Raw genomic sequence first — 144,179 nt, 5'->3', positions numbered from 1 at the left:
CTGATTCCTTCCCTTACCCACAGAGCTAGAATGTTATTATTGTGCCAGCCCAGGAGAATGTCTGAATCCCATAAGGCAGATGTGTAAACTTTATAGGCTAACGGTTCCCTCTGATTCCCTCCTGTACCCACAGAGCTAAAGTGTTATTACTGTGCCAATCCAGGAGAATGTCTGACACCCATAAGGCAGATGTGTAAACCTTATAGGCTAACGGTTCCCTCTGATTCCCTTCTGTACCCACAGAGCTAGAGTGTTATTATTGTGCCGGCCCAGGAGACTGTCTGACACCCATAAAGCAGATGTGTAAACCTTATAGGCTAATGGTACCCTCTGATTCCTTCCTGTACCCACAGAGCTAGAGTGATATTACTGTGCCGGCCCAGGAGACTGTCTGACATCCATAAGGCAGATGTGTAAACTTTATAGGCTAACGGTTCCCTCTGATTCCCTCCTGTACCCACAGAGCTAGAGTGTTATTACTGTGCCGGCCGAGGAGAATGTCTGACACCCATAATGCAGATGTGTAAAATTTATAGGCTAACGGTTCCCTCTGATTCCTTCCTGTACCCACAGAGCTAGAGTGTTATTATTGTGCCGGCCCAGGAGAATGTCTGACACCCATAAGGCAGATGTGTAAACCTTATAGGCTAACGGTTCCCTCTGATTCCCTCCTGTACCCACAGAGCTAGAGTGTTATTACTTTGCAGGCCCAGGAGAATTGTCTGACACCATAAGGCAGATGTGTAAACTTTATAGGCTAACAGTTCCCTCTGATTCTCTTCTGTATCCACAGAGCTAGAGTGTTAATACTGTGCCGGCCCAGGATAATGACTGAAACCGATAATGCAGATGTGTAAACTTTATAGGCTAACGGTTTACTCTGATTCCCTTCTGTATCCACAGAGCTAGAGTGTTAATACTGTGCCGGCCAAGGAGACTGTCTGACACCCATAAGGCAGATGTGTAAACCTTATAGGCTAACGGTTCCCTCTGATTCCCTTCTGTATCCACAGAGCTAGAGTGTTATTACTGTGCCGGCCCAGCAGAATGTCTGAATCCCAAAAGGCAGATGTGTAAACAAGGAGAGGTCTGCCAGAAAACCTACACAAAGAAAGCCAAGGCCATAGATGATGACAGAGAAGAAAGTGAAGGCGGGTTAGGTGCGTAACTGCAACTCACTGTGTATAGTATCTCTCACTACTGGCCTCACTGTGTATTGTATCTCTTACTACTGGTCTCACTGTGTATAGTATCACTCACTACTGATCTCACTGTGTATAGTATAACTCACTACTGATCTCACTGTGTATAATCTCTCTCACTACTGGTCTCACTGTGTATAGTATCACTCACTACTGATCTCACTGTGTATAGTATAACTCACTACTGATCTCACTGTGTATAATCTCTCTCACTACTGGTCTCACTGTGTATAGTGTCTCTCACTGTATATAGTATCATTCACTACTGGTCTCACTGTGTATAGTGTCTCTTACTACTGATCTTACTACGTATAGTATCCAGGTTTAGGGGGATATGTTTGTATACAAAATGTATGCTCTGTCTCAAATGCTTATAGATGTGTCTGCTGAGTTAAACACTCAAAAAGTTTCCATTCAACCTCAAGATTAGATCGAATTTACAGAACGTAAAAATGGGTGCTTTTGAGTGCTCCTTTAACACTTAGGTTGTGTATGTAATAAATATTGATTTCAAATATAAGGTGTAAAACTTGTCTGTAGTGCGCTAGAGTAAGCCATTGGCCTCTAGTTATCAAGCCGTCAACCTTAAATACGCTGGAATTCTGCAGCGTATTTGTGGCGAGGCTGATTCGCCTAAGTTATCAAGCCTTACACAATGGCAAAAGTAGAATTTTGTGACGTAAACTACGATCCGCCGGGCTCAGTCCGACACAGATCGATTCTTACGTCACTCCAGATGTTCCAAACGCAAGTTCGGCACAATCTGACTACTTTTGGAAGTTAGGGAGATCTTCAGGGGGTTAGTGTTAGGTTTATTTAAGGGGGGTTTGGGTGGGTTAGAGTAGGGGTATGTGGGTGGTGGGTTTCAATGTTGGGGGTGTTGTATTTCTTTTTTACAGGCAAAAGAGCTGATTACTTTGGGGCATGCCCCGCAAAAAGCCTTTTTAAGGGCTGGTAAAAGAGCTGATTACTTTTTAATGTAGAATAGGGTAGGGACTTTTTTTTTTATTATTATTTTATTAGGGGGCTTAGATTAGGTGTAATTAGTTTAAAATTCTTGTAATATTTTTTTATTTTCTGTAATTTAGTGTTTGTTTTTTTAATTTAGTTTAGTTTATTTAATTGTATTTAATTGTATTTAATTGTAGGTATTGGCTAGTAATTTATTTAATTAATTTAATGATAGTGTAGTGTTAGGTTTAATTGTAACTTAGGTTAGGATTTATTTTACAGGTAATTTTACAGGTAATTTTGTATTTCTTTTAGCTAGGTAGTTATTAAATAGTTAAAATAAATACAGTTACCTGTAAAATAAATATAAATCCTAAAATAGCTACAATGTAATTATTAATTACATTGTAGCTATCTTAGGGTTTATTTTATAGGTAAGTATTTATTTTTAAATAGGATTAATTTAGTTAATAAGAGTAATTTTTATTAAGATTTATTAAAATAATATTTAAGTTAGGGGGGTGTTAGGGTTAGTGTTAGACTTAGGTTTAGGGGTTAATTAGTTTAATATAGATGGCGGCGGTATAGGGGGGGCAGGATAGGGGATAATACATTTATTATAGGTGGCGACGGTTTAGAGGGGCAGATTAGGGGTTAATAAGTTTAATATAGGTGGCGGCGGGGTCTGGGAGCGGCGGGGTATGGGATCGGCAGGATAGGGGTTAATAACTTTATTATAGATGGCGGCAGTATAGGGGGGGCAGGATAGGGGTTAATAGGTATTATGAAGGTGGTGGAGGGGTCCAGGAGCGGTGGTTTAGGGGTTAATACATTTATTATAGTTGCAGCGTGGTCCGGGGGCGGTGGTTTAGGGGTTAATACATTTATTATAGTTGCGGCGGGGTCTGGGAGCGGCGGTTTAGGGGTTAATAACTTTATTTAGTTGCGGGGGGGCTCCGGGGGCAGCGGTATAGGGGGTAGAACAGTATAGTATAGTGTGGGTGCTTAGTGACAGCTTATCAATAAAGCTGTAGAAAAGCCGAAGAGCAGCGAGATCGGATGAGTGATAACTATCACAGTCCGCTGCTCATTGCCCCGTACTTGGTGCACTGCTTTTTGACAGCTTTTTTGATAACTTTTACGAACGTATTCAGGTCCGCGACGGCGATGTGAGGTGAGCTTAGGCGAGCATATTGGGGCCGGCGAAGGCAGGTACGTACGGCGCTTGATAACTAGAGGCCTTTATCTGTAAAATTAAATTATACTGAAATAATAACTCGATAATAGCTAAATTAAAATGATGACATAAAACTTATACACACTTTTTCTTGAATAATAAGTCTTTACTATGTAAATGACATATATTAGGTTTTATATATTAGATATTACATTTTATATAGTGCTGCATATGCTTGTAAGCAAGATTTTAAGTACTCGGATTGTATGAAAATATCGGATTATTTATCGGATACTTAGTAAAGAATTTTTATTCAAGAAAACTGTGTATAAGTTTTATGTCATCATTTTAATGTAGCTCAAGTTATTATTTCAGTAAGATTTAATTTTACAGATAAAGGCTTACTTTAGTGCACTACAGACAATAGTCCATATTCCTGCACTGGCTCCCCGTCAACAAGAGAATCACCTTCAAGCTCCTAACCCATGCGTTCAAAGGTCCTCCACAACATTGGCCCAGAATACATCAACCACCGCATCAATTTCTACACCCCCTCCAGACCACTCCGCTCCGCCGACAAAGCAATCACCCCCCCGCATCAAGAAAACAACCGCTGGAAAAAGATCCTTCTCCTATCTGGCAGCAAGAACTTGGAACACCCTCCCACTACACCTCAGACAGTCCACCTCCCTTACTAACTTCAGTAAGAACCTCAAGACCTGGCTCTTTGATTAAATCATCTTCCCTTATCCCTCACCCTCTCCCTTAGCGCCTTAAGAGCCTCACAGGTGATTAGCTGCGCTCTACAAGTACCCAATAGATAGATAGATAGACATATTCAAAGTTTTACACTTTATATTTGAAAGAAACAATATTTATTATATACAGAACCTGAGTTTTCAGACATAACCTAAGTGTTAAAGGCGCACTCAGAAGCATCCATTTTTTCATTACATATACTATCCAACTGTGTATAGTATCACTTTGGTAACACCTTTATTTCCTGCTGCTGCTGATGATGATGTTTGTGCATCACTAACTGATGTTCCCAGACTGACTAAACCTAGAGAAATGTTAACCAATTACAACTTAGTGACGCACAATCATTGTCACCAGACGAGGTTACCGCTTCCTGTTAAAAAGTACAGAGCTGCCCCCTAAGTCCATCTGATAAGTCTTTTTCTCCTCTGTGACATATAAGTTACTCTCCTATCACTTGGATAATAATACTCACGTTACCTTTTTGCCCATTTCATTCTCTCTTTTCTTCCAGTTTGGGAAAAACTCTGTAACTCCGCCAAGAAATGCAATGATGCAAAGAAGAAAACTGTACTTGGACTGAAAAAGGTTTTGTGCTGTGAAACACCATTGTGTAACGGCTGAGGAGGTTGCACGGGGCTATAGGTGCAACCACACAATGGGAAACATATTATGGAGAGGGGTGTGTGGGCACTTTACTGGCAGAAGCTTGGGCACAAAAGTTATAGTGTAGGCAGCTCCATGCTAATGCACATGACATGTGGTGTAGTAGCTCTGCGCTTGGGCACTATACAGAATAAATACAAATTTGAAATTAGTTTCTATGTGTGTATCACTGGGTGCCTGCATGTGTATGACCGTACGTACATATATGACTGGGTGCCTGCGTGTGTATGACTGTACGTACATAGATTTATCACTGGGTGCCTGCGTGTGTATGACTGTACGTACATATATCACTGGGTGCCTGTGTGTGTATGACTGTACGTACCTATATCACTGGGTGCCTGCGTGTGTATGACTGTACGTACCTATATCACTGGGTGCCTGTGTGTGTATGACTGTACGTACCTATATCACTGGGTGCCTGTGTGTGTATGACTGTACGTACATATATCACTGGGTGCCTGCGTGTGTATGACTGTATGTACATATATCACTGGGTGCCTGTGTGTATATGACTGTACGTACATATATCACTGGGTACCTGTGTGTGTATGACTGTACGTACCTATATCACTGGGTGCCTGCGTGTGTATGACTGTACGTTCATATATATCATTGGGTGCCTGCGTGTGTATGACCGTACGTACATATATCACTGGGTGCCTGTGTGTGTATGACTGTACGTACATATATCACTGGGTGCCTGTGTGTGTTTGACTGTACGTTCATATATATCATTGGGTGACTGTGTGTGTATGACCGTACGTACATATATCACTGGGTGCCTGTGTGTGTATGACCGTAAGTACATATATCACTGGGTGCCTGTGTGTGTATGACTGTACGTACATATATCACTGGGTGCCTGCGTGTGTATGACCGTACGTATATATATCACTTAGTGCCTGCGTGTGTATGACTGTACGTACATATATCACTGCGTGCCTGCGTGTGCATGACCGTACGTACATATATCACTGGGTGCCTGCGTGTGTATGACCGTACGTATATATATCACTTAGTGCCTGCGTGTGTATGACTGTACGTACACATATATCACTGGGTGCCTTCGTGTGTATGACTGTACGTACATGTTACGGTACCAACAGGATACCAAGGGTTAACACCAGATGAACAATGTCCTGCATAGGGAATCAGCAACTCACAACCCAGCCAGTTTTTCCCCTCAAACATGAGACCAGGCTTCACATCAGGTTTAAAACAGAATGACATTTATTAAAGGCTAGATGCCTAGTATTTATACAGGTTTGACCCCAAATGGGGGGGTTGAAAGACTGTTGTACATTACATGGAGGGAACACGCCCTTTTACATGATACAATAGAATACATTACTTTACTTAGGCAGATATCAAGTTAAACATAAGACACAATGGAGTCCTTATCACCAACAGTCTGACTCTGGAGGTGATCAAACAATGGAATTCTTATCACTAACTAAATTATGGCTGGAGCCAGCAACTTGTATTTAGAAAATAAAGTTAACGCTTTCAGTCCTGACCGAAGGGTCCGTCACAGTACATATATCACTTAGTGCCTGTGTGTGTATGACTGTACGTACATATATCACTGGGTGCCTGTGTGTGTATGACCGTACGTACATATATCACTGGGTGCCTGCGTGTGTATGACTGTACGTACACATATATCACTGGGTGCCTGCGTGTGTATGACTGTACGTACATATATCACTTAGTGCCTGCGTGTGTATGACTGTACGTACACATATATCACTGGGTGCCTGCGTGTGTATGACTGTAAGTACATATATCACTGGGTGCCTGCGTGTGTATGACTGTACTTACATATATCACTGGGTGCCTGCGTGTGTATGACTGTACGTACATATATTACTGGGTGACTGTGTGTGTATGACCGTACGTACATATATCACTGGGTGCCTGTGTGTGTATGACCGTACGTACATATATCACTTAGTGCCTGCGTGTGTATGACTGTACGTACACATATATCACTGGGTGCCTGCGTGTGTATGACTGTAAGTACATATATCAATGGGTGCCTGCGTGTGTATGACTGTACGTACATATATCACTTAGTGCCTGCGTGTGTATGACTGTACGTAACTATATCACTGGGTGCCTGTGTGTGTTTGACTGTCCGTTCATATATATCACTGGGTGCCTGTGTGTGTTTGACTGTCCGTTCATATATATCACTGGGTGCCTGTGTGTGTATGACTGTACGTACATATATCACTGGGTGCCTGTGTGTGTATGACTGTACGTACATATATCACTGGGTGCCTGTGTGTGTATGACTGTACGTACATATATCACTGGGTGCCTGTGTGTGTATGACTGTACGTACATATATCACTGGGTGCCTGTGTGTGTTTGACTGTCCGTTCATATATATCACTGGGTGCCTGTGTGTGTATGACTGTACGTACATATATCACTGGGTGCCTGTGTGTGTATGACTGTACGTACATATATCACTGGGTGCCTGTGTGTGCATGACTGTACGTACATATATCACTGGGTGCCTGTGTGTGTATGAATGTCCATTCATATATATCACTGGGTGTCTGTGTGTGTATGACTGTACGTACATATATCACTGGGTGCCTGTGTGTGTTTGACTGTCCGTTCATATATATCACTGGGTGCCTGTGTGTGTATGACTGTACGTACATATATCACTGGGTACCTGTGTGTGTATGACTGTATGTTCATATATATGAAAATTATGGGAGGGGAATTTGGGACAAGAAGGGGTTAAGTAGCACTCGTTCCCTATATGTATAGTAATAGTATTGAAATCATTCAACTACTATAAGTATCAATCAGTTAAAAAACTTTACTTTATTAATCACTATTTAAGACCTAAATAATTATTACACAAAAAGCCCCTAGAAAAATAGCTTTTACAAAATAGGCTGCAACATCCAGAGATAAGATACAGCTCAAACCACCCCCCTGTATTCCTGGCCGGTAACAGGATACGCCGGCTTCAGGTGCCAGGAATGGCTGAGTGTTCCTGTAAAATCTCGTGCAGTCTATATCAAAGCGTGGGAGCGATATGATAATTATTGTTAAAAACAAAAAAGCCAAACTTGTAGCAGTTTCAGCTAAAAGTAGTACACAAACGCGTTTCGGCCGAGTAGCGGCCTTTCTCAATGTGTTTTCTTGAAAATGACAAGCCGAGTGTGAAGCTGTACACGCTTTAAATAATCCAGTTCTGTTTCTCTGTGGCCAATGGGAGCGCGGTTATTGCACACGCCCATCTTATGGCCAATCACCAGTGCTGTACTGCTCAGGCACATTTCGATAATAGGTTATTCCGGAATGGCTGTGGATACAATGTCAGTGCCCAATCAGGATTCACCTGTATTATATATGTTGTTCTGCGTTGCACTGTCCTACAGAATAAACTGGTAATGTAGCGATTTGCTCACATCACTCATCTATATCTACTATATTAGCGTGCACCATTTAAAGAAATATTCTTTTTGTACCGATATCGAGTACAGAGTGACAGTGATTATGAGAGATGGATTGTGTTACCCCGTTTTACTCTCTATTACTTCTGCTCGATATCATATTATTATCCCTGTTAGTAAAAATCATTATGGCGATATTATATCAAAAAATCAATCATTGTTGTGAGTAAAACATGATATTATGAACTGTTATTCAGAGCGATATTAACATGGACTCTATATATGCTGTGACTTTCACACATAAAGCCAAGTCACAAGGTTTGTAATATACCGCTCATGTGGGACATAATTATAATTATGGATTTCCATCGTTCAAACAGAGAAACCAATTTGCCTAATAGTGTTTGGATGTTAATCAGACAAAGTTTGTATTATCTTGTGATTAGAAAACACCACTTAGATGCACATTATTAGCGTTTACTATGGTATAAATGAAGAGTATTTTGTTGTATTATAAAGCTAAGACATCTTCTATGTGCTTAGGTCAATTCTTTAAAGACTTAAATGTAACTCTTATCTATACATATTTTATGGTTAATTTTGAGTTTGAAATCAAAACATAACATAATGCGTCTCATACCAGTTCATGTATGATTCTTATCTCACTAATTTTTAACATATATCATTATAATCCCAAAATTGTATTTACTTCGGAATTCTGGGTGCACGTCTAGAGATATTATATTGAAACTCTTACATATGTACACTATTATTTACAGAATTATTTACAGTTGTATCGAGTTTCACAGGAGGACCCAAAAGTTATTATTCTCATTCATGCCCTGTGGCATCACAGAATTCAAATTAAATATCCATTTTGCTTCCTTTTGGAGCAAAGTTGTTTCTATGTCTCCTCCACGAATGCCTGAACGTAGGCTTTCTAAACCCCAACATCTGAACGTATTAGTTTTGCCCTTATGATGGTATAGAAAATGTCTCGCAACACTTATCTGTTTTCCATTTTTAGTATCTTTCTCAGCATTTCGAATATTGCTAAGATGTTCAGTCATCCTCTTTTCCATAGGGCTTGTGGTCATACCTACATATAATAAATTACAGCTGCAGGTTAAACAGTATATGACATTGGGAGTTTTACAGGTTATATGACTCTGGATGGTCCACCGTTTATTGAATCTATCCATCATTACTTTCTTTTTTACCATGTGCGTACATATTTTACAATTTCCACATGCTATGGAACCTTTGTAAAGAGGGGGCTTTTTGGCATTTCTATCAAAATGGCTTTGAGTTAACTGGTCACTCAGGTTGCCTGCTCTTCTGTACGTGAATTGGGGCTTTGTGGGGATTATAGAATTTAACTGGTCATCAGATTGTAAAATATGCCAGTGTTTAAGTATTATATTGGATACTTGATTACTTTGACTGGAATATGTTGAGATAAATCTCAAAGAATTGAGATTATCCTCTGGCTTTTTGGGTTCTAGTAATTCCTGTCTATTCTCATTTATAGCTCGCTGATAGGCTCTCTTTAAGGATTTCCTTGAATACCCTCGTTGTAGCAATCTATCTCTTAGTTCATTTGCTGCTTTCTGGAATGACTCAATAGATGAGCTATTCCTACGAATCCTTAGGTATTCCCCTATTGGCAGGCTTTTTATTGTGTTTGGATGATAAAAGCTCTGCGCATGCAAAATATTGTTTGTTGCAGTGGGTTTCCTAAAGGAATCTGTTTCTAAATGGTCATTCACTTTTTTTATAACTAGATCCAGGAACTCCACCTGGTGGTCATCCTGTGTCATAGTTAGAAACAGACCAAAAGAGTTATTGTTGAGAAGCGAAATTAACTCATTGAGTGTTTCTATTGATCCCTCCCACACGAAGAAAATGTCATCTATATACCTGGACCAGTGGGTAATGTGTTTAGTATACTGTAAGAGATTGCTATTGAACACTACAGTTTCTTCCCACCAGCCCAGGTATATATTTGCATAAGTGGGGGCACAGGAGGTCCCCATTGCTGTTCCACACAACTGCAAATAAAATCTCCCATCAAAAACAAAGTAATTGTGATCCAAAGTGAATTCCAGTAAATCCATAATGAATTGTTTGGATTCGTTGGATAAAGTCTGATTCTTTGTTAAAAAGTGGGAAACAGCTCTACATCCCCATTGTTTATCAATACTTGTGTAAAGTGACTCCACGTCACATGTGACGAGAATCGATTGAGGGGTTATAGTCAGTGTGTTCATTTTATTGAGAATGTGCATCGTGTCCTTTGTGTAGGAGGGCAATGAATCTACAATGTACCTAAGTCTCGCGTCCACATATTTAGAGGCCTTCTCCGTTAAAGACCCAATGCCAGAGACAATGGGTCTCCCTGGGGGGCATGTTTGATTTTTGTGGATTTTAGGTAATAGATAGAATGTTGCTATCTTGGGGTTTTTAACATCTAAGTATTGAAATTCCTTTTTATCAATGGTGCCATCTGCTGCCGCCTGTTTAATTAATCTGTTATACTGTTTAAGAAAGTCTTCTGTTGGATTCCCAAAGAGATTTTTATAGTTTTTAGGATTATGGAGTTGTTTTTTGACCTCAGCTATATACATTTCAGTAGGCCATATAACAATATTCCCACCTTTGTCACTCTGTTTTATTTGGACATCAGTCCATTGGTTTATTGATTTTAGTGTAAGTTTTTCTTGTTCAGATAGATTATTCAGTGATTTATCAATATCTGAAGAGATAGCTAGTACGGTATATCCTTGCATACTAAATCTAAGAATGTAATGGTATTGTGAGAGGTACTTGTTGGTGGTATAAAGCTTGATTTAGTCTTTAAAATTTCACGCCATTTATTATCCTTTTCTATTATCTCATTTGGATTAGTTTCTGAATCCTCTAATAAAGAGATTAGGTTTTTGATAGTAGTTGCTTCATCAGCATTTAAACCTTCTATTTCTCTATTAGGTGCAAAGTATTTCTTGAGCAGTAATTTACGTGTAAAGAGGTGTACGTCTTTTATGGTTTCAAACTTGTCTAGTGTGGCTGTTGGAACAAATGACAAACCTTTTTTCAAAACTGAAATTTGTATTTCGGTTAGAATTTTGTCTGAAAGATTGATAATATTCAGTTCTTTTTGGTTTGTTTCTTTTTGGTGAGTGGTTTTTGGTGGAACTTGACTTGCTTTCTTGTTCTGGGTTTGTTTACCCCTACCTCTGCGGGTTCTCCGCCTAAAGGGATATCTCCATTAGTGTTGTGTGGGGTGATTCTTCTTTTAAGGATTGGTTTAGGTCTTAACTCATCCTCTGCATTATCACCATCTGTAATATCACAATCCTTATCAGAGTAATCAGAATCTGTGATAGTGGATTTGTTCGTGTTCCACATATACACAGATTTATTAGCATAGTCTGTCAAGTCCCTCTCTATTTTCTTTTCTTTTTTATTAGCAATGTATTTTGCAAATCTGTCAACTTCTTCCTTTGTTTTTGTATAAGACTTTTGGAACTCTTCCTTTAATTCATACTGTTTTAATTCTTCCCCAATTTTAGTTATTTTCTCATTTAGTTCATTTAGTTTATCTTTCTCATGCTCTACAAGATAGCCTATAAGTTTCAGTGAGCATTCAGTCAGTGCCTCTTCCCACTTAGATTTTAACGTGGGTTTTAAATCTTGAAATGCTGGAAATAATTTGAGTCTCAGACCCCTAGGTATTACTTGGTTTTCATTGTAAAAATTAAACATTCCTATGTTCCATTGTCTTTTAATCTGACGTTTGCGAATACGTTTCAAGTTCTTTAGAGATAATAACCATTCCCCCACATTAGCATTATCTATAGTGCTTTTACTTTGTAAATCAACTGTCAATTTTGTGATATCTTCAGACCACTGGAGCATTTCTGCCCCTAAATTAAAGGTTGCCATTGTATGGAATGTATAGTGATTACAATTAATGGTCACGTGCACAATAATAGGAAAAGGTAGTTTACCCACCAGGCGTACAATGTGAAAAAAGAAAATATAAAATTGGCACTGTGACTGTAATAATAGGGAAAAAAGGGAATGTAATAATCCCTGGTGCTAACCCTTAAATAGTAATATGAAAAAAGGAAGAAAAAAAAAGGAAGCAAAATGGATATTTAATTTGAATTCTGTGATGCCACAGGGCATGAATGAGAATAATAACTTCTGGGTCTTCCTGTGAAACTCGATACAACTATAAATAATTCTGTAAATAATAGTGTACATATGTAAGAGTTTCAATATAATATCTCTATCTAGACGTGCACCCAGAATTCCGAAGTAAATACAATTTTGGGATTATAATGATATATGTTAAAAATTAGTGAGATAAGAATCATACATGAACTGGTATGAGACGCATTATGTTATGTTTTGATTTCAAACTCAAAATTAACTATAAAATATGTATAGATAAGAGTTACATTTAAGTCTTTAAAGAATTGACCTAAGCACATAGAAGATGTCTTAGCTTTATAATACAACAAAATACTCTTCATTTATACCATAGTAAACGCTAATAATGTGCATCTAAGTGGTGTTTTCTAATCACAAGACAATATAAACTTTTTCTGATTAACATCCAAACACTATTAGGCAAATTGGTTTCTCTGTTTGAACGATGGAAATCCATAATTATAATTATGTCCCACATGAGCGATATATTACAAACCTTGTGACTTGGCTTTATGTGTGAAAGTCACAGCATATCTAGGCCTAGATTTGGAGTTCGGCGGTAGCCGTCAAAACCAGCGTTAGAGGCTCCTAACGCTGGTTTTGGCCGCCCGCTGGTATTTGGAGTCAGTGATTAAAGGGTCTAACGCTCACTTTACAGCCGCGACTTTTCCATACCGCAGATCCCCCTACGCCATTTGCGTAGCCTATCTTTTCAATGGGATCTTTCTAACGCCGGTATTTAGAGTCGTTTCTGAAGTGAGCGTTAGAGCTCTAACGACAAGATTCCAGCCGCCTGAAAATAGCAGGAGTTAAGAGCTTTCTGGCTAACGCCGGTTCATAAAGCTCTTAACTACTGTACCCTAAAGTACACTAACACCCATAAACTACCTATGTACCCCTAAACCGAGGTCCCCCCACACCGCCGCCACTCGATTAAAATTTTTAACCCCTAATCTGCCGACCGCCACCTACGTTATATTTATGTACCCCTAATCTGCTGCCCCTAACCCCGCCGACCCCTGTATTACATTTATTAAACCCTAACTTGCCCCCCACAACGTCGCCGCCAGCTACTTAAAATAATTAACCCCTAATCTTCCGACCGCAAATCGCCGCCACCTACGTTATCCCTATTTACCCCTAATCTGCTGCCCCTAACATCGCCGACCCCTATATTATATTTATTAACCCCTAATCTGCCCCCCTCAACGTCGCCGACACCTGCCTACACTTATTAACCCCTAATCTGCCGAGCGGACCTGAGCGCTACTATAATAAAGTTATTAACCCCTAACCCGCCTCACTAACCCTATCATAAATAGTATTAACCCCTAATCTGCCCTCCCTAACATCGCCGACACCTAACTTCAATTATTAACCCCTAATCTGCCGACCGGAGCTCACCGCTATTCTAATAAATGTATTAACTCCTAAAGCTAAGTCTAACCCTAACACTAACACCCCCCTAAGTTAAATATAATTTAAATCTAACGAAATAAATTAACTCTTATTAAATAATTATTCCTATTTAAAGCTAAATACTTACCTGTAAAATAAATCCTAATATAGCTACAATATAAATTATAATTATATTATAGCTATTTTAGGATTAATATTTATTTTACAGGCAACTTTGTAATTATTTTAACCAGGTACAATAGCTATTAAATAGTTAAGAACTATTTAATAGTTACCTAGTTAAAATAATAACAAATTTACCTGTAAAATAAATCCTAACCTAAGTTATAATTAAAACTAACACTACCCTATCAATAAAATAATTAAATAAACTACCTACAATTACCTACAATTAACCTAACACTACACTATCAATAAATTAATTAAACACAATTCCTACAAATAAATACAATTAAATAAACTAGCTAAAGTACAAAAAATAAAAAAGAACTAAGTTACAGAAAATAAAAAAATATTTACAAACATAAGAAAAATATTACAACAATTTTAAACTAATTACACCTACTCTAAGCCCCCTAATAAAATAACAAAGCCCCCCAAAATAAAAAATTCCCTACCCTATTCTAAATTAAAAAAGTTACAAGCTCTTTTACCTTACCAGCCCTGAACAGGGCCCTTTGCGGGGCATGCCTCAAGAATTTCAGCTCTTTTGCCTGTAAAAAAAAACATACAATACCCCCCCCCAACATTACAACCCACCACCCACATACCCCTAATCTAACCCAAACCCCCTTAAAGAAACCTAACACTAAGCCCCTGAAGATCTTCCTACCTTGTCTTCACCATACCAGGTTCACCGATCCGTCCTGGCTCCAACATCTTCATCCAACCCAAGCGGGGGTTGGCGATCCATAATCCGGTCCAGAAGAGGCTCCAAAGTCTTCCTCCTATCCGGCAAGAAGAGGACATCCGGACCGGCAAACATCTTCTCCAAGCGGCATCTTCGATCTTCTTCCATCCGGAGCGAAGCGGCAGGATCCTGAAGACATCCAGCGCGGAACATCCATCCGGACCGACGACTGAACGACGAATGACTGTTCCTTTAAGGGACGTCATCCAAGATGGCGTCCCTCGAATTCCGATTGGCTGATAGGATTCTATCAGCCAATCGGAATTAAGGTAGGAATTTTCTGATTGGCTGATGGAATCAGCCAATCAGAATCTAGTTCAATCCGATTGGCCGATCCAATCAGCCAATCAGATTGAGCTCGCATTCTATTGGCTGTACCGATCAGCCAATAGAATGCGAGCTCAATCTGATTGGCTGATTGGATCGGCCAATCGGATTGAACTAGATTCTGATTGGCTGATTCCATCAGCCAATCAGAAAATTCCTACCTTAATTCCGATTGGCTGATAGAATCCTATCAGCCAATCGGAATTCGAGGGACGCCATCTTGGATGACGTCCCTTAAAGGAACAGTCATTCGTCGTTCAGTCGTCGGTCCGGATGGATGTTCCGCGCTGGATGTCTTCAGGATCCTGCCGCTTCGCTCCGGATGGAAGAAGATCGAAGATGCCGCTTGGAGAAGATGTTTGCCGGTCCGGATGTCCTCTTCTTGCCGGATAGGAGGAAGACTTTGGAGCCTCTTCTGGACCGGATTATGGATCGCCAACCCCCGCTTGGGTTGGATGAAGATGTTGGAGCCAGGACGGATCGGTGAACCTGGTATGGTGAAGACAAGGTAGGAAGATCTTCAGGGGCTTAGTGTTAGGTTTCTTTAAGGGGGTTTGGGTTAGATTAGGGGTATGTGGGTGGTGGGTTGTAATGTTGGGGGGGGGGTATTGTATGTTTTTTTTTACAGGCAAAAGAGCTGAAATTCTTGGGGCATGCCCCGCAAAGGGCCCTGTTCAGGGCTGGTAAGGTAAAAGAGCTTGTAACTTTTTTAATTTAGAATAGGGTAGGGAATTTTTTATTTTGGGGGGCTTTGTTATTTTATTAGGGGGCTTAGAGTAGGTGTAATTAGTTTAAAATTGTTGTAATATTTTTCTTATGTTTGTAAATATTTTTTTATTTTCTGTAACTTAGTTCTTTTTTATTTTTTGTACTTTAGATAGTTTATTTAATTGTATTTATTTGTAGGAATTGTGTTTAATTAATTTATTGATAGTGTAGTGTTAGGTTAATTGTAGGTAATTGTAGATATTTTATTTAATTATTTTATTGATAGGGTAGTGTTAGTTTTAATTATAACTTAGGTTAGGATTTATTTTACAGGTAAATTTGTTATTATTTTAACTAGGTAACTATTAAATAGTTCTTAACTATTTAATAGCTATTGTACCTGGTTAAAATAATTACAAAGTTGCCTGTAAAATAAATATTAATCCTAAAATAGCTATAATATAATTATAATTTATATTGTAGCTATATTAGGATTTATTTTACAGGTAAGTATTTAGCTTTAAATAGGAATCATTTATTTAATAAGAGTTAATTTATTTCGTTAGATTTAAATTATATTTAACTTAGGGGGGTGTTAGTGTTAGGGTTAGACTTAGCTTTAGGGGTTAATACATTTATTAGAATAGCGGTGAGCTCCGGTCGGCAGATTAGGGGTTAATAATTGAAGTTAGGTGTCGGCGATGTTAGGGAGGGCAGATTAGGGGTTAATACTATTTATGATAGGGTTAGTGAGGCGGATTAGGGGTTAATACATTTATTATAGTAGCGCTCAGGTCCGCTCGGCAGATTAGGGGTTAATAAGTGTAGGCAGGTGTCGGCGACGTTGTGGGGGTAGATTAGGGGTTAATAAATATAATATAGGGGTCGGCGGTGTTAGGGGTAGCAGATTAGGGGTACATAGGGATAACGTAGGTGGCGGCGGTTTACGGAGCGGCAGATTAGGGGTTTAAAAAAATATGCAGGTGTCAGCGATAGCGGGGGCGGCAGATTAGGGGTTAATAAGTGTAAGGTTAGGGGTGTTTAGACTCGGGGTACATGTTAGGGTGTTAGGTGCAGACGTAGGAAGTGTTTCCCCATAGGAAACAATGGGGCTGCGTTAGGAGCTGAACGCTGCTTTTTTGCAGGTGTTAGGTTTTTTTTTCAGCTCAAACAGCCCCATTGTTTCCTATGGGGGAATCGTGCACGAGCACGTTTTTGAGGCCGGCCGCGTCCGTAAGCAACTCTGGTATCGAGAGTTGCATTTGCGGTAAAAATGCTCTACGCTCCTTTTTTGGAGCCTAACGCAGCATTTGTTTGAACTCTCGATACCAGAGTTAATTTTATGGTGCGGCCAGAAAAAAGCCCGCGGAGCGTTAACAGCCCTTTTACCGCCGAACTCCAAATCTAGGCCCTAGAGTCCATGTTAATATCGCTCTGAATAACAGTTCATAATATCATGTTTTACTCACAACAATGATTGATTTTTTTGATATAATATCGCCATAATGCTTTTTACTAACAGGGATAATAATATGATATCGAGCAGAAGTAATAGAGAGTAAAACGGGGTAACACAATCCATCTCTCATAATCACTGTCACTCTGTACTCGATATCGGTACAAAAAGAATATTTCTTTAAATGGTGCACGCTAATATAGTAGATATAGATGAGTGATGTGAGCAAATCGCTACATTACCAGTTTATTCTGTAGGACAGTGCAACGCAGAACAACATATATAATACAGGTGAATCCTGATTGGGCACTGACATTGTATCCACAGCCATTCCGGAATAACCTATTATCGAAATGTGCCTGAGCAGTACAGCACTGGTGATAGGCCATAAGATGGGCGTGTGCAATAACCGCGCTCCCATTGGCCACAGAGAAACAGAACTGGATTATTTAAAGCGTGTACAGCTTCACACTCAGCTTGTCATTTTCAAGAAAACACATTGAGAAAGGCCGCTACTCGGCCGAAACGCGTTTGTGTACTACTTTTAGCTGAAACTGCTACAAGTTTGGCTTTTTTGTTTTTAACAATAATTATCACGCTTTGATATAGACTGCACAAAATTTTACAGGAACACTCAGCCATCCCTGGCACCTGAAGCCGGCGTATCCTGTTACCGGCCAGGAATACAGGGGGGTGGTTTGAGCTGTATCTTATCTCTGGATGTTGCAGCCTATTTTGTAAAAGCTATTTTTCTAGGGGCTTTTTGTGTAATAATTATTTAGGTCTTAAATAGTGATTAATAAAGTAAAGTTTTTTAACTGATTGATACTTATAGTAGTTGAATGATTTCAATACTATTACTATACATATAGGGAACGAGTGCTACTTAACCCCTTCTTGTCCCAAATTCCCCTCCCATAATTTTCATATTACTATTTAAGGGTTAGCACCAGGGATTATTACATTCCCTTTTTCCCTATTATTACAGTCACAGTGCCAATTTTATATTTTCTTTTTCACATTGTACGTTCATATATATCATTGGGTGACTGTGTGTGTATGACCACACGTACATATATCACTGGGTGCCTGCATGTGTATGACTGTACGTACATATATCACTGGGTGCCTGCGTGTGTATGACTGTACGTACATATATCACTGGGTACCTGTGTGTGTATGACTGTACGTTCATATATATCATTGGGTGCCTGTGTGTGTATGACCGTGTGTACATATATCACTGGGTGTCTGTGTGTGTATGACTGTACGTACATATATCACTGGGTGCCTGTGTGTGTATGACTGTACGTCCATATATCACTGGGTGCCTGTGTGTGTATGACCGTACGTACATATATCACTGGGTGCCTGCGTGTGTATGACCGCACGTACATATATCACTGGGTGCCTGCGTGTGTATGACTGTACGTACATATATCACTGGGTACCTGTGTGTGTATGACTGTACGTTCATATATATCATTGGGTGCCTGTGTGTGTATGACCGTGTGTACATATATCACTGGGTGTCTGTGTGTGTATGACTGTACGTACATATATCACTGGGTGCCTGCATGTGTATGACTGTACGTACATATATCACTGGGTGACTGCGTGTGTATGACTGTACGTACATATATCACTGGGTGCCTGCGTGTGTATGACTGTACGTACATATATCACTGGGTACCTGCGTGTGTATGACTGTACGTACATATATCACTGGGTGCCTGCGTGTGTATGACTGTACGTACATATATCACTGGGTACCTGTGTATGTATGACCGTACGTACATATATCACTGGGTGCCTGTGTGTGCATGACTGTACGTACATATATCACTGGGTGCCTGCGTGTGTATGACTGTATGTATATATATCACTGGGTACCTGTGTATGTATAACCGTACGTACATATATCACTGGGTGCCTGCGTGTGTATGACTGTACGTACATATATCACTGGGTGCCTGCGTGTGTATGACTGTACGTTCATATATATCACTGGGTGCCTGTGTATGTATGACCGTAAGTACATATTTCACTGGGTGCCTGTGTGTGTATGACTGTACGTACATATATCACTGGGTACCTGTGTGTGTATGACTGTACGTTCATATATATCATTGGGTGCCTGTGTGTGTATGACTGTACGTACACATATATCACTGGGTTCCTGCGTGTGTATGACTGTGCGTACATATATCACTGGGTGCCTGCATGTGTATGACTGTACGTACACATATATCACTGGGTTCCTGCGTGTGTATGACTGTACGTACATATATCACTGGGTGCCTGCGTGTGTATGACTGTACGTACATATATTACTGGGTGCCTGCGTGTGTATGACTGTATGTATATATATTACTGGGTACCTGTGTGTGTATGACTGTACGTACATATATCATTGGGTGCCTGCGTGTGTATGACTGTATGTATATATATCACTGGGTGCCTGCGTGTGTATGACCGTACGTACAAATATCACTGGGTGCCTGCGTGTGCATGACTGTACGTACCTATATTACTGGGTTCCTGCGTGTGTATGACTGTATGTACATATATTACTGGGTGCCTGCGTGTGCATGACTGTACATACATATATCACTGGGTGCCTGTGTGTGTATGACTGTACGTACATATATATCACTGGGTGCCTGCATGTGTATGACTGTACGTTCGTATATTAACTGAGTGCCTGCGTGTGTATGACTGTACGTACATATATATCACTGGGTGCCTGCGTGTGTATGACTGTACATACATATATCACTGGGTGCCTGTGTGTGTATGACTGTACGTACATATATATCACTGGGTGCCTGCATGTGTATGACTGTACGTTCGTATATTAACTGAGTGGCGTGCCTGCGTGTGTATGACTGTACGTACGTATATATCACTGGGTGCCTGCGTGTGCATGACTGTATGTATGTATATATCACTGGGTGCCTGCGTGTGCATGACTGTATGTATGTATATATCACTGGGTGCCTGCATGTGTATGACTGTACATACATATATCACTGAGTGCCTCCGTGTGCGTGAGTGTACGTACATATATATGTACGTACAGTCATACACACGCAGGCACCCAGTGATATATCTATGTACGTACAGTCACGCACCCGCAGGCAACCAGTGATATATGTATGTACAGTCATACACATGCAGGCACCCAGTGATATATCTATCACTAGGTGCCTGCGTTTGCGTGACTGTACATGTATATATATCACTGGGTGCCTGTGTGTGTATGACTGTACGTACATATATCACTGGGTGCCTGTGTGTATGACTGTATGTACATATATCACTGGGTGCCTGCGTGTGTATGACTGTACGTACATATATCACTGGGTGCCTGCGTGTGTATGACTGTACGTAAATATACATCACCGGGTGCTTGCATGTGTATGACTGTATGTACATATATCACTGGGTGCCTGTGTGTGTATGACTGTGCGTACATATATATCACTGAGTGCCTGCGTGTGCATGACTGTACGTACATATATCACTGGGTGCCTGCGTGTGTATGACTGTACGTATATATATCACTGGGTGCCTGCGTGTGTATAACTGTACGTACATATATCACTGGGTGCCTGCGTGTGCATGACTGTACGTATATATATCACTGGGTGCCTGCGTTTGTATGACTGTACGTACATATATATCACTGGGTGCCTGCGTGTGTATGACTGTACGTACATATACATCACCGGGTGATTGTGTGTGTATGACTGCATGTACATATATAACTGGGTGCCTGCCTGTGTATGACTGTACGTACATATACATCACTGGGTGCCTGCGTGTTTATGACTGTACATACATATCACTGGGTGCCTGTGTGTGCATGACTGTACGTACATATGTATCACTGGGTGCCTGCATGTGTATGACTGTACGTTCGTATATATAACTGGGTGCCTGCATGTGTATGACTGTATGTACGTATATATCACTGGGTGCCTGTGTGTGCTTGACTGTACGTATGTATATATCACTGGGTGCCTGCGTGCGCATGACTGTATGTATGTATATATCACTGGGTACCTGTGTGTGCATGACTGTACGTACATATACATCAGTGGGTGCCTGCGTGTGCATGACTGTACGTTCGTATATATAACTGAGTGCCTGCGTGTGTATGACTGTACGTACGTATATATCACTGGGTGCCTGCGTGTGCATGACTGTATGTATGTATATATCACTGGGTGCCTGCGTGTGCATGACTGTATGTATGTATATATCCCTGGGTACCTGCGTGTGCATGACTGTACATACATATACATCACTGGGTGCCTGCGTGTGTATAACTGTACGTACATATATATCACTGGGTGCCTGTCTGTGTATGACTGTAAGTACATATATCACTGGGTGCCTGCGTGTGTATGACTGTACCTACATATATATCACTGGGTGCCTGCATGTGTATGACTGTACGTACATATATATATAACTGGGTGCCTGCGTGTGTATGATTGTACGTATGTATATATCACTGGGTGCCTGCATGTGCATGACTGTACGTACGTATATATCATTGGGTGCCTGCGTGTGCATGACTGTACGTGCGTACGTATATATATCACTAGGTGCCTGCGTGTTTATCACTGTACGTACGTATAATCACTAGGTGCCTGTGTGTGCGTTACTGTACATATAATAATCACCTTATATAAAACTACCAGGGGTTCTTGCCCCTAATAAATATCCCTCCCGACAATACCATGTCCTTGCTATGACAACCTCTTCTCCTGGATGTTCCAGGAGTTACCTTCATTGGCTCCAACTGCAAAACCTACCCATCAAGCAGCCCAGTCACAGGCAAGGCAACTACAGCCATGCCCGTCACACAAACTCAAGACTTTTATAACCCCTTCCTTCAAATTGAAGTTGAACAGATGGAAGCTAATCTCATTAAGTTAAACACCAGCACATAGGAAAAAGAAAATTCCCTACTCCCCGTCAAATTCCACATGTCTAATGGAAACACACCCAGCCTATTCACTTTTTTCTTGATAATTCCAAGCTCTTAGGATCCAAAGCCTCCCTCTAGGAAATTCTAGGCTTGACCAAATCACACACAACTGAAGGAATAACTGACAAAGCCTACCAATGTCTATATTCATCCTATACACTAACTCCTTTTGGAACATATATCCAAAATCATTCCCAACCGGCGTGAATTAGTGTTACGGTATAACCCTGATATCGAGGGTTAATACCAGATCAAAGATGCCCTTAATACGGGAATAGCAACACACGAACCCAGTTAATACACTGAATGGGGAAAATACACTAAATCCTTCTCTCCTGGTGTTATGGTATAACCCGGATATCAAGGGTTAATACCAGGGGAAAGATGCCCTGAATACGGGATCAGCAACATACGAACCCAGTTAATTCCCCCCAAACATGAGACCAAGCTCCATCTTGAGGGTAAAACAGAATGTGATTTATTGAGGGCTATATGCCCAGTATTTATGCAGGTCTCCCACCTGGTTGACACTCCCTAGTTGGGGATTGGAAGAGTATAGTACATTAGATAGAGGGAAGACGCCCTTTTACAAGATACAATAGAATTGCATTACTTAACCAAATAAACAATTAAACACAATAAAACAATGGAGTCCTTCTTATCACCTGGCAGTCTGAACTCTGGAGGTGATTAAACAATGTGAACACTTATCACATAAACTTAATTACAGTAAACAATAGCTGCTGCCAGGAAACCTGTCTTTAGAAAATAGTTTCTCAAAGCTGAACAAAGTTAACCCTTCCAGTACTGACAGAGGGGTCTGTCACACGGCTCCCTCCTGGTGGGACACTCTGGCAGACCCGGCTTGACCCTTGGCGGGTCAACTTGGGGATGACTGGACTAGGAGGTGGTAGCCATGTCAGTTTGCCGGGACAATCCATCTGCATTCCTGTTATGAGAGAGAATTCCTGTCCGTATAAATAAGGGTTCAACTTCTTCAGTGCCCAGACCAGGGCTAAACAGTCCTTCAAAATCTCATTGGCTTCTTTACGAGTTTTTTGTACCTGCTCTTTATAGGTATCCACAATCCCTTCATACTGACGTAGGGTGACCTTGAGTTGCTGCACCTCACTATGAGCCAGTGTCAGCTTCTCCTCCAGTGTCGCTAAGTTTGTCTTTAATGTTTCATGTTCCACTCTCAAGCTGGTGTTTTCTGCGGTCTGTCGGTGCAGCTTGTCTAGCAGAGATTTCTGTTCTAGCCGAGCTTTTTCCTCTGCGCTCCTCTTCTCTCCTGCAAGCACCGTTACGTGATTGTTTAACATGACCATTTCATCCTCTACTTGACTCTTCTCCTTCATCAGCGCGTTGTAACGGGACTTCCACGTATCAATAGCGGATAGAGATTTACTGAGCTCAGCGTCCTGGGGCTTAGCAGCAGGTGGGTCAGTCTCGGCAGCACGGATCTGGGCACAGGTAGTCACAGGGTTAACATCGGCGGGACCCATGGGAGCGTAGGCAGAAACAAGGGGGGCCAAGTCATTTCCAAGGAGAACATCAGCTGGTAAATCTTTCATGACCCCCACATTCACATGTCTAGAGCCCACTACCCAATCCAAATGTACCCGGGCAACAGGTAGGCGGAACACAGCGCCCCCTGCTACCCTTACAGCCACAGTGTCTCTGGTGTGCTGTTTCTCAGATACTAAGTTCTTTTGGAGCAAGGTCCTGGTAGCACCAGTATCCCGTAGACCACTGACCTCCTTCCCATTCACTTTAACCAGTTGCCGGTGCTGTTGCCGGTTATCCAGGTGGGCAGCTGGCACGGGGTCTGCTTCATGTAGGATGCCCCAGCATTCTTCCTCCACTACACAGTGGGCAGCAGGCTGAGGGTTACGTGGGTTTCCGCCGGCGGGTCTTCTCCAGGACTGTGCTTGGTTCTCTGTGTTTAAGGGACACTCTGGTCTTTTGTGCCCTAGTTGCTTACATCCAAAGCACCGAATAGGTTGTAAGTAGTCCCGTGAGTTGAACCGGGCTCTCTGAGGATAGTTCGTGGCTGGAGGTGGTGTGGTAGAGCGGTGGGCCGGGGGTTGGTAACTGGTAGCTGCTGGGGTGACTGTGGGTCGGTACTCCACTCTGGCAGGGGGCTTAGTGGTAGCAGTGTCCAGTTTGCTGGCATCCGTATACTCATCTGCCAGGCGAGCAGCTTCATGCAGGGTGGAGGGTTTATGGCCCCGAACCCACTCTCTAACTCCTGCTGGTAACTTGTCAAAGCAATGTTCCAACAGGAATAGTTGCAGCACCTCTTCCCCAGATACGGCTTGGCACCCCGCCATCCAGTGAGCTGCTGTGCGGTGCACCTTACATGCCCACTCGACGTAGGAATCTCCAGCTAGTTTAACAGTGTCTCTGAACCGCCTCCTGTATGCCTCCGGTGTAATCGCATACCTGGAGAGCAGCGCCTCTTTTACAGCATTATAATCCCTGACTTCCTTATCCGGAATGGCCCGAAAAGCCTCACTGGCCCGGCCGGATAATTTTCCGGATAATATCGTGACCCAGTCCTTTGCGGGTACCTTGTGTAGGGCACATTGCCTCTCAAAATCGGCAAGTTACCCATCAATCTCTCCTTCTGTTTCCAGGAAGTTTTCAAAAGCTGCAAAATGTACTTTTCTCTTTTCCACTGGGGTTGCTGTGACTTGGGCTGCTGCAGCGCCGCTTTGGCAAAGTAGGTTGGCCTCCACAGCTGCTTTGACCCGGTCGATAATTTCGGCAGGCGGGTTGTGGCCATAATGTGCCAGTCTTATTTTAACCGCCCGGTCAAAGCTTGCTTCTTTGGGGGTTCTGTCTGATATGCTGGGCTCATTGGCTCCTTCGGGCCCTTGTACTCCTTCCATCTCGATCAGTATTGTAATAATCTCCCTCTTCCTAAGGTTACTGGCTTGTCGGCCCCGTTGTTCTAGCAGGTCTTTAAGGGTAGCTCTTTTCAGCCTTTCATACGGTACTCCCATTAGGTCTGGATGTGTAGTCGCTCTTCTGGGCGATGAGGACCATCCCGTCGCTTGCCACCAATTGTTATGGTATAACCCAGATATCAAGGGTTAATACCAGGGAAAGATGCCCTGAATACGGGATCAGCAACACACGGACCCAGTTAATTCCCACCAAACTTGAGACCAAGCTCCATCTTGAGGGTAAAACAGAATGTGTTTTATTGAGGGCTATATGCCCAGTATTTATGCAGGTCTCCCACCTGGTTGACACTCCATAGGTGGGAGATTGGAAGAGTATAGTACATTAGATAGAGAGAAGACGCCCTTTTACAGGATACAATAGAGTGCATTACTTAACCAAATAAACAATTAAACACAAGAAAACAACAGTCCTTCTTCTCTGGAGGTGATTAAACAATGTGAATGCTTATCACATAAACTTAATTACAGTAAACAATAGCTGCTGCCAGAAAACCTGTCTTTAGAAAATAGTTTCTCAAAGCTGAACAAAGTTAACCCTTCCAGTACTGACAGAGGGGTCTGTCACACCTGGAACAGGCAAAATAATAATAATCCAAAGTCACAATTCCCCCCAAACATGATACCAAGCTCTATCTTGAGGGAAAAAAAAGGAATCAGCCAGAGCTGTGTGTTTATTGTTCTTAAATACATATTTTTACACATTAATACCACCCACAGTGTTTTGTAAAACAACCAATAAACACATACAATACTCTCAGACACTCCCACACAAAATCATCCCCTCTGCCTGTGATGCAGTTACCTTTACACAATGGTTGATACAATTACCTTACACAATGGTTGATGCAGTTACCTTACACAATGGTTGATACAATTACCTTACACAATGGTTGATGTAATTATCACACACAGAGAAATACAGTTCAATTGCCATGGAGCCAAAGTCTTTCGTTATACAAATGGGCTACATGGCATAGCTATCTGGGGATATTACTGTTCAAATTGGGCAAGTACTGAATGACCCAGCTTTCGTGTCTTTGCAGGGGAAAAGCAAGCGGTTCAACATGGGGCCATAGTCTAAAGGCAGCAGGCGGGCAACCAGGTTCCTCCAATGCACAGTGGCGAGATTGGTCTCGTCACATCTCTCCCCTTTTCCAAACAGACTAACAGGGTATCTGACCTCCTGCCGGTCGGTGCCCTGGTTAGTCCAGCAACCCACCTACAAAACACAATCAGCAGTACAGCCCACCCACAATAAATGGTCACTACACCTGGGTAGAGGAGAAACTTGTCCATGTCTAGGTGCCTCGCTACGGCTGTGTGGGGGACTGGTACGCTGAATTGGTGGGTTGCGAGGTGGGCAGAGACCAGCTGTACTCTGCCCTGGTGCCAGCACTACCATGGAAGTAGCCTGGTGGGACCTGGTTGCTGGAGGGGGAGACCGAATGTCTCCCCTTTGGATACATAGCTGTGCTGCTGGAGGGGGAGACCGATCGTCTCCCCTTTGGACAAAGCACCATGCTGCTGTGGGGGGAGACCGACTGTCTCCCCTTTGGCTAAACAGCCCTGTTGCTGGGGGACAGGACCGAATGTCCCTACCCCCTGTGCTGTAAGTGCAGAGACCACGGCCCCATCTGCACGGTTGTGGGGCTTACTGTCTCCCCCTGGTGCGTTAAGCTGCTGCTGGGGAGAGGGGGTAACAAGCTCCTCTCCCATACATACTTCCAGCCGCTGGGGAATGGAGACTGGGCTCCCAATTAGCTGCATATCCCTCTGCTGATGGGGGACAGGACTAACTGTCTCTGCCCCCTGTAACTCATCCTGCCGCTGGGGAACGGAGTCTGGGCTCCCAATTCCCTGCATATCACTCTGCTGCTGGGGGACAGGACCAACTGTATTTGCCCCCTGTAACTCAGCCTGCCGCTGGGAAATGGAGTCTGGGCTCCCAATTCCCTGCAGGACCGGTAGAGAGACCTCGGTCCCATCTCCATCGGCCACCTGGGGTCCTTCCCAGTAAATCTCCACAATATCTTCCAGTTGAACGGGTCTGGATCTGGGTCTGTCATCTTGCTGTCCTGCTGAGCCTTCCCAATGGAGTGGAAGAGATCTCGGTAGTCCTGCTCCAGTTCCCACTCCAGGGTTGCTAGGTGAGCCAGGTCTTGCTCTACCTCATGGGGGTCATCCCAGTCATGCCTAGTCTCCCTCTTGTGGAAAATGTCCTGAAGTCTGGTCTGCGCAGGGCTCCCGAAGTCAGGCTCTGCAAAGGACTCCCATAACAAGCCAGGACCATCAAACTCCTCTCCCTCTAGCTTGTCATGCTCGACTGTCCAGGGTATATACTGTGCCATATACCACCAGAGCACCTGATAGGCATCCTCCAGCCATAGCTCCTGCCATCCCGGTGCTCTAGTTCCTTCACCCATTCCTCCAGGGGCTGCTCTCCCAGAAAGGGCATCCGCAGGGCCACTTGCTTTTGCAACCGCTGCTCTTCACTGGGGAGACTCTTACCTTGCTGGAATTGTACATTATCCAGGGCCTGGTACCAGATGCCTTTCCTTAATGCATCCCGGCCATCCAGGTCCTCCTCCTCATATAACACTGCTGGTTCCATCCTGTTGCTTTTAGGGTCACTGTACTGGGACATGCATTTCCCCCAACTTGAAAATCCACGGATGTGTAGTTGCACTTCTGGGCGATGAGGACAATCCCGTCGCTTGCCACCAATTGTTACGGTATAACCCTGATATTGAGGGTTAATACCAGATGAAAGATGCCCTTAATACGGGAATAGCAACACATGAACCCAGTTAATACACCGAATGAGGAAAATACACTAAATCCTTCTCTCCTGGAACAGGCAAAAGAATAATCCAAAGTCGCAATTCCACCTAAACATGAGACCAAGCTCGATTTTGAGGGTAAAACAGGAATCAGACAGAGCTGTGTGTTTATTGTTCTTAAATACACATTTTTACACATTAGTACCACCCACAGGGTTTTGTAAAACAACCAATAAACACATACAATACTCTCAGACGCTCCCACACAAAATCATCCCCTCTGCCTGTGATGCAGTTACCTTACACAATGGTTGATACAATTTCCTTACACAATGGTTGATGCAGTTACCTTACACAATGGTTGATACAATTACCTTACACAATGGTTGATACAATTACCTTACACAATGGTTGATACAATTACCTTACACAATGGTTGATGTACTTATCACAGGCAGAGAAATACAGTTCAATTGCCATGGAGCCAAAGTCTTTCGTTATACAAATGGGCTATATGGCATAGCTATCTGGGGTATTACTGTTCAAATAGGGCAAGTACTGAATGGCCCGGCTTTCATGTCTTTCTTTGCAGGGTTAAAGCAAGCGTTTCAACATGGGGCCATAGTCTAAAGGCAGCAGGCGGGCAACCAGGCTCCTCCAATGCACAGTGGCAAGATTGGTCTCGTCACAATTAGCAATAAACCTGGAGAGCAGAAAAGATGAGTGTATTCTACCATCTTTAACACCACTTTGTCCCACCTCATACTTCTCACTCTAAACCACCTTAACAGAATGTCCTCATGGGAAAACCCCAACTACAACCACCTTTCCTTCAAAGCAGCAGCCTTCCACGCCCAATAAATAGCACTGCGGAATCTGTTGGCGCTCTACAAATAACCGATAATAATAATAATAAATATACAAATGGCCTATTATCCCAACAATGAACAGGACCTGAAAAACAAGATAAACATCATAAGTACACAACTCACTACTAATACTGAGATCTGAAAATGAAGAGACCACCCTCTCATGCACCATATGATAAACATATTCTCAGACTGGCACAACACATTTTATGACAAACAAACAGGTGCCAACATTGCAATCTCATGTTTTACCTTTTTCTTAATAAATAAATGGTATTTTAAAAAGGTTAAAATCCTTTGGACCACTGATTTCTGTGTGAATTTATACAGGGCGTGATCCCCTTCATTCAAATAACATGTTTTCAGACTGGCCCAATGGTTTCTATGGCAAATAAACTGGTGCCAACCTGCCATTTTATATATTTTACCTTTTTCTGAATAAGTAACTAGTATTTACAAAGGTTTAAAATCATTTGGGCCACTAATTTCTGTGTGGATATATACAGGGCATGGAGCCCTTCATAGGATAAACATGTTCTTAGCCTGGCCCAACACTTTTTATGGCAAACAAACTGGTGCCAGCCTTGCCATTTCATATATTTTACCTCTTCTGAATAAGTAACTTGAATTTTGAAAGGGTTAACATCCTTTGGGCCACTAATTTCTGTTAACCCCTTCATACAATCCACACGGTTTCAGATAGGGTTGCATCGATACCATTTTTTTAAGACCGAGTACAAGTACCGATACTTGTTTTCAAATACTCGCCGATACCAAATACCGATACTTTTTTTATGTCATGTGACAGTTTATTAAAGGGACAGTCAAGTATAAATTAAACTTTCATTATTCAGATAGGACTTTTAATTTTAATTGACTTTCCAATTTACTTTTATCATCAAATTTGCTTTTTTCTCTTGGTATTCTTAGTTTAAACTAAACATAGGTAGGCTCATATGTTAATTTCTAAGCCTTTGAGGGCTGCCTCTTATCACATGCTTTTTAAATCTCTTTTCAACACAAAGAGACAGAAAGTACACGTGGGCCATATAGATAACACTGTGTTCAGGCACAGGGGGTTATTTAAGATCTAGCACAAAGCAATGCAAAATTTAAGACAATAGATAATAAACAGTCACAGTCATGTGATCAGGGGGCTGGAAGAAGGTTCCTAGATACAAGGTAATCACAGAGGTAAAAAGTACATTAATATAACTGTGTTGGTTATGCAAAACTGGGGAATGAGTAATAAAGGGATTATCTATCTTTTAAAACAATAACAATTCTATGGTTGACTGTCCCTTTAAGCACAATACAGACTAATTATTTAAGATTCCTTCTTTATAATTATGAAGGACAGTGAGGCCTAGTTATCAAGCCGTCAACCTCAAATACGCTGGAATTCCGCAGCGTATTTGTGGCGAGGCTGATTCGTCTTAGTTATCAAAGGCTAGAGACCGGCAAAAGTAGAATTTTGTGACGTAAACTTCGATCCGCCGGACTCAGTCCGACACAGATCGATTCTTACGTCACTCCAGATGTTCCGCACACAAGTGCGGCACAATCTGACTACTTTTGCTAGTTATCAAAAAACTAGCAGGTATGCTCGGCACTTTTCCGGCCCAGCGTACCTGGTTTTCAAACCGCCACCCTGGAGGCGGCGGATCCCATAGGAATCAATGGGAGTCTGACCATAGCGAAAGTACAAGTTCGCTGCTGACAGACATCCCATTGATTCCTATGGGAACTGTCTACACCTAACACCCTAACATGTACCCCGAGTCTAAACACCCCTAATATGTCCCCCCTACACCGCCGCAACTAAATAAAGTTATTACCCCCTAAACCGCCGCTCCCGGAGCCCACCGCAAGCTACTCTATACATATTAACCCCTAAACCGCCGCTTCCGGAGCCCACCGCAACCTATATTAAATTTATTAACCCCTAATCTGCCCCCCCTACACCGTCGCCACCTCTAATACATTTATTAACCCCTATCCTGCCCCCCACTACACCGCCGCCACTTTAATAAAATTATTAACCCCTAAACCTAAGTCTAACACCCCCCCCTAACTTAAATATTAATTAAATAAATCTAAATAATATTTCTCTTATTAACTAAATTAATCCTATTTAAAACTAAATACTTACTTTTAAAATAAACCCTAATATAGCTACAATATAAATAATAATTATATTGTAGCTATCTTAGGATTTATTTTTATTTTACAGGCATCTTTCAATTTATTTTAACTAGGTACAATAGCTATTAAATAGTTATTAACTATTTAATAGCTTACCTAGCTAAAATAAAGAGAAATTTACCTGTAAAATAAAAACTAACCTAAGTTACAATTACACCTAACACTACACTATACTTTAATAAATTATTCCTATTTAAAACTAAATACTTACCTGTAAAATAAACCCTAAGATAGCTACAATGTAATTAATAATTACATTGTAGCTATTTTAGGAATTATATTTATTTTACAGGTAACTTTGTATTTATTTTAGCTAGTTAGAATAGTTATTAAATAGTTATTAACTATTTAATAACTACCTAGCTAAAAGAAATACAAAATCACCTGTAAAATAAATCCTAACCTAAGTTACAATTAAACCTAACACTACACTATCATGAAATAAATTAAATAAATTACCTACAAATAACTACAATTAAATACAATTACATAAACTAACTAAAGTACAAAAAATAAAAAAAGCTAAGTTACAAAAAATAAAAAAATAGGTTACAAACATTTTAAAAATATTACAACAATTTTAAGCTACTTACACCTAATCTAAGCCCCCTAATAAAATAACAAACCCCCCGAAAATAAAAAAAATGCCCTACCCTATTCTAAATTAAAAAAGTTCAAAGCTCTTTTACCTTACCAGCCCTTAAAAGGGCCATTTGTGGGGCATGCCCCAAAGAATTCAGCTCTTTTGCCTGTAAAAGAAAAATACAACCCCCCCCAACATTAAAACCCACCACCCACATACCCCTAATCTAACCCAAACCCCCCTTAAAATAACCTAACACTAATCCCCTGAAGATCATCCTACCTTTAGTCGTCTTCACTCAGCCGAGCCACCGATGGAACTGAAGAGGAGACCCGGAACGGCAGAAGTGATCCTCCAAGCGGCGCTGAAGAAATCTTCCATCCGATGAAGTGATCCTCCAAGCGGCGCTGAAAAAGTCTTCCATCCGGGCGATGTCATCTTCCAAGAGGCGCTGAAGAAGTCTTCTATCCGGGCGATGTCATCTTCCAAGCCGGGTCTTGAATCTTCATCTCGCCGACGCGGAACATCCTTCTTTACCGACGGACTACCGACGAATGAAGGCTCCTTTAAGGGACGTCATCCAAGATGGCGTCCCTTCAATTCCGATTGGCTGATAGGATTCTATCAGCCAATCGGAATTAAGGTAGGACAAATCTGATTGGCTGATTGAATCAGCCAATCAGATTCAAGTTCAATCCGATTGGCTGATCCAATCAGCCAATCAGATTGAGCTCGCATTCTATTGGCGGGGGGTTTGTTATTTTATTAGGGGGCTTAGATTAGGTGTAAGTAGCTGAAAATTGTTGTAATATTTTTAAAATGTTTGTAACCTATTTTTTTTATTTTTTGTAACTTAGCTTTTTTTATTTTTTGTACTTTAGTTAGTTTATGTAATTGTATTTAATTCTAGTTATTTGTAGGTAATTTATTTAATTTATTTAATGATAGTGTAGTGTTAGGTTTAATTGTAACTTAGGTTAGGATTTATTTTACAGGTGATTTTGTATTTCTTTTAGCTAGGTAGTTATTAAATAGTTAATAACTATTTAATAACTATTCTAACTAGCTAAAATTAATTCAAAGTTACCTGTAAAATAAAAATAAATCCTAAGATAGCTACAATATAATTATTATTTATATTGTAGCTATATTAGGGTTTATTTTAAAGGTAAGTATTTAGTTTTAAATAGGAATAATTTATTAAAGTATAGTGTAGTGTTAGGTGTAATTGTAACTTAGGTTAGTTTTTATTTTACAGGTAAATTTCTCTTTATTTTAGCTAGGTAGCTATTAAATAGTTAATAACTATTTAATAGCTATTGTACCTAGTTAAAATAAATTGAAATTTGCCTGTAAAATAAAAATAAATCCTAAGATAGCTACAATATAATTATTATTTATATTGTAGCTATATTAGGGTTTATTTTAAAGGTAAGTATTTAGTTTTAAATAGGATTAATTTAGTTCATAATAGAAATATTATTTAGATTTATTTAATTAATATTTAAGTTAGGGGGTGTTAGGGTTAGTGTTAGACTTAGGTTTAGGGGTTAATAAATTTATTACAGTGGTGGCGGTGTAGTGGGGGGCAGGATAGGTTTTAATAAATTTATTATAGGTGGCGATGGTGTAGGGGGGCAGGATAGGGGTTAATAGGTATAATGTAGGTGGCAGCGGTGTCCGGGAGCGGCAGTTTAGGGGTTAATACATTTATCAGAGTTGCGGCAGGGTCTAGGAGCGGCGGTTTAGGGTTTAATAACTTTATTTAGTTGCGGGGGGCTCCGGGGGCGCTGGTATAGGGGGTAGAACAGTGTAGTTAGTGTGAGTGCTTAGTGACAGGCTAGCAATAAAGCTGGGAAAAAGCCGAAGAGCAGCGAGATCGGATGAGTGGTAACTCTCACAGTCCGCTGCTCATCGCCCCGCAGCTTTTTGACAGCTTTATTTGATAACTTAGGCGATATTTTTCAGGTCCACGGCGGCGATGTGAGGCGAGCTTAGGCAGGCGTATTGGGCCGGCGAAGGCAGGAAAGTTGACACGTTGATAACTACCCCCCTGTAGCTCAAAAGACATTATGAAATAATAAAACAGGTTTTATTTGTCACAAAGTTCACAGAACATGTTTAGAAATAAAAATATTACAATAAAATATATTAACAACAACAATAAATAACAAATATAAAATTTCAACCAACCAAAAGTGCTATACAGTAAAAAAAATAGAACAGAATACTGTTTAATCATGGTGAACAACACTATGGGCTAGATTACATTTGACTGGTAAGCTTTACCAATTCTCTCATTACACGTCCTACTCCATTAAAAGCTATGGAGTTGGAAATGTGAACAGAGCATTAGTAAAGAATTAGAACAAGTACCAGCTGTATGTGGGAAATCGTAATATGGTTGAGTAGCGGGGAAAAAAAAAATGCTAGTTGAAGCTCCGGTGCACGGAGGTAATGAGTCAAATTTATGATAAAGAAAAGGAAGTGTTAGAAAATACCCTTAATCCAGCACACACTCATGTACCAATATATTGCAACAACCCTCAGGTTACATATGCATTCAATCAAAGGATGCAGACAAGGGCAGTATGCATAAACAAAAATTATTTATTACTACTAAATATTACTGCTAAATAGCATTCCTGTATGCACAATCAAATAGTGATTGATACTACTGCATAACAAAACCTAATAAGTAAATGAACAGTTAACAAGAACAAACTGCGGTTCTGTCAGAAATGATAAAGTCCGGTGTTCAGTGGCTGTAAATCTTCGCATGCAAGTAACAATAGTCAGTTTACGATGTCAGAAAGCAAAAGCAAAAGCAAAAGTTAGATGATTAGTTGCCAAGCTATATGTCGACATAAGCAATATTGGGATTGTTAGATGCAGGATAGCCAGTCCGTTATATTACAGAGACCAAAGCACAGTCCGTTCTGGTGGGGCGGTACTTCCCCGTACCTTCACAGTGGGTAATTAACAGCTCACCTTAATCTCAGCAGTCATCCAATTTGGGAGCCATTTATCCGCTTACCTCCGCTGCGGGCGTTAATAGGACACAAACCCTGCTTTGTCTGGGCAAAATACGCGGTGCTGCTTCAGGCAAATAAGTTCCACAAGTGAGCTGACCACTGCCTTTGCTGTATCCTCCTAGAAACCAGGTCTAGGGAACGCCAAATCTTCTTGGGGGTAAACCGCTCTCCACCAAACAATTCACCACGCTCACGGAGCTCCTGTGGGCGTGGACAAACAAGCGACACGTGTTTCACCCAAAACCTCAAATCCTATTGGGCTTCATCAGGCATATGATTCTTGCGTGACATCGCTAAGCTTTATATCCGGTTGCCAGGTGAAATAATTAACCCATTAGGTGTTAAATACAATTGTCTAACATTTTCACAGTAAATAAATGGTGCATACTTTGGCCGGCCTCAGAATTAGTAAAAAAGCAAACACACAGTGATTGTATTGCTTAAAAAATCATTTATATTTACTTCTAAAGGGATCAATGAATCGTGAACGTGTTTAGTTCGAACTGTATAGTTGGTGCTAGTTAAGTCAAGTCAAAAATTAGACATGCTATACATTTAGATTCCAGATTGTGGCATTAAATAGTACCTTATATATGCAAGGAATATACGGTGGTGTAGCTTAGAGGAATGTAAGTGGATAGAGGGTACATATACACAAAAGGCCATCGTAAAAAGCTACAGAAACGGAGCATAATTCAGCTCTTCATTAAGGCCATTTGGTTGTACTGTATCCAAATTAAAAATCCACTTACATTCCTCTTTAAGAAGGGCATTGTCCCAATCACCACCCCTTTCAGTGATACTAACTCTTTCTAAACCCAAATTCCAAAAAATGGCGTGCAATTCCACTAGTTTTAATGCGTTTTTTAGGATGTCACGTCTATGTTTCTATGTTCTTTCATTCTTTCTTTGAACTCACGGTAGGTTTTACCCACGTATTGCCTTGGACATGAACATGAAAGAACATAGACTACACCCGTAGTTCTACATGTAATATATCCTTTGATTTTATGGGGGACACCCTTGGTGTCTGTCATTGTTCCTCCTCGCAATAAATATTTACACATTTTACATTTGTTACATGGGTAACATCCATTCTTTGGTTTGGTACTTTGTAGCCAATTTCTGGACTCATGATTAATGTAATGACTATGCACCAATCTATCCTTAAGAGAGGGTGCTTTTTTGGCAGTTAATAAGAGATAGTCGCCTACATAAGGGTGGATGTCCTTGTCTAAAGTAAGTAGATGCCAATGTTTAGATAGCATTGCTTTTATGTCATTCCAATTCTCATTGTAGGTAGTTATCATTCGTACCTTTTCATTACTGGTAATTTCATTTGATGGATACAACAAGGTTTGTCTATTGGTATTGCATGCTCTCTGATATCCTGATTTTAATACTCGCCAAGGGTAGCCTCTATTGCGGAAGCGTGTTTTTAAGTCATCAGCGTGTGTTTTAAAGAGGGAGTCAGTGGAACAGTTGCGTCTATGCCTAAGATACTGTCCGACTGGGATGCCTCTTATCTGTGATGGAGGGTGATGACTTGATGCTTCAAGAAGGGTATTAGCTGCTGAGGGTTTGCGGTAACTCTGTGTAGATAATGAGTTATCCTCTTATTTAGTCACCAGCAGGTCTAAGAATGAAATCTCATTCCTGCTGTGGCTAAAAGTAAATTTCAAATTTAAAGCATTATTATTCAAATAAGATATGAAGTCTTCCAATGACTCAACAGACCCCTCCCAAAGCATCAAGACGTCATCAATATAACAAATCCATAATGTCACCATGCCATCAAATCTAGGAGGTACATCCAGGACCGAGTCCAATTCCCATTTGCCATTTTTCATGACTTTAAAACTTTTAAACAGAATTCTATCAAACATCTTAGACTTAAATGGGAAATTAGCAGTCTAAACAGGTATTTAGATAACAAAATGATTCCCAGGGGTCTTAGACTTCGCAAAAAACCTGGGACAAATCTGGTGGATCCTATGTTAGAAGATTTTAAGAAAGACTGGGAAAAATGTCTGACTGATTGCTCATATAGGGGCCTAGTTATCAAGCCGTCAACCTCAAATACGCTGGAATTCTGCAGCGTATTTGTGGCGAGGCTGATACGCCTTAGTTATCAAAGGCTCGAGACCGGCAAAAGTAGAATTTTGTGATGTAAGCTTCGATCCGCTGGACTCAGTCCGACACAGATCGATTCTTACGTCACTCCAGATGTTACTTTTGCTAGTTATCAAATGACTAGCAGGTACGCTCGGCACTTTTATGGCCCAGCGTACCTGGTTTTCAAACCGCCACCCCTGGAGGCGGCGGATCCCATAGGAATCAATGGAAGTCTGACCATAGCGAAAGTACAAGTTCGCTGCTGACAGACATCCCATTGATTTCTATGGGAGCTGTCTGCACCTAACACCCTAACATGTACCCGGAGTCTAAACACCACTAATCTGTCCCCCCTACACCGCCGCAACTAAATAAAGTTATTACCCCCTAAACCGCCGCTCCCGGAGCCCACCGCAAGCTACTCTATACATATTAACCCCTAAACCACCGCTCCCGGAGCCCACCGCAACTATAATAAATGTATTAACCCCTAAACCGCCGCTCCCTGAACCCGCCGCAACCTATATTAAATGTATTAACCCCTATCCTGCCCCCGCTACACTGTCGCCACCTATAATAAATTTATTAACCCCTAATCTGCCCCCCCTACACCGTCGCCACCTATAATAAATTTATTAACCCCTATCTTGCCCCCCACTACGCCGCCGCCACTGTAATAAAATTATTAACCCCTAAACCTAAGTCTAACCCTAGCCCTAACGCCCCCCTAACTTAAATATTAATTAAATAAATCTAAATAATATTTTTATTATTAACTAAATTAATCCTATTTAAAACTAAATACTTACCTATAAAATAAACCCTAATATAGCTACAATATAAATAATAATTATATTGTAGCTATCTTAGGATTTATTTTTATTTTACAGGTACCTTTCAATTTATTTTAAATAGGTACAATAGCTATTAAATAGTTATTAACTATTTAATAGCTTACCTAGCTAAAATAAACTGAAATTTACCTGTAAAATAAATCCTAACCTAAGTTACAATTACACCTAACACTACACTATACTTTAATAAATTATTCCTATTTAAAACTAAATACTTACCTGTAAAATAAACCCTAATATAGCTACGATATAATTAATAATTATATTGTAGCTATCTTAGGATTTATATTTATTTTACAGGTAACTTTGTATTTATTTTAGCTATTTAGAATAGTTATTAAATAGTTATTAACTATTTAATAACTACCTAGCTAAAAGAAATACAAAATTACCTGTAAAATAAATCCTAACCTAAGTTACAATTAAACCTAATACTACACTATCATTAAATTAATTAAATAAACTACCTACAAATAACTACAATTAAATACAATTACATAAACTAACTAAAGTACAAAAAAAAAAGCTAAGTTACAAAAAATAAAAAATTACAAACATTTTAAAAATATTACAACAATTTTAAGCTACTTACACCTAATCTAAGCCCCCTAATAAAATAACAAACACCCCCAAAATAAAAAAAATGCCCTACCCTATTCTAAATTAAATAAAGTTCAAAGCTCTTTTACCTTACCAGCCCTTAAAAGGGCCATTTGTGGGGGCATGCCCCCAAAAGTACAGCTCTTTTGCCTGTAAAAGAAAAATACAACCCCCCCAACATTAAAACCCACCACCCACATACCCCTAATCTAACCCAAAGCCCCCTTACAAAAACCTAACACTAATCCCCTGAAGATCATCCTACCTTGTCTTCACTCAGCCGAGCAGCGATGGAACCGAAGTGGACATCCGGAGCGGAAGAAGTTAATCCTCCAAGCGGCGCTGAAGAAATCTTCCATCCGATGAAGTCATCATCCAGGCGGCGCTGAAAAAAAGTCTTCGATCCGGCCGATGTCATCTTCAAAGAGGCGCTGAAGAGGTCTTCTATCCGGGCGATGTCATCTTCCAAGCCGAGTCTTGAATCTTCCTCCCGCCGACGCGGAACCTCCTTCTTCACCGACGGACTACGATGAATGAAGGCTCCTTTAAGGGACGTCATCCAAGATGGCGTCCCCTCAATTCCGATTGGCTGATAGGATTCTATCAGCCAATCGGAATTAAGGTAGGAAAAATCTGATTGGCTGATTGAATCAGCCAATCAGATTCAAGTTCAATCCGATTGGCTGATCCAATCAGCCAATCAGATTGAGCTCGCATTCTATTGGCGGGGGGTTTGTTATTTTATTAGGGGGCTTAGATTAGGTGTAAGTAGCTGAAAATTGTTGTAATATTTTTAAAATGTTTGTAACCTATTTTTTTTATTTTTTGTAACTTAGCTTTTTTTATTTTTTGTACTTTAGTTAGTTTATGTAATTGTATTTAATTGTAGTTATTTGTAGGTAATTTATTTAGTTTATTTAATGATAGTGTAGTGTTAGGTTTAATTGTAACTTAGGTTAGGATTTATTTTACAGGTGATTTTGTATTTCTTTCTGATCGGAACAGCCAATAGAATGCAAGCTCAATCTGATTGGCTGATTCCATCAGCCAATCAGATTTTTCCTACCTTAATTCCGATTGGCTGATAGAATCCTATCAGCCAATCGGAATTGAGGGGACGCCATCTTGGATGACATCCCTTAAAGGAACCTTCATTCGTCGTAGTCCGTCGGTGAAGAAGGAGGTTCCGCGTCGGCGGGAGGAAGATTCAAGACCCGGCTTGGAAGATGACATCGCCCGGATAGAAGACCTCTTCAGCGCCTCTTTGAAGATGACATCGGCCGGATCGAAAAGACTTTTCTTCAGCGCCGCCTGGATGATGACTTCATCGGATGGAAGATTTCTTCAGCGCCGCTTGGAGGATTAATTTCTTCCGCTCCGGATGTCCACTTCGGTTCCATCGCTGCTCGGCTGAGTGAAGACAAGGTAGGATGATCTTCAGGGGATTAGTGTTAGGTTTTTGTAAGGGGGGTTTGGGTTAGATTAGGGGTATGTGGGTGGTGGGTTTTAATGTTGGGGGGTTGTATTTTTCTTTTACAGGCAAAAGAGCTGTACTTTTGGGGGCATGCCCCCACAAATGGCCCTTTTAAGGGCTGGTAAGGTAAAAGAGCTTTGAACTTTATTTAATTTAGAATAGGGTAGGGCATTTTTTTATTTTGGGGGTGTTTGTTATTTTATTAGGGGGCTTAGATTAGGTGTAAGTAGCTTAAAATTGTTGTAATATTTTTAAATGTTTGTAACCTATTTTTTTATTTTTTGTAACTTAGCTTTTTTTATTTTTTGTACTTTAGTTAGTTTATGTAATTGTATTTAATTGTAGTTATTTGTAGGTAGTTTATTTAATTAATTTAATGATAGTGTAGTATTAGGTTTAATTGTAACTTAGGTTAGGATTTATTTTACAGGTAATTTTGTATTTCTTTTAGCTAGGTAGTTATTAAATAGTTAATAACTATTTAATAACTATTCTAAATAGCTAAAATAAATACAAAGTTACTTGTAAAATAAATATAAATCCTAAGATAGCTACAATATAATTATTAATTATATTGTAGCTATATTAGGGTTTATTTTACAGGTAAGTATTTAGTTTTAAATAGGAATAATTTATTAAAGTATAGTGTAGTGTTAGGTGTAATTGTAACTTAGGTTAGGATTTATTTTACAGGTAAATTTCTCTTTATTTTAGCTAGGTAAGCTATTAAATAGTTAATAACTATTTAATAGCTATTGTACCTAGTTAAAATAAATTGAAAGGTACCTGTAAAATAAAAATAAATCCTAAAATAGCTACAATATAATTATTATTTATATTGTAGCTATATTACGGTTTATTTTATAGGTAAGTATTTAGTTTTAAATAGGATTAATTTAGTTAATAATAAAAATATTATTTAGATTTATTTAATTAATATTTAAGTTAGGGGGGCGTTAGGGTTAGGGTTAGACTTAGGTTTAGGGGTTAATAATTTTATTACAGTGGCGGCGGCGTAGTGGGGGGCAGGATAGGGGTTAATAAATGTATTATAGGGGGCGACGGTGTAGGGGAGGCAGATTAGGGGTTAATAAATTTATTATAGGTGACGACGATGTAGGGGGGGCAGGATAGGGGTTAATAGGTTTAATATAGGTTGCGGCGGGTTCAGGGAGCGGCGGTTTAGGGGTTAAACTATTTATTTAGTTGCGGAGAGGTGCGGGATCAGCAGGATAGGGGTTAATAACTTTATTATTGAGGGCGACGGTATAGGGGGGGGCAGGATAGGGGTTACTAGGTATACTGTAGGTGGCAGCGGTGTCCGGGAGCGGCGGTTTAGGGGTTAATACATTTATAAGAGTTGCGGCAGGGTCTAGGAGCGGCGGTTTAGGGGTTAGTAACTTTATTGAGTTGCGGGAGGCTCCGGGGGCGCCGGTATAGGGATAGAACAGTGTAGTTTAGTGTGAGTGCTTAGTGACAGGCTAGCAATAAAGCTGGGAAAAAGCCGAAGAGCAGCGAGATCGGATGAGTGATAACTATCACAGTCCTCTGCTCATCGCCCCACGGCTTTTTGACAGCTTTATTTGATAACTTAGGCGTATTTTTTCAGGTCAGCGGCGGCAAAGGTAGGCGAGCTTAGGCGGGCGTATTGGGCCGGCGAAGCCAGAAAAGTAGACGGCTTGATAACTACCCCCCTTAATTTGATGAAATTAATTATCAAAGAAAGTGAGTTAAAACTATTGAAAGTACAAAGTGATCTAGATGTTTCTGTTAATAATTTAAAGCAATGGGAATCTAATAAAGATTATAATCGCCTGAATGAAGAATGTAAATTGGAACTTAGAAAAATGCAGGAAGAAACTAAATCAAGAAAAAGATGTAAGTTTCTAAGCGAGATTAGATTACATGGAAGATAGAGTGTATGATTTTTCAAATAAAGAATTCTCTACAAATTAAGATTCAGATAGGTCATACTCTGATAGGGAAAACTTTAATCAACCTAGAGGATCAAGATTTAGACGTAGAGGCCGTTTTTTAGGCAGGAGGAGAATAGCGGCAAAGGAGAAGGCAGAGGGCGACTGTTACAGAAGCATTAGTTATTTTGTTGTGAAGAGCTTATTTCCCAGCAGCAATGCCTGAACCAGCCAAGCCAGCGCCTAAGAAGGGCTCCAAGAAAACCGTAACAAGTATCATTTCATAAAGAGTTAACTTTTTTTCAGCTTTTAGAAACTATTTTCTAAATACAAGTTTGCTGGCCTCAGCTCTAATTAAGTTTAGTGATAAAACATTCCCATTGTCTAATCACCTCCGGAGTCAGACTGCTAATTGATAAGATGGACTGCATTGTTTTTTTTTTATGTGTAACTTGTTATCTGAAGTACTGTAATCCTATTGTGGCCTGTCAAAGGACATTGTCTCTCTATCTAAATGTGTGATGGGGGATTTTATGCTTCCCCCCCTGGGAGTGCCCTGTGTGCATGTAACCTCAATAAAAAGCAGGCTGGGCATCCCAGTCCTGAGTTCTTGGTTGACCCTCAATCGCAGCGTTGACTCGTTTTTGTGGGCAGAAGGGTATCCTAGCTGTACTACAGCTAAGGGGGATTATTCTACATTTGCGAGACTCATATAGAATACTATGGAAAGCAGCTTCTCCCCTCTTCAGCAATAGGGATCCAGGCTACTAAGCGGTCCATCTCTCAGCGAGACTAAGGGTAAACGTAACATTTGGCGGCAGCGGCGGGATTTTCCTGGATTTCCTAGGAGAGATACAGAACGGATGGAGAGCGCTTACGAAAAATTGAAGCGTACAACCCTAAAGGATTTACTTGAAAGCAGAGGGGGGTACGCCAGCAACCGGCCGAGGAGAGAGCTGATCGCAGAATTGACCGAACTGGATCAGAGCTTCACAATGGCGGAAACACCGACCACAATTAGTGACGAAAAAAACAGGATTGTTCGGGAGAGGCTCTCACTGTACGGGCCGAACCCCTCCATGGAATTGGTACAGCAGTTGATGGGGGAAGCGGACGAGGATATACGAGAGACTCAAGCCCACGAACTCAACCTAGCGAACGCACACCGCAATGCTGAAGCCCCGCAGGTAATCATCCCTGTCGAAAATGCTGGGAGGCCCAAGATACCCTATGCGGCATTTCGACCCTTCCTAGAGAGCGAGACAGGGGATTGATGAATATTTGGTGGACTTCGAAAGGCAATGTGCCCTGCACCAAATTCCCAACAGAGAGTGGCCCACGATATTGTCTGGGAAACTATCCGGGCGAGCCCTGGAAGCCTTTCGTACTCTGGGTGCTGAGGAAGTGACACAGTATGAGCTAGTTAAGGAGACACTGTTGCGACGGTACGCGGTAACTCCGGACACGTATCGCCCACAGTTTCAGGGCACGAAAAAGAAGCCTAACTATACCCATATGGAATGGGCGCACCGAATGTGGAGAGCGGCAAATCACTGGATGAGCGGAAGTAAAGCGGTGACTGGTGAGGAAATTTTACAATTGTTTCTCTTAGAACATTTTTATAATGGCATGGAACAGCAAGGGAAGGAATGGCTGCGAGACAGGCGGCCTTCTACCTTAGAAGAAGCAGCCAAATTGGCCGATGAACATTATGACTCCCGTCTTCACGAACCCACGAACTACCGAGCTCCAGCACGGGTCGAACCCAGAGAGTTTTACCGTGCACCCCCTCGTGCTGAATTCCGAGCCCCGGTGCCAGCAGGGCCCGCCCGACACTCAGGACCACCCAATAACAGCTCTGAGCGTCCCAGACCGACTTGCCACCGATGCAAGCAACCAGGGCATTTCATGGCTAGCTGCCCTCTTAATATGCACCAGACACCCAGGAATTACAATTACCCCTCTGGGTCATATCGTCCGGCCCGGGCCCTCTGTGTTAACCAAGAGGCCCCTATGGAGGAATATTTGGGGCCGCTTCACGAGGCGGACCCTGTATATGCTGCCTCAGATAACCGCCAGCACCATCGGCAGAAGGTATGGCTCGAGGGGCGATCTACTGAGGGATTGAGAGACACAGGGGCTACTATCACACTGGTACAGAGTCATTTGGTGCCGGAGCACAAGCGATCCGGACAGACTGTGGCCGTTAGAGTGGCGGGGGGGATGTGTAGAAAATTCCAACAGCTAAAGTGCATCTTGATTGGGGAGCGGGAAAGGGGGCTGTGAACGTGGGCATAATGGATAATTTACCTGCCTAAGTACTACTGGGCAACGATTTTGGCCCCATGACTTCTGCCTATGCTCCAGTATGCAACAACGAGGCGGACCCAGTGACTACACGGGCCCAAGCCCGGACGGAGCGAGAGCTCTCACCAGTGCGGGAGACACAGGTAAGACCTACCCCGACCTTGCCTGACATGTTAGGCCCCATACCCTGGGACACCCCAGATGCTTTCGAGACAGAGTCTAAGACTGACCCGACCTTACAAAAGTACCGGGAACGAGCAGAGACCGGAGGGGGCGGGGCAGATAACGAAACATTCTTATGGGAAAAAGGGAAACTATACCGCTGGACAGAGAAAAGGGGACAGCGTAGGCGACAGCTGGTAGTGCCCCACAAATACCGTCAAGAAATCCTCAAGATAGGCCACGACATCCCCTTAGCAGGCCACCTAGCCGTAACCCGTACCCTACACCACATTACTCACACGTTCTTTTGGCCAGGGGTACACGCTGACGTTAGAACTTACTGTAACACCTGCGATGTGTGTCAACGAGTAGGAAGGCGAGGCGATCACCCTAAAGCCCATCTAGCAAATATGCCTATTGCAGAGGAACCCTTCAGCCGGGTTGCTATTGACCTAGTGGGACCACTGGCTACCCCTAGTCCCTCCGGTAAGCGCTACATTCTTACCGTAGTGGACTGCGCTACCAGGTACCCAGAGGCTGTCGCCCTATCCAACATACAAGCGGATACGGTAGCGAATGCACTAGTACAGGTGTTCTTCCGGGTAGGATTTCCAAAAGAAATCCTATCCGACCGAGGCACCCAATTTACGGCTGAATTGACCCAACAACTCTGGCAGGTTTGCAAAATTAAGTCCCTCTTGAGCTCCCCATACCACCCCCAGACGAACGGGCTGTGTGAGAGGTTCAATGGGACCCTCAAGCAAATGCTCAAGACGTTCACTCAGGAATACCGAGACTGGGAACGCTTCCTGACGCTCCTCCTATTTGCTTATCGGGAGGTGCCCCAGGAAACGACAGGGTTCTCTCCCTTCGAGTTGCTCTACAGAAGAAAGGTGCGGGGACCCCTAAACCTGATCCGGGAGCACTGGGAGGGAGAGATGGACACTGACGGTGTCCCCATTGTGCCATACATGCTGGAACTCAGGGATCGAATGGAGCAATTAGCCAAATCCGTGCAGGCTAATCTCCAGTCGGCCCACAGAAGACAGAAAGTATGGTACGATCGGGGGGCCCGAAAGAGAATCTTCACCATAGGACAAAAGGTGTTAGTACTTAAGCCGGTGAAGACAGACAAATTGCAGGCGTCCTGGCAGACAAATTGCAGGCGTCCTGGCAGGGTCCCTACCAGATCATAGAGAAAAGGGGAGACACCACTTATGTGATAGCTAGCTGCCACGACAACAATCTTAGAAAGACATTCCATGTAAACATGCTCAAGGAATATTTTGAGCGACCAGAGAACGTGACGGCCATATGTTGTTCCCCTCAGGAAGACCCCGACAGTCTACCCATTGCAGACCTATTCTGACCCTCTAACTTGCAGCTTTGACTCATGTTTGTAGGGGACAGCTATACTCACTACAGGGATTGCTATGCTCTTCATACTCCCTTAGCTACTGAGCTCCTGTAAGAGCTCTTGTTCCTGATCCTGCTTCGCTCTAAAGAAGGAAGAGGTTCACCTACTGGAGCCTGGTCATAGGTCCAGGGCGCAGAGCAGACGGCGAGATACCAGCCCAGCAGCGGTGGTTCGTAGAGTCTGCATTACGTATGGTGGCTACGCAATAGTTATAGTGTCTACGGTGCTACTGCTCCTTTGGTGAGCGCTAGGAACATCCTTTTCTACGGTCCAACTTCCAGCCAGCCTGGAGGCAACCGTAACAGCGACAAAGGAGGAAGTGAAGGGGAGGCAGAAAACACAGGAAAAGGGGATACCAAAAAAACTTATTTATTGAGGAGTCAACAGAACAAAAATTAATGGCTGGGTCTGATACTTCTAACGATCTCAAAGTTGTGAATTTGTCTTCTAAATTATTAAGTGAACCACAAGTGCAAGTACTATCGAAGGGGTTAACTTTTTGTCCCTCAAATAAAGTTGACAAGTTCACAATTATGAAAGACCTTAATCTATTTGCACGTAAGGTAATCTTGAAAAAGTCCTTTTCACAAACAGTACCCTCAGTAACCTTAGACATGCAGGAAAGACAATCCTTAGAGGACCTTGAATCTTTATTTAGGGAGTCAAGTGATACTGATAATGATGAACCCTCAGCACATATTGGGTTTAGCCCATTCAAACCTAAGTCCAAGTTTATGCCAGCCCTTTCTACAGTATCCACAGTTTCGAATTTTGTAAAACTAGTGGAGCAAGATATTAAGGCATTGAATATTAACTCTCTGGCAAATGATAACTTGACTAGTGTTCAGAGACAGGCCCTATTTGAATTGGCAAAGGACACCTCCTTGACAATCAAACCATCGGACAAGGGTGGAAACAATTGATGTTGAGGCGCTTTATTCCTCAATACCCCATCATTTGGGGATTGAAGCGTCTCTATATTTTCTTAAACAGAGGGGCAACAGATATGAGGATCACACTATGTTTGTGATTAATCTGTTGCGTTTCGTTCTGGAACACAATTACTTCAAATTTGATGGAAGTTTTTATAGACAAATTCTGGGAACAGCAATGGGGGCGTGTTGCGCACCCACTTATGCTTGCTTGTTCCTAAGCAAATGGGAATTGGACTCGGTCCTGGATGTACCTCCTAGATTTGATGGCATGGTGACATTATGGATTTGTTATATTGATGACGTCTTGATGCTTTGGGAGGGGTCTGTTGAGTCATTGGAAGACTTCATATCTTATTTGAATAATAATGCTTTAAATTTGAAATTTACTTTTAGCCACAGCAGGAATGAGATTTCATTCTTAGACCTGCTGGTGACTAAACAAGAGGATAACTCATTATCTACACAGAGTTACCGCAAACCCTCAGCAGCTAATACCCTTCTTGAAGCATCAAGTCATCACCCTCCATCACAGATAAGAGGCATCCCAGTCGGACAGTATCTTAGGCATAGACGCAACTGTTCCACTGACTCCCTCTTTAAAACACATGCTGATGACTTAAAAACACGCTTCCGCAATAGAGGCTACCCTTGGCGAGTATTAAAATCAGGATATCAGAGAGCATGCAATACCAATAGACAAACCTTGTTGTATCCATCAAATGAAATTACCAGTAATGAAAAGGTACGAATGATAACTACCTACAATGTGAATTGGAATGACATAAAAGCAATGCTATCTAAACATTGGCATCTTACTTTAGACAAGGACATCCACCCTTATGTAAGCGACTATCCCTTATTAACTGCCAAAAAAGCACCCTCTCTTAAGGATAGATTGGTGCATAGTCATTACATTAATCATGAGTCCAGAAATTGGCTACAAAGTACCAAACCAAAGAATGGATGTTACCCATGTAACAAATGTAAAATGTGTAAATATTTATTGCGAGGAGGAACAATGACAGACACCAAGGGTGTCCCCCATAAAATCAAAGGATATATTACATGTAGAACTACGGGTGTAGTCTATGTTCTTTCATGTTCATGTCCAAGGCAATACGTGGGTAAAACCTACCGTGAGTTCAAAGAAAGAATGAAAGAACATAGACCTGACATCCTAAAAAAACGCATTAAAACTAGTGGAATTGCACGCCATTTTTTGGAATTTGGGTTTAGAAAGAGTTAGTATCACTGAAAGGGGTGGTGATTGGGACAATGCCCTTCTTAAAGAGGAATGTAAGTGGATTTTTAATTTGGATACAGTACAACCAAATGGCCTTAATGAAGAGCTGAATTATGCTCCGTTTCTGTAGCTTTTTACGATGGCCTTTTGTGTATATGTACCCTCTATCCACTTACATTCCTCAAAGCTACACCACCGTATATTCCTTGCATATATAAGGTACTATTTAATGCCACAATCTGGAATCTAAATGTATAGCATGTCTAATTTTTGACTTGACTTAACTAGCACCAACTATACAGTTCGAACTAAACACGTTCACGATTCATTGATCCCTTTAGAAGTAAATATAAATGATTTTTTAAGCAATACAATCACTGTGTGTTTGCTTTTTTACTAATTCTGAGGCCGGCCAAAGTATGCACCATTTATTTACTGTGAAAATTTTAGACAATTGTATGTAACACCTAATGGGTTAATTATTTCACCTGGCAACCGGATATAAAGCTTAGCGATGTCACGCAAGAATCATATGCCTGATGAAGCCCAATAGGATTTGAGGTTTTGGGTGAAACACGTGTCGCTTGTTTGTCCACGCCCACAGGAGCTCCATGAGCGTGGTGAATTGTTTGGTGGAGAGCGGTTTACCCCCAAGAAGATTTGGCGATCCCTAGACCTGGTTTCTAGGAGGATACAGCAAAGGCAGTGGTCAGCTCACTTGTGGAACTTATTTGCCTGAAGCAGCACCGCGTATTTTGCCCCGACAAAGCAGGGTTTGTGTCCTATTAACGCCCGCAGCGGAGGTAAGCGGATAAATGGCTCCCAAATTGGATGACTGCTGAGATTAAGGTGCGCTGTTAATTACCCACTGTGAAGGTACGGGGAAGTACCGCCCCACCAGAACGGACTGTGCTTTGGTCTCTGTAATATAACGGACTGGCTATCCTGCATCTAACAATCCCAATATTGCTTATGTCGACATATAGCTTGGCAACTAATCATCTAACTTTTGCTTTTGCTTTCTGACATTGTAAACTGACTATTGTTACTTGCATGCGAAGATTTACAGCCACTGAACACCGGACTTTACAATCTCTGACAGAACCGCAGTTTGTTCTTGTTAACTGTTCATTTACTTATTAGGTTTTGTTATGCAGTAGTATCAATCACTATTTGATTGTGCATACGGGAATGCTATTTAGCAGTAATATTTAGTAGTAATAAATAATTTTTGTTTATGCATACTGCCCTTGTCTGCATCCTTTGATTGAATGCATATGTAACCTGAGGGTTGTTGCAATATATTGGTACATGAGTGTGTGATGGATTAAGGGTATTTTCTAACACTTCCTTTTCTTAATCAGAGCATTAGTAAAGCTTACCAATCAAATGTAATCTAAATCTAGTCCTATAATTGCAGGATGAGTGCTCATTGGGATTAACTTAATTTTTCCTATGAGTGCTCTTCCTGCAATTATATAAGCTAAGATGTTCCTCAGAGTACAGTATGTTTTGAACATAATTGTGCAAGATGAGAACTTGCAGTATAAAAGGCAAACTAGCAATTAGAATAATTTTTCAAAAGTTAGTGGCATATTCTTTGTAAGGAACATACAAACTGATGCTAACCATACCATTTCATTATTCAGTATTTTACCTTTTCTGAATAAGTAACTAGTATATTGAAAAGGTTAAAATCCATTAGGCGGGCTTCACACACTAACGTACACGTGACGTAGGCGCATGGGAACGGCGCCAAAGACGGACTGAGCGAGACGCCACTGAACAGGCGATCTCGCATAGGGTACAGTCCGATACTAGTGGGGCCGTTAGGAGGGGGCTTATTGTCTGCCGGGATCCACAGTCTGCAAGATCAGGACCACCTCGTAGTCCAACTCACATGCGTACCAGTTCAGCTCCCTAGGTGGAGTGTGTGAGAGGGAAGAGGCGGTGCAAGGTACAGTGAAACGTTTTGTTTTTTTCTCTCGCTGCTTGTTCATCTGCATTGTTGTATACTGTGTTTGTTGCTCCCCTTCTCACGCACCCTTACTGGGAGTTGGTTCCAATTTTTGGAAGTGTGGAGCTATTTTGCTGCATTAGTAATATGCAGTTTTAAATCCCCTTATAGCCAATTAGGGTCTGTGGATTTGAGGGTGTTATTTGTTATCTGCGACATGGTCCATACTGTTCACGCCCCAATTCTCTTTTAATATGATGTACATGTTTTAAGTACCTAATAGAAAAGGTCCCATAATAAAGAACTATTAGCCTAAATAAACCTGAATCTCAACCAGCAATACTAATAAGGAACGCAGGTGCTAAGCAGCGAGCTGGGCTGCTGTAAAAGGTCCAGCCTGTATAACAATGGTGCCGCAATGTTTGCGAGTACCCTGTACTTCTTTTTACTTCAGTAAATGTGTTTTTTTTTATGGATTCACACATGTGTGGCGTATGCCTGTTTTTCTTCTCATCCTATATGAGGTCAAGTGGCGCCTATTCTGGATACAGCGAGCTGGACTGCTGTTAAAGTAGGCACATTAACGTGCCACTATTTTTGTGAGTACCTGGTGTTATCCCAGCTTTAAATATCAGAGGTGTATAACAGATTTACACATCTATCTTGCGTCTCCGTTCTTTTTCATATATATATGGCCTTCTTTCATCATCCTCATTCCGATGTGAGTTGGGGTCGGTGATAACCATGGAAAACAGCGAGCTGGGCTGCTGCTGAAGGTCCAGCCTGTACCTAGAGGCACGACAGAGTGCCAAATGAATATGTGAGTACCCTGGGCATAGTAATACTGGGACGAAGTGAGGAGCTGCAGATACACACATGTGGCGGTTTTCTGTTTTTTCTCTCTATAGCCTAGATACGTGGGGTCTGGCTGCATAAGAAACATAAGAGAGTTGGAGGACACACCATATCTGTTGCGCTGATACCAAAGGAAAGAGGAAAGCAGAATTGGGCTCCTATTTCTCGTCACCTTTGAGAAAAGACTGGAAAAAGAATCAAATAACAGCAGGACTTGGTGCTCTCTAAGTAAACTCACTTGAGTATTGTTCTGATTTTTATCTGCTCCTCTCCCTTTTCATCTCTTCCCTTCTTTGATATAAGAATGTAAAATCTGCTATTTTTGATAACTTTTTTTACAGTATACTCAGATAGAGTTCTAAGTTGTTTGACGCACGTATTTTCCTTTTAAAACTGTTTAATAGGGATAAGTGTTTCTAGTTTAGAAGCTGGGTATAAACAAATTCTAACCTCATACTTAAGGCTAAGCTACCAGATATAACCTATAGGGCTAAGCAGAAGGATTAAATTCCTCTGTAACCATCCTTTATAGATAAATTTCTCTTCCCCCCCCCTCAAATAATAGAGCAGTAAATATGGCAGGTAAAAGACAGCAAGAAAAAAGAACAGTTAGGCGCAGCATTGAAAACAGCCAAGAGTCTCCGCAGGATAGTGCAGTAGATTTAGTTAACAGCTCTGAACTATTGAAACAAATGAGTGAGGTCTTCTTACCCAAATTTGAGGCAATCCAGACTAGTGTAGACGCACTATCACAAGAGATTAAACAGATTGTAACTAGAATTGGATTAGCAGAACAGCGTATCTCAGATTTAGAGGACAGGGACATAGAGAAAGATAAAGATATAGTATATATTCAAAAACAAATTAAATTCTTGAGTGAGAAGGTGGAAGATCTGGAGAACAGGTCAAGGAGGAACAATGTAACAGTGGAGTTTCGGAAGCATTGTCTGATAAAGATCTAATACACTTTGCATCAATACAACTACCCTCGCTACTAAACATTACTGAGACAAATCTCACTTTCACAGTAGAGAGAGCACACAGGATAGGTATTTTAAGGAATCAGGAAGATGGCAAGAATAGACCAAAACCAATTATTATTAAATACCTAAATTTTCAAGAAAAAGTTAAGATTCTACAAGCATTTAGATCACAGAAAGAAGTGTTTTTTCAAAGTAGGAAAATTTTAACTTTTCAGGATTTCGCATATGAGACTTCAAATAAGAGAAAACTATGTGCTCCAATTTGCTCACGTTTGATCCAGGAAGGGAGGGTAGTCAGGCTTCTATATCTGGCTAGAATTAGTATCCAGACTAAGGAAGGGTTTAGGACTTTTGAGAATCCTCAGGATTTGGAGAATTTTTTGAGAATTGAGCAAAGGTGAGGCGCCCAGGTGGTGGATATTGATTTAACTTTATAGACAGGTATCTTAGGAAGCGAGTTAAATTGTTAGGGGTTGTTAAGAAATGTAATAACAGATGTTATGGTAAATTGGGTTGGGAACAAGGAGGGCTATGTTGCTGTGTTTTCTTTATTTTTGTTTTGTTTTGTTTTGTTTGGTTTTATTTTGTTTTTATCCCCCCTACCTCGATACTATCTCTGTGCTAGAACTAGGAAAATAAAGACTAATAATGGTGGAGGGATGTAGATTTGGTAGATTCGGATCATGGAATGTGGGAGGGTTTACTTCCCCAGATAAAAGAAAAGCAAAATTACAACATTTAAATAAGCTTAAAATAGATATTGGTCTGTTACAAGAGACTCACCTAAATGAGCTAGAAAGTCAAAAACTTAAATGGGGTTGGGTAGGAGAAGTAGTATATGTGGCAGGTACACAGCGAAAGAGAGGGGTAGCCATAGTTTTCAGAAAGACCTTAAAATATAAAATCTTGAGACAAGAAATTGACCAACAAGGGAGGTTTATTATACTTGAACTAGAATTAGGTTTAAAAAAAAATAGTACTATGTAATGTTTATGGCCCCAATATAAAGAAAAAACTCATTTTGGGAGTTCCTACAAGCTAAGCTATTGGAGTATGATCAAAATATAATTCTCGGGGTGATTTGAATTTGGTAGCCTCTGGAGCTCTAGATAGGGGTCGGAAGGGGAAAGAGGCTCTGTCAGGGTGTAAAGATACTAAAACGCTTAAGAAATTTTGCTTTAATCTGGGCCTATTGGACATTTGGAGAAATATACATCCGGATAGTAAAGAATTTACTTGCTTATCCAAAGCGCATAAATCTATGTCACGTATTGACATGTTTTTAATTAGTGCTAAAAAAAAATCTCTAACAAAAAAAAGCAGAAATCATGCCAATCACTATTTCAGACCACGTCCCAATTTTATTATCTATGCTAATTATGAAGCCAAAACCGGTTAATAATAGATTCTATTTTCAACCTATTTATATAACAATTTAAAATTTTTAAGATTTTTGATTGATAAATGGAGCGTCTATTATAACAGAAATAAAGGCTCAGTATCAAATATAGAAATTATTTGGCAGGCTTTTAAAGCGGTAATAAAGGGAGAGATCCTCGCATATGTAATAAAATTAAAAAGGAAAAATGACTCTTATTGGATCCAACTCACTAAACAAATTATAAATAAGTATCAAAAATATGTTATGGATAATAGTGAATGTAATTGGCGAGAATATTTAGAAGCTAAAAAACAAAGAGATAATTGGCATATCTTAAGAGAAACACAGAATGAGGTAAGGAAAAATAGCAATTATATGCAATTTGGAAATAAGATAGGAAAATTCTTGGCCAGATTGGTAAACACACGGAAAGCGAATAGTACCATATCTTTAATTAAAACTAAACACAAAACATGTACACTTCCTCAAGAGATCTCAGAGGAATTTTCGCAATATTTCAAACGGTTATATCAAGACCAAACAATAGACCAGCAAAAGAAAGATCTGTTTTGGAATAGGGTCAAACTCCCCCAATTAGCTAAAGAGGATCTTGACTCTTTAAACTCCCCAATAACGGAAGAGGAGATTAAAAAATCTATAAATAAATTAAAGCTTAATAAAGCTGCAGGACCGGATGACCTCCCAGGGAAACTATATAAAATCCTTGCTGATGAAATTACCCCTATACTCTATAAGGTCTTCAATCACTTTTTCTTAGAAAATAAAACACCCTCAAGCCATTTTACGGAATCTAGAATAATATTAATTTATAAACAAGGTAAAAATAGAGAATCAATGGACTCATATAGGCCTATCTCTTGTTAAACGCCGATTACAAAATTCTCACACATATATTAGCGAACAGACTTCAAACAGTGATAGGCACACTGATTCACCCGGACCAAACTGTATTTATTAAAGGAAGAACACTTATAAAAAATCTTAGGAAATTAGAGATAGCGATTAACTACTGTGAACTAAAGAAGGAAAGGGGAGCAGAGATAACAGAAGACGCTGCGGTTATCTCTATAGACACACAAAAAGCATTTGATTCGCTATTATGGGGTCATATGTTTACGACTATTAAAAATTATGGCATATATAGCAAATTCTATCAGATCATTGCTCTGCTCTACTCAAACCCAAGGGCGACTTTAAGTGTTAATTTTTTAATGTCAGGCAAATTTACTCGAGGGACAAGACAAGGATGTCCATTGTCTCCCCTTCTTTTTAATTTGGCTCTAGAGCCCCTAGCAATACTTTTCAGGCAAAAATTGGTAGAGATTAATATTGAAGGACACAGAATTAATCATGCTATATATGCAGATGATCTTCTTATTTTTGTTCAAAACCTTAAGTATAATCTACCTATAATTATTGAGGCCCTAGACTCCTTTCAAGCCTTTACCGGCTTTGCGATAAACAAAGAAAAATCTGAACTCATGTGGCTTATCAAATTGAAAAATTCACCAGCAACTCCATTTAAGGAGGCTAAAGATTATATCACATATCTAGGGATTTTTTTTTTTTTTCACCCGACTCAAAGAGATGGTACAGTTTAAATTTTGTACCAGCTATTCTTTCATTTAAGGAAGACTTAGAGAGGTGGAGGAAATTGCCCCTATCATTATCAGGCCGAATTCATTTAATCAAAATGGTTTCCTTGCCAAAATTCATTAATATATTCCAGGCTATACCATTACTATTATTGAGGAAAGATTGAGTGCTAATTAATAAACTAATAACACAATTTATTTGGGGAAATAAAAAGCCAAGGATAGCGCTCAAGCGGATGTTCGCAAGGAAGGAGGCCGTAGGTATGGCTGTACCAGACTTTGAACTATATAACATAGCAGCTAACCTAAAATTTGTTTGGGACTGGTTCTCTGATAGGGGTCATTTCTCCTTTCTTAGAATAGAAGGAGCCCTAGCAGCCCCTTATGCTCTTAAATTTCTGACACACATGTCCTCGAAATAAATCCCCAAAGAAATAAAAGGTCTTTTAATTATAGATCAACCAATACAGGCGTGGCGTAAATTTTGTTGTAGAATAGGGATTAGCTATAGAGGGTTATCCTTTTTAACGATCAGAGGTAACCCTGAATTTGAGGAGGGATATGACTCTGCTAGGTTTAACGCATGGTCAGATTTGGGGATAAATTACATCTCACAGCTTTTTAAAAGAGAAGATAACTCTATTAAAACTTTTGATGACGGGGGGGGCGGAGCTAGCCATCTAGGAGAGAAGACGTGCAGCTACATAGCTCCTGCAATCTATTATCAGAAAAAGGCTATTAAAAGCCATCTATTTTAAAATAAACCTGCACCCATCTCTTAAAGAAAGGCTCTTGATTGCACTTCAAAATATCTCAAAATGGAATCTGCTGTTTCTGCTCTACTGCAGCTGCTGGCAAACAAGATGGACACGCAATTTGATTCCCTCGTGAGAACTTTAAAAGGTGAGCATCACGTTCTTATAGTAGAAGAGGCAGCTTATACCCCAGCAGAAACTTCCTCCAGAACATATATGGGAGAGGAGCAACCTAGATCCCTTGTTACTGACTTTGCGGACCAAGCATCATTAGATGAACAGTGTGTCAGTGGCGTGGCGTCAGCCCGGTCGGAGACGCATGCAGGAAATCTGCTAATGATACGCATCTGTTTTAATCCCACACCGGACTCAGAGAAGCTGGCCCTTGGTTCCCTAGCGAGGCGGCCGATTGCTGGAGGACCTCGGGTCTGGTCTGAAGGTGGGTTACCACCTGGAACTAATGCTCAATTTGACAAAGCTCCTACTATATCTCCCTCTTGTCCAGTTACCCCGGGTGCTAAAGTACATGAAAGGGAAGCAGGCTTAATTATACGCACTTAATTATACGCACTGAGAAGGCCATGCACCTATTAAAAACCAATTATGCTCAGGATTATCTGCAGCTTCTCAACACCTCAACTTTTTTTGAGAGGAACTATGTTGTCCGTAGCTGTTACATCTGGCTCAATGCTATGTCCTTGTGGGATAGGGTAATAGAACAACAATTGCCCTTGTTATCTTAAATGGTGATCTCCCTTTAGCTTTGGTTTGAACACTGTATGAGTACAAATGAGGAGGATAACCAATGTATATTTTGCGATATGGAGATCAGACAGATCACTTTGACTCACTCCATTAAGGAAATCCTGAGAATGTTTGTGCTATGTTTTTTTTTTTTTTTAAATAACGTCTAACTCTGGCAGTAAACAGTAATAAGATAGTTCATGTGACTTTTCTCCTGATGTTGGTTAATTAACATGTGTATATCTCGTTCATATTTCTTTCCTAAGTTATAGAAATAGTTTGATATTTTAAACTGTGTTCAAAGGGTGCTCTACTACATATAATTTCTAATTATGACTTTAAGGAAGACGTTTTAACTAACAGAGGCTCAGGCTCTGTTTAATTATGTCACTTGAGACTTCAATAGTTTTTGGAGTTTAGCAATACCCATCTCTATCCTGATATACTTTGACTCAGTCCTTAAAATATAGGTGGTTTCTCTCTGTAGTGTTGCATTAGTATATTCAAACTAGTTTTAATATCAGCTTATCTTTATGTATATATTTATACCTTTGATATAAAGCTGCTTCCACAAGCAGGTATAGTCACATACGCATTCTATATTCAAATGGCATGTAGATACAAACACTTGAATGCTTATGTTTTTCTTTTTTTTATATATATATATATGCCTATATGGCTCATTGCTGACAGAACCTATAAAGACTGCCACATTCTGAACAGTGTAACCTATATACTGATGATCCAATATGTTCTTAACCCTGAGGTGATACTTGTACTCTCTAGATCCCATGAATCGGATTTTAGTGTCTAATATAAGGGTCTTACTTGTTTCTACTAGATACAGAGCTGTAGATATATGTTACTACCTTAAGGGACTTATCATTGTTAGGTTCTATGTCTCCCCACTTTCACTTGAGATATACTGCTTAGTGTTACAATAATGTTGGTTTACAGCTGCACCAATTTCTCCCATTATACACACAGCTCATTATGTAATAATATCCCTATAGCTGTGCAGCATATCCCTTGTTAAAGTTCACTCGTTGTATATTACTTTAGATATAGGCCACTCTGTAAAATATTTTGTTTGTCTAGCATGTTTCAACAAATCATATATAAATATTCTAGAGATATATAATAAGATATTACGTGTTCTCTAAATCACTGGGCTCCCTAGATCATCAACATAAAATATCAACTCAACTACTGTGAAGCTGACTCTACTAACATGTGTTGTCTTTGGGCTGGACCCTGCAACACGGTGTCATTGGATACCACAGTATCCATATTATCTATAACAGGGAAACATACTTACCTAACTACCTATGCAGAAGCAGGAGGGGGTTAACTGAGGATTTGCTCCAATTGCCTTCTTTAGATAATTAGCTCTCATGACATGTTTATATTATACTACGCTAGTGGGTTTATGTTTTATATTACCTCCTCTAGAAATTTAGCTCTTATAACATATGTATATTGCACCGCATTTGGTTGTCTGTGCTTTACGTCTCCTCCTCTAGATATTTAACTTTCATGGCACATGTATATTATACCGCACTAGTGCTTTTGTGTTTTACATTACCTTCTCTAGAAGGCTAACTCTCATCACATATATACATTACATTCTACTGATTTGTCCGGGTTATATATTATCCCATTTAGATATTTAGCTTTTGATTCACATGTATACTATGCTAGTAGGCTTATGCGCTATGTTTCCTCCTCTAGGTATGTAGCTCTCAGGGTATATATATACTTCACCGCACTAGTGTGGCTGTGTTTCTTGTAGCCTCCTCTAGAGATCTAACACTTATGGCACATACGTATTACTCAGCACTAGTCTATCGGTTTTATATGGCCTTCTCTCAATAGTTGGCTCTTATACTGAGCCAATGTATCTGGTTATTACATTATAAGGAACCTGAATCAATACTATTGTACCGGAGAGATAGAGAGCTTTGCCATTGTATGTGATACCCTAACTCAATTTTCCCAAGGTATTAATAGAGAGTAACTTTACTAGCAGTGTTTTTGAAAACTTAGAGACCCAATAATAGTAACCACCATCCTGATTTGCTAACTGGCTCCGCCCTCCATCCCCCCCCTATTCCATTTTGAGCGGCTCTTGCCCGCTGCACTCCCTCCCCCCTTAAAACTATAAAACTAACTCCCCCCTGGCCCTATCAATAACTGAATGGATACTCTATTTTACTATTTTTATGGCTCGGAGAGGACCATTTCTGGCCTACTATATATACAAATTACGCAAGACCGTGATACGTAACTATATTCTCATAGTTTAGGATTTATTCATTTTGCCATGTTTCATTAAACATCATTATATTTCACCCTGTTTATACTCCAATAAACTGTGAGAGTTAATACTTCATACTATTATGTACTGTATGGTAGGCGGTCTACAATGTAAAGTTAAATGAAAAATGAGAAAAACCTTCTCAGAAAAGCAACATCTAGATGAAGATTATATTTAGATTTATGGAAATATTATTAGTATGTTCTCTTTCACCTCACTTAACCAAGCCTATTGACAATTCTCTCTTAACCATAGTAATAACTGTTTAGTAAGGTGACATATTACTAAAAGTGAGGTTTCATTCAAAGTTTCCAGATGTATTGTTGACTCTTGTATTGTTGTGATAAGTTTGACTCGCAGATTTGTTGCGTTTACTTGATGTTATTGTAATTTCTCAATAAAAAAAAAACAAACAAAAAAAAAAACTTTTGATGACTGTAAAACAGAGTTTAATATGCCAAACCATCTCTTCTTCTCCTATATTCAACTGCGACATTATGCTGAACAGTGTAAGAAAATGAAGTCAATAGAGTGGGATAATGATATACTCAGACAGATAATTAGGCTATTTCAGGCAAGGAAATTCTCTATCTCATATTCATACCAAGCTTTATTAACGGCACAAGAACAACGTAACTTGAGGTACCTTGAACTAAAATGGAATCAATTTTGTAGAAACCAAGTTGAATTAGATTTAATGAAGAATTCAGGGACCAGGGTGGCAAAAGCGATGAGAGGAGAATACTTTAGGAACAACAGGTTAAGATCCTTTTTCAATGTTATTATACACCTGGTTGGCATGCCCGCTGGGATAAACTGAGTAAGAAAATAGTATGTAATAAATGTAAATATTATGCAGCAGACAGGATCCATCTCTTTTGGTCATGCCCAGTAATACAAAGATTTTGGGGGAAAATCTCATTCTGGGCCACTAAAATTTTGGAGCAATATTTCCATGTAGATAAATATACAATATTCTTTTTGCTGACCCAGGAGGAAGCAGGTCCAAACTATTTATTAATAAACACTGCAGTTCTGATCGGCAGGAAACTTATTTTAAAATATTGGCAGTCTAGTAAAGAACCTAAATTCTCTGAATTTAAAACTGGGATAGTATACCAAATGTTCTTAGAACAAGCTTCAGTACAGGTTCAGATAGATAATAGCATTAAGTGTTTTGTTAATAAGTGGGGGACACTCATTAAGACATTAGAACAGGAGACCCAGAAACTGGTCCTCCAACCTTTCAAGAACTCCCTCTTTATATTAGAAGCTAACCTAAGAGGAGAGTGGCAATTCACCTGAGAGGATATAGCAGCCGAGAGTAGGGGGGATTCCTTTTCTTTTTTTTCGTTTTTTTGGTTTGTTTGTTTTGTTTTGTACGTCCGGTTGTACTATCTTACAGGATTAGGTGTGATTTGTTTCTGTTTTGTGTTTTATATAGAGAGAAAAATGCCAATACAGAACTTATAATATTTAATGGGGAAAATTGACCTCTTCTCTTTTCTATTTTTGAATTTGGTTATCAGACTTAGCAGAATGTGACATAACAGCTTGCATCAATGTTGAATTTAATTTGTATCGTACACTGTTCTTTTTTGTGTGTCATGCATGGTATCTCCATATTGTTCCCCTTTTTGTTTTTTGTAAAACCAGACTATTATATTTTGTTGGCTACAAAAATAAAAATAAAAAAAAATAAAAAAATCCATTAGGCGGGGTGTGTGTCTAAGCAACGGCCATGACAGGTCACATTTTCTGAAGCTCCAGAAGGATTCCAGACATTAAGCTTTATATCTTTGAAATCCTGTAGATCTCTTTAACAGCAAACTATTTAATAGATCTCTTGTTTCGGTCTGCATGGACATATTAAAAAATTTGTTGCATATACGGTCCGATAGACCAGAAATAAAGCAAAGTGAATATGGATAACGGCCTAAGTGGAGATCCGTCTAACCCCCCCCATGAGCACTGGGGTAAAATGGCTTAAAATAGGTTTTAATAACAAGGAATCTATTAAAATGATGCGCACCCTTCTCACTAATTTTGAGCAGCAAGATTTGAGGATCTGACTCGGATGATTCAACGGAGAGCCAAGCACCAGTAACTCAGTCTGTGTTTCACCTACCAACACAAACAACGGTAACCCAAGGACTTGGAAATTGGCTGCGGGAGAATCAGGACAGAGCATTGGACATAGTAGAAACCAGCATGCCCACATCAGACTATTGCTTCTAAAAGACGGCCATGATAGCTGCGGATGGCCACGGAAAGGGGAACACTCTCACATCACCAGCGGCAACTCTTTGGAGGGATGCGGCCGACTCCCTGAAGGTTATGTGTGAGCAGCCATTGTAATCCAGCCCAGCATTTAGTGGCATACTCGGATGAGTTACGGATTGAGGGAGAGAGGTCCATAATTGACCCTATTGTGTTCAGCTGCGGCTTGAGATCAGGTACTATAGCAGTACTTTCGACTAATTTTGACTCTCTTGAGAACGATCTTAATCCAACGTACATAATGTACTTGGGGGACGCTCTCTGCCGGAGCAGAGTGGGTTGAGGGTCACATCCTATAAAATTTTAGGTAGAGGAGGAATGTATACTATCTAGCCCTGTTGATTATTTCCACATGCTTAGTTCTATGTTAGCTATATGTTTTATACTGTTTGCAAACATACGTTCTAATGTGTTATACCAGCATCTTCTACTTCCATATTGCACAGTATTAGTCCAGAGTGTTAGTGTTAAGATGAGACTTCAGGTAAGACTGGCCCTTGTCTCTAGCAACCTACGTTATATTGTTTTATTAATGTTGTAGCTGAGACTTCTACAATGCAAGACATAGTGATTTCCTGCAACATATGATACAAGCTAGTAGGTCAACCCAGTCAGCCAGGTATCCCATGTCTGATTTATTATCTTTTTTTCTGTCATATGCACAATACAGTATGCTGTTAGGCTTGTTCTGCTCATAGTATCTGTGCTTTAATTACAAGTGAAATCATCGTGCAAGCACAGAAGCTTAGTGATATTATCAGAAGCACATTTGGATCTGTCATAGTAGACCAGGGGCGCGATCCGATATACGGCGCAGGTTTCGGCGCAAGCGTGGAAACCTGCGCCGCCCGTAGTTTCAGCTCGCACATCGAGCTATCACATATACGGCGCCGGCAGTTGCTAAAGTGCCGTAAGTCGGACAAACTAGCGATGTCCAGAAATAAGCGTAAGTACAAATTTCTGGACTCGCCAGTGACTTACGGCACTTTAGAAACTGCCGCTGCATTAAAAAACTCACTAAAGTATAAAATATCCCGTAACTGTCTAACCTGCCTCCCAAAAATAGCCCGACACGTATACCCCTCTATCCGCAATCCCCCCTCTCACTCCTAACAATAAATGTATTAACCCCTAAACAGCCGCTCCCAGACCCCGCCGCCACCTATATTATATGTATTACCCCCTAATCTGACCCCCCTACACCGCCACTACCTATATTATATGTATTACCCCCTAATCTGACCCTCCTACACCGCCGCCACCTATATTATATGTATTACCCCCTAATCTAATCCCCCTACACCGCCGCCACCTATTTTAAATACATTAACCCCTAATCTGATCTCCCTACACCGCCGCCACCTATTTTAAATATATATACCCCTAATCTGATCTCCCTACACCGCCGCCACCTATTTTAAATATATATACCCCTAATATGATCCCCCTACACCGCCGCCACCTGTATTAAATATATTAACCACTAAACCTAAGTCTAACCCTAACACCCCCTAACTTAATTATTATTGAAATAAATCTAAATAATATTAATATTATTAACTAAATTATTCCTATTTAAAACTATATACTTACCTATAAAATAAACCCTAAGATAGCTACAATATAATTAATAATTACATTGTAGCTATTTTAGGGTTTATATTTATTTTACAGGTAACTTTGTATTTATTTTAACTAGGTACACTAGCTATTAAATAGTTAATAACTATTTAATAGCTACCTAGTTAAAATAATTACCAAATTACCTGTAAAATAAATCCTAACCTAAGTTACCATTACAACTAACACTACCCTATCAATAAATTAATTAAATAAACTACAAATATCTCAACTAAAATACAATTAAATACACTAATCTATATTACAAAAATCAAACAAACACTAAATTACAAAAAATAAAAACAGATTACAAGAATTTTAAGATAATTACACTTAATCTAAGCCCCCTAATAAAATAAAAAAGCCCACCAAAATAATACAATTTCCCTACCCTAAACTAAATTTAAAAAGTAATCAGCTCTATTACCAGCCCTTAAAAGGGTCTTTTGCAGGGCATTGCCCCAAAGTAATCAGCTCTTTTACCTGTAAAAAAAAGAACAACCCCCCCATTACAACCCACCACCCATACAGCCCTACTCTAAAACCCACCCGAACCCCCAAGTGGTCCTTACCTGTCCTGAAGACCGGCGGTGAAGGTCCTGTTCCAGGCGGTGAAGTCTTCTTCCAAGCGGCAACATCTTCTTCTTCCAGGAACCAGCCGGCACGGAGCGGAGGAGTTGAAGACCAATGACCGTGGAGCTGAAGACCGTCCACTCTGGAACTGAAGACCGGCGATGCTGGAACTGAAGACCGGCGACGCTGGAACTGAAGACCGGAGCCATAGAGCGTCGAGTATCCTCTTCATACGATCTCCACCGTACACTGAATAGGAATTCAAGGTACGCGATTAAAAATGGCGTCCCTTGAATTCCTATTGGCTGATTTGAGCCTTCAAATTCAAATCAGCCAATTGGATGAGAGCTACTTTAATTCTATTGGCTGATTTGAATAGCCAATAGAATTACAGTAGCTCTTATTCTATTGGCTATTCAAATCAGCCAATAGAATTAAAGTAGCTCTCATCCGATTGGCTGATTTGAATTTGAAGGCTCAAATCAGCCAATAGGAATTCAAGGGACGCCATTTTTAATCGCTTACCTTGAATTCCTATTCAGTGTACGGCGGAGATCGTATGAATAGGATCCTCCACGCTCCATGGCTCCGGTCTTCAGTTCCAGCGTCGCCGATCTTCAGTTCCAGCATCGCCGAGCTTCAGTTCCAGCATCGCCTGTCTTCAGTTCCAGAGTGGATGGTCTTCAGCTCTGCGGTCATCGGTCTTCAACTCCTCCGCTCCACGCCGGCTGGTTCCTGGAAGAAAAAGATGTCGCCGCTTGGAAGAAGACTTCACCGCCTGGAACAGGACCTTCTCCGCCGGTCTTCAGGACAGGTAAGGACCACTTGGGGGTTAGACTTAGGTTTTTTCAAGGGGGGATCGGGTGGGTTTTAGAGTAGGGGTGTGTGGGTGGTGGGTTGTAATGTACCTTTTTTTACAGGTAAAAGAGCTGATTACTTTGGGGCAATGCCCCGCAAAAGGCCCTTTTAAGGGCTGGTAATAGAGCTGATTACTTTTTTAATTTAGTTTAGGGTAGGGAAATTTTATTATTTTGGGGGCTATTTTATTTTATTAGGGGGCTTAGATTAGGTGTAATTATCTTAAAATTCTTGTAATCTTTTTTTATTTTTTGTAATTTAGTGTTTGTTTTTTTTGTAATTTAGTTTAGTGTATTTAATTGTATTTTAGTTTAGATAATTGTAGTTTATTTAATTAATTTATTGATAGGGTAGTGTTAGGTGTAATGATAACTTAGGTTAGGATTTATTTTACAGGTAATTTTGTAATTATTTTAACTAGGTAGCTATTAAATAGTTATTAACTATTTAATAGCTATTGTACCTAGTTAAAATAAATACAAAGTTACCTGTAAAATAAATATAAACTCTAAAATAGCTACAATGTAATTATTAGTTATATTGTAGCTAGCTTAGGGTTTATTTTATAGGTAAGTATTTAGTTTTAAATAGGAATAATTTAGTTAATAATATTAATATTATTTACATTTATTTCAATAATAATTAAGTTAGGGGGTGTTAGGGTTAGACTTAGGTTTAGTGGTTAATATATTTAATATAGGTGGCGGCGGTGTAGGGGGATTAGATTAGGGGTTAATAAATTTCATATAGGTGGCGGCGGTGTAGGGAGATCATATTAGGGGTATATATATTTAAAATAGGTGGCGGCGGTGTAGGGGGATCAGATTAGAGGTTAATGTATTTAAAATAGGTGGCGGCGGTGTAGGGGGATCAGATTAGGGGTTAATGTATTTAAAATAGGTGGCAACGGTGTAGGGGGTCAGATTAGGGGGTAATACATTTAATGTAGGTGGCGGTGGGGTCCGGGATCGGTGGTTTAGGGGTTAAGCACTTTATTAAAGATTGCGGTGGGGGATTGCGGTTGACAGGTAGATAGACATTGCGCATGCGTTAGGTGTTAGGTTTTATTTTGCAGGTAGTTTAAGCAGTTACGGGGCTCCAATACTCAGAATAAGGCTTACTACGCCTGCATTTTGTGGCGAGGTGAAAATTGAGTAAGATTTCTCCATTTTCGCCACGTAAGTATATTGGATACCAAACTGCGCGGGTTTGGTATATCACTGTATGGGCCAAAAAACTACGGCCGAAGGGTGAAATATACGAGCGTAACTTCTATGTTACGCCGTATATAGGATACCAAACCAGTGCAAAATTTGGCATCGCCGGCTTTTGCGGGCGACGCTGCATATCGGATCGGGCCCCAGGTTACCTATTTTTTTATGTTACATTGGTCACAGAGATGCTTTTTTTTTGGGGGGGGGGGTATTTTCTTTTTTCTATTTCATGTTTATGGTAATGCCCACGCTTCATAAGCAGACACTTGGTGCTAAGTCACCATTACCCATTTTTGGGCACATATCTTTATTTACTCATTTTCCCCAAGCAAACCTCCAATGTCAGCTGGGATAATGGTGTCCATCTCTTATTCTCCCTCAATATAGATAGAGTTCAATATACTATGCACATCTACCTAACAAAGACAATTTCTGCCTTCATACTATTAGTAGCTGACTTTAACTATACTATATTAGTGGGACCCTGCAACATTGATCACCTGTTGACAAATGTTACTATGATTTTATACACTAGTAACCTGGACTACTCTATCACTATTCAAAGTTTTATTGATCTTAATTCAGTTTAACCCCCTGCTATGTTTGATTGTTTATTTGGTTTTCTGTGCTGTGCTACAAGCTACTTTAAAGGGACACTGAACCCATTTTTTTTCTTTCATGATTCAGATAGAGCAGCAATTTTAACCCCTTAATGACAACTGACGTACCAGGTACGTCATGCAAAAACTAACAGGTAATGACAATAGACGTACCTGGTATGTCAGTTGTCTAACAGAGTGCTGGAAGTGATCACAATCGCTTCCAGCAGCTCTCAGGGTATTGCAGTAATGCCTCGATATGGAGGCATCTTGCAATACCTTTTTACAAGCCTCTGATACAGAGAGAGACGCTCTGTGGCCCTCTCTGCACCGGTAGCGATGGTGCTGTTCATTGGTGGGTGGGAGCGTAGCAGGGAGGCGGGTGGGCGGCCCATCGCTACCCGGCGTCCGGTTCCTGTAAGTGCAATGTGCACGCCGGGTGCCGGGAGCGTTCAGGGGGGCCTGCAGGGGCGCATGCATTTGCGGGGGCATGTGCGCATTAGCCACTGACACCAATGAGATCATCAGAGAGAGAGAGAGGAGAAAAAAAGTTAAATACAATTAAATGTAAAAGGATTGGGGAGGGGGGTATTGAGGGGGGGCTGCTACACTACAGAAAAACACTACAGGTCAAAAAAAAAATACTGTTGTTTTTTGGGGCAAACTGGGTACTGGCAGACAGCTGCCAGTACCCAAGATGGCGGCAATTAGGTAGCGGCGGAGGGTTAGAGAGCTGGTGGGAGGGGGGATCAGGGAAGTTGGGGGCTAAGGCAGGGATCCATCACAGCTGAATAAATATTTTTAAAAATAAAATTAAAAAAAAATAACTTTTATTTAGTACTGGCTGACTTTCTGCCAGTACTTAAGATGGCGGTAACAATTGTGGGATGGGGGAGGGAAGAGAGCTGTTTTGGAGGGATCAGGGGGTGGGATGTGTCAGGTGGGAGGCTGATCTCTACACTAAAGCTAAAATTAACCCTGCAAGCTGCCTACAAGCTCCCTAATTAACTCCACTGCTGGGCATAATTCACGTGTGGTGCGCAGCAGCATTTAGCGGCCTTCTAATTACCAAAAAGCAATGCCAAAGCCATATATGTCTGCTATTTCTGAACAAAGCGGATCCCAGAGAAGCTTTTACAACAATTTGTGCCATAATTGCACAAGTGGTATGTAAATAATTTTAGTGAGAAATCTAAAATTGTGAAAAATGTAGTTTTTTTTTTATTTGCTCGCATTTGGCGGTGAAATGGTATCATGAAAGATAACAAAATGGGCCTAGATCAATACTTGGGGTTGTCTACTACACTACACTAAAGCTAAAATTAACCCTACAAGCTCCCTAATTGACCCCTTCACTGCTGGACATAATACCCGTGTGGTGCGCAGTGGCATTTAGAGGCCTTCTAATTACCAAAAAGCAACGCCAAAGCCATATATGTCTGCTATTTCTGAACAAAGGGGATTCCAGAGAAGCATTTACAACCATTTATGCCATAATTGCACAAGCTGCTTGCAAATAATTTCAGTGGGAAACCTAAAGTTTGTGACAAAATTTGTGAAAAAGTCAACATTTTTTTTTTTTTTGATCGCATTTGGCGGTGAAATGGTGGCATGAAATATACCAAAATGGGCCTAGATGAATACTTTGGGATGTCTTCGAAAAAAAAATATATACATGTCAATGGATATTCAGGTATTCCTGAAAGATATTAGTGTTCCAATGTAACTAGCGCTAATTTTGAAAAAAAGTGGTTTGGAAATAGTAAAGTGCAACTTGTATTTATGGCCCTATAACTTGCAAAAAAAGCAAAGAAGATGTAAACATTGGGTATTTCTAAACTCAGGACAAAATTTAGAAACTATTTATCATGGGTGTTTTTTTGGTGGTTGTAGATGTGTAACAGATTTTGGGGGTCAAAGTTAGAAAAAGTGTGTTTTTTCCATTTCTTCCTCATATTTTATAATTTTTTTATAGTAAATTATAAGATACCATGAAAATAATGGTATCTTTAGAAAGTCCATTTAATGGCGAGAAAAACGGTATATAATATGTGTGGGTACAGTAAATGAGTAAGAGGAAAATTACAGCTAAACACAAACACTGCAGAAATGTAAAAATAGCCCTTGTCCTTAAGGGTAAGAAAATTGAAAAATGGTCCGGTCATTAAGGGGTTAACCAACTTTCTAATTTACTCCTATTATCAATTTTTATTTGTTCTCTTGCTATCTTTATTTGAAAAGGAAGGCATCTAAGATTTTTTTTTGGTTCAGACCCTGGATAGCACTTTTTTTATTGGTGGACAAATGTATCCACCAATCAGCAAGAACAACCCAGGTTGTTCATAAAAAATGGGCCGGCATCTAAACTTACATTCTTGCATTTCAAATAAAGATACCAAGAGAATGAAGAAAATTTGATAATAGGAGTACATTCGAAAGTTGCTTAAAATGTCATGCTCTATCTGAATCACAAAAGAAAAAATTTGGGTTCAGTGTCCCTTCAAATTCTCTGCTAAACACATTCACCTAGATTATGAGTTTTGCGTTAGAGGCTGTGCGGTGGTAACGAGCAGTTTTATCTCACCAATCACTTACCTACAGTGCTGGTATTACGAGTTTTCAGAAACCCATCGTTAAAAGACAAGAAGTAAGCATTGAGCAAAATTTTACTCATTACCGCACTCCAATACCAGCGCTGCTTAAGTCATCGGTGAGCTGGTCGTACGTGCTCGTGCACGATTTCCCCATAGGTATCAACGGGGAGAGCCGGCTGAAAAAAAGTCTAACACCTGCCAAAAAGCAGCGTAAAACTCAGTAACGCAGCCCCATTGATTCCTATGGGGATATAAAAGTTATGTCTACACCTAACACCCTAACATGAACCCCGAGTCTAAACACCCCTAATCTTCCGCCCCCGACATAGCTGACACCTGCATTATATTTATTAACCCCTAATCTGCCGCTCCGGACACCGCCGCCACCTATATTATACTTATGAACCCCTAATCTGCTGCCCCCAACATCGCCGAGACCTACATTATATTTATTAACCCCTAATCTGCCGCCCCCAACGTCGCTGCCACTATAATAAACATATTAACCCCTAAACCACCGTACTCCTGCCTCGCAAACATTAGTTAAATATTATTAACCCCTAATCTGCCGTCCCTAACATCGCTGCCACCTACCTACATTTATTAACCCCTAATCTGCTGCCCCCAACATCGCCGCCACTATATTAAAGTTATTAACCCCTAAAACTAAGTCTAACCCTAAACCTAACACCCACTAACTTAAATATAATTTAAATAAGTCTAAATAAAATTACTATCATTAACTAAATTATTCCTATTTAAAACTAAATGCTTGCAACTATTAGTTATATTGTAGCTAGTTTAGGGTTTATTTTATAGGTAAGTATTTAGTTTTAAATAGGAATAATTTAGTTAATGATAGTAATTTTATTTATACTTATTTAAATTATATTTAAGTTAGTGGGTGTTATTAACTATTTAATAACTACCTAGCTAAAATAAATACAAATGTACCTGTAAAATTAAACCTAACCTAAGTTACACTAACACCTAACACTACACTACAATTAAATAAATTAACTAAATTAAATACAATTACCTAAATTAAATTAGCTAAAGTACAAAAAAATACTAAATTACAGAAAATAATAAACAAATTACAGAAATTTAAACTAATTACACCTAATCCAATAGCCCTATTAAAATAAAAAAGCCCCCCCAAAATAAAAAAAAAACCCTAGCCTAAACTAAACTACCAATAGCCCTTAAAAGGGCCTTTTGCGGGGCATTGCCTGTTTATTGTCCCTTCTAGATTGTAACTTCCCACGGGAATAGGGCCCTCAATCCCTCCTGTATGTGTTGTAAATTTTGTCCTGTATCTTACAAGTCTTGTATTGTTTTATTTAAATGAATTGTATCCATGGACAGTGCTGCAGAATATGTTGGCGCTTCATAAATAAAGTATAATAATAATAATAATAATAATAATAATAATAATAATAAAGCAATCAGCTCTTTTACCTGTAAAACAAAATACAAACACCCCCCCAACAGTAAAACCCACCACCCAGGGCCACCGGTTGGCAGCTCAGCTGGGCTGGCTCAGCCAGCGCCGGACTGGGAAATCAGACCAGCCCTGGAAATTTGTATAGACCGGCCCGCCCCACCCCCTCCAACCTAGCCACGCCCATCCAACCTAGCCACGCCTCTCCCAACCTAGTCATGCCCCCTCCAACATAGTCACGCCCCTTGCCAAGCCAGCCAACTATGCTCTAGCTGGTTTTCCCTTCAACTCATATATATATATATATATATAAAATAAAGAAAATGTTTTGAGTTAAGCAGGCAGTTTATACACAAATGAAATACTTGCAGACACACAACAAACACATGCATACACACTATATACACTTGCATACAGACGCAGACACAAACATACACATACAAACCGACACACACCACATACACACACATGCAGGCACAAAACATACACACACCACATGAGTCTTTTTTAATTTTACATGAATTATTCCACCTTGGGTGTGAGAATAGGAACTTAGAACTGACAGTGCAACTAGTGAGCCGCCGGCCAGAGCATCGTGACCGGCAGCCTGGGCCACCACTCTCCCAGTGTCCCTGCTTGCTACCTTCCCTAAGTCCCCTTGCATTACAACAGTGACACAGTCATCTGGCCAGCGAAGTCTGTACCTGGCTGCTGCTGCTGCTGCTGCTGTGATGGCCGCCACACTCCCCTGCTGCTCTATCTCAGCTTCAGATCATATTAGTCACAGCACTCACTGACTTGCTTCACTGAGAGATGATGAAGCAGAAGCAAGGATCCGATATCCTCCTCCGGACCAGTGTCCCGCGGCCATCTCACTGACATAGCTGTTCAGCGCTGCACTCGCTCCCAGCGACCATGCTGACACCACCTCACTCACACGTGCAGCTGTGCGCTTGACTAAAGCCACATGATAGAATGACTCACAGCATGGTGGGCGGAGCAAAGGGAACTAGTGGCGGCCCAACAGCCGCACTGATCAGGGCACAAAAAAAATCAATCAGCCGCCCGCATCAAAAATGTGTTGCTCTCAGTCTCAGACAGTCTCTGCAGCAGCTGAGCCCAGGGTCAGATTGGGCAGCCGGGATACCGGGAAAAATCCCGGTGGGCCGCCGGTCGGCAGCTCAGCTGGGCTGGCTCAGCTGCTGCAGAGACTGTCTGAGACTGAGAGCAACACATTTTTGATGCGGGCGGCTGATTGATTTTTTTTGTGCCCTGATCAGTGCGGCTGTTGGGCCGCCACTAGTTCCCTTTGCTCCGCCCACCATGCTGTGAGTCATTCTATCATGTGGCTTTAGTCAAGCGAAAGAAGCAGAAAAACAGCAGCACCTTGTAAATGCAAAAAATCTTCCTTTATTGGTTTAACATCATGGCAGACAAGAGATACAACGTTTCGGTCATACACTGACCTTAATCATGTTCTAAATGACATCATAACTGCTCACACTTTATACCCTTACTAAGAGGGGAGGGGCTCAATTACCTGGTTCAGGTGTAATCAAGTACATTCCTAACCTACATACTCCCTCTAGTGGTTGTTAGCAGAGAGATCACTCTTCTTTAACCCTCAAAGACCTGTAAATACATACAACCTAAATTAAAAACAATATATAACTCATTTATATATTAAAATTAAAAATACTTAGAGCTAGCGAAAAATACAAAGTTCCTAAAACTACATATATTGTCTAGTGTAAGTATATAGCCCACAAGGTACCATTCTATAGTTCTAGGAGAGACATGTATATTAAAGGGTTATCCCCCAATCTATTTCTTTATTCATCCCTACAGGGGCCATAGATTGTAGGGTGTATATCCAAAAAGTTTCCCTAGTTTTCAACAGTTTAACCCTATCACCCCCTCGCCTAGGTCTTTTAATATGTACAATGATTTGAAACCTAAGTTGCGAGATTGAGTGACCAGCCTGAAGAAAATGACCTGACACTGGGGCTTCAAGATTTTTTGTACGAATATTGGATTTGTGTTCATTTATACGATCCCTGGCCCTGCGTGTTGACTCCCCCACATAGATTTTGGATTAGGGGCATTTAATCAGATAAATAATAAAATCTGTATTACATGTATAGTATCCAGAAATATTATATCTCTTTCCCGTTAGGGGGTGTAGAAATATCCCACCTTTGATCATGCTGTTGCAGTTGCAACATCCTAAACAAGGATAGCAACCCATCCGAGGACTACTAATATGTGTCTGTCTCAGACCCTTCTCTGGGCCAATGTCAGCTTTGACCAAAGTGTACCTAATATTCCTACACCTCCTATAAGCTGGCATAGGGGGCTCTTGGAATTCCTTGATATGCTTATTTAGATCCTTTATCATTGGCCAATGTTTCCTGATGATACCATTTATTTTATTACTAAGTGGGTTAAACTCAGATACAAATACAAGTCTCTCCTTTTTCTGAAATTTCCTATTTACATTATTTACCTTAGGAATTATTTCCCTATTGGAAGCCTCTACTTCTTTAATTTGTCTATCAATCAGGGATTTAGGAAAACCCCTTTTGAGAAAACAATTGCCCATCTCTTTGAGTCTAGAAGTCATCTTATCCTCATCTGAGACTATTCGCTTCACACGTAAGAGTTGGCTCTTGGGCAGACTTCTAATCAAGGATGGGGAGTGTGCACAATCAAACCTCAATAGACTGTTTCTATCACTCATTTTTTTGTACAAATCAGTTTTTAAAGACCTACCATCCTTGATTATCAGTGTGTCCAAGAAAGGGACCGATTCCTCACTCAGGTTCAATTGAAATTTTATAGATCTTGTTGAAATGTTTAAATCTGCTACAAATTCACATATTGAGTCAATGTCGCCCCCCCATATGCCAAACACGTCATCTATGTAACGAAACCAGCAAAGTCCATATTTCTGGAACATGCCATTAGTGTATACAAATTTCTCTTCATACATGTTCATATAGATGTTGGCATATGTGGGGGCGACATTTGACCCCATAGCAGTCCCCTGGCATTGGATGTAGAATTGACTCTGGAAAAGGAAATAGTTACAATGAAGAACTAGTTGCAGTAACTCCATAATAAATTCCCTCTCAAAGGTGGTTAGTAAACCACTGGATGTGATAGCCTGTCTAGTAGCATCCAAACCACTATTATGTGTGATAGAAGTATATAGGCTACTCACATCCAGTGTATAGAGAATAAATTTGTCACTCTGTAAAACTACCTCCTGTAGTTTTTGAAGGAAATCACCTGTGTCTTTAATATAGGATATAGCTGTAGTGACCAATGGTCTTAATACCCTATCCAGATATACAGATACATTAGTAAGGATGGAGTTGGTACTTGCCACAATTGGACGGCCTGGCAGTTTATCAAGATTTTTGTGTATCTTCGGCAATGTGTAGAAGACTGGTATGGAAAATTTGTCTGGAATCAAAAAGCTTTTCTCACTTCCAGTAATTAGACCATTACACATTGCCTTAGATACACACTTCTCGAGTTATCAAGCGCACAGCTGCACGTGTGAGTGAGGTGGTGTCAGCATGGTCGCTGGGAGCGAGTGCAGCGCTGAACAGCTATGTCAGTGAGATGGCCGCGGGACACTGGTCAAGAGGAGGATATCGGATCCTTGCTTCTGCTTCATCATCTCTCAGTGAAGCAAGTCAGTGAGTGCTGTGACTAATATGATCCGAAGCTGAGATAGTGCAGCAGGGGAGTGTGGCGGCCATCACAGCAGCAGCCAGGTACAGACTTCGCTGGCCAGATGACTGTGTCACTGTTGCAATGCAAGGGGACTTAGGGAAGGTAGCAAGCAGGGACACTGGGAGAGTGGTGGCCCAGGCTGCCGGTCACGATGCTCTGGCCGGCAGCTCACTAGTTGCACTGTCAGTTCTAAGTTCCTATTCTCACACCCAAGGTGGAATAATTCATGTAATATTAAAAAAGACTCATGTGGTGTGTGTATGTTTTGTGCCTGCATGTGGGTGTATGTGGTGTGTGTATGTTTTGTGCCTGCATGTGTGTGTGGTGTGTGTCGGGTTGCATGTGTATGTTTGTGTCTGCGTCTGTATGCAAGTGTATATAGTGTGTATGCATGTGTTTGTTTTGTGTCTGCAAGTATTTCATTTGTGAATAAACTGCCTGCTTAACTCAAATTTTAATTTTATATATATATATATATATCTATATCTATATATATATCTATATATATATATATATATATATATATATATATATATATATATATATGAGTTGAAGGGAAAACCAGCTAGAGCATAGTTGGCTGGCTTGGCAAGGGGCGTGGCTATGTTGGAGGGGGCGTGGCTGTGTGGAGGGGCGTGGCTAGGTTGGAGGGGCGTGGCTAGGTTGGGGGGACGGGGCGGGCCGGTCTATACAAATTTCCAGGGCTGGTCTGATTTCCCAGTCCGGCCCTGCTTTTCTTTCCCCATAGGAATCAATGGGGCTGCGTTACAGAGCTTTACGCTCCTTCATTGCAGGTGTTAGGCTTTTTTTCAGCTGGCTCTCTCCATTGATGTCTATGGGGAAATCGTGCACGAGCACGTACAACCAGCTCACCGCAGCACTGGTATTGGAGTGCGGTATGGAGCTCAATTTTGCTATACGCTCGCTTATTGCCTGCTAACGCCGGCTTTTTGTAAACCAGCACTGTAGGTAAGTGAGCGGTGACAATAACTTGCGAAATAGCACCGCACCGCTCATAACGCAAAACTCGTAATCTAGCTGTTAGTTTGTTAGTTTAAAATAAATTTATTTAATTTTACAGATAAGTTTTAATTTAATTTTAGATAGGGTAATTTTAATATTAAGTTAGGGGGTCATTAGATTTAGGGGTTAATAGTTTATTTTAGTATATTTTGTTGTGGGGGGGCTTTCGGTTTAGGGGTTAATAGGTTTATTATAGTGGCGGTGTGGGCGGATGAAAGATTAGGGGTTAATAATATTTAAATAGTGTTTGCGATGCTGGAGGGCGGCGGTTTAGGGGTTAATAGGTTTATTATAGTGGCAACGATGTCGGGGAGCGGTGGAATAGGGGTTAATACATTTTAATAGTGGCGGCGATGTCCGGAGTGGCAGATTAGGGGTTAATAAATTTATTTTAGTGTTTGCAATGCGGGAGGGCCTCGGTTTAGGGGTTAATAGGTAGTTTATGGGTGTTTATTGTACTTTGTAACACTTTAGTTATGGGTTTTATGCTACAGCTTTGTAACGTAAAACTCACTACTGACTTTAGATGGCGGTACGGATCTTGTGGTTATATAGTGTAACGCTCACTTTTTGGCCTGACAAACTCATAATACCGGCGCTATGGGAATCCCATTGAAAAAGGACTTTTTTAAAGTGGGGTACTGACGTTGCGTGACGGCCAAAAAGGTGTACGGTACAGCTATACCTACAAGACTTGTAATAGCGGTGTTAGGGAAAAAGCAGCGTTATGGGCCATAACGCCAAACTCGTAACCTAGCTGTTAGAGAATACAATTTTAAACAACTTTCCAATTTACTTCTATTATTTAATTTACTTCTTTCTCTTGTTATCCTTTGCTGAAAGGTTTATCTATGTAAGCTCAGGAGCAGCAAAGAACCTAGATAAACCTTTCAGCAAAGGATAACAAGAGAAAGAAGTAACAGCTGTTGATTGGTGGCTGCATATTTATATCGATTGTGATTGTCTCACCCATAAGAAACCATTAGTGCATTGCTGCTCCTTTAACAAATGGTATCAAGAGAATGAAACCAATTAGATAATAGAAGTAAATTAGAAAGTTATTTAAAATTGTATTCTCTATCTGAATCATGAAAGAAAAAATTTGGGTTTCTTTAAAGTGAAGGTCAAGTTACAAGCACAGCCTCACGGCATTGCATAGACTTCTCAAAACGAGCAGGAGTTTAAGCCATGATTTTTTTAAAATCTATTTATTTTCTTATATTTTTAGCTTTAAACTGCTCCACCGATAAGCGCAGCACTACCGCACTACCACCGCACGCCATCTTGTCTAATTGATTGACTGATGACGTATCCTAAACCAACTAATCCTTGTTTCCCCCCCCCCCCCCCCCGGGGCTTTCAGCCCCTTTGCGTAAACGTCACGCCCGGGGGAAACAAGGATTAGCTGGTTTAGGATACGTCATCAGTCAATCAATTAGACAAGATGGCGTGCGGCGGTAGTGCGGTAGTGCTGTGCTTATTGGCGGAGCAGTTTAAAGCTAAAATTAAAAGAAAATAAATAGATTTTTTAAAAATCATGACTTAAACTCCTGCTCGTTTTGAGAAGTCTATGCAATGCCGTGAGGCTGTGCTTGTAACTTGACCTTCACTTTAAGTGTTCGTTTTCTTTTTTAGAACTACACTAGGCAGTATTTTGGAGGATAAAGTTGGCGGCTGTTGGGTGTTAGAAAAAAAAACGTACTGAAAGGTGCCTTTACATTGAGGTCTATGGGAACTGTTTATATTTACATATATATTTATGTGTTTATATATGTATATATGCCCTTATTAGGTCTGCCACTGCTTCCTGGTTCCTACATGCAAGGAGAGGACCAGGCCTGTGGGGAGGGTCACACGCTTTATATTTACATATATATTTATGTGTTTATATATGTATATATGCCCTTATTAGGTCTGCCACTGCTTCCTGGTTCCTACATGCAAGGAGAGGACCAGGCCTGTGGGGAGGGTCACACGCTTTATATTTACATATATATTTATGTGTTTATATATGTATATATGCCCTTATTAGGTCTGCCACTGCTTCCTGGTTCCTACATGCAAGGAGAGGACCAGGCCTGTGGGGAGGGTCACACGCTTTATATTTACATATATATTTATGTGTTTATATATGTATATATGCCCTTATTAGGTCTGCCACTGCTTCCTGGTTCCTACATGCAAGGAGAGGACCAGGCCTGTGGGGAGGGTCACACGCTTTATATTTACATATATATTTATGTGTTTATATATGTATATATGCCCTTATTAGGTCTGCCACTGCTTCCTGGTTCCTACATGCAAGGAGAGGACCAGGCCTGTGGGGAGGGTCACACGCTTTATGTGGGACACAGAGTGACTCATTCACAAGGGGGTTTATGCAAACAGGGGTCAACCACAGTCTCCAGCAGATTAACATGAGAGCAGCTGATGCAGTGCAGGGTAAATTCATCACAACATGCTCTCCCTATATGCCACCCTATGATTATTCTCTTACATTACCTGTGTACTCGCCACCTCTATTTGCTTATAGCCTACAAAGTGCAATGACCTGCTGGATACGTAACCTTCACACTGTTGCACAGTTAGTATTAAACCGATAGTGAATTAACCCCTCCTGCCAGCGATGCTGAGACAGATAAAACTTACTGGCTTCATGACTAGTTGACTTTTACTAATGAAACACAAAGACTCTTGTTCCAAACTAAAGAAGCTCTCAGTGTTGTGTGATAATAAATCCGTCCTTTCTGTTTTTACGTTTCTATTGAAGCTTTGTACTGATACATTAGAAACTCAGAACAATAACATGGTGACATCTCAATGAACATCCATCTGGACTATTTCCCATATAAAAAGCTTGCTACAGTGATTTTCAGTAAACTCTACTTGGTCATTTAGAACAAAGGAAATACGGAGCAGATTCTTGAGCCATATATAAAGACATTCGTGTTAACTAGTATGTGACAACATGTAAAACCATCACAAAGCACTTCTGTAAACACATGAGTAAAAGGTAGTTGTTGTGTTCAGTACAAAGTGCAAGAATTGAGGATAATAACCCAGCTAAAGAACAAATAACACCACTAAGCTAACATGCAGTACCCAACGGAGAAGAAGAAACAAAAGAAAAAGCAGAAATCGGAAAAAAAAGAAAATCATTTTGACTTTGAATAATTTAAACATCATAGGATTATAGTAAAACATGTATTCTTTTCTAAACTTTTATATATTAGTCCTATTAGTCCCTATTATATTCCTGGGATGAAAAAGACTAAAAGCAAAAAAGAAAATCAGTACAGGGGAAAAGATGCCAATCTAAATGCACTGGGCTATGTTATAAGGGAGAGGGGGGAGAGAGAAAAGGTGGACAATAGGTTTGGATCCTTCTTTGCCAGACTCCTGGGAAAATGCCTCTATCCATCTGTTGATTGAACCAATCTGATTTCTTAAAAAAGGAAACCGCTTGGATTTGAGCTTATGGAGGAAAAGATAAGATCAATTTCTCCCATTTTAGGAAAGAGTGTTGTATCTCTTTTCTCATTATAAATCCTCAGGCCAAATTGTTCTAAAATCATTTGGTTCTGGAGCATTTTCAAGAATTTAGAAAATTTGAGCCTGGATCTACTTTTCCAGTTCTTTAAAATCAAATTCCGTACTATGAGAATAACTGTGTTTACAAATCTGTTGGCTGGGTTTAGCGGTGAGTATTAAGAGAGGAGAAAAACTTGTATTGCTTGTATTTTAATGTCATTTCCCAGTAGTCTGTTTAACCAGTAAGTGTTTTTGCTCCAAAAATGAATAATGATTTTAGGGAATTTCCAAAAGCAATGTAGAATATCTACATCTTTAGCCCCAACATCTGAAGCAATTCCCATCATTGCCGGACCATTTAGCACAGCACATGGGTGTTATATACGCCATTATTTATTCATTTAAAATGGGATTCACGCCAGTTTATAGGGACTAAAGTTTTTTCAACTAATTGAACATTTTGGGGCCGATTTATCAAGTGTCTGTCCGACATGATCTGCTCAGCTTAATGCTGTTGGCATTTACCATTGCACAAGCAGTTCTGGTGAACTGGCTTGTGCAATGCCGCCCCTTGCAGATTCGCAGCCAATCACCTGCTAGCAGGGGGTGTCAATCAACCCGACGTATCCCCACCTGGGCTGAACTTGACCAATCAGGAAGTAGCACCTACGATAGGTCTACTTAAACAATATAAAGATGGTCGTAACCAAAGAGCAAGGTACAATGGCTTGAAAAGATTTATTTTAATAACACATTAAAACATTAGGTTGCACAGCAACGCATTTCTCGGCCGTAGTGCCGTTTCATCAGGCTGTATAAACAATCAAGTACCTTGCTCTACTTAAACATCTTTCTAACCAATCAATAACCTGGGATCTCACCCCCCCCCCCCCAAAGTGCCATATCCTATTGGAGCATGTGGCCGGCAACCTAACCAGTCATACCTAAGGCACGTCAGTGTGTGGGAGACTCCCGGTCAAAACATAATATTAAAGTTTCAAAACATAATCATACATAATCTGTAAAAAATAACAATAACAACACAATCATATTGGGAATCGACGATTTCTCCTCAAACAGTTAATTAAATCTAAGGAATATGAAATGAATTATCCGATGACAGTTGGAATATATTAAAAGCGAAGTGTGTAATTACTCAGAGAAAAAAACACAATAGTGAAAGCTAGTGATCTGATCTAGTTCAGGCATGTGCATAATAGGGATGCCAACGGCATAATATTAGCAACAATTATACTACATGTAGTGATAATTACAACGGGCTAACGCCTCTAGTTATCAACGTGTCTACTTTACCTGCCTTCGCCGGCCCAATACGCCCGCCTAAGCTCGCCTACCATCGCCGCCGTGGACCTGAAAAATCTCGGCAAAGTTATCAATAAAGCTGTCAAATAGCCGTGCACCAAGTACGGGGAGATGAGCAGCGGACTGTGATAGTTATCACTCATCCGATCTCGCTGCTCTTCGACTTTTTGACAGCTTTATTGACAAGCTGTCACTAAGCACCCACACTAACTATACTGTTCTACCCCCTATACCGGCGCCCCCGGAGCCCCCCGCAACTAAATAAAGTTATTAACTAAACCTAAACCGCCGCTCCTAGACCCCGCCGCAACTCTTATAAATGTATTAACCCCTAAACCGCCGCTCCCGGACACAGCCGCCACCAGCATTATACCTAGTAACCCCTATCCTGCCCCCCCTATACCGCCGCCACCTATAATAAATTTATTAACCCATATCCTGCGGATCCCAGACCTTGCCGCAACTAAATAAATCGGATCGGAACAACCAATAGAATGCAAGCTCAATCTGATTGGCTGATTGGATCAGCCAATCAGATTGAACTTCAATCTGATTGGCTGATTCAATCAGCCAATCAGATTTTTCCTACCTTAATTCCGATTGGCTGATAGAATCCTATCAGCCAATCGGAATTGAAGGGACGCCATCTTGGATGACGTCAATTAAAGGTACCGTCATTCGTCGTTAGTCGTCGGGAAGAAGAGGATGGCTCCGCGTCGACTCGTCTGAAGATGGCTCCGCTCCGGATGGATGAAAATTGAAGATGCCGCTTGGATGAAGACTTCAATCGGATGGAAGACCTCTTCAGCGCCCCTTGGATGATGACTTCAATCGGATGGAAGACTTCTTCAGCGCCCCTTGGATGATGACTTCTGCCGCTCCAGATCTCTTCTTCAGTTCCATTGGTGGGTCGGCTGGCTGAAGACGGCTAAAGGTAGAATGATCTTCAGGGGGGTAGCGTTAGGTTTATTTAAGGGGGGTTTGGGTTAGAGTAGGGGTATGTGGGTGGTGGGATTTAATGTTGGGGGGGTTGTATTTTTATTTTACAGGCAAAAGAGCTGTTTTCTTTGGGGCATGCCCTGCAAAAGGCCCTTTTAAGGGCTGGTAAGGTAATAGAGCTGGTAACTTTTTAATGTAGTATAGGGTAGGGAATTTTTTATTTTGGGGGGCTTTGTTATTTTATTCGGGGGCTTAGATTAGGTGTAAGTAGCTTAAAATTGTTTTAAATTTTTTTAAATGTTTGTAAAAAATTTTTTTATTTTTTGTAACTTAGCTTTTTTTATTTTTTGTACTTTAGTTAGTTTATTTAATTGAATTTAATTGTAGTTATTTGTAGCTAATTGATTTAATTAATTTAATGATAGTGTAGTGTTAGGTTTAATTGTAACTTAGGTTAGGATTTATTTTACAGGTAATTTTGTATTTATTTTAGCTAGGTAGTTATTAAATAGTTAATAACTATTTAATAACTATTCTAACTAGCTAAAATAAATACAAAGTTACCTGTAAAATAAATATAAATCCTAAAATAGCTACAATGTAATTATTAATTACATTGTAGCTATCTTAGGGTTTATTTTACAGGTAAGTATTTAGTTTTAAAAAGGAATAATTTATTAAAGTATAGTGTAGTGTTAGGTGTAATTGTAACTTAGGTTAGTTTTTATTTTACAGGTAAATTTCTCTTTATTTTAACTAGGTAGCTATTAAATAGTTAATAACTATTAAATAGTTAATAGCTATTTAATAGCTATTGTATCTAGTTAAAATAAATTGAAAGCTGCCTGTAAAATAAAAATAAATCCTAAGATAGCTACAATATAATTATTATTTATATTGTCGCTATATTAGGGTTTATTTTAAAGGTAAGTATTTAGTTTTAAATAGGATTAATTCAGTTAATAAGAGAAATATTATTTAGATTTATTTAATTAATATTTAAGTAAGGGGGGTGTTAGGGTTAGTGTTAGACTTAGGTTTAGGGGTTAATAATTTTATTACAGTGGCGGCGGTGTAGGGGGGGGCAGGATAGGGGTTAATAAATTTATTATAGGTGGCGACGGTGTAGGGGGGCAGATTAGGGGTTAATAAGTTTAATATAGGTGGCGGCGGGGTCCGGGAGCGACGGTTTAGGGGTTAAACAATTTATTTAGTTGCGGCGAGGTCTGGGATCGGCAGGATAGGGGTTAATAACTTTATTATAGGTGGCGACGGTGTAGGGGGGGCAGGATAGGGGTTAATAGGTATTATGTAGGTGGCGGCGGGGTCCGGGAGTGGCGGTTTAGGGGTTAATACATATATTATAGTTACGGCGGGGACCGGGAGCAGCGGTTTAGGGGTTAACATATTTATTATAGTTGCGGTGGGGTCTAGGAGCGGCGGTTTAGGGGTTAATCAGTTTATTAGAGTGGCGGTGGGCTCCGGGAGCGGCGGTTTAGGGGGTAGTACATTTATTTAGTTGCGGCGGTGTGGGGGGGGGCAGATTAGGGGTGTTTAGACTCGGGGTACATGTTAGGGTGTTAGGTGTAGACAGCTCCCATAGGAATCAATGGGATGTCTGGCAGCAGCGAACATGAACTTTCGCTATGGTCAGACTCCCATTGATTCCTATGGGATCCGCCGCCTCCAGAGCGGCGGTTTGAAAACCAGGTACGCTGGGCCGCAAAAGTGCCGAGCGTACCTGCTAGTTTTTTGATAACTAGCAAAAGTAGTCAGATTGTGCCGAACTTGTGTGCGGAACATCTGGAGTGACGTAAGAATTGATCTGTGTCGGACTGAGTCCGGCGGATCGAAGCTTACGTCACTATATTCTACTTTTGCCGGTGTCTAGGGCTTGATAACTAAGGCGAATCAGCCTCACCACAAATACGCTGCGGAATTCCAGCGTATTTGAGGTTGACGGCTTGATAACTAGAGGCCTAAGTGTTATCCTACATCTAAACGATCAATGCGATATATGTGTCTATAGTGAGGCTGTAAAGTGAATGTCCGTCATCCAGTAGAATGGCAACCTTAAAGTGAATAGTGTGAGTGTTTATAACGTGCATTGTAGATCTTCAATATGAGTGTTTCACCCTGAACAATATTTAGGGTATTACTTCGACTCCAACCGGGAAAAGGATAGATAATCCCTCTCTGTAATCCAGTCTAGAACAAATTTTCCCAAAGTGGCATAATTATAGAAGGTAATATTAGGGAATGTCATACCACCAATTCTTGTTTTTTCCCTTGCCAAATTAATTTACAGCACATTTTCTGAAAAAGAATAATATCCTTTTTTAAGTAGGAGTAACAGGAGGTTCTGTAAAAGGTATAGGGCGCGATCCGATAAAGATCGTAGTTTGCGGCGCAAGCGAGGGAACCCCCGCCGCCCGCAGTTTCAGCTCGCAACTCGAGCTATCCTATATATGGCACCATCAGAGGCTAAAGTGCCGTAAGTCTCACAAACCAGCGATGTCCAGAAATCTGCGTAAGCACAAATTTCTGGAGTCGCCAGTGACTTACAGCACTTTAGAAACTGCCGGCGCCTACAAAACCTGACTAAAGTATTAAATCACCCGTACTGTCTAACACGCCTCCTAAACATAGCATGACACGTCTAACCCTCTATCCGCTATTCCCCCTCACTATCCTAACAATAAAAAATGTATTAACCCCTAAACCGCCGCTCCCGGACCCCGCCGCCACCTAATAAAGTTATTAACCCCTAAACCGCAGCTCCCGGACCCCGCCGCCAGCTATATTAAATCTATAACCCCCTAATGTGAGCCCCTACCCCGCCGCCATCTATCTTACCTACCCCCTAAAGTGAGCCCCCTACCCCGCCGCCATCTATCTTACCTACCCCCTAAAGTGAGTCCCTACCCCGCCGCCATCTATCTTACCTACCCCCTAAAGTGAGCCCCTACCCCGCCGCCATCTATCTTACCTACCCCCTAAAGTGAGCCCCCTACCCTGCCGCCATCTATCTTACCTACCCCCTAAAGTGAGCCCCTACCCCGCCGCCATCTATCTTACCTACCCCCTAAAGTGAGCCCCCTACCCTGCCGCCATTTATTTTAAAAATATTAACCCCTAATTTAATCCCCCTACACCGCCGCCAGCTATATTAACTATATTAACCCTAATTATATTAGGGTTAATATAGTTAATATAGTTATTATATTATATATATTAACTATATTAACCCTAATTATATTAGGGTTAATATAGTTAATTTCGTTATTATATTATATATATTAAGTATAATAACCCTATCTAACTCTAACATCCCTAACTAAATTCTTATTAAATTAAATCTAATTAATATTATTAATTAAAATATTCCTATTTAAATCTAAATACTTACCTATAAAATAAACCCTAAGATAGCTACAATGTAATTAATAATTACATTGCAGCTATTTTAGGGTTTATATTTATTTTACAGGTAACTTGGTATTTATTTTAATTAGGTACAATAGCTATTAAATAGTTAATAACTATTTAATAGCTACCTAGTTAAAATAATTACCAATTTACCTGTAAAATAAATCCTAACCTAAGTTACAAATACACCTACAATATCAATAAATTAAATAAACTACAAATATCTAAACTAAAATACAATAAAATAATCTAAACTAAATTACAAAAACAAACAAACACTAAATTACAAAAAATAAAAAAAATATTACAAGATTTTTAAGATAATTACACCTATTCTAAGCCCCCTAATAAAATAATAAAGCCCCCCAAAATAAAAAAATTTCCCTGCCCTATTCTAAATTAAAAAAGTTCAAAGCTCTTTTACCTTACCAGCCCTTAAAAGGGCCTTTTGCGGGGCATGCCCCAAAGAATTCTGCTCTTTTGCCTGTAAAAGAAAAACACAATACCACCCCCCAACATTACAACCCAACACCCACATACCCCTATTCTAAACCCACCCAAACCCCCCTTAAAAAAACCTAACACTACCCCAAGGAAGATCTCCTTACCTTGTCTTCACCCAGCCGGGCCGAACTCTTCATCCGATCCGGGCGATGTCCAATGAAGCGGCAGTGAAGTCTTCTTCCATCCGGGCGATGTCTTCAATCAAGCGGCAGTGAAGTCTTCTTCCATCCGGGCGATGTCTTCAATCAAGAGGCAGTGACGTCTTCTTCCATCCGGCGATGTCTTCAAGCAAAGCGGCATCTTCAATCTTCTTTCTTTGATTGAATCAGCCAATCAGATTCAAGTTCAATCCGATTGGCTGAACCAATCAGCCAATCGGATTGAACTTGAATCTGATTGGCTGATTCAGTCAGCCAATCAGATTTTTCTACCTTAATTCCGATTGGCTGATAGAATCCAATCAGCCAATCGGAATTCGAGTGACGCCATATTGGATGACGTCACTTAAAGGTACCGTCATTCGTCGTTAGTCGTCGGGAAGAAGAGGATGGATCCGTGTAGGCTCCTCTGAAGATGGCTCTGCTCCGCTCCGGATGGATGAAGATTGAAGACGCCTCCTGGATGAAGACTTCTATCGGATGGAATATTTCTTCAGCGCCGCCTGGATGATGACTTCATCGGATGGAAGATTTCTTCAGCGCCGCCTGGATGATGACTTCATCGGATGGAAGATTTCTTCAGCGCCCCTTGGATGATGACTTCTGCCGCTCCGGATCTCCTCTTCGGTTCCATCGGTGGTCGGCTGGCTGAACACGACTCAAGGTAGGATGATCTTCAGGGGAGTAGTGTTAGGTTTATTTAAGGGGGGTTTGGGTTAGATTAGGGGTATGTGGGTGGTGGGTTTTAATGTTGGGAGGGGTTGTATTTTTCTTTTACAGGCAAAAGAGCTGTTTTATTTGGGGCATGCCCCGGAAAAGGCCCTTTTAAGGGCTGGTAAGGCAAAAGAGCTGTTTACTTTTTAATGTAGAATAGGGTAGGGATTTTTTTTTATTTTGGGGGGCTTTGTTATTTTATTAGGGGGCTTAGATTAGGTGTAAGTAGCTTAAAATTGTTGTAATATTTGTTAAATGTTTGTAACTTATTTTTTTTATTTTTTGTAACTTAGCTTTTTTTTATTTTTTGTACTTTAGTTAGTTTATTTAATTGTATTTAATTGTAGTTATTTGTAGGTAATATAGTAAATTAATTTAATGATAGTGTAGTGTTAGGTTTAATTGTAACTTAGGTTAGGATTTATTTTGCAGGTAATTTTGTATTTCTTTTAGCTAGGTAGTTATTAAATAGTTAATAACTATTTAATAACTATTCTAACTAGCTAAAATAAATACAAAGTTACCTGTAAAATAAATATAAATCCTAAAATAGCTACAATGTAATTATTAATTACATTGTAGCTATCTTAGGGTTTATTTTACAGGTAAGTATTTAGTTTTAAATAGGAATAATTTATTTAAGTATAGTGTAGTGTTAGGTGTAATTGTAACTTAGGTTAGGATTTATTTTACAGGTAAATTTCTCTTTATTTTAACTCGGTAGCTATTAAATAGTTAATAACTATTTAATAGCTATTGTACCTAGTTAAAATAAATTGAAAGTTGCCTGTAAAATAAAAATAAATCCTAAGATAGCTACAATATAATTATTATTTATATTGTAGCTATATTAGGGTTTATTTTACAGGTAAGTATTTAGTTTTAAATAGGATTAACTAAGGCCTAGATTTAGAGTTGGGCGGTAGCCGTCAAAACCAGCGTTAGAGGCTCCTAACACTGGTTTTTACCACCCGCTGGTATTTGGAGTCAGTCAGGAAAGGGTCTAACGCTCACTTTGCAGCCGCGACTTTTCTATACCGCAGATCCCCCTACGCCATTTGCGTATCCTATCTTTTCAATGGGATCTTTCTAACGCCGGTATGTTACAGAAGCATTAGTTATTTTGTTGTGAAGAGCTTATTTCCCAGCAGCAATGCCTGAACCAGCAAGCCAGCGCCTAAGAAGGGCTCCAAGAAAACCGTAACAAGTATCATTTCATAAAGAGTTAACTCTTTTTTTTCAGCTTTTAGAAACTATTGTCTAATCACCTCTGGAGCCAGACTGCTAATTGATAAGATGAACTTGTAAACTTGTTATCTTAAGTACTGTAATCCTATTGTGGCCTGTCAAAGGACAGTGCTCTCTATCTAAATGTGTGATGGGGGATTTTGTGCTTCCCCCCCTCTCCCCCTGGGAGTGCCCTGTGTGCATGTAACCTTAATAAAAAGCAGGCTGGGCATCCCAGTCCTGAGTTCTTGTTTGACCCTCAATCGCAGCGTTGACTCGTTTTTGTGGGCAGAAGGGTATCCTAGCGGTACTGCAGCTAAGGGAGATTATTCTATATTTGCGAGACTCATATAGAATACTATGGAAAGCAGCTTCTCCCCTCTTTATCAATAGGGATCCAGGCTACTAAGCGGTCCATCTCTCAGCGAGACTAAGGGTAACCGTAACATTTGGCGGCAGCGGCGGGATTTTCCTGGATTTCCTAGGAGAGGTACAGAACGGATGGAGAGCGCTTACGAAAAATTGAAGCGTACAACCCTAAAGGATTTACTTGAAAGCAGAGGGGGGTACGCCAGCAACCGGCCGAGGAGAGAGCTGATCGCACAATTGACCGAACTGGATCAGAGCTTCACAATGGCGGAAACACCGACCACGATTAGTGACGAAAAAACCAGGATTGTTCGGGAAAGGCTCTCATTATACGGGCCGAACCCCTCCATGGAATTGGTACAGCAGTTGATGGCGGAGGCGGACGAGGATATACGAGAGACTCGAGCCCACGAACTCAACCTAGCGAATGCACACCGCAATGCTGAAGCCCCGCAGGTAATCATCCCTGTCGAAAATGCTGGGAGGCCCAAGATACCCTATGCGGCATTTCGACCCTTCCTAGAGAGCGAGACAGGGATTGATGAATATTTGGCGGACTTCGAAAGGCAATGTGCCCTGCACCAGATTCCCAACAGAGAGTGGCCCACGATATTGTCTGGGAAACTATCCGGGCGAGCCCTGGAAGCCTTTCGTACTCTGGGTGCTGAGGAAGTGACACAGTATGAGCTAGTTAAGGAGACACTGTTGCGACGGTACGCTGTAACTCCGGACACGTATCGCCGACAGTTTCGGGGCACGGAAAAGAAGCCTAACGATACCCATATGGAATGGGCGCACCGAATGCGGAGAGCGGCAAATCACTGGCTGAGCGGAAGTAAAGCGGTGACTGGGGAGGAAATTTTACAATTGTTTCTCTTAGAACATTTTTATAATGGCATGGAACAGCAAGGGAAGGAATGGCTGCGAGACAGGCGGCCTTCTACCTTAGAAGAAGCAGCCAAATTGGCCGATGAACATTATGACTCCCGTCTTCACGAACCCATGAACTACCGAGCTCCAGCACGGGTCGAACCCAGAGAGGTTTACCGTGCACCCCCTCGTACTGAATTCCGAGCCCCGGTGCCCACAAGGCCCGTCCGACACTCAGGACCACCCAATAACAGCTCTGAGCGTCCCAGACCGACTTGCCACCGATGCAAGCAACCAGGGCATTTCATGGCTAGCTGCCCCCTTAATACGCACCAGACACCCAGGAATTACAATTACCCCTCTGGGTCCTATCGTCCGGCCCGGGCCCTCTGTGTTAACCAAGAGGCCCCTATGGAGGGATATGTGGGGCCGCTTCACGAGGCAGACCCTGTATATGCTGCCTCAGATAACCGCCAGCACCATCGGCAGAGGGTATAGCTCGAGGGGCGATCTACCGAGGGATTGCGAGACACAGGGGCTACTATCACGCTGGTACATTTGGCGCCAGAGCACAAGCGATCCGGACAGACTGTGGCCGTTAGAGTGGCGGGGGGGATGTGTACAAAATTCCAACAGCTAAAGTGCATCTTGATTGGGGAGCGGGAAAGGGGGCTGTGAACGTGGGCCTAATGGATAATTTACCTGCTGAAGTACTACTGGGCAACGATTTGGCACCCATGACTTCTGCCTATGCTCCAGTATGCAACAACGAGGCGGACCCAGTGACTACACGGGCCCAAGCCCGGACGGAGCGAGAGCTCTCACCAGTGCGGGAGACACAGGTAAGACCTACCCCGACCTTGCCTGACAGGTTAGGCCCCATACCCTGGGACACCCCAGATGCTTTCGAGGCAGAGTCTAAGACTGACCCAACCTTACAAAAGTACCGGGAACGAGCAGAGACCGGAGGGGGCGGGGCAGATAACGAAACATTCTTATGGGAAAAAGGGAAACTATACCGCTGGACAGAGAAAAGGGGACAGCGTAGGCGACAGCTGGTAGTGCCCCACAAATACCGTCAAGAAATCCTCAAAATAGGCCACGACATCCCCTTAGCAGGCCACCTAGCCGTTACCCGTACCCTACACCGCATTACTCACACGTTCTTTTGGCCAGGGGTGCACGCTGACGTTAGAACTTACTGTAACACCTGCGATGTGTGTCAACGAGTAGGAAGGCGAGGCGATCACCCTAAAGCCCAGCTAGTAAATATGCCCATTGTAGAGGAACCCTTCAGCCGGGTTGCTATTGACCTAGTGGGACCACTGGCTACCCCTAGTCCCTCCGGTAAGCGATACATTCTTACCGTAGTGGACTACGCTACCAGGTACCCAGAGGCTGTCGCCCTATCCAACATACAAGCGGATACGGTAGCGAATGCACTAGTACAGGTGTTCTCCCGGGTAGGATTTCCAAAAGAAATCCTATCCGACCGAGGCACCCAATTTACGGCTGAATTGACCCAACAACTCTGCAGGTTTGCAAAATTAAGTCCCTCCTGAGCTCCCCATACCACCCCCAGACGAACGGGCTGTGTGAGAGGTTCAATGGGACCCTCAAGCAAATGCTCAAGACGTTCACTCAGGAATACCGAGACTGGGAACGCTTCCTGCCGCACCTCCTATTTGCTTATCGGGAGGTGCCCCAGGAAACGACAGGGTTCTCTCCCTTCGAGTTGCTCTACGGAAGAAAGGTACGGGGACCCCTAAACCTGATCCGGGAGCACTGGGAGGGAGAGATGGAGGCTGACGGTGTCCCCATTGTGCCATACGTGCTGGAACTCAGGGACCGAATGGAGCAATTAGCCAAATCCGTGCGGGCTAATCTCCAGTTGGCCCAGAGAAGACAGAAAGTATGGTACGATCGGGGGGCCCGAAAGAGAATCTTCACCATAGGACAAAAGGTGTTAGTACTTAAGCCGGTGAAGACAGACAAATTGCAGGCGTCCTGGCAGGGTCCCTACCAGATCGTAGAGAAAAGGGGAGACACCACTTATGTGATAGCTAGCTGCCACGACAACAATCTTAGAAAGACATTCCATGTAAACATGCTCAAGGAATATTTTGAGCAACCAGAGAACGTGACGGCCGTATGTTGTTCCCCTCAGGAAGACCCCGACAGTTTACCCATTCCAGACCTATTAGAAAAGAGCCTCCCCACAGGTATAGTGGCGCAGGTTCAGATAGGGGACCGACTTAGCCCCACTGAAAGGGAGCAGCTCAACCAACTCCTCCAGTCTAAACACCTCACCTTCTCCCCGAAGCCAGGGTACACTACTTTAACCACCCACCAGGTAGATACTCCGGGACAAGCTCCCTTGCGCCAGGCTCCGTACCGAATCCCCGAAGCAGTTAGGACAGGAATGAAGAAGGAGATCGATGAGATGCTCCAGCTCAGGGTAATTGAGCCCTCCGATAGTCCCTGGGCCTCCCCAGTTGTCTTGGTGCCCAAGAAAGATGGGACCACCCGGTTCTGCGTAGACTATCGGAGGCTCAATGAAAATACCGTGACGGACGCTTACCCTATGCCCAGGGTAGACGAGCTACTCGATCGTATAGCCAGGGGAAATTACCTGACCACTATTGACCTCTGCAAAGGTTACTGGCAGATTCCCCTGGCCCCGGAGGCTATCCCCAAGTCGGCATTCGTCACCCCATTCGGCTTATATCAGTTTAGGGTAATGCCGTTTGGGATGAAGAATGCCCCAGCTACATTCCAGCGCTTGGTGGATAGGCTCCTGGATGGCTTCCAGAGTTTTGCTTGCGCCTACCTGGACGACATAGCGATCCACAGTGAGTCCTGGGAGGACCACTTAGCTCATGTGGGAATGGTTCTGGATCAGATCCGGGCTGCTGGCCTGACTCTGAAGCCAGAAAAATGCCACTTTGGGATGGCCGAGGTACAGTACCTGGGTCACCGGGTGGGGTGTGGAAAGCAGCGACCAGAGCCAGCCAAAATAGAAGCTGTCGCCAATTGGCCCACCCCCATCACTAAGACTCAGGTCCTAGCCTTCCTGGGCACGGCAGGGTACTATAGACGGTTCGTACCAGACTACAGCACACTTGCCAAACCCCTGACTGACTTGACCAAGAAGAACTTACCTCGACAGGTCCTGTGGTCTCCCCACTGTGAAACGGCTTTCCAGGCTCTCAAAAATGCTCTAATTAATGCTCCTGTCTTGGCGGCCCCAGCCCTTAACAAACGTTTTATCGTCCATACAGATGCTTCCATGTTCGGGCTGGGAGCCGTCCTCAGCCAAGTAGGCGAAGATGGAGGGGAGCATCCAGTTGCCTACATCAGCCGGAAGCTCCTGCCCCGCGAAGTCAGCTATGCAGCGGTCGAAAAGGAGTGTTTGGCTTTGGTGTGGGCATTAAAGAAATTGACTCCCTATTTATATGGTCAGGAGTTCACTCTGGTCACCGACCATAACCCGTTGGTGTGGCTGAACCGGGTCTCTGGAGATAACGGCAGGCTATTACGTTGGAGCTTATCGTTGCAACCCTTCAATTTCACCATTACTTACAGACCTGGGAAACAGAATGGCAACGCCGACGGGTTGTCCAGACAAACCGACCTCAGCCCTGCATAACCAGCGGTCTGGACAGCCTTAGTCTGCCCCGAAAAGGGGTCAGACCGTGTCTGCCAGAGTGTTCCACAGAAAGGGAGCACTGTTACAGAAGCATTAGTTATTTTGTTGTGAAGAGCTTATTTCCCAGCAGCAATGCCTGAACCAGCAAGCCAGCGCCTAAGAAGGGCTCCAAGAAAACCGTAACAAGTATCATTTCATAAAGAGTTAACTCTTTTTTTTCAGCTTTTAGAAACTATTGTCTAATCACCTCTGGAGCCAGACTGCTAATTGATAAGATGAACTTGTAAACTTGTTATCTTAAGTACTGTAATCCTATTGTGGCCTGTCAAAGGACAGTGCTCTCTATCTAAATGTGTGATGGGGGATTTTGTGCTTCCCCCCCTCTCCCCCTGGGAGTGCCCTGTGTGCATGTAACCTTAATAAAAAGCAGGCTGGGCATCCCAGTCCTGAGTTCTTGTTTGACCCTCAATCGCAGCGTTGACTCGTTTTTGTGGGCAGAAGGGTATCCTAGCGGTACTGCAGCTAAGGGAGATTATTCTATATTTGCGAGACTCATATAGAATACTATGGAAAGCAGCTTCTCCCCTCTTTAGCAATAGGGATCCAGGCTACTAAGCGGTCCATCTCTCAGCGAGACTAAGGGTAACCGTAACACAATGGGATCTTTCTAACGCCGGTATTTAGAGTCGTGGCTGAAGTGAGCGTTAGAAATCTAACGACAAAACTCCAGCCGCAGAAAAAAGTCAGTAGTTAAGAGCTTTCTGGGCTAACGCCGGTTTATAAAGCTCTTAACTACTGTGCTCTAAAGTACACTAACACCCATAAACTACCTATACACCCCTGAACCGAGGTCCCCCCACATCGCTGCCACACTATTAAAATTTTTTAACCCCTAATCTGCCGCTCCATACACCGCCGCCAGCTACGTTATCCCTATGTACCCCTAATTTGCTGCCCCTAACATCGCCGACCCCTATATTATATTTATTAACCCCTAATCTGCCGCCCCCGCTATCGCTGACACCTGCATATTATTATTAACCCCTAATCTGCCGCTCCGTACACCGCCGCCAGCTACGTTATCCCTATGTACCCCTAATCTGCTGCCCCTAACACCGCCGACCCCTATATTATATTTATTAACCCCTAATCTGCTGCCCCCAACGTCGCCTCCACCTACCTACAATTATTAACCCCTAATCTGCCGACCGGATCTCACCGCTACTATAATAAATGTATTAACCCCTAAAGCTAAGTCTAACCCTAACCCTAACACCCCCCTAAGTTAAATATAATTTAAATCTAACGAAATAAATTAACTCTTATTAAATAACTTATTCCTATTTAAAGCTAAATACTTACCTGTAAAATAAACCCTAATATAGCTACAATATAAATTATAATTATATTATAGCTTTTTTAGGATTAATATTTATTTTACAGGCAACTTGGTAATTATATTAACCAGGTACAATAGCTATTAAATAGTTAATAACTATTTAATAGTTACCTAGTTAAAATAATTACAAAATTACCTGTAAAATAAATCCTAACCTAAGTTACAATTAAACCTAACACTACACTATCAATAAATTAATCAAATACAATATCTACAAATAAATACAATGAAATAAACTAACTAAAGTACAAAAAATAAAAAAGAACTAAGTTACAAAAAATAAAAAAATATTTACAAACATTAGAAAAATATTACAATTTTAAACTAATTACACCTACTCTAAGACCCCTAATAAAATAACAAAGCCCCCCAAAATAAAAAAATGCCCTACCCTATTCTAAATTAAAAAAGTTCAAAGCTCTTTTACCTTACCAGCCCTGAAAAGGGCCCTTTGCGGGGCATGCCCCAAAGAATTCAGCTCTTTTGCCTGTAAAAAAAACACATACAATACCCCCCCCCAACATTACAACCCACCACCCACATACATACATACATATAGGATTCTATCAGCTAATCGGAATTAAGGTAGGAAAATTCTGATTGGCTGATGGAATCAGCCAATCAGAATCAAGTTCAATCCGATTGGCTGATCCGATCAGCCAATCAGATTGAGCTCGCATTCTATTGGCTGTTCCGATCAGCCAATAGAATGCAAGCTCAATCTGATTGGCTGATCGGATCAGCCAATCGGATTGAACTTGATTCTGATTGGCTGATTCCATCAGCCAATCAGAATTTTCCTACCTTAATTCCGATTGGCTGATAGAATCCTATCAGCCAATCGGAATTCGAGGGACGCCATCTTGGATGACGTCCCTTAAAGGAACCGTCATTCGTCGGGAAGTCGTCGGTGAAGATGGATGTTCTGCGTCGGCGGGATGAACATGGATCCGGAAGAAAGAAGATTGATGTGGCAAACCTAGCCACTTCTGGACTATAATGTAAGAAAGGTTGTCTATAGAATGTTTTGTGTGCTATGTAGATGTGACAGACCCTTCTGTCAGTACTGAAGGAGTTAACTGTGTTCAGCTCTAAGAAGCTATTGTGTACTGTCATTAAAGTTAGTGATAAACAGTCCATTGTTTAATCACCCTCAGAGAGCAGACGCCTAAGTAAAGTAATGTGATTCTATTGTGGCCTGTCCAAGGGTGTGGTCCCTCCATCTAATGTACAACATTCTTTCAACCCCCATCTGGGGGGTCAAACCTGCATAAATACTAGGCATAGCCTTTTAATAAATGTCATTCTGTTTTAAACCTGAAAACTGGCTGGGTTGTGAATTGCTGATTCCCTATGCAGGACATTGTTCCCTGGTGTTAACCCTTGGTATCCTGTTGGTACCGTTACAATTGGTGGCAAGCGACGGAATGAACCTTATCGCCCAGAAGAGCAACTACACAAGCCAGTAACCTCAGGAAGAGGGGGATTACTACAATACTGACTAAGATGGAAGGAGTACCAGGGACCGAAGTGAATGGAGATGGATTATTCTAAGCTAAAGAGACAAACGTTAAAGGAACTGCTAGAAGCCAGGGGAAAGATAGGCAGCAGCAAACCCAAGGCTATATTAATTGCCGAGCTGATGGAGGGAGACAGAGCTCGCAGCGCTACGCCTCCAGCAGCCATGGAGGAGACCCTATACCAGAGGGAAATGAGGACCAGGCTGGAATTTTTACCCCAACCTGTACCACGGGATATGCTATCCGTGGTAATGGCAGATGTGCAGGAGTACGTGATGGCACACAGTCCGCGGAATGCATCCTCCCGAGCAGAATCCATTTTGGACGCACTCAGCAACCCAGTAAGACCCAAAATCCCATACCATGCATTTAAAATGTTTTGTGAGGAGAAGGATGAGATCGATGGGTATTTACAGGATTTTGAGAGACTGTGCGAGTTACATGATTTGGAGCAGTCCGTATGGGTGCCGGTGCTAGCAGGCAAGCTAGCCGGTAGAGCAGCGGAAGCGTATCGCGCTGTACCCAGGGAGGACAGCAAGGATTACGCTAAAGTGAAGAGAGCGATCTTGGAAAGATATGCCATTACCTCAGAGGCATACCGGCGCAAGTTTAGAGGCCTGCGCAAGCCAGAAAGAGATTCACATGCAGAGTGGGCCCACAAGCTGGATCAAGCATCTCAAGGGTGGATACAGGCCAGCCAAGCTACCACCATGGAAGAATTGCGACAACTGATGCTGTTGGAGCAATTCTTTAACGGCTTGTCCCCAGAAGCCCAAGAATGGGTGAGAGATCGAAAACCCCTCACCTTAACCGAAGCAGCCAGATTAGCAGACCAGCATTTTGATGCCAGGAGGCACCATGGATTACAGCCTAACAACCCCACAGCGGCACCTTTTCGCCCAGCCCCAGGGAATCCACCACCCCCTTCACGATACAACGGACGGGCGAATATACAATGCCACACCTGCAAGCAGTGGGGACATATGGCACGTGAGTGCACCCAAAATCGGAGCAGACAAGCTTGGAACCAGGTCAGACAGAACCTGGCCCCAAGGGCGGCTGCTCACCATTACCAAACGGAGCCAGCCGCTCATGAGGTGTTGAGCACCCAAGCCGAGGAACCCCTGGGAATACTGCATGAGGTGATGTCGGTCCGGGCCACCGATAACCGGCAACATCACCGCCAGCTGGTGACCGTAGAGGGGAAAGAGGTCCAGGGACTTCGGGATTCGGGAGCTACTTTAACCCTGATAGGTCCCCATTTGGTGCCGGATACAGCACACACTGGTGGATCCGTGGCAGTACGAGGGGCAGGGGGAGCGGTATACCGATTGCCCACTGCTAGAGTGGAGTACAGACCCCCAGTCACCCCAGCAGCTGCCAGTTACCAGCCCCCGGCGCACCGCTATACCACACGGCCTCCGGCCACGAACTACCCTCAGAGAGCCCGGTTCAATTTGCGGGGCTACTCACAACCTATTCGGTGCTTTGGATGTAAGCAACTAGGGCACAAAAGACCAGAGTGTCCCCTAAACGCAGCGAATCAAGCACAGTCCTGGAGAAGACCCGCCGGCGGAATCTCACATAATCCTGAATGCTGGGGCAGCCTACATGAAGCAGACCCCGTGCAAGCTGCCCACCGGAATAACCGGCAACGGGTTAAAGTGAATGGGAAGGAGGTCAGTGGTCTACAGGATACTGGTGCTACCATGACCTTGCTTCAAGAGAACTTGGTGTCTGAGAAACAGCACACTGGAGACACTGTGGCTGTGAGGGTAGCAGGGGGCACTGTGTTCCGCCTACCTGTTGCCAGGGTACATTTGGATTGGGGAGTGGGCGCTAGACCTGTGAATGTGGGGGTCAAGAAGGACTTACCTGCTGATGTTCTCCTTGGAAATGACTTGGCCCCCCTTGTTTCTGCCTATGTTCCCATGGGTCCCGCTGATGTTAACCCTGTGACTACCGAAGCCCAGTCCCTTCGGGAAGAGGTACATTTTAACTGTGGTGGACTACGCCACTAGGTACCCCGAGGCCATTGCTCTCTCCAACATCCATGCAGAGACGGTAGCTGAAGCCCTATTTGAGGAGCTACAACCTAGTTTGGTTTACTTACAAGTTGCTGTTACCTTTTATATTTTAATCAGGGCCCTCAAAAAGTTGCAGCCGTACCTGTATGGACAACCTTTTTCCTTACTCACAGATCACAACTCGTTGGTGCGGCTGAACCGTGTGGCCGGGGACAATGCCAGGCTGCTGCGCTGGAGTTTGGCACTGCAGCCCTTCGACTTTACAAATCCATTATCGCCCAGGGAAACAAAACGGTAATGCCGACGGGTTGTCCAGACAAACTGAACTTGAAAAGTGATCTGTGAGTACTTCCCCGGACATCCCCAAGCCGATCCGTTGGGATCAGACTGTGTATGCCGGCTTGGTTCTGGGGGAGCATTGTGGCAAACCTAGCCACTTCTGGACTATAATGTAAGAAAGGTTGTCTATAGAATGTATTGTGTGCTATGTAGATGTGACAGACCCTTCTGTCAGTACTGAAGGAGTTAACTGTGTTCAGCTCTAAGAAGCTATTGTGTACTGTCATTAAAGTTAGTGATAAACAGTCCATTGTTTAATCACCCTCAGAGAGCAGACGCCTAAGTAAAGTAATGTGATTCTATTGTGGCCTGTCCAAGGGTGTGGTCCCTCCATCTAATGTACAACATTCTTTCAACCCCCATCTGGGGGGTCAGACCTGCATAAATACTAGGCATAGCCTTTTAATAAATGTCATTTTAAACCTGAAAACTGGCTGGGTTGTGAATTGCTGATTCCCTATGCAGGACATTGTTCCCTGGTGTTAACCCTTGGTATCCTGTTGGTACCGTTACAATTGAAGATGCCGTTGATAGAAGACTTAAGTCGGATCATGGACCTCTTCAGCTCCCACTTGGATGAAGACTTCAGCCGGATCATGGACATCTTCAGCCCCCCGCTTGGGCTTGGATCAAGACATCGGAGCCAGGACGGATCGGTGTGATACTCGGCGAGGTGAAGATAAGGTAGGAAGATCTTCAGGGGCTTAGTGTTAGGTTTATTTAAGGGGGGTAGATTAGGGGTATGTGGGTGGTGGGTTGTAATGTTGGGGGGGTATTGTATGTGTTTTTTTTACAGGCAAAAGAGCTGAATTCTTTGGGGCATGCCCCGCAAAGGGCCCTTTTCAGGGCTGGTAAGGTAAAAGAGCTTTGAACTTTTTTAATTTAGAATAGGGTAGGGCATTTTTTTATTTTGGGGGGCTTTGTTATTTTATTAGGGGGCTTAGAGTAGGTGTAATTAGTTTAAAATTGTTGTAATATTTTTCTAATGTTTGTAAATATTTTTTTATTTTTTGTAACTTAGTTCTTTTTTATTTTTTGTACTTTAGTTAGTTTATTTCATTGTATTTATTTGTAGGTATTGTATTTAATTAATTTATTGATAGTGTAGTGTTAGGTTTAATTGTAGATAATTGTAGGTATTTTATTTAATTAATTTATTGATAGTGTAGTGTTAGGTTTAATTGTAACTTAGGTTAGGATTTATTTTACAGGTAATTTTGTAATTATTTTAACTAGGTAACTATTAAATAGTTATTAACTATTTAATAGCTATTGTACCTAGTTAAAATAAATACAAAGTTGCCTGTAAAATAAATATTAATCCTAAAATAGCTATAATGTAATTATAATTTATATTGTAGCTATATTATGGTTTATTTTACAGGTAAGTATTTAGCTTTAAATAGGAATAAGTTATTTAATAAGAGTTAATTTATTTCGTTAGATTTAAATTATATTTAACTTAGGGAGGTGTTAGGGTTAGGGTTAGATTTAGCTTTAGGGGTTAATACATTTATTATAGTAGCGGTGAGATCCGGTCGGCAGATTAGGGGTTAATAATTGTAGGTAGGTGGAGGCGACGTTGGGGGCGGCAGATTAGGGGTTAATAAATATAATATAGGGGTCGGCGGTGTTAGGGGCAGCAGATTAGGGGTACATAGGTATAATTTAGGTTGCGGCGGTGTACGGAGCGGCAGATTAGGGGTTAATAATAATATGCAGGTGTCAGCGATAGCGGGGGCGGCAGATTAGGGGTTAATAAATATAACATAGTGGTCGGCGATGTTAGGGGCAGCAGATTAGGGGTACATAGGTATAATTTAGGTTGCTGCGGTGTACGGGGCGGCAGATTAGGGGTTAATAATAATATGCAGGGGTCAGCGATAGCGGGGGTGGCAGATTAGGGGTTAATAAGTGTAAGGTTAGGGGTGTTTAGACTCGGGGTACATGTTAGGGTGTTAGGTGCAGACATAGGAAGTGATTCCCCATAGGAAACAATGGGGCTGTGTTAGGAGCTGAACACTGCTTTTTTGCAGGTGTTAGGTTTTTTTTCAGCTCAAACAGCCCCATTGTTTCCTATGGGGGAATCGTGCACGAGCACGTTTTTGAAGCTGGCCGCGTCCGTAAGCAACGCTGGTATTTAGAGTTGCAGTGGCGGTAAATATGCTCTATGCTCCCTTTTTGGAGCCTAACGCAGCCCTTCTGTGAACTCTAAATACCAGCGGTATTTAAAAGGTGCGGGAGAAAAAAAAGCACGCGTAGCTAACGCACCCCTTTGGCCGCAGAACTCTAAATCTAGCCGTTAGTTAATAAGAGTTAAATTTATTTAGATTTATTTAATTAATATTTAAGTTAGGGGGGTGTTAGGGTTAGTGTTAGACTTAGGTTTAGGGGTTAATCATTTTAAGTTTAATATAGGTGGCAGCGGCGGTTTAGGGGTTAAACTATTTATTTTGTTGCGGCGAGGTCCGGGATCCACAGGATAGGGGTTAATAAATTTATTATAGGTGGCGGTGGTATAGGGGGGGCAGGATAGGGGTTAATAAGTTTAATATAGGTTGCGGCGGGGTCCGGGAGCGGCGGTTTAGGGGTTAAACTATTTATTTAGTTGCGGCGAGGTCCGGGATCCGCAGGATAGGGGTTAATAAATTTATTATAGGTGGCGGCGGTATAGGGGGGGCAGGATAGGGGTTACTAGGTATAATGTAGGTGGCGGCGGTGTCCGGGAGCGGCGGTTTAGGGGTTAATACATTTATAAGAGTTGCGGCGGTGTCCGGGAGCGGCGGTTTAGGGGTTAATACATTTATAAGAGTTGCGGCGGGGTCTAGGAGCGGCGGTTTAGGGGTTAGTAAGAGTAAGAGTTGCGGCGGGGGGCGCCGGTATAGGGTGTAGAACAGTATAGTTAGTGTGGGTGCTTAGTGACAGCTTGTCAATAAAGCTGCCAAAAAGCCGAAGAGCAGCGAGATCGGATGAGTGATAACTCTCACAGTCCGCTGCTCATTGCCCCGTACTTGGTGCGCGGCTTTTTGACAGCTTTTTTGATAACTTAGGCGAACGTATTCAGGTCCGCGGCGGCGATGGTAGGCAAGCTTAGGCGGGCGTATTGGACCGGCAAAGGCAGGTAAAGTAGACGCCTTGATAAGTACCCCTCAATTTGTTCGCACATATGAAAAGTTGCGACTTTATTGGCGCACAACCTTTCAGAAATATGGTGATATAATTTGTGAGGGGTTTTTTTTACGAGAAATGTGAGAATTTTCTTATTCTCACTTTGATAAATCTTGCCCTCAGTATAACAAACTCTTGAATTTTAGAAGACCTGAGGCTTTTTGAGTAGACTTTTATACTTAACTCACAACTCAGGGATCCTACCCTTTTAGTTGAAGGATTCCTTATCTGCACAACAATAGTAACTAAGATGTACTATATCATATGAGAGAGGACAGTGACAGCAAAACAGTTTGTTTAGCTGTCTGTTATATATGCAACACCAATTATAGAAACTACATACAAAAGTGTCTGGTTGTGTATTTGGGTGATACACTCCAAATCTTATATCTTGATGCATAGCGCTAAACACTTTTGAGCACTAACGGTGTTAAATATATCAGGCACAGGGCACTCTAATTGCATGGCCGTATTACCAAGACCCGTGGCCAAGATATTTAGTGGGAGATAGTTAAGGATATAAAGCACCTGGCAACTAGAACAACCTTCTTTTTACACTCTTGGCTTGACATAATAAACATTACTGGTCAATGTCTAGTCTCACATTAGCATATGGCAAAGGACAAGCATAAATAGACACGTTAACCAACAAACAATGAATATTTTTAAAGGATCTGGCATATACAAAATAGCCTTCCTAATATGGCCATAGGCAGTTTGGCACAAATTGTAGTTTCTTATAAGCAGGCAATGATGTCCGTAATTTTACAAACACACAATGGGGTCAATTTATCAATGCCCGGTGTTTCTGGGGAGCCTTCAGGCTCGCTGGAAACAGACGTTATAACCTGTCCACCTGCTCTGACACCCCCTGCTAGCGGCCGATTGGCCGTGAATCTGCAGGGGGCGGCATTGCACCAGCAGTTCACAAGAACTGCTGGTGCAATGATAAATGCCGACAGCGTATGCTAAATCATATAATATCTGCTCACACATTAATAAATTGACCCCAATGTATCTTCTTCTTAGATCCCTGTCTAGGATCAAAGGGAGAGACAACTTAAAGAGCCAACAGGCCCCAAATATAAGCCAGCATACTGACTAGACACAGTGGAAAATACAAGCAGTCTCTGTGTGACCTACAGGGCATCTGCAGCCTCTGTGTGACCTACAGGCCATTTGCAGCCTCTGTGTGACCTACAGGCCATCTGCAGCCTCTGTGTGACCTACAGGCCATTTGCAGCCTCTGTGTGACCTGCAGGCCATCTGCAGCCTCTGTGTGACCTACAGGGCATCTGCAGCCTCTGTGTGACCTACAGGCCATTTGCAGCCTCTGTGTGACCTGCAGGCCATCTGCAGCCTCTGTGTGACCTACAGGCCATCTGCAGCCTCTGTGTGACCTGCAGGCCATCTGCAGCCTCTGTGTGACCTACAGGCCATCTGCAGCCTCTGTGTGACCTACAGGCCATCTGCAGCCTCTGTGTGACTTACAGGCCATCTGCAGCCTCTGTGTGACCTACAGGCCATCTGCAGCCTCTGTGTGACCTACAGGCCATCTGCAGCCTCTGTGTGACCTACAGGCCATCTGCAGCCTCTGTGTGACCTACAGGCCATCTGCAGCCTCTGTGTGACCTACAGGCCATCTGCAGTCTCTGTGTGACCTACAGGCCATCTGCAGCCTCTGTGTGACCTGCAGGCCATCTGCAGTCTCTGTGTGACCTACAGGCCATCTGCAGCCTCTGTGTGACCTACAGGCCATCTGCAGCCTCTGTGTGACCTACAGGCCATCTGCAGCCTCTGTGTGACCTGCAGGCCATCTACAGCCTCTGTGTGACCTGCAGGCCATCTGCAGCCTCTGTGTGACCTGCAGGCCATCTACAGCCTCTGTGTGACCTACAGGCCATCTGCAGCCTCTGTGTGACCTACAGGCCATCTGCAGCCTCTGTGTCACCTGCAGGCCATCTGCAGCCTCTGTGTGACCTACAGGCCATCTGCAGCCTCTGTGTGACCTACAGGCCATCTGCAGCCTCTGTGTGACCTACAGGGCATCTGCAGCCTCTGTGTGACCTACAGGCCATCTGCAGCCTCTGTGTGACCTGCAGGCCATCTGCAGCCTCTGTGTGACCTACAGGCCATCTGCAGCCTCTGTGTGACCTGCAGGCTATCTGCAGCCTCTGTGTTACCTACAGGCTATCTGCAGCCTCTGTGTGACCTGCAGGCTATCTGCAGCCTCTGTGTTACCTGCTGGCCATCTGCAGCCTCTGTGTTACCTACAGGCCATCTGCAGCCTCTGTGTGACCTGCAGGCCATCTGCAGCCTCTGTGTGACCTACAGGCCATCTGCAGCCTCTGTGTGACCTGCAGGCCATCTGCAGCCTCTGTGTGACCTGCAGGCCATCTGCAGCCTCTGTGTGACCTGCAGGCCATCTGCAGCCTCTGTGTGACCTACATGCCATCTACAGCCTCTGTGTGACCTGCAGGCCATCTGCAGCCTCTGTGTGACCTACAGGCCATCTGCAGCCTCTGTGTGACCTACAGGCCATCTGCAGCCTCTGTGTGACCTACAGGCCATCTGCAGCCTCTGTGTGACCTACAGGCCATCTGCAGCCTCTGTGTGACCTACAGGCCATCTGCAGCCTCTGTGTGACCTACAGGCCATCTGCAGCCTCTGTGTGACCTGCAGGCTATCTGCAGCCTCTGTGTTACCTACAGGCCATCTGCAGCCTCTGTGTGACCTGCAGGCTATCTGCAGCCTCTGTGTTACCTGCTGGCCATCTGCAGCCTCTGTGTTACCTACAGGGCATCTGCAGCCTCTGTGTGACCTACAGGCCATCTGCAGCCTCTGCGTGACCTACAGGCCATCTGCAGCCTCTGTGTGACCTACAGGCCATCTGCAGCCTCTGTGTGACCTACAGGCCATCTGCAGCCTCTGTGTGACCTGCAGGCCATCTGCAGCCTCTGTGTGACCTACAGGCCATCTGCAGCCTCTGTGTGACCTACAGGCCATCTGCAGCCTCTGTGTGACCTACAGGCCATCTGCAGCCTCTGTGTGACCTGCAGGCCATCTGCAGCCTCTGTGTGACCTACAGTCCATCTGCAGCCTCTGTGTGACCTGCAGGCCATCTGCAGCCTCTGTGTGACCTGCAGGCCATCTGCAGCCTCTGTGTGACCTACAGGCCATCTGCAGCCTCTGTGTGACCTACAGGGCATCTGCAGCCTCTGTGTGACCTACAGGGCATCTGCAGCCTCTGTGTGACCTGCAGGCCATCTGCAGCCTCTGTGTGACCTGCAGGCCATCTGCAGCCTCTGTGTGAAACATCGGGAATCTACTACCCCACACCCCTTTGTGACCCATAGGTAATCTAATACCCCAAATCCCTGAGTGACCTAAAGGTAATCTACTACCCCACGTCCCTGTTTGACCCATAGGGAATCTACCACCCCACGTCCCTTTGTCACACATATGGAATCTACCACCCCACGTGACTGTGTGACCAATAGGGAATCTACAACTCCATGTCCCTGTGTGACCCATAGGGAATCTACCACCCCACGTCCCTGTGTCACCCATAGGGAATCTACCACCCCACGTCCCTGTGTGACCCATAGGGAATCTACTACCCACATCCCTGTGTGACCCATAGGGAATCTACTACCGACGTCCCTGTGTGACCCATAGGGAATCTACCACCCCACGTCCCTGTGTGACCCATAGAGAATCTACTACCCACGTCCCTGTGTGACCCATAGGGAATCTACCACCCCATGTCCCTATGTCACCCATAGGGAATCTACCACCCAACGTCCCTGTGTGACCCATAGGGAATCTACTACCCACGTCCCTGTGTGACCTATAGGGAATCTACTACCCCACGTCCCTGTGTGACCCATAGGGAATCTACCACCCATGTCCCTGTGTGACCCATAGGGAATCTACTACCCACGTCCCTGTGTGACCCATAGGGAATCTACTACCCACGTCCCTGTGTGGCCCATAGGGAATCTACCACCCCACGTCCCTGTGTGACCCATAGGGAATCTACTACCCACATCCCTGTGTGACCCATAGGGAATCTACTACCGATGTCCCTGTGTGACCCATAGGGAATCTACCACCCCACGTCCCTGTGTGACCCATAGAGAATTTATTTACTATCCCCGTCCCTGTGTGACCCATAGGGAATCTACCACCCCTCGTCCCTATGTCACCCATAGGGAATCTACCACCCCACGTCCCTATGTCACCCATAGTGAATCTACTACCCACATCCCTGTGTGACCGATAAAGCATCGCCAGACAAGACGCCAGTCCATGGTCCTGTGTGTCCGAGAACAATATAACTGTCAGCATCCTATACTGTCCTGTGTACAGTTTGTTTCTGGTTTGCTAAGCCTTCAGGAGAATAGAGGACACCAGATGGAAGATGACAGGAGGGTTTTTATCACTTGATTGGCCTGTAGTTTACTGCTCTGAGAGATGGCACCAAAACTGTCTAATTACACATAAGTATCGTTACTGAAAACAGTTTGTTTTTAAATAATCTGGATGTTGTTTTGTTTGATGTAACAGTACTGCTGCCAAAACACAACATTCACAGGGGATGTCACAACAAGCACCGCACAATGTGTTCCAGGAATATCACCTGTTTTGTAATCTGCACTCACAGTCAGCATGCCAGTAGTCACTATTATTATTATCCAACAGATTCTGCAACGCTAACAAACCAGTTCACCTGCCCACTGTATACTTATCCATCTGCGCGCCTTATACCTACCAACCTGCCAGCCTTATACCTACCCACCTGCCTGCCTTATATTTAACCACCTGCCTACAGAACACCTACCTGCCTTACCAGCTCATTCACCTACCTTACCAGCTCACCAACCCACCTTGCCAGTTCACCTGCTGCTCTTGCTCACCTGCCCACTGTACACCTGCCTTCCTTACAGCACACCTGCCCACCTTACACCTGCCTTCCTTACCTGCTCACCTGCCTAACTTACACCTGCCTTCCTTACCAGCTTGCGGCGGGGTCCGGGAGCGGCGGTTTAGGGGTTAAACTATTTATTTAGTTGCGGCGAGGTCCGGGATCCGCAGGATAGGGGTTAATAAATTTATTATAGGTGGCGGCGGTATAGGGGGGGCAGGATAGGGGTTACTAGGTATAATGTAGGTGGCGGCGGTGTCCGGGAGCGGCGGTTTAGGGGTTAATACATTTATAAGAGTTGCGGCGGTGTCCGGGAGCGGCGGTTTAGGGGTTAATACATTTATAAGAGTTGCGGCGGGGTCTAGGAGCGGCGGTTTAGGGGTTAGTAAGAGTAAGAGTTGCGGCGGGGGGCGCCGGTATAGGGTGTAGAACAGTATAGTTAGTGTGGGTGCTTAGTGACAGCTTGTCAATAAAGCTGCCAAAAAGCCGAAGAGAAGCGAGATCGGATGAGTGATAACTCTCACAGTCCGCTGCTCATTGCCCCGTACTTGGTGCGCGGCTTTTTGACAGCTTTTTTGATAACTTAGGCGAACGTATTCAGGTCCGCGGCGGCGATGGTAGGCGAGCTTAGGCGGGCGTATTGGACCGGTAAAGGCAGGTAAAGTAGACGCCTTGATAAGTACCCCTCAATTTGTTCGCACATATGAAAAGTTGCGACTTTATTGGCGCACAACCTTTCAGAAATATGGTGATATAATTTGTGAGGGGTTTTTTTTACGAGAAATGTGAGAATTTTCTTATTCTCACTTTGATAAATCTTGCCCTCAGTATAACAAACTCTTGAATTTTAGAAGACCTGAGGCTTTTTGAGTAGACTTTTATACTTAACTCACAACTCAGGGATCCTACCCTTTTAGTTGAAGGATTCCTTATCTGCACAACAATAGTAACTAAGATGTACTATATCATATGAGAGAGGACAGTGACAGCAAAACAGTTTGTTTAGCTGTCTGTTATATATGCAACACCAATTATAGAAACTACATACAAAAGTGTCTGGTTGTGTATTTGGGTGATACACTCCAAATCTTATATCTTGATGCATAGCGCTAAACACTTTTGAGCACTAACGGTGTTAAATATATCAGGCACAGGGCACTCTAATTGCATGGCCGTATTACCAAGACCCGTGGCCAAGATATTTAGTGGGAGATAGTTAAGGATATAAAGCACCTGGCAACTAGAACAACCTTCTTTTTACACTCTTGGCTTGACATAATAAACATTACTGGTCAATGTCTAGTCTCACATTAGCATATGGCAAAGGACAAGCATAAATAGACACGTTAACCAACAAACAATGAATATTTTTAAAGGATCTGGCATATACAAAATAGCCTTCCTAATATGGCCATAGGCAGTTTGGCACAAATTGTAGTTTCTTATAAGCAGGCAATGATGTCCGTAATTTTACAAACACACAATGGGGTCAATTTATCAATGCCCGGTGTTTCTGGGGAGCCTTCAGGCTCGCTGGAAACAGACGTTATAACCTGTCCACCTGCTCTGACACCCCCTGCTAGCGGCCGATTGGCCGTGAATCTGCAGGGGGCGGCATTGCACCAGCAGTTCACAAGAACTGCTGGTGCAATGATAAATGCCGACAGCGTATGCTAAATCGTATAATATCTGCTCACACATTAATAAATTGACCCCAATGTATCTTCTTCTTAGATCCCTGTCTAGGATCAAAGGGAGAGACAACTTAAAGAGCCAACAGGCCCCAAATATAAGCCAGCATACTGACTAGACACAGTGGAAAATACAAGCAGTCTCTGTGTGACCTACAGGGCATCTGCAGCTTCTGTGTGACCTACAGGCCTTTGCAGCCTCTGTGTGACCTACAGGCCATCTGCAGCCTCTGTGTGACCTACAGGCCATTTGCAGCCTCTGTGTGACCTGCAGGCCATCTGCAGCCTCTGTGTGACCTACAGGGCATCTGCAGCCTCTGTGTGACCTACAGGCCATTTGCAGCCTCTGTGTGACCTGCAGGCCATCTGCAGCCTCTGTGTGACCTACAGGCCATCTGCAGCCTCTGTGTGACCTGCAGGCCATCTGCAGCCTCTGTGTGACCTACAGGCCATCTGCAGCCTCTGTGTGACCTACAGGCCATCTGCAGCCTCTGTGTGACTTACAGGCCATCTGCAGCCTCTGTGTGACCTACAGGCCATCTGCAGCCTCTGTGTGACCTACAGGCCATCTGCGGCCTCTGTGTGACCTACAGGCCATCTGCAGCCTCTGTGTGACCTACAGGCCATCTGCAGCCTCTGTGTGACCTGCAGGCCATCTGCAGTCTCTGTGTGACCTACAGGCCATCTGCAGCCTCTGTGTGACCTGCAGGCCATCTGCAGTCTCTGTGTGACCTACAGGCCATCTGCAGCCTCTGTGTGACCTACAGGCCATCTGCAGCCTCTGTGTGACCTACAGGCCATCTGCAGCCTCTGTGTGACCTGCAGGCCATCTACAGCCTCTGTGTGACCTGCAGGCCATCTGCAGCCTCTGTGTGACCTGCAGGCCATCTACAGCCTCTGTGTGACCTACAGGCCATCTGCAGCCTCTGTGTGACCTGCAGGCCATCTGCAGCCTCTGTGTGACCTGCAGGGCATCTGCAGCCTCTGTGTGACCTACAGGGCATCTGCAGCCTCTGTGTGACCTACAGGCCATCTGTAGCCTCTGTGTGACCTGCAGGCCATCTGCAGCCTCTGTGTGACCTACAGGCCATCTGCAGCCTCTGTGTGACCTGCAGGCTATCTGCAGCCTCTGTGTTACCTACAGGCTATCTGCAGCCTCTGTGTGACCTGCAGGCTATCTGCAGCCTCTGTGTTACCTGCTGGCCATCTGCAGCCTCTGTGTTACCTACAGGCCATCTGCAGCCTCTGTGTGACCTGCAGGCCATCTGCAGCCTCTGTGTGACCTACAGGCCATCTGCAGCCTCTGTGTGACCTGCAGGCCATCTGCAGCCTCTGTGTGACCTGCAGGCCATCTGCAGCCTCTGTGTGACCTGCAGGCCATCTGCAGCCTCTGTGTGACCTGCAGGCCATCTGCAGCCTCTGTGTGACCTGTAGGCCATCTGCAGCCTCTGTGTGACCTGCAGGCCATCTACAGCCTCTGTGTGACCTGCAGGCCATCTACAGCCTCTGTGTGACCTACAGGCCATCTGCAGCCTCTGTGTGACCTACAGGCCATCTGCAGCCTCTGTGTGACCTGCAGGCCATCTGCAGCCTCTGTGTGACCTACAGGGCATCTGCAGCCTCTGTGTGACCTACAGGGCATCTGCAGCCTCTGTGTGACCTACAGGGCATCTGCAGCCTCTGTGTGACCTGCAGGCCATCTGCAGCCTCTGTGTGACCTGCAGGCCATCTGCAGCCTCTGTGTGACCTGCAGGCCATCTGCAGCCTCTGTGTGACCTACATGCCATCTACAGCCTCTGTGTGACCTGCAGGCCATCTGCAGCCTCTGTGTGACCTACAGGCCATCTGCAGCCTCTGTGTGACCTGCAGGCCATCTGCAGCCTCTGTGTGACCTACAGGCCATCTGCAGCCTCTGTGTGACCTGCAGACCATCTGCAGCCTCTGTGTGACCTACAGGCCATCTGCAGCCTCTGTGTGACCTGCAGGCTATCTGCAGCCTCTGTGTTACCTACAGGCTATCTGCAGCCTCTGTGTGACCTGCAGGCTATCTGCAGCCTCTGTGTTACCTGCTGGCCATCTGCAGCCTCTGTGTTACCTACAGGCCATCTGCAGCCTCTGTGTGACCTGCAGGCCATCTGCAGCCTCTGTGTGACCTACAGGCCATCTGCAGCCTCTGTGTGACCTGCAGGCCATCTGCAGCCTCTGTGTGACCTGCAGGCCATCTGCAGCCTCTGTGTGACCTGCAGGCCATCTGCAGCCTCTGTGTGACCTGCAGGCCATCTGCAGCCTCTGTGTGACCTGTAGGCCATCTGCAGCCTCTGTGTGACCTGCAGGCCATCTACAGCCTCTGTGTGACCTGCAGGCCATCTACAGCCTCTGTGTGACCTACAGGCCATCTGCAGCCTCTGTGTGACCTACAGGCCATCTGCAGCCTCTGTGTGACCTGCAGGCCATCTGCAGCCTCTGTGTGACCTACAGGGCATCTGCAGCCTCTGTGTGACCTACAGGGCATCTGCAGCCTCTGTGTGACCTACAGGGCATCTGCAGCCTCTGTGTGACCTGCAGGCCATCTGCAGCCTCTGTGTGACCTGCAGGCCATCTGCAGCCTCTGTGTGAAACATCGGGAATCTACTACCCCACACCCCTTTGTGACCCATAGGTAATCTAATACCCCAAATCCCTGAGTGACCTAAAGGTAATCTACTACTGTTACAGAAGCATTAGTTATTTTGTTGTGAAGAAACTTATTTCCCAGCAGCAATGCCTGAACCAGCCAAGCCAGCGCCTAAGAAGGGCTCCAAGAAAACTGTAACAAGTATCATTTCATAAAGGGTTAACTCTGTTCAGTTTTGAGAAAACTATTTTCTGAGGCAGGTTTCCTAGCATATTGTGTACTGTAATTAAGTTTGTGATAAGCATTCACTGCTAGGTGATAAGAAGGACTCAATTGTTTTCTTGTGTGTACTTGTTATCTGCGGTGGCCTGTCCAAGGGCTTTGTCTAAATGTGTGATGGGGGATTTTATGCTTCCCCCCCTGGGAGTGCCCTGTGTGCATGTAACCTAAATAAAAAGCAGGCTGGGCATCCCAGTCCTCAGTTCTTGGTTGTCCCTCAATCGCAGCGTTGACTCGTTTTTGTGGGCAGAAGGGTATCCTAGCTGTACTACAGCTAAGGGGGATTATTCTACATTTGCGAGACTCATATAGAATACTATGGAAAGCAGTTTCTCCCCTCTTCAGCAATAGGAATCCAGGCTACTAAGCGGTCCATCTCTCAGCGAGACTAAGGGTAACCGTAACATTTGGCGGCAGCGGTGGGATTTTTCCTGGATTTCCTAGGAGAGGTACAGAACGGATGGAGAGCGCTTACGAAAAATTGAAACGTACAACCCTAAAGGATTTACTTGAAAGCAGAGGGGGGTACGCCAGCAACCGGCCGAGGAGAGAGCTGATCGCAGAATTGACCGAACTGGATCAGAGCTTCACAATGGCGGAAACACCGACCACGATTAGTGACGAAAAAACCAGGATTGTTCGGGAGAGGCTCTCACTGTACGGGCCGAACCCCTCCATGGAATTGGTACAGCAGTTGATGGCGGAAGCAGACAAGGATATACGAGAGACTCGAGCCCACGAACTCAACCTAGCGAACGCACACCGCAATGCTGAAGCCCCGCAGGTAATCATCCCTGTCGAAAATGCTGGGAGGCCCAAGATACCCTATGCGGCATTTCGACCCTTCCTAGAGAGCGAGACAGGGATTGATGAATATTTGGCGGACTTCGAAAGGCAATGTGCCCTGCACCAGATTCCCAACAGGGAGTGGCCCACGATATTGTCTGGGAAACTATCCGGGCGAGCCCTGGAAGCCTTTCGTACTCTGGGTGCTGAGGAAGTGACACAGTATGAGCTAGTTAAGGAGACACTGTTGCGACGGTACGCAGTAACTCCGGACGCGTATCGCCGACAGTTTCGGGGCACGAAAAAGAAGCCTAACGATACCCATATGGAATGGGCGCACCGAATGCGGAGAGCGGCAAATCACTGGATGAGCGGAAGTAAAGCGGTGACTGGTGAGGAAATTTTACAATTGTTTCTCTTAGAACATTTTTATAATGGCATGGAACAGCAAGGGAAGGAATGGCTGCGAGACAGGCGACCTTCTACCTTAGAAGAAGCAGCCAAATTGGCCGATGAACATTATGACTCCCGTCTTCACGAACCCAGAGAGGTTTACCGTGCACCCCCTCGTGCTGAATTCCGAGCCCCGGTGCCCGCAGGGCCCGCCCGACACTCAGGACCACCCAATAACAGCTCTGAGCGTCCCAGACCGACTTGCCACCGATGCAAGCAACCAGGGCATTTCATGGCTAGCTGCCCCCTTAATACGCACCAGACACCCAGGAATTACAATTACCCCTCTGGGGCATATCGTCCGGCCCGGACCCTCTGTGTTAACCAAGAGGCCCCTATGGAGGAATATTTGGGGCCGCTTCACGAGGCGGACCCTGTATATGCTGCCTCAGATAACCGCCAGCACCATCAGCAGAAGGTATGGCTCGAGGGGCGATCTACCGAGGGATTGAGAGACACAGGGGCTACTATCACGCTGGTACAGAGTCATTTGGTGCCGGAGCACAAGCGATCTGGACAGACTGTGGCCGTTAGAGTGGCGGGGGGGGATGTGTACAAAATTCCAACAGCTAAAGTGCATCTTGATTGGGGAGCGGGAAAGGGGGCTGTGAACGTGGGCATAATGGATAATTTACCTGCCGAAGTACTACTGGGCAATGATTTGGGCCCCATGACTTCTGCCTATGCTCCAGTATGCAACAACGAGGCGGACCCAGTGACTACACGGGCCCAAGCCCGGACGGAGCGAGAACTCTCACCAGTGCGGGAGACACAGGTAAGACCTACCCCGACATTGCCTGACATGTTAGGCCCCATACCCTGGGACACCCCAGATGCTTTCGAGACAGAGTCTAAGACTGACCCGACCTTACAAAAGTACCGGGAACGAGCAGAGACCGGAGGGGGCGGGGCAGATAATGAAACATTCTTATGGGAAAAAGGGAAACTATACCGCTGGACAGAGAAAAGGGGACAGCGTAGGCGACAGCTGGTAGTGCCCCACAAATACCGTCAAGAAATCCTCAAGATAGGCCATGACATCCCCTTAGCAGGCCACCTAGCTGTAACCCGTACCCTACACCGCATTACTCACACGTTCTTTTGGCCAGGGGTACACGCCGACGTTAGAACTTACTGTAACACCTGCGATGTGTGTCAACGAGTAGGAAGGCGAGGCGATCACCCTAAAGCCCATCTAGTAAATATGCCCATTGTAGAGGAACCCTTCAGCCGGGTTGCTATTGACCTAGTGGGACCACTGGCTACCCCTAGTCCCTCCGGTAAGCGCTACATTCTTACCGTAGTGGACTACGCTACCAGGTACCCAGAGGCTGTCGCCCTATCCAACATACAAGCGGATACGGTAGCGAATGCACTAGTACAGGTGTTCTCCCGGGTAGGATTTCCAAAAGAAATCCTATCCGACCGAGGCACCCAATTTACGGCTGAATTGACCCAACAACTCTGGCAGGTTTGCAAAATTAAGTCCCTCCTGAGCTCCCCATACCACCCCCAGATGAACGGGCTGTGTGAGAGGTTCAATGGGACCCTCAAGCAAATGCTCAAGACGTTCACTCAGGAATACCGAGACTGGGAACGCTTCCTGCCGCACCTCCTTTTTGCTTATCGGGAGGTGCCCCAGGAAACGACAGGGTTCTCTCCCTTCGAGTTGCTCTACGGAAGAAAGGTACGGGGACCCCTAAACCTGATCCGGGAGCACTGGGAGGGAGAGATGGAGACTGACGGTGTCCCCATTGTGCCATACGTGCTGGAGCTCAGGGACCGAATGGAGCAATTAGCCAAATCCGTGCGGGCTAATCTCCAGTCGGCCCAGAGAAGACAGAAAGTATGGTACGATCAGGGGGCCCGAAAGAGAATCTTTACCATAGGACAAAAGGTGTTAGTACTTAAGCCGGTGAAGACAGACAAATTGCAGGCGTCCTGGCAGGGCCCCTACCAGATCGTAGAGAAAAGGGGAGACACCACTTATGTGATAGCTAGCTGCCACAACAACAATCTTAGAAAGACATTCCATGTAAACATGCTCAAGGAATATTTTGAGCGACCAGAGAACGTGACGGCCATATGTTGTTCCCCTCAGGAAGGCCCCGACAGTCTACCCATTCCAGACCTATTAGAAAAGAGTCTCCCCACAGGTATAGTGGCTCAGGTTCAGATAGGAGACCGACTTAGCCCCACTGAAAGGGAGCAGCTCAACCAACTCCTACAGTCCAAACACCTCACCTTCTCCCCGAAGCCAGGGTACACTACTTTAACCACCCACCAGGTAGATACTCCGGGACAAGCTCCCTTGCGCCAGGCTCCGTACCGAATCCCCGAAGCAGTTAGGATAGGAATGAAGAAGGAGATCGATGAGATGCTCCAACTCGGGGTAATTGAGCCCTCCGATAGTCCCTGGGCCTCCCCAGTTGTCTTGGTGCCCAAGAAAGATGGGACCACCCGGTTCTGCGTAGACTATCGGAGGCTCAATGAAAAGACCGTGACGGACGCTTACCCTATGCCCAGGGTAGACGAGCTACTCGATCGTATAGCCAGGGGAAATTACCTGACCACTATTGACCTCTGCAAAGGTTACTGGCAGATTCCCCTGGCCCCGGAGGCTATCCCCAAGTCGGCATTCGTCACCCCATTCGGCTTATATCAGTTTAGGGTAATGCCGTTTGGGATGAAGAATGCCCCAGCTACATTCCAGCGCTTGGTGGATAGGCTCCTGGATGGCTTCCAGAGTTTTGCTTGCGCCTACCTGGACGACATAGCGATCCACAGTGAGTCATGGGAGGACCACTTAGCTCACATAGGAATGGTTCTGGATCAGATCCGGGCTGCTGGCCTGACTCTGAAGCCAGAAAAATGCCACTTTGGGATGGCCGAGGTACAGTACCTGGGTCACCGGGTGGGGTGTGGAAAGCAGCGACCAGAGCCGGCCAAGATAGAAGCTGTCGCCAATTGGCCCACCCCCATCACTAAGACTCAGGTCCTAGCCTTCCTGGGCACGGCAGGGTACTATAGACGGTTCGTACCAGACTACAGCACACTTGCCAAACCCCTGACTGACTTGACCAAGAAGAACTTACCTCGACAGGTCCTGTGGTCTCCCCACTGTGAAACGGCTTTCCAGGCTCTCAAAAATGCTCTAATTAACGCTCCTGTCTTGGCGGCTCCAGCCCTTAACAAACGTTTTATCGTCCACACAGATGCTTCCATGTTCGGGCTGGGAGCCGTCCTCAGCCAAGTAGGCGAAGATGGAGGGGAGCATCCAGTTGCCTACATCAGCCGGAAGCTCCTGCCCCGCGAAGTCAGCTATGCAGCGGTCGAAAAGGAGTGTTTGGCTTTGGTGTGGGCATTAAAGAAATTGACTCCCTATTTATATGGGCAGGAGTTCACTCTGGTCACCGACCATAACCCGTTGGTGTGGCTGAACCGGGTCTCTGGAGATAATGGCAGGCTATTACGTTGGAGTTTATCGTTGCAACCCTTCAATTTCACCATTACTTACAGACCTGGGAAACAGAATGGCAACGCCGACGGGTTGTCCAGACAAACCGACCTCAGTCCCGCATAACCAGCGGTCTGGACAGCCTTAGTCTGCCCCGAAAAGGGGTCAGACCGTGTCTGCCAGAGTGTTCCACAGAAAGGGAGCACTGTTACAGAAGCATTAGTTATTTTGTTGTGAAGAAACTTATTTCCCAGCAGCAATGCCTGAACCAGCCAAGCCAGCGCCTAAGAAGGGCTCCAAGAAAACTGTAACAAGTATCATTTCATAAAGGGTTAACTCTGTTCAGTTTTGAGAAAACTATTTTCTGAGGCAGGTTTCCTAGCATATTGTGTACTGTAATTAAGTTTGTGATAAGCATTCACTGCTAGGTGATAAGAAGGACTCAATTGTTTTCTTGTGTGTACTTGTTATCTGCGGTGGCCTGTCCAAGGGCTTTGTCTAAATGTGTGATGGGGGATTTTATGCTTCCCCCCCTGGGAGTGCCCTGTGTGCATGTAACCTAAATAAAAAGCAGGCTGGGCATCCCAGTCCTCAGTTCTTGGTTGTCCCTCAATCGCAGCGTTGACTCGTTTTTGTGGGCAGAAGGGTATCCTAGCTGTACTACAGCTAAGGGGGATTATTCTACATTTGCGAGACTCATATAGAATACTATGGAAAGCAGTTTCTCCCCTCTTCAGCAATAGGAATCCAGGCTACTAAGCGGTCCATCTCTCAGCGAGACTAAGGGTAACCGTAACAACTACCCCACGTCCCTGTTTGACCCATAGGGAATCTACCACCCCACGTCCCTTTGTCACACATATGGAATCTACCACCCCACGTGACTGTGTGACCAATAGGGAATCTACAACTCCATGTCCCTGTGTGACCCATAGGGAATCTACCACCCCACGTCCCTGTGTCACCCATAGGGAATCTACCACCCCACGTCCCTGTGTGACCCATAGGGAATCTACTACCCACATCCCTGTGTGACCCATAGGGAATCTACTACCGACGTCCCTGTGTGACCCATAGGGAATCTACCACCCCACGTCCCTGTGTGACCCATAGAGAATCTACTACCCACGTCCCTGTGTGACCCATAGGGAATCTACCACCCCATGTCCCTATGTCACCCATAGGGAATCTACCACCCAACGTCCCTGTGTGACCCATAGGGAATCTACTACCCACGTCCCTGTGTGACCTATAGGGAATCTACTACCCCACGTCCCTGTGTGACCCATAGGGAATCTACCACCCATGTCCTTGTGTGACCCATAGGGAATCTACTACCCACGTCCCTGTGTGACCCATAGGGAATCTACTACCCACGTCCCTGTGTGGCCCATAGGGAATCTACCACCCCACGTCCCTGTGTGACCCATAGGGAATCTACTACCCACATCCCTGTGTGACCCATAGGGAATCTACTACCGATGTCCCTGTGTGACCCATAGGGAATCTACCACCCCACGTCCCTGTGTGACCCATAGAGAATTTATTTACTATCCCCGTCCCTGTGTGACCCATAGGGAATCTACCACCCCTCGTCCCTATGTCACCCATAGGGAATCTACCACCCCACGTCCCTATGTCACCCATAGTGAATCTACTACCCACATCCCTGTGTGACCGATAAAGCATCGCCAGACAAGACGCCAGTCCATGGTCCTGTGTGTCCGAGAACAATATAACTGTCAGCATCCTATACTGTCCTGTGTACAGTTTGTTTCTGGTTTGCTAAGCCTTCAGGAGAATAGAGGACACCAGATGGAAGATGACAGGAGGGTTTTTATCACTTGATTGGCCTGTAGTTTACTGCTCTGAGAGATGGCACCAAAACTGTCTAATTACACATAAGTATCGTTACTGAAAACAGTTTGTTTTTAAATAATCTGGATGTTGTTTTGTTTGATGTAACAGTACTGCTGCCAAAACACAACATTCACAGGGGATGTCACAACAAGCACCGCACAATGTGTTCCAGGAATATCACCTGTTTTGTAATCTGCACTCACAGTCAGCATGCCAGTAGTCACTATTATTATTATCCAACAGATTCTGCAACGCTAACAAACCAGTTCACCTGCCCACTGTATACTTATCCATCTGCGCGCCTTATACCTACCAACCTGCCAGCCTTATACCTACCCACCTGCCTGCCTTATATTTAACCACCTGCCTACAGAACACCTACCTGCCTTACCAGCTCATTCACCTACCTTACCAGCTCACCAACCCACCTTGCCAGTTCACCTGCTGCTCTTGCTCACCTGCCCACTGTACACCTGCCTTCCTTACAGCACACCTGCCCACCTTACACCTGCCTTCCTTACCTGCTCACCTGCCTAACTTACACCTGCCTTCCTTACCAGCTCACCTGCCCACCTTACACCTGCCTTCCTTACGAGCACACCTGCCCACCTTACACCGGTCTTCCTTACCAGCACACCTGCCCACCTTACACCTGCCTTCCTTACCTGCTCACCTGCCTACCTTACACCTGCCTTCCTTACAAGCTCACCTGCCCACCTTACACCTGCCTTCCTTACGAGCACACCTGCCCACCTTACACCGGTCTTCCTTACCAGCACACCTGCCCACCTTACACCTGCCTTCCTTACCAGCACACCTACCCACCTTACACCTGCCTTCCTTACCAGCACACCTGCCCACCTTACACCTGCCTTCCTTACCAGCTCACCTGCCCACCTTACACCGGCCTTCCTTACCAGCTCACCTGCCCACCTTACACCGGCCTTCCTTACAAGCTCAACTGCCCACCTTACACCTGCCTTCCTTACCAGCACACCTGCCTTCCTTACACCTGCCTTCCTTACAACACACCTGCCCACCTTAAAATGGCCTTCCTTACCAGCACACCGGCCCACCTTACACCTGCCTACTTACCAGCTCACCTGCCCACCTTACACATGCCTACTTACCAGCTCACCTGCCCACCTTACCCCTGCCTTCCTTACAGCACACTGGCCCACCTTACACCTGCCTTCCTTACAGCACACCTGCCCACCTTACACCTGCCTACTTACCAGCTCACCTGCCCACCTTACACCTGCCTACTTACCAGCTCACCTGCCCACCTTACACCGGTCTTCCTTACCAGCACACCTGCCCACCTTACACCTGCCTTCCTTACCTGCTCACCTGCCTACCTTACACCTGCCTTCCTTACCAGCTCACCTGCCCACCTTACACCTGCCTTCCTTATGAGCACACTTGCCCACCTTACACCGGTCTTCATTACCAGCACACCTGCCCACCTTACACCTGCCTTCCTTACCAGCTCACCTGCCCACCTTACACCGGTCTTCCTTACCAGCACACCTGTCCACCTTACACCTGCCTTCCTTACCAGCACACCTACCCACCTTACACCTGCCTTCCTTACTAGCACACCTGCCCACCTTACACCTGCCTTCCTTACCAGCTCACCTGCCCACCTTACACCGGCCTTCCTTACCAGCTCACCTGCCCACCTTACACCGGCCTTCCTTACAAGCTCACCTGCCCACCTTACACCTGCCTTCCTTACCAGCACACCTGCCTTCCTTACACCTGCCTTCCTTACAACACAGCTGCCCACCTTACAATGGCCTTCCTTACCAGCACACCGGCCCACCTTACACCTGCCTACTTACCAGCTCACCTGCCCACCTAACACATGCCTACTTACCAGCTCACCTGCCCACCTTACACCTGCCTTCCTTACAGCACACTGGCCCACCTTACACCTGCCTTCCTTACAGCACACCTGCCCACCTTGCACCTGCCTACTTACCAGCTCACCTGCCCACCTTACACCTGCCTACTTACCAGCTCACCTGCCCACCTTACACCTGCCTTCCTTACAGCACACCTGCCTACCTTACACCTGCCTTCCTTACTAGCTCACCTGCCCACCTTACACCTGCCTTCCTTACCAGCTCACCTGCCCACCTTACACCTACCTTCCTTACCAGCACACCTGATCACCTTACACTTGCCTTCCTTACCAGCACACCTGCCCACCTTACACCTGCCTTCCTTACCAGCACACCTGCCCATCTTACACCTGCCTTCCTTACCATCACACCTGCCCACCTTACACCTGCCTTCCTTAACCGCTCACCTGCCCACCTTACACCTGCCTTCCTTACCTGCTCACCTGCCTACCTTACACCTGCCTTCCTTACCAGCTCACCTGCCCACCTTACACCTGCCTTCCTTACCTGCTCACCTGCCTACCTTACACCTGCCTTCCTTACTAGCTCACCTGCCCACCTTACACCAGTCTTCCTTACCAAAACACCTGCCCACCTTACACCTGCCTTCCTTACCAGCACACCTGCCCAACTTACACCTGCCTTCCTTACCAGCTCACCTGCCCACCTTACACCTGCCTTCCTTACCAGCTCACCTGCCCACCTTACACCGGCCTTCCTTACAAGCTCACCTGCCCACCTTACACCTGCCTTCCTTACCAGCACACCTGCCTTCCTTACACCCCACCTTACAATGGCCTTCCTTACCAGCACACCGGCCCACCTTATACCTGCCTACTTAGCAGCTCACCTGCGCACCTTACACATGCCTACTTACCAGCTCACCTGCCCACCTTACACCTGCCTTCCTTACAGCACACTGGCCCACCTTACACCTGCCTACTTACCAGCTCACCTACCCACCTTACACCTGCCTACTTACCAGCTCACCTGCCCACCTTACACCTGCCTTCCTTACAGCACACCTGCCCACCGTACGCCTGCCTTCCTTACCAGCTCACCTGCCCACCTTACACCTACCTTCCTTACCAGCTCATCTGCCCACCTTACACCTGCCTTCCTTACCAGCACACCTGATCACCTTACACCTGCCTTCCTTACCAGCACACCTGCCCACCTTACACCTGCCTTCCTTACCAGCACACCTGCCCATCTTACACCTGCCTTCCTTACCATCACACCTGCCTTCCTTACCATCACACCTGCCCAAATACACCTGCCTTCCTTACCGGCACACCTGTCCACCTTACAAGTGCCTTCCTATCCAGCTCACCTGCCTTCCTTACACCTGCCTTCCTTACCAGCTCACTTGCCCACCTTACACCTGCCTTCCTTACCAGCTCACCTGCCCACCTTACACCTGCCTTCCTTACCAACTCACCTGCCAACCTTACACCTGCCTTCCTTACTGGCACACCTTCCCACCTTGGACCTGCCTTCCTTACCAGCTCACCTGCCCACCTTACACCTACCTTCCTTACCAGCACACCTGATCACCTTACACTTGCCTTCCTTACCAGCACACCTGCCCACCTTACACCTGCCTTCCTTACCAGCACACCTGCCCATCTTACACCTGCCTTCCTTACCATCACACCTGCCCACCTTACACCTGCCTTCCTTAACTGCTCACCTGCCCACCTTACACCTGCCTTCCTTACCTGCTCACCTGCCTACCTTACACCTGCCTTCCTTACCAGCTCACCTGCCCACCTTACACCTGCCTTCCTTACCTGCTCACCTGCCTACCTTACACCTGCCTTCCTTACTAGCTCACCTGCCCACCTTACACCAGTCTTCCTTACCAGCACACCTGCCCACCTTACACCTGCCTTCCTTACCAGCACACCTGCCCAACTTACACCTGCCTTCCTTACCAGCTCACCTGCCCACCTTACACCTGCCTTCCTTACCAGCTCACCTGCCCACCTTACACCGGCCTTCCTTACAAGCTCACCTGCCCACCTTACACCTGCCTTCCTTACCAGCACACCTGCCTTCCTTACACCTGCCTTCCTTACACCCCACCTTACAATGGCCTTCCTTACCAGCACACCGGCCCACCTTATACCTGCCTACTTACCAGCTCACCTGCCCACCTTACACATGCCCACTTACCAGCTCACCTGCCCACCTTACACCTGCCTTCCTTACAGCACACTGGCCCACCTTACACCTGCCTACTTACCAGCTCACCTGCCCACCTTACACCTGCCTACTTACCAGCTCACCTGCCCACCTTACACCTGCCTTCCTTACAGCACACCTGCCCACCGTACGCCTGCCTTCCTTACCAGCTCACCTGCCCACCTTACACCTACCTTCCTTACCAGCTCATCTGCCCACCTTACACCTGCCTTCCTTACCAGCACACCTGATCACCTTACACCTGCCTTCCTTACCAGCACACCTGCCCACCTTACACCTGCCTTCCAAACCAGCACACCTGCCCATCTTACACCTGCCTTCCTTACCATCACACCTGCCTTCCTTACCATCACACCTGCCCAAATACACCTGCCTTCCTTACCGGCACACCTGTCCACCTTACAAGTGCCTTCCTAACCAGCTCACCTGCCTTCCTTACACCTGCCTTCCTTACCAGCTCACTTGCCCACCTTACACCTGCCTTCCTTACCAGCTCACCTGCCCACCTTACACCTGCCTTCCTTACCAGCTCACCTGCCAACCTTACACCTGCCTTCCTTACTGGCACACCTTCCCACCTTGGACCTGCCTTCCTTACCAGCTCACCTGCCCACCTTACACCTGCCTTCCTTACCAGCACACCTGCCCACCTTACACCTGCCTTCCTCACAGCACACCTGCCCACCTTACACCTGCCTTCCTTACCAACTCACCTGCCCACCTTACACCTGCCTTCCTTACTAGCACACCTGCCCACCTTACACCTGCCTTCCTTACCAGCTCACCTGCCCACCTTACACCGGCCTTCCTTACCAGCTCACCTGCCCACCTTACACCGGCCTTCCTTACAAGCTCACCTGCCCACCTTACACATGCCTTCCTTACCAGCACACCTGCCTTCCTTACACCTGCCTTCCTTACAACACAGCTGCCCACATTACAATGGCCTTCCTTACCAGCACACCGGCCCACCTTACACCTGCCTACTTACCAGCTCACCTGCCCACCTAACACATGCCTACTTACCAGCTCACCTGCCCACCTTACACCTGCCTTCCTTACAGCACACTGGCCCACCTTACACCTGCCTACCTTACACCTGCCTACTTACCAGCTCACCTGCCCACCTTACACCTGCCTACTTACCAGCTCACCTGCCCACCTTACACCTGCCTTCCTTACAGCACACCTGCCTACCTTACACCTTCCTTCCTTACTAGCTCACCTGCCCACCTTACACCTGCCTTCCTTACCAGCTCACCTGCCCACCTTACACCTACCTTCCTTACCAGCACACCTGATCACCTTACACTTGCCTTCCTTACCAGCACACCTGCCCACCTTACACCTGCCTTCCTTACCAGCACACCAGCCCATCTTACACCTGCCTTCCTTACCATCACACCTGCCCACCTTACACCTGCCTTCCTTAACTGCTCACCTGCCCACCTTACACCTGCCTTCCATACCTGCTCACCTGCCTACCTTACACCTGCCTTCCTTACCAGCTCACCTGCCCACCTTACACCTGCCTTCCTTACCTGCTCACCTGCCTACCTTAAACCTGCCTTCCTTACTAGCTCACCTGCCCACCTTACACCGGTCTTCCTTACCAGCACACCTGCCCACCTTACACCTGCCTTCCTTACCAGCACACCTGCCCAACTTACACCTGCCTTCCTTACCAGCTCACCTGCCCACCTTACACCTGCCTTCCTTACCAGCTCACCTGCCCACCTTACACCGGCCTTCCTTACAAGCTCACCTGCCCACCTTACACCTGCCTTCCTTACCAGCACACCTGCCTTCCTTACACCTGCCTTCCTTACACCCCACTTTACAATGGCCTTCCTTACCAGCACACCGGCCCACCTTACACCTGCCTACTTACCAGCTCACCTGCCCACCTTACATATGCCTACTTACCAGCTCACCTGCCCACCTTACACCTGCCTTCCTTAGAGCACACTGGCCCACCTTACACCTGCCTTCCTTACAGCACACCTGCCCACCTTACACCTGCCTACTTACCAGCTCACCTGCCCACCTTACACCTGCCTACTTACCAGCTCACCTGCCCACCTTACACCTGCCTTCCTTACAGCACACCTGCCCACCTTACACCTGCCTTCCTTACCAGCTCACCTGCCCACCTTACACCTACCTTTCTTACCAGCACACCTGATCACCTTACACCTGCCTTCCTTACCAGCACACCTGCCCACCTTACACCTGCCTTCCTTACCAGCACACCTGCCCACCTTACACCTGCCTTCCTTACCGGCACACCTGTCCACCTTACAAGTGCCTTCCTAACCAGCTCACCTGCCTTCCTTACGCCTGCCTTCCTTACCAGCTCACTTGCCCACCTTACACCTGCCTTCCTTACCAGCTCACCTGCCCACCTTACACCTGCCTTCCTTACCAGCTCACCTGCCAACCTTACACCTGCCTTCCTTACTGGCACACCTTCCCACCTTGGACCTGCCTTCCTTACCAGCTCACCTGCCCACCTTACACCTGCCTTCCTTACCAGCACACCTGCCCACCTTACACCTGCCTTCCTCACAGCACACCTGCCCACCTTACACCTGCCTTCCTTACCAGCTCACCTGCCCACCTTACACCTGCCTTCCTTACTAGCACACCTGCCCACCTTACACCGGTCTTCCTTACCAGCACACCTGCCCACCTTACACCTGCCTTCCTTACTAGCACACCTGCCCACCTTACACCGGTCTTCCTTACCAGCTCACCTTCCCACCTTACTCCTGCCTTCCATACCAGCTCACCTGCCCACCTTACACCTGTCTTCCTTACCAGCTCACCTGCCCATATTACACCGGCCTTCCTTACCAGCACACTTTCCCACCTAACACCTGCCTTCCTTACCAGCACACCTGCCCACCTTACAGCTGCCTTACTTACCAGCTCACCTGCCCACCTTACACCTGCCTTCCTAACCGGCACACCTGCCCACCTTACAGCTGCCTTACTTACCAGCACACCTGCAATCCTTACACCTGCCTTCCTTACCGGCACACCTGCCCACCTTACAGATGCCTTCCTTACCAGTTCACCTGCCTTATCACCAGACCTGCCCACCTTACACCTGCCTTCCTTACCAGTTCACCTGCCTTATCACCAGACCTGCCAACCTTACACCTGCCTTCCTTACCAGCACACCTGCCCACCTTACAGCTGCCTTACTTACCAGCTCACCTGCCCACCTTACACCTGCCTTCCTTACCGGCACACCTGCCCACCTTACAGCTGCCTTACTTACCAGCACACCTGCAAACCTTACACCTGCCTTCCTTACCGGCACACCTGCCCACCTTACAGCTGCCTTCCTTACCAGTTCACCTGCCTTATCACCAGACCTGCCCACCTTACACCTGCCTTCCTTACCAGTTCACCTGCCTTATCACCAGACCTGCCAACCTTACACCTGCCTTCCTTACCAGCACACCTGCCCACCTTACAGCTGCCTTACTTACCAGCTCACCTGCCCACCTTACACCTGCCTTCCTTACCGGCACACCTGCCCACCTTACAGCTGCCTTACTTACCAGCACACCTGCAAACCTTACAACTGCCTTCCTTACCGGCACACCTGCCCACCTTACAGCTGCCTTCCTTACCAGTTCACCTGCCTTATCACCAGACCTGCCCACCTTACACCTGCCTTCCTTACCAGTTCACCTGCCTTATCACCAGACCTGCCCATCTTACACCTGCCTACCTTACCAGTTCACCTGCCTTATCACCAGACCTGCCCATCTTACAGCTGCCTTCCTTACCTGCTCACCTGCCTACCTTACACCTGCCTTCCTTACCAGCTCACCTGCCCACCTTACACCTGCCTTCCTTATGAGCACACCTGCCCACCTTACACCGGTCTTCATTACCAGCACACCTGCCCACCTTACACCTGCCTTCCTTACCAGCTCACCTGCCCACCTTACACCGGTCTTCCTTACCAGCACACCTGCCCACCTTACACCTGCCTTCCTTACCAGCACACCTACCCACCTTACACCTGCCTTCCTTACCAGCTCACCTGCCCACCTTACACCGGCCTTCCTTACCAGCTCACCTGCCCACCTTACACCGGCCTTCCTTACAAGCACACCTACCCACCTTACACCTGCCTTCCTTACCAGCTCACCTGCCCACCTTACACCGGCCTTCCTTACCAGCTCACCTGCCCACCTTACACCGGCCTTCCTTACAAGCTCACCTGCCCACCTTACACCTGCCTTCCTTACCAGCACACCTGCCTTCCTTACAACACAGCTGCCCATCTTACAATGGCCTTCCTTACCAGCACACCGGCCCACCTTACACCTGCCTACTTACCAGCTCACCTGCCCACCTAAAACATGCCTACTTACCAGCTCACCTGCCCACCTTACACCTGCCTTCCTTACAGCACACTGGCCCACCTTACACCTGCCTTCCTTACAGCACACCTGCCCACCTTGCACCTGCCTACTTACCAGCTCACCTGCCCACCTTACACCTGCCTTCCTTACAGCACACCTGCCTACCTTACACCTGCGTTCCTTACTAGCTCACCTGCCCACCTTACACCTTGCTTCCTTACCAGCTCACCTGCCCACCTTACACCTACCTTCCTTACCAGCACACCTGATCACCTTACACTTGCCTTCCTTACCAGCACACCTGCCCACCTTACACCTGCCTTTCTTACCAGCACACCTGCCCATCTTACACCTGCCTTCCTTACCATCACACCTGCCCACCTTACACCTGCCTTCCTTAACTGCTCACCTGCCCACCTTACACCTGCCTTCCTTACCTGCTCACCTGTCTACCTTACACCTGCCTTCCTTACCAGCTCACCTGCCCACCTTACACCTGCCTTCCTTACCTGCTCACCTGCCTACCTTACACCTGCCTTCCTTACTAGCTCACCTGCCCACCTTACACCAGTCTTCCTTACCAGCACACCTGCCCACCTTACACCTGCCTTCCTTACCAGCACACCTGCCCACCTTACACCTGCCTTCCTTACCAGCTCACCTGCCCACCTTACACCTGCCTTCCTTACCAGCTCACCTGCCCACCTTACACCGGCCTTCCTTACAAGCTCACCTGCCCACCTTACACCTGCCTTCCTTACCAGCCCACCTGCCTTCCTTACACCGGCCCTCCTTACACCCCACCTTACAATGGCCTTCCTTACCAGCACACCGGCCCACCTTACACCTGCCTACTTACCAGCTCACCTGCCCACCTTACACATGCCTACTTACCAGCTCACCTGCCCACCTTACACCTGCCTTCCTTACAGCACACTGGCCCACCTTACACCTGCCTACTTACCAGCTCACCTGCCCACCTTACACCTGCCTACTTACCAGCTCACCTGCCCACCTTACACCTGCCTTCCTTACAGCACACCTGCCCACCTTATGCCTGCCTTCCTTACCAGCTCACCTGCCCACCTTACACCTACCTTCCTTACCAGCTCATCTGCCCACCTTACACCTGCCTTCCTTACCAGCACACCTGATCACCTTACACCTGCCTTCCTTACCAGCACACCTGCCCACCTTACACCTGCCTTCCTTACCAGCACACCTGCCCATCTTACACCTGCCTTCCTTACCATCACACCTGCCTTCCTTACCATCACACCTGCCCAAATACACCTGCCTTCCTTACCATCACACCTGCCCAAATACACCTGCCTTCCTTACCGGCACACCTGTCCACCTTACAAGTGCCTTCCTAACCAGCTCACCTGCCTTCCTTACAACTGCCTTCCTTACCAGCTCACTTGCCCACCTTACACCTGCCTTCCTTACCAGCTCACCTGCCCACCTTACACCTGCCTTCCTTACCAGCTCACCTGCCAACCTTACACCTGCCTTCCTTACTGGCACACCTTCCCACCTTGGACCTGCCTTCCTTACCAGCTCACCTGCCCACCTTACACCTGCCTTCCTTACCAGCACACCTGCCCACCTTACACCTGCCTTCCTCACAGCACACCTGCCCACCTTACACCTGCCTTCCTTACCAGCTCACCTGCCCACCTTACACCTGCCTTCCTTACTAGCACACCTGCCCACCTTACACCGGTCTTCCTTACCAGCACACCTGCCCACCTTACACCTGCCTTCCTTACTAGCACACCTGCCCACCTTACACCGGTCTTCCTTACCAGCTCACCTTCCCACCTTACTCCTGCCTTCCATACCAGCTCACCTGCCCACCTTACACCTGTCTTCCTTACCAGCACACCTGCCCACCTTACACCTGCCTTCCTTACCGGCACACCTGTCCACCTTACAAGTGCCTTCCTAACCAGCTCACCTGCCTTCCTTACGCCTGCCTTCCTTACCAGCTCACTTGCCCACCTTACACCTACCTTTCTTACCAGCACACCTGATCACCTTACACCTGCCTTCCTTACCAGCACACCTGCCCACCTTACACCTGCCTTCCTTACCAGCACACCTGCCCACCTTACACCTGCCTTCCTTACCGGCACACCTGTCCACCTTACAAGTGCCTTCCTAACCAGCTCACCTGCCTTCCTTACGCCTGCCTTCCTTACCAGCTCACTTGCCCACCTTACACCTGCCTTCCTTACCAGCTCACCTGCCCACCTTACACCTGCCTTCCTTACCAGCTCACCTGCCAACCTTACACCTGCCTTCCTTACTGGCACACCTTCCCACCTTGGACCTGCCTTCCTTACCAGCTCACCTGCCCACCTTACACCTGCCTTCCTTACCAGCACACCTGCCCACCTTACACCTGCCTTCCTCACAGCACACCTGCCCACCTTACACCTGCCTTCCTTACCAGCTCACCTGCCCACCTTACACCTGCCTTCCTTAGAGCACACTGGCCCACCTTACACCTGCCTTCCTTACAGCACACCTGCCCACCTTACACCTGCCTACTTACCAGCTCACCTGCCCACCTTACACCTGCCTACTTACCAGCTCACCTGCCCACCTTACACCTGCCTTCCTTACAGCACACCTGCCCACCTTACACCTGCCTTCCTTACCAGCTCACCTGCCCACCTTACACCTACCTTTCTTACCAGCACACCTGATCACCTTACACCTGCCTTCCTTACCAGCACACCTGCCCACCTTACACCTGCCTTCCTTACCAGCACACCTGCCCACCTTACACCTGCCTTCCTTACCGGCACACCTGTCCACCTTACAAGTGCCTTCCTAACCAGCTCACCTGCCTTCCTTACGCCTGCCTTCCTTACCAGCTCACTTGCCCACCTTACACCTGCCTTCCTTACCAGCTCACCTGCCCACCTTACACCTGCCTTCCTTACCAGCTCACCTGCCAACCTTACACCTGCCTTCCTTACTGGCACACCTTCCCACCTTGGACCTGCCTTCCTTACCAGCTCACCTGCCCACCTTACACCTGCCTTCCTTACCAGCACACCTGCCCACCTTACACCTGCCTTCCTCACAGCACACCTGCCCACCTTACACCTGCCTTCCTTACCAGCTCACCTGCCCACCTTACACCTGCCTTCCTTACTAGCACACCTGCCCACCTTACACCGGTCTTCCTTACCAGCACACCTGCCCACCTTACACCTGCCTTCCTTACTAGCACACCTGCCCACCTTACACCGGTCTTCCTTACCAGCTCACCTTCCCACCTTACTCCTGCCTTCCATACCAGCTCACCTGCCCACCTTACACCTGTCTTCCTTACCAGCTCACCTGCCCATATTACACCGGCCTTCCTTACCAGCACACTTTCCCACCTAACACCTGCCTTCCTTACCAGCACACCTGCCCACCTTACAGCTGCCTTACTTACCAGCTCACCTGCCCACCTTACACCTGCCTTCCTAACCGGCACACCTGCCCACCTTACAGCTGCCTTACTTACCAGCACACCTGCAATCCTTACACCTGCCTTCCTTACCGGCACACCTGCCCACCTTACAGATGCCTTCCTTACCAGTTCACCTGCCTTATCACCAGACCTGCCCACCTTACACCTGCCTTCCTTACCAGTTCACCTGCCTTATCACCAGACCTGCCAACCTTACACCTGCCTTCCTTACCAGCACACCTGCCCACCTTACAGCTGCCTTACTTACCAGCTCACCTGCCCACCTTACACCTGCCTTCCTTACCGGCACACCTGCCCACCTTACAGCTGCCTTACTTACCAGCACACCTGCAAACCTTACACCTGCCTTCCTTACCGGCACACCTGCCCACCTTACAGCTGCCTTCCTTACCAGTTCACCTGCCTTATCACCAGACCTGCCCACCTTACACCTGCCTTCCTTACCAGTTCACCTGCCTTATCACCAGACCTGCCAACCTTACACCTGCCTTCCTTACCAGCACACCTGCCCACCTTACACCTGCCTTACTTACCAGCTCACCTGCCCACCTTACACCTGCCTTCCTTACCGGCACACCTGCCCACCTTACAGCTGCCTTACTTACCAGCACACCTGCAAACCTTACAACTGCCTTCCTTACCGGCACACCTGCCCACCTTACAGCTGCCTTCCTTACCAGTTCACCTGCCTTATCACCAGACCTGCCCACCTTACACCTGCCTTCCTTACCAGTTCACCTGCCTTATCACCAGACCTGCCCATCTTACACCTGCCTACCTTACCAGTTCACCTGCCTTATCACCAGACCTGCCCATCTTACAGCTGCCTTCCTTACCTGCTCACCTGCCTACCTTACACCTGCCTTCCTTACCAGCTCACCTGCCCACCTTACACCTGCCTTCCTTATGAGCACACCTGCCCACCTTACACCGGTCTTCATTACCAGCACACCTGCCCACCTTACACCTGCCTTCCTTACCAGCTCACCTGCCCACCTTACACCGGTCTTCCTTACCAGCACACCTGCCCACCTTACACCTGCCTTCCTTACCAGCACACCTACCCACCTTACACCTGCCTTCCTTACCAGCTCACCTGCCCACCTTACACCGGCCTTCCTTACCAGCTCACCTGCCCACCTTACACCGGCCTTCCTTACAAGCACACCTACCCACCTTACACCTGCCTTCCTTACCAGCTCACCTGCCCACCTTACACCGGCCTTCCTTACCAGCTCACCTGCCCACCTTACACCGGCCTTCCTTACAAGCTCACCTGCCCACCTTACACCTGCCTTCCTTACCAGCACACCTGCCTTCCTTACAACACAGCTGCCCATCTTACAATGGCCTTCCTTACCAGCACACCGGCCCACCTTACACCTGCCTACTTACCAGCTCACCTGCCCACCTAAAACATGCCTACTTACCAGCTCACCTGCCCACCTTACACCTGCCTTCCTTACAGCACACTGGCCCACCTTACACCTGCCTTCCTTACAGCACACCTGCCCACCTTGCACCTGCCTACTTACCAGCTCACCTGCCCACCTTACACCTGCCTTCCTTACAGCACACCTGTCTACCTTACACCTGCGTTCCTTACTAGCTCACCTGCCCACCTTACACCTTGCTTCCTTACCAGCTCACCTGCCCACCTTACACCTACCTTCCTTACCAGCACACCTGATCACCTTACACTTGCCTTCCTTACCAGCACACCTGCCCACCTTACACCTGCCTTTCTTACCAGCACACCTGCCCATCTTACACCTGCCTTCCTTACCATCACACCTGCCCACCTTACACCTGCCTTCCTTAACTGCTCACCTGCCCACCTTACACCTGCCTTCCTTACCTGCTCACCTGTCTACCTTACACCTGCCTTCCTTACCAGCTCACCTGCCCACCTTACACCTGCCTTCCTTACCTGCTCACCTGCCTACCTTACACCTGCCTTCCTTACTAGCTCACCTGCCCACCTTACACCTGCCTTCCTTACCAGCACACCTGCCCACCTTACACCTGCCTTCCTTACCAGCACACCTGCCCACCTTACACCTGCCTTCCTTACCAGCTCACCTGCCCACCTTACACCTGCCTTCCTTACCAGCTCACCTGCCCACCTTACACCGGCCTTCCTTACAAGCTCACCTGCCCACCTTACACCTGCCTTCCTTACCAGCCCACCTGCCTTCCTTACACCGGCCTTCCTTACACCCCACCTTACAATGGCCTTCCTTACCAGCACACCGGCCCACCTTACACCTGCCTACTTACCAGCTCACCTGCCCACCTTACACATGCCTACTTACCAGCTCACCTGCCCACCTTACACCTGCCTTCCTTACAGCACACTGGCCCACCTTACACCTGCCTACTTACCAGCTCACCTGCCCACCTTACACCTGCCTACTTACCAGCTCACCTGCCCACCTTACACCTGCCTTCCTTACAGCACACCTGCCCACCTTATGCCTGCCTTCCTTACCAGCTCACCTGCCCACCTTACACCTACCTTCCTTACCAGCTCATCTGCCCACCTTACACCTGCCTTCCTTACCAGCACACCTGATCACCTTACACCTGCCTTCCTTACCAGCACACCTGCCCACCTTACACCTGCCTTCCTTACCAGCACACCTGCCCATCTTACACCTGCCTTCCTTACCATCACACCTGCCTTCCTTACCATCACACCTGCCCAAATACACCTGCCTTCCTTACCATCACACCTGCCCAAATACACCTGCCTTCCTTACCGGCACACCTGTCCACCTTACAAGTGCCTTCCTAACCAGCTCACCTGCCTTCCTTACAACTGCCTTCCTTACCAGCTCACTTGCCCACCTTACACCTGCCTTCCTTACCAGCTCACCTGCCCACCTTACACCTGCCTTCCTTACCAGCTCACCTGCCAACCTTACACCTGCCTTCCTTACTGGCACACCTTCCCACCTTGGACCTGCCTTCCTTACCAGCTCACCTGCCCACCTTACACCTGCCTTCCTTACCAGCACACCTGCCCACCTTACACCTGCCTTCCTCACAGCACACCTGCCCACCTTACACCTGCCTTCCTTACCAGCTCACCTGCCCACCTTACACCTGCCTTCCTTACTAGCACACCTGCCCACCTTACACCTGCCTTCCTTACCAGCTCACCTGCCCACCTTACACCGGCCTTCCTTACCAGCTCACCTGCCCACCTTACACCGGCCTTCCTTACAAGCTCACCTGCCCACCTTACACCTGCCTTCCTTACCAGCACACCTGCCTTCCTTACACCTGCCTTCCTTACAACACAGCTGCCCACCTTACAATGGCCTTCCTTACCAGCACACCGGCCCACCTTACACCTGCCTACTTACCAGCTCACCTGCCCACCTAACACATGCCTACTTACCAGCTCACCTGCCCACCTTACACCTGCCTTCCTTACAGCACACTGGCCCACCTTACACCTGCCTACCTTACACCTGCCTACTTACCAGCTCACCTGCCCACCTTACACCTGCCTACTTACCAGCTCACCTGCCCACCTTACACCTGCCTTCCTTACAGCACACCTGCCTACCTTACACCTTCCTTCCTTACTAGCTCACCTGCCCACCTTACACCTGCCTTCCTTACCAGCTCACCTGCCCACCTTACACCTACCTTCCTTACCAGCACACCTGATCACCTTACACTTGCCTTCCTTACCAGCACACCTGCCCACCTTACACCTGCCTTCCTTACCAGCACACCAGCCCATCTTACACCTGCCTTCCTTACCATCACACCTGCCCACCTTACACCTGCCTTCCTTAACTGCTCACCTGCCCACCTTACACCTGCCTTCCTTACCTGCTCACCTGCCTACCTTACACCTGCCTTCCTTACCAGCTCACCTGCCCACCTTACACCTGTCTTCCTTACCTGCTCACCTGCCTACCTTACACCTGCCTTCCTTACTAGCTCACCTGCCCACCTTACACCGGTCTTCCTTACCAGCACACCTGCCCACCTTACACTTGCCTTCCTTACCAGCACACCTGCCCAACTTACACCTGCCTTCCTTACTAGCTCACCTGCCCACCTTACACCTGCTTTCCTTACCAGCTCACCTGCCCACCTTACACCGGCCTTCCTTACAAGCTCACCGGCCCACCTTACACCTGCCTTCCTTACCAGCACACCTGCCTTCCTTACACCTGCCTTCCTTACACCCCACCTTACAATGGCCTTCCTTACCAGCACACTGGCCCACCTTACACCTGCCTACTTACCAGCTCACCTGCCCACCTTACATATGCCTACTTACCAGCTCACCTGCCCACCTTACACCTGCCTTCCTTACAGCACACTGGCCCACCTTACACCTGCCTTCCTTACAGCACACCTGCCCACCTTACACCTGCCTACTTACCAGCTCACCTGCCCACCTTACACCTGCCTACTTACCAGCTCACCTGCCCACCTTACACCTGCCTTCCTTACAGCACACCTGCCCACCTTACACCTGCCTTCCTTACCAGCTCACCTGCCCACCTTACACCTACCTTCCTTACCAGCACACCTGATCACCTTACACCTGCCTTCCTTACCAGCACACCTGCCCACCTTACACCTGCCTTCCTTACCAGCACACCTGCCCATCTTACACCTGCCTTCCTTACCATCACACCTGCCCACCTTACACCTGCCTTCCTTACCGGCACACCTGTCCACCTTACAAGTGCCTTCCTAACCAGCTCACCTGCCTTCCTTACACCTGCCTTCCTTACCAGCTCACTTGCCCACCTTACACCTGCCTTCCTTACCAGCTCACCTGCCCACCTTACACCTGCCTTCCTTACCAGCTCACCTGCCAACCTTACACCTGCCTTCCTTACTGGCACACCTTCCCACCTTGGACCTGCCTTCCTTACCAGCTCACCTGCCCACCTTACACCTGCCTTCCTTACCAGCACACCTGCCCACCTTACACCTGCCTTCCTCACAGCACACCTGCCCACCTTACACCTGCCTTCCTTACCAGCTCACCTGCCCACCTTACACCTGCCTTCCTTACTAGCACACCTGCCCACCTTACACAGGTCTTCCTTACCAGCACACCTGCCCACCTTACACCTGCCTTCCTTACTAGCACACCTGCCCACCTTACACCGGTCTTCTTTACCAGCTCACCTGCCCACCTTACACCTGCCTTCCTTACCAGCTCACCTGCCCACCTTACACCTGTCTTCCTTACCAGCTCACCTGCCCATATTACACCGGCCTTCCTTACCAGCACACTTTCCCACCTAACACCTGCCTTCCTTACCAGCACACCTGCCCACCTTACAGCTGCCTTACTTACCAGCTCACCTGCCCACCTTACACCTGCCTTCCTTACCGGCACACCTGCCCACCTTACAGCTGCCTTACTTACCAGCACACCTGCAAACCTTACACCTGCCTTCCTTACCGGCACACCTGTCCACCTTACAGCTGCCTTCCTTACCAGTTCACCTGCCTTATCACCAGACCTGCCCACCTTACACCTGCCTTCCTTACCAGTTCACCTGCCTTATCACCAGACCTGCCAACCTTACACCTGCTCACCTGCCTACCTTACACCTGCCTTCCTTACCAGCTCACCTGCCCACCTTACACCTGCCTTCCTTACCTGCTCACCTGCCTACCTTACACCTGCCTTCCTTACTAGCTCACCTGCCCACCTTACACCGGTCTTCCTTACCAGCACACCTGCCCACTGTACACCTGCCTTCCTTACCAGCACACCTGCCCAACTTACACCTGCCTTCCTTACTAGCTCACCTGCCATCCTTACACCTGCCTTCCTTACCAGCTCACCTGCCCACCTTACACCGGCCTTCCTTACAAGCTCACCTGCCCACCTTACACCTGCCTTCCTTACCAGCACACCTGCCTTCCTTACACCTGCCTTCCTTACACCCCACCTTACAATGGCCTTCCTTACCAGCACACCGGCCCACCTTACACCTGCCTACTTACCAGCTCACCTGCCCACCTTACATATGCCTACTTACCAGCTCACCTGCCCACCTTACACCTGCATTTCTTACAGCACACTGGCCCACCTTACACCTGCCTTCCTTACAGCACACCTGCCCACCTTACACCTGCCTACTTACCAGCTCACCTGCCCACCTTACACCTGCCTACTTACCAGCTCACCTGCCCACCTTACACCTGCCTTCCTTACAGCACACCTGCCCACCTTACACCTGCCTTCCTTACCAGCTCACCTGCCCACCTTACACCTACCTTCCTTACCAGCACACCTGATCACCTTACACCTGCCTTCCTTACCAGCACAACTGCCCACCTTACACCTGCCTTCCTTACCAGCACACCTGCCCATCTTACACCTGCCTTCCTTACCATCACACCTGCCTTCCTTACCATCACACCTGCCCACCTTACACCTGCCTTCCTTACCGGCACACCTGTCCACCTTACAAGTGCCTTCCTAACCAGCTCACCTGCCTTCCTTACACCTGCCTTCCTTACCAGCTCACTTGCCCACCTTACACCTGCCTTCCTTACCAGCTCACCTGCCCACCTTACACCTGCCTTCCTTACCAGCTCACCTGCCAACCTTACACCTGCCTTCCTTACTGGCACACCTTCCCACCTTGGACCTGCCTTCCTTACCAGCTCACCTGCCCACCTTACACCTGCCTTCCTTACCAGCACACCTGCCCACCTTACACCTGCCTTCCTCACAGCACACCTGCCCACCTTACACCTGCCTTCCTTACCAGCTCACCTGCCCACCTTACACCTGCCTTCCTTACTAGCACACCTGCCCACCTTACACCGTTCTTCCTTACCAGCACACCTGCCCACCTTACACCTGCCTTCCTTACTAGCACACCTGCCCACCTTACACCGGTCTTCTTTACCAGCTCACCTGCCCACCTTACACCTGCCTTTCTTACCAGCTCACCTGCCCACCTTACACCTGTCTTCCTTACCAGCTCACCTGCCCATATTACACCGGCCTTCCTTACCAGCACACTTTCCCACCTTACACCTGCCTTCCTTACCAGCACACCTGCCCACCTTACAGCTGCCTTACTTACCAGCTCACCTGCCCACCTTACACCTGCCTTCCTTACCGGCACACCTGCCCACCTTACAGCTGCCTTACTTACCAGCACACCTGCAAACCTTACACCTGCCTTCCTTACCGGCACACCTGCCCACCTTACAGCTGCCTTCCTTACCAGTTCACCTGCCTTATCACCAGACCTGCCCACCTTACACCTGCCTTCCTTACCAGTTCACCTGCCTTATCACCAGACCTGCCAACCTTACACCTGCCTTCCTTACCAGCACACCTGCCCACCTTACAGCTGCCTTACTTACCAGCTCACCTGCCCACCTTACACCTGCCTTCCTTACCGGCACACCTGCCCACCTTACAGCTGCCTTACTTACCAGCACACCTGCAAACCTTACAACTGCCTTCCTTACCGGCACACCTGCCCACCTTACAGCTGCCTTCCTTACCAGTTCACCTGCCTTATCACCAGACCTGCCCACCTTACACCTGCCTTCCTTACCAGTTCACCTGCCTTATCACCAGACCTGCCCACCTTACACCTGCCTACCTTACCAGTTCACCTGCCTTATCACCAGACCTGCCCATCTTACAGCTGCCTTCCTTACCAGTTCACCTGCCTTATCACCAGACCTGCCCACCTTACACCTGTATTCCTTAATAGCTCACCTGCCTTCCTAACCAGCTCACCTGCCTTTTTTACCACTTCATCTGCTTACCTTACACCTACCTTCCTTATAAGCACACCTGCCCACCTTACACCTGCCTTCCTTACCAGCTCACCTGCCCACCTTGGACCTGCCTTCCTTACCAACCAATCTGCCCACCTTACATCTGCCTTCCTTACACCTGCTTTTCTTACCAGCTCACCAGCTTTCCTTACACCTGCCTTCCTTACCAGCACACCTGATCACCTTACACCTACTTTTCTTACCTGCTCACCTAACCACCTTACAACTGCCTTCCTTACCGGCACACCTGCCTTCCTTACCAGCACACCTGCCCACCTTACACCTGCCTTCCTTACGGACATACCTGTCCACCTTACACCTGCCTTCCTTAGCATCACACCTGCCCACCTTACACCTGCCTTCCTTACCAGCACACCTGTCCACCTTACAAGTGCCTTCCTAACCAGCTCACCTGCCTTCCTTACACCTGCCTTCCTTACTGGCACAGCTGCCCACCTTGGACCTGCCTTCCTTACAAGCTCCCCTGCCCACCTTCAACCTGCCTTCCTTAACAGCACACCTGCCCACCTTACACCTGCCTTCCTTAACAGCACACCTGCCCACCTTACACCTGCCTTCCTTACCAGCACACCTGCCCACCTTACACCTGCCTTCCTTACCAGCTCACCTGCCCACCTTACACCTTTCTTCCTTACCAGCACATTTTCCCACCTTACACCTGCCTTCCTCACAGTACACCTGCCCACCTTACACCTGCCTTCCTTACAAGCTCACCTGCCCACCTTACACCTGCCTTCCTCACAGCACACCTGCCCACCTTACACCTGCCTTCTTTACCAGCTCACCTGCCCACCTTACACATGCCTTCCTTACTAGCACACCTGCCCACCTTACACCTGCCTTCCTTACCAGCTCACCTGCCCACCTTACACCTGCCTTCCTTACTAGCACACCTGCCCACCTTACACCTGCCTTCCTTACCAGCTCACCTGCCCACCTTACACCTGCCTTCCTTACCAGCTCACCTGCCCACCTTACACCTGTCTTCCTTACCAGCTCACCAGCCCACCTTACACCGGCCTTCCTTACCAGCACACTTTCCCACCTTACACCTGCCTTCCTTACCAGCACACCTGCCCACCTTACAGCTGCCTTACCTACCAGCTCACCTGCCCACCTTACACCTGCCTTCCTTACCGGCACACCTGCCCACCTTACAGCTGCCTTACTTACCAGCACACTTGCCCACCTTACAGCTGCCTTCCTTACCAGTTCACCTGCCTTATTACCAGCTCACCTGCCCACCTTACACCTGCCTTCCTTACCAGTTCACCTGCCTTATCACCAGACCTGCCCACCTTACACCTGCCTACCTTACCAGTTCACCTGCCTTATCACCAGACCTGCCCATCTTACAGCTGCCTTCCTTACCAGTTCACCTGCCTTATCACCAGACCTGCCCACCTTACACCTGTCTTCCTTAATAGCTCACCTGCCTTCCTAACCAGCTCACCTGCCTTCTTTACCATTTCATCTGCTTACCTTACACCTACCTTCCTTATAAGCACACCTGCCCACCTTACACCTGCCTTCCTTACCAGCTCACCTGCCCACCTTGGACCTGCCTTCCTTACCAACCAACCTGCCCACCTTACACCTGCCTTCCTTACACCTGCTTTTCTTACCAGCTCACCAGCCTTCCTTACACCTGCCTTCCTTACCAGCACACCTGATCACTTTACACCTACCTTTCTTACCTGCTCACCTAACCACCTTACACCTGCCTTCCTTACCGACATACCTGTCCACCTTACACCTGCCTTCCTTACCGGCACACCTGTCCACCTTACACCTGCCTTCCTTAGCATCACACCTGCCCACCTTACACCTGCCTTCCTTACCCGCACACCTGTCCACCTTACAAGTGCCTTCCTAACCAGCTCACCTGCCTTCCTTACACCTGCCTTCCTTACTGGCACACCTGCCCACCTTGGACCTGCGTTCCTTACAAGCTCCCCTGCCCACCTTCAACCTGCCTTCCTTAACAGCACACCTGCCCACCTTACACCTGCCTTCCTTAACAGCACACCTGCCCACCTTACACCGGCCTTCCTAACTAGCCCACTTTCCCACCTTACACCTGCCTTCCTCACAGAACACCTGCCCACCTTACACCTGCCTTCCTTAACACCTCACCTGCCCACCTTACACCTGCCTTCCTTAACAGCTCACCTGCCCACCTTACACCTGCCTTCCTTACAATCTCATCTGCCCACCTTACACCTGCCTTCCTTACCAGCACACCTGCCCACCCTACACCTCTCTTACTTACAAACACACCTGCCCCTCTTACACCAGCCTTCCTTACCAGAACACCTGCCCACCCTACACCTCTCTTCCTTACCAGCTCACCTGCCCACCTTACACCTTTCTTCCTTACCAGCTCACCTGCCCACCTTACACCTGCCTTCCTTACCAGAACACCTGCCCACCCTACACCTCTCTTCCTTACCAGCTCACCTGCCCACCTTACACCTGCCTTCCTTAACAGCTCACCTGCCCACCTTACACCTTTCTTCCTTACCAGCTCACCTGCCCACCTTACACCTGCCTTCCTTACCAGCTCACTTGCCCACCCTACACCTCTCTTCCTTACCAGCACACTTTCCCACCTTACACCTGCCTTCCTCACAGCACACCTGCCCACCTTACACCTGCCTTCCTTACCAGCTCACCTGCCCACCTAACACCTGCCTTCCTTACCAGCTCACCTGCCCACCTAACACCTGCCTTCCTAACTAGCTCACCTGCCCATCTTACACCTGCCTTCCTTACCAGCTCACCTGCCCACCTTACACCTGCCTTCCTCACCAGCACACCCGCCCACCTTACACCTGCCTTCCTTACCAGCTCACTTTCCCACCTTACACCTGTCTTCCTCACTTGCACACCTGCCCATCTTACATCTGCCTTCCCACCTTACACCTGCCTTCCTTACCAGCTCACCTGCCCACCTTACACCTACCTTCCTTACAAGCTAACCTGCTCACATTACACCGGCCTTCTTTAATAGCTCACCTGCCCACCTTACAACTGCCTTCCTTACCAGCTCCCCTGCCCACCTTACACCTGCCTTCCTCACCAGCACACCTGCCCACCTTACACCTGCCTTCCTCACCAGCACACCCGCCCACCTTACACCTGTCTTCCTTACCAGCTCACCTGCCCACCTTACACCTGCCTTCCTTACCAGCTCACCTGCCCACCTTACACCTGCCTTCCTTACTAGCACACCCGCCCACCTTACACCTGCCTTCCTCACCAGCACACCCGCCCACCTTACACCTGCCTTCCTTACCAGCTCACCTGCCCACCTTACACCTGCCTTCCTTACTAGCACACCTGCCCACCTTACACCTGCCTTCCTTACCAGCTCAGCTGCCCACCTTACACCTGTCTTCCTTACCAGCTCACCTGCCCACCTTACATCTGCCTTCCTTACCAGCTCACCTGCCCACCTTACACCTGCCTTCCTTACTAGCTCACTTGCCCACCTTACAGCTGGCCTATTTACCAGCTCACCTGCCCACCTTACATCTGCCTTCCTTACCAGCTCACCTGCCCACCTTACACCTGCCTTCCTCACCAGAACACCCGCCCACCTTACACCTGCCTTCCTTACCAGCTCACCTGCCCACCTTACATCTGCCTTCCTTACCAGCTCACCTGCCCACCTTACACCTGCCTTCCTTACCAGCTCACCTGCCCACCTTACACCGGTATTCCTTACCAGCACACCTGCCCACCTTACACCTGCCTTCCTTACCAGCACACCTGCCCACCTTACACCTGCCTTCCTTACCGGCTCACCTGCCCACCTTACATCTGCCTTCCTTACTAGCACACCTGCCCACCTTACACCTGCCTTCCTTACTAGCACACCTGCCCACCTTACACCTGCCTTCCTTACTAGCACACCTGCCCACCTTACACCTGCCTTCCTTACTAGCACACCTGCCCACCTTACACCTGCCTTCCTTACCAGCTCACTTGCCCACCTTACACCTGCCTTCCTTACTAGCACACCCGCCCACCTTACACCTGCCTTCCTTACTAGCACACCTGCCCATCAGAAAGTCCTCTGTATTAATGGCTCAATAGCCGACTGAATTGCACGCACAAAAGATACACAAATTATTTTTATGGTATGTAGCTACACATGGCTCAGGATACCCTTTGAGAAAGCTGTGCTAGACGGCGAAACATGTTAGGGACCTGTTGAGGAGATAATGAACGCTCTTAACTTTTTAACTGCCGCCTGAGCCATGTGTAGCTACATACCATAAAAATAATTTGTGTATCTGTTGTTCGTGCAATTCAGTCGGCTATTGAGCCATTAATAAAGAGGGCTTTCTGATAAATGCTAACTAGTTATTGCGTGTCAGTTTGACCGATAATCCGAGTTAACCTCACACGGATATGTGTGTATGTTTTCAATCGGACTGGACTTAAAATGATGTACAATAGTGTGTTTGTATAACACAATCATTAAAGGGACAGTCTAGGCCAAAATAAACTTTCATGATTCAGATAGAGCATGTAATTTTTTAAACAATTTTCCAATTTACTTTTATCACCAATTTTGCTTTGTTCTCTTGGTATTCTTAGTTGAAAGCTTAACCTAGGAGGTTCATATGCTAATATCTTAGACCTTGAAGCCCACCTCTTTTCAGATTGCATTTAACAGTTTTTCACCACTAGAGGGTGTTAGTTCACGTATTTCATATAGATAACACTGTGCTCGTGCACGAGAAGTTATCTGGGAGCAGGCACTGATTGGCTAGACTGCAAGTCTGTCAAAAGAACTGAAAAATGGGGCAGTTTTCAGAGGCTTAGATACAAGATAATCACAGAGGTTAACAGTATATTAATATAACTGTGTTGGTTATGCAAAACTGGGGAATGGGTAATAAAGGGATTATTTATCATTTAAAACAATAAAAATTCTGGTGTAGACTGTCCCTTTAAGGAAACGCATAATCGTGTAATTGCAAGACATATGTTTTGAACCATAACGCTGTGATTCCTAGACTGACATTTCAAATATATTAATACAAACCTCAGCCCAATATACAGAGATACGATGTTGTGCACCACTGTATAAATTTACAAACACACCTGCCCCTCTTACACCTGCCTTCCTTACCAGAACACCTGCCCACCCTACACCTCTCTTCCTTACCAGCTCACCTGCCCACCTTACACCTTTCTTCCTTACCAGCTCACCTGCCCACCTTACACCTGCCTTCCTTACCAGAACACCTGCCCACTCTACACCTCTCTTCCTTACCAGCTCACCTGCCCACCTTACACCTGCCTTCCTTAACAGCTCACCTGCCCACCTTACACCTTTCTTCCTTACCAGCTCACCTGCCCACCTTACACCTGCCTTCCTTACCAGCTCACTTGCCCACCCTACACCTCTCTTCCTTACCAGCACACTTTCCCGCCTTACACCTGCCTTCCTCACAGCACACCTGCCCACCTTACACCTGCCTTCCTTACCAGCTCACCTGCCCACCTAACACCTGCCTTCCTAACTAGCTCACCTGCCCACCTTACACCTGCCTTCCTTACCAGCTCACCTGCCCACCTTACACCTGCCTTCCTCACCAGCACACCCGCCCACCTTACACCTGCCTTCCTTACCAGCTCACTTTCCCACCTTACACCTGTCTTCCTCACTTGCACACCTGCCCATCTTACATCTGCCTTCCCACCTTACACCTGCCTTCCTTACCAGCTCACCTGCCCACCTTACACCTACCTTCCTTACAAGCTAACCTGCTCACATTACACCAGCCTTCTTTAATAGCTCACCTGCCCACCTTACAACTGCCTTCCTTACCAGCTCCCCTGCCCACCTTACACCTGCCTTCCTCACCAGCACACCTGCCCACCTTACACCTGCCTTCCTCACCAGCACACCCGCCCACCTTACACCTGCCTTCCTTACCAGCTCACCTGCCCACCTTACACCTGCCTTCCTTACCAGCTCACCTGCCCACCTTACACCTGCCTTCCTTACTAGCACACCCGCCCACCTTACACCTGCCTTCCTCACCAGCACACCCGCCCACCTTACACCTGCCTTCCTTACCAGCTCACCTGCCCACCTTACACCTGCCTTCCTTACTAGCACACCTGCCCACCTTACACCTGCCTTCCTTACCAGCTCACCTGCCCACCTTACACCTGTCTTCCTTACCAGCTCACCTGCCCACCTTACATCTGCCTTCCTTACCAGCTCACCTGCCCACCTTACACCTGCCTTCCTTACTAGCTCACTTGCCCACCTTACAGCTGGCCTACTTACCAGCTCACCTGCCCACCTTACATCTGCCTTCCTTACCAGCTCCCCTGCCCACCTTACACCTGCCTTCCTCACCAGAACACCCGCCCACCTTACACCTGCCTTCCTTACCAGCTCACCTGCCCAGCTTACATCTGCCTTCCTTACCAGCTCACCTGCCCACCTTACACCTGCCTTCCTTACCAGCTCACCTGCCCACCTTACACCGGTATTCCTTACCAGCACACCTGCCCACCTTACACCTGCCTTCCTTACCAGCACACCTGCCCACCTTACACCTGCCTTCCTTACCGGCTCACCTGCCCACCTTACATCTGCCTTCCTTACTAGCACACCTGCCCACCTTACACCTGCCTTCCTTACTAGCACACCTGCCCACCTTACACCTGCCTTCCTTACTAGCACACCTGCCCACCTTACACCTGCCTTCCTTACTAGCACACCCGCCCACCTTACACCTGCCTTCCTTACTAGCACATCTGCCCATCAGAAAGTCCTCTGTATTAATGGCTCAATAGCCGACTGAATTGCACGCACAAAAGATACACAAATTATTTTTATGGTATGTAGCTACACATGGCTCAGGATACCCTTTGAGAAAGCTGTGCTAGACGGCGAAACATGTTAGGGACCTGTTGAGGAGATAATGAACGCTCTTAACTTTTTAACTGCCGCCTGAGCCATGTGTAGCTACATACCATAAAAATAATTTGTGTATCTGTTGTTCGTGCAATTCAGTCGGCTATTGAGCCATTAATAAAGAGGGCTTTCTGATAAATGCTAACTAGTTATTGCGTGTCAGTTTGACCGATAATCCGAGTTAACCTCACACGGATATGTGTGTATGTTTTCAATCGGACTGGACTTAAAATGATGTACAATAGTGTGTTTGTATAACACAATCATTAAAGGGACAGTCTAGGCCAAAATAAACTTTCATGATTCAGATAGAGCATGTAATTTTTTAAACAATTTTCCAATTTACTTTTATCACCAATTTTGCTTTGTTCTCTTGGTATTCTTAGTTGAAAGCTTAACCTAGGAGGTTCATATGCTAATATCTTAGACCTTGAAGCCCACCTCTTTTCAGATTGCATTTTAACAGTTTTTCACCACTAGAGGGTGTTAGTTCACGTATTTCATATAGATAACACTGTGCTCGTGCACGAGAAGTTATCTGGGAGCAGGCACTGATTGGCTAGACTGCAAGTCTGTCAAAAGAACTGAAAAACGTCAGTTTTCAGAGGCTTAGATACAAGATAATCACAGAGGTTAACAGTATATTAATATAACTGTGTTGGTTATGCAAAACTGGGGAATGGGTAATAAAGGGATTATTTATCTTTTAAAACAATAAAAATTCTGGTGTAGACTGTCCCTTTAAGGAAACGCATAATCGTGTAATTTCAAGACATATGTTTTGAACCATAACGCTGTGATTCCTAGACTGACATTTCAAATATATTAATACAAACCTCAGCCCAATATACAGAGATACAATGTTGTGCACCACTGTATAAATTTTGTTTCAGACTGCTGCTGATCTTTGAACAAACAATAATCAGCTTAACTGTATAGAAAGCTTGTTATAATTTACAAACAGTGCATATTATAATTAGCACATTACTGACATCAATATCGCTAGCCTGTGAATCTATACACAACTAATAATAAGCAGCATTATCTAACCAAGATAGCATCTCACGCTTATTCAAAAAAACGTTTTTGCTTGATACAATTCAAATACTTTTACAAACAGCTAAACGTTCTGAAATTTTGTATCCTTATATATATACTATGTCCCCAGACCTGTGAAATGACTTGTCCCTGGCTTTCTCCCACTTGGTTCAGTGGATAGGGCTTGCTGAACCCAGAACCACACAGGCAGAGTGTTCCACAGAAAGGGAGCACTATTACAAAAGCATTAGTTTTCATTGTGTGCCATTAAGAGTTAATTTTGTTCAATTCTAAATAAAGGTTTGCTGGGATCAGCTCTAATTAAGTTTAGTGATAAACCTTACCATTGTCTAATCAGACTGCTAGTGATAATGTGGACTGCATTGTTTTCTTGTGTGTAAATTGTTATCTGCTGAAGTAATGTAATTCTACTATGGCCTGTAAAAGGGCGTTGTCTCGCTATCTAAGTGTATCAAATGTGTGATTGGGGATTTTATGCCTCCCCCTGAGAGTGTCTTTTTTGCATGTAACCTCAATAAAAACCAGGCTGGGTGTTCCAGCACCAGAGACCTTTTCTGACCCTCTAACTTGCAGCCTTGACTCATGTTTGTAGGGGACATCTATAATCACTACAGGGATTGCTATGCTCTATATACTCCCTTAGCTACTGAGCTCCTGTAAGAGCTCTTGTTCCTGATCCTGCTTCGCTGTACAGAAGGAAGAGGTTCACCTACTGGAGCCTGGTCGTAGGTCCAGGGCGCAGAGCAGATGGCGAGATACCAGCCCAGCAGCGGTGGTTCGTATAGTCTGCATTACGTATGGTGGCTACGCAGTAGTTATAGTTGAGAAAAAGAGAGAATGGCACTAGCACTACACTAATGTTAAT

The sequence above is a fragment of the Bombina bombina genome, chromosome 11 (assembly GCF_027579735.1).
Source record: "Bombina bombina isolate aBomBom1 chromosome 11, aBomBom1.pri, whole genome shotgun sequence".
Taxonomy (NCBI): domain Eukaryota; kingdom Metazoa; phylum Chordata; class Amphibia; order Anura; family Bombinatoridae; genus Bombina; species Bombina bombina.
The sequence above is the reverse complement of the archived record's forward strand: the minus strand, read 5'-3'. Positions refer to the sequence as shown.